At 55.8% G+C, this 136,939-nt stretch overlaps 2 protein-coding genes across 3 annotated transcripts in view; one reads left to right on the forward strand and one right to left on the reverse strand.

Moving 5' to 3' along the window:
* Positions 1-11,622, forward strand: part of DPYSL4 (dihydropyrimidinase like 4) — a 20,192-nt gene extending 8,570 nt beyond the window's left edge. The window contains exons 4-14 of the mRNA XM_002821288.5: positions 551-715; positions 2,489-2,550; positions 2,649-2,729; positions 4,053-4,121; positions 4,488-4,608; positions 6,139-6,295; positions 6,636-6,777; positions 7,734-7,904; positions 8,433-8,612; positions 9,502-9,667; positions 10,695-11,622. Of these exons, the coding sequence (XP_002821334.4) occupies positions 551-715; positions 2,489-2,550; positions 2,649-2,729; positions 4,053-4,121; positions 4,488-4,608; positions 6,139-6,295; positions 6,636-6,777; positions 7,734-7,904; positions 8,433-8,612; positions 9,502-9,667; positions 10,695-10,786 (1,406 nt within the window). The 3' untranslated portion in view covers positions 10,787-11,622. The remainder of the gene's footprint in view (positions 1-550; positions 716-2,488; positions 2,551-2,648; positions 2,730-4,052; positions 4,122-4,487; positions 4,609-6,138; positions 6,296-6,635; positions 6,778-7,733; positions 7,905-8,432; positions 8,613-9,501; positions 9,668-10,694) is intronic.
* Positions 11,623-13,520: 1,898 nt separating this feature from the next.
* On the reverse strand, positions 13,521-121,513 carry STK32C (serine/threonine kinase 32C). 2 transcript variants are annotated; one of them, XM_002821289.6, is made up of 12 exons: positions 121,128-121,513; positions 52,736-52,791; positions 34,214-34,365; positions 33,112-33,285; positions 32,055-32,092; positions 31,841-31,930; positions 31,547-31,650; positions 30,720-30,836; positions 29,210-29,335; positions 28,990-29,121; positions 15,029-15,096; positions 13,521-14,162 (listed from the first exon to the last, which is right to left on the reverse strand). In XM_002821289.6, exons 1-12 carry the CDS (start codon positions 121,387-121,389, stop codon positions 14,021-14,023), a joined length of 1,461 nt encoding a protein of 486 aa, XP_002821335.3. In that variant the 5' UTR covers positions 121,390-121,513; the 3' UTR covers positions 13,521-14,020. The 2 variants fall into 2 exon arrangements, with proteins under 2 accessions (XP_002821335.3, XP_054379056.1); XM_054523081.2 differs by lacking the exon at positions 121,128-121,513 and adding an exon at positions 56,206-56,250.
* Positions 121,514-136,939: the final 15,426 nt, after the last annotated feature.

Here is a 136,939-nt window from a genome sequence, read left to right on the forward strand (position 1 = left end):
TACCAGGAGAGGCCAGTGAGCAGTGTTTGGGCCTTGGGTGTGTGGTTGGTGGGGCAGCAGCAGGATGGCTGTGTGCAGGGGCAGGATGGCCCCTTTCAAGTCTTGTGGAAACAGCTCCCACTGTTCTAGGAAGGCACCCAGAGGCGGAGCCCAGCACCTTGGACAGCGCACTGGCCCAGCCTGGCTCTGGGGGTGCCTCACCCAGCCTGAGACAGGAGCTGAAGGCAGGGCAAAGCCCTGACCTCCTGTGCTCCTCCAAGTGCGATGTGGGAGTGGGGATGGTTTGGGGTGGGGCTCTTCCTCTCTCCCCTCTCCCTTCTGTGCTCAGAGGGTGGCTGGGGGACTTGGGACAGAAGGTTCCTCTTTGAACAAAGCGACAGAACAGGTTCGTGGCAGTGTCATCCTCTCTCAGGGGCCGGTGGCCTCTGCTGTGTCTCCTTCAAATGGTCCTCTGGTCTCTTGGGAACGTGAAACAGAATCTCCCGTGGAGGAGGCAGAGGTGGGAACCAGGGACCGGTGGGGGAAGCTGCTGACCGTGCTGCCTTCACAGTGGACCATGTCTTCCCTGACACGGGTGTGAGCCTGCTGGCAGCCTACGAGCAGTGGCGGGAGCGGGCGGACGGCGCGGCTTGCTGCGACTACTCCCTGCATGTGGACATCACCCGATGGCACGAGAGCATCAAGGAGGAGCTGGAGGCCCTGGTCAAGGAGAAGGGTGAGGGCGGCTGGAGGGGCTGGAGGGCGGGCATGGAGCCTGGTGGAGGGGCCTCTGCCCTGACCCTGTGTCCTGCCGATGGTGCTGCTCTGCCCTGGGGGCTGTTGTCCAGGTTTGAGTGGAAGTTTGAGAAAAGTCATTTGAAGGCCCATCTCACCTTCAGAGGCTCTAGACCAAGAGGCCTTCTCTTTCCCAATCCTAGGGACCCATCCTGGAATTGTCCTCCCGGTGAAAAGATGCAGCAGGTCCCTCGTTTCTTAGAAAAAGAGGCTGCCCAGGGTGGAAGAGCAGCGGTTCCCCATTCTCGTAGCATCTGGGGATCCTTTCAGAGCAAGAGCCTTTTAAATCCGTATCTCTTTGTTGTCACCGATGCTAAAACAAATCAGTCTATAAACAAGTTAACATTTTTCCCCACAAAAAACCCTGAAGCTAAAACCACATCAGAGTTTCATAGTGGGTTTGACAAGTGGCATATCTGATTATAACCGATCTCTCCTAATCTGAGTCCGGCCCACAGCTTCCATCCTGGAGGTGGGGGCGGGATGGAGCCCAAGCAAGTCCAGGAGGCTGTCAGGCCCTGGCACACCCAGGGACGCCTGCTACCCATTCCCTACAGACCTGAAGGAGGCAGGGGCATTTCTTCAAGGCCATTCCTCTGGGTTCCCATTCCCCAGAGGGTGACGGGCCCCTTGATGTCAGGACCCCTCACCTCCCTGCCTGGGGGCTGGTGGAGCCCGTCAATCCTCAGTCCCTAGGCCTCACTCCAGGCAGCTGCTCTGCCACCCATGCTGTTCTGTGAGTGGACCCGGGGGCCTGTGGCCTCGTGTCTCAGAGCAGAGGTGGAAGCAGGGCCTGCACCTCCTCTCACCCTGTGTTGGCAGTGCTGGGGCCTCTGCTCCCCAAGCGCCATGCAGGAGTCATTGGTCCTGTGCCCATGGGGTGGTGTTGCAGGGACAGCACTGCATCCCAACCATCACCTTCATCAGACGCTCGGGGGCAGACCCCAAACTCCAGGTCACATGCAGGTTGCTACCTGGAGGGATGGCTTGGGGGGGGGGGGCACAGGGTGACTCAGTTTCCCCAGTGTGCCTTAGCTTGTCACACTAGCACTTTCTACCCAGCGAGGAGGGGGTGCCATGGGCTGGGTGGGCTTGAGTGATGGGAGGTTGGGATCCTGCCTCCAGGCCCAGGCCGGTCCCCACACAAGTCCCGAGTCCTGGGGGAGGTGGATGGGCTCTGGCTGCTCAGGAAACAAGAGGGCCCAGCCCTGAGATCTGGGCGGTCCCACAAGCCTGCACTGTGAGCCAGGCATGGCAAGTGGGGCTCCAAGGCCCTGCAGGCAGGTGCTGGATGTGCTGGACTGCCAGAATGCAGGTCACCAGCACAGCGCGGCCCGGGCCGCACTTCCAGGAGGGAGCCAGTGGAACTCAGGCCGAGAGCCCAGGCACAGTGGCTCTTCCAGTAATGGGGGGTCTGCTGGATGGGTGTGAGGGGTTCTCACCTACATTTGCCGCTGGGTGGACAATCAGTTCCTAACCCGGAGCACAGGAACAGGCAAGGAGGGCCTGGATGTAGCTGCCTCCACCTCACTTCCCAGCTTGCTGGTGTGTGCATGGAAGCGGGGGTCTGCTTGCAGGGCTGGCCAGCCAGCGAGGGAAGCACTGCGGGGGAGGGGCCCAAGACCCCCAACCCTCCAGTGGGCAGGAGCAGCAGAGGCTCCTTGGGTTGTCTGACTGGCGATGGCTGAGCCTCTGGCCCCTGCCTCTTCTCCAGGCGTGAACTCCTTCCTAGTCTTCATGGCATACAAGGACCGGTGCCAGTGCAGCGACAGCCAGGTAAGGGCAGGCGTGGAGAAGGGAGTGGGCAGGTGTGTCCCAGGCTGCTGCTGGTGCAGGTGCAGTCCCACCCAGGATCCCACCACTTCTCTTCCCAGATGTACGAGATCTTCAGCATCATCCGGGACCTGGGGGCCTTGGCCCAGGTGCACGCTGAGAATGGGGACATCGTGGAGGAGGTGCCGTGGGGCAGGGCTGCTGTGGGGCAGGCACAGGACGTGCCGTGGGGCAGGGGCTGCCTGTGGGGCGGGGCGGGGGTCTGAGGGTGACCTTCATGATACGCAGACATCAGCACAGAATCCCACAAAACCTTGAGGGAGGGTTACAGCTTACCCCGAATCAAAGGTCAACCAGTGAGTTAGAGAGACTGGGGGATGGTGGGGAGCTTTGAGGCCATAAAACAGCTTCTCCTTGATCAACACTTCTTATCCAAAATACCTCAAAACCAAAGTGTCAACCCCATGGATCAAGGCCCCTCCTGTGGAGCAGGGTCCCCTCTGGGGGTTGGGTTACCACCTTCCAGCCAAGGGCACCCATGTTGACAGGGCCACATCCTTCAGACACACCCCATTGGGCTGGGGAGGGCCTGAGCCCGCGTGCAGTGGCACCGACCCCCCAGGCCCTTGGGGCTGTGAGGCAGCCTGGCCCCCAAGCCCCTGGGCCCTGCACCTTGTTTTCCCCTCTAGCTCAGGCACCCACAAGTACAGATGGAGTTCAGAGAGTGGGGCACCCCATCCCTGTAGGACCTCAGTGGGGGTCACCACACAGGACACACCTCCCTGACACTGCAAACCCACAGTGAGACTTCCTGGGGCGGGACGGGCTCTGCCCACCTCCTGAGCTCTACAGGAAGGTGGTGGCACTCGGGCAGGGGCACGTGGGGGGTCCCCAGTGTCCTCGTCCACCCGTCCAGCTGCGAGGGCATCGGGGCATCACAGACACTTCTGTGGCCCAAGGCCAGGCCCCGGCTGCACCGTCAGGAGGTCATCCTGGGTCCAGCAGATGCTCCACATACAGCGGGAGGGAGCCTCAGTATTGGGGCTGCTTCTCCTGGCCGGTACCGTGTCTTCCCTGACACGAGTAAACGCTGTAGTGCAAATCTCCACGGAAGGGCAGTGCTGGAGGAAGGAGCGGTTGTCCACTCCTGACCTGCAGAGCCCTCCCTGCCCGTGCACACTCCCACACATGCCCCCGCTGGGGGAGGCAGCCTGATGGGCATAGTAGGGGGGTGGGGTCTTGGCGCCATCAGTCAGGAGCCCTGTAGCCTTGGGCGAGCCACTTTCCCCTATCCGAGCTGTCCCCTCCTTGGTAACTCAGGGAGCAGGAATCGCACCTCTCCAAGCCCCTCTACCCTCTATTCTGAGTGTTCTGTGGCTGGGAAATTCTGGGAGGCCTGAGGGTCCAGGACCACTTGGGGAATGGGGCCTCCCAGCCTTGGGCTTAGCATCCAAGGCCCAGCCTCCCTTCAGGGCTGGAGCAAGGCATCCTGTTGGTTTCTTTAGGAGCAGAAGCGGTTGCTGGAGCTCGGCATCACTGGCCCCGAGGGCCACGTGCTCAGCCACCCTGAGGAGGTAAGATCCCAGGGCACCACAGCACACCCAAGCCAACTCCGCCCAGACCACTGCTGCCTGGGGCTGTGCTGACCCTGGCCCTGGGCTCCTGGCCCTGCCACTGTGCTCCCCCTGACCTCATCTGGGAGGCATGAATCCTCCCCGTGCCAGGCACTTGTCCTCCATCCCCCCAACAACCCTACAGCCTGTACCTGAGGCCCAGAAGGTGGTGTCGGCAGGCCCAGGCACTGAGCCCAAGGCTGGGCTGCTCCTACTAGGCTGCTGAGCCTGGGATCCCATGGGTGACCCCTGGGCATCCCCATTGCCCACACTGGTCTGGAGTCCCAGGGCCCTCGTGTGGCCTCATCCCTCTCATCTCGTCCCCAGGTGGAGGCTGAGGCGGTGTACCGAGCTGTCACCATCGCCAAGCAGGCCAACTGCCCGCTGTACATCACCAAGGTGATGAGCAAGGGGGCGGCTGACGCCATCGCCCAGGCCAAGCGCAGAGGTGAGCACCCAGCCCCACCTCTGATGCCGAGGTGCCATGGTCTCGGCCTCCTGGGTGCAGCCCTGGGGAAATGTAGGTGCCCTGAGTCCCTGCATTGGGGCGGGGGGCTGGACCCTGAGTGCCCGCATTGGGCGGCAGGGGCTGGACCCTGAGTCCCCGCATCAGGGTTGGGGGCTGGACCCTGAGTCCCCGCATCAGGGTTGGGGGCTGGACCCTGAGTCCCCGCATCAGGGTTGGGGGCTGGACCCTGAGTCCCCGCATTGGGCGGCGGGGGCTGGACCCTGAGTCCCCGCATCAGGGTGGGGGGCTGGACCTGAGTCCCTGCATTGGGGCGGGGTCTGGACTTGAGTTTCCAGCCTCGCTGGAGCAGCAGCTGCTCACCAGGGGCCCGAGGCAAAACATGGGGCTGCTCATCCCATTTCCAGTGGGTGTGGGGGTGGGGGGAATGGAATGATGAGGAGTGTCTCTAAGAGAGAATTCCAGTTCCAACATGGAGGGCCCCCCACATTGCTATTTGCTGTGTCCAGAGCCGGGGTGCCACCTGCCCACAGAATGCCAGCCCGCTGGAGCCTGGCACTACAGAGAGCCTCAGGCCCAGGGGGCCCACCCAGAGCTGTGATTGGCAGCGGATTGACTGTGGGGTCCCCCAGAGGCTACTGGGCTCAGAGGGACCAGGGAGCCCCAGCAATCACTGGGGCTGGAGAGGGCCAAGGATCTGGGCGCAGAACCCAAGTGACGGGTAAATGAGGGGGTGTCTCCTAGGCAGCCTCTGGATCTGATCTGGTTTCCCCTCCTCCTGCTGTCCCCACTGAGTCCTGAGAGACCTCGTTTTCTGGGCCTGCCTGGGGCTGTGCAGGTCCCTGGGCAGGGTGGGGGGGGTGGTGGGTGGTGCCCTTCTATGTGTTTCCTGCATCGAGGGTTGAAACTGAAACCCACTCAGTTAACTGGGAAAAGGACTCTGAGGCATTCAGGTGAATGGAGGTCTGCAGGGGTGAGGCCCGGGCCTCGCTCAGGACACCAAGCAGCCTCGGGGCAGCAGGCCAGGCCCTTCTCAGGGGTACCCCGCCTGCCAGGCTCTTCTCGGGGGGTGCCCCACCCCACCTGGGAGCATTTCTCCCCCACCTACTGGTGGGAGCTGCCTCAGCTGTGAGCTGGAACCCTGGTGAGGCCATGGCCAGGGCACCCCACGCCGGTCAGCTGCCATGCAGTTCACTGTGCCTCACAGCCCACAGGCACGCCCTGGCCCCGCTGGAGTGCCCGGGGTCCTGGGGTGGGGTGTGGGCAGAGAGAGGACCCGGCGTCCGCAGGCCAGACTCCCTTTCCCGGAAGGACCCCCAGGGCCAACCACGTCTGCCCGGGACCCAGGCCTCTGCCCCACCTCCTGCCCAGGGCCAGGGACTCTAGACTGGGCACAAGCTGTCCCAGGCGAGGAAAGTGAGGGGCAGTCGTGGGTGTCGGCAGCAGCAGTGCTTGGGGCCCCAGGGGGTGCAGGTGGCCAGCGGGGCACCTCTCATGGGCCTCATGCTGCAGGGGTGGTCGTGTTTGGGGAGCCCATCACCGCCAGCCTGGGCACCGACGGTTCGCACTACTGGAGCAAGAACTGGGCCAAGGCCGCAGCCTTCGTCACATCACCCCCTGTCAATCCAGACCCCACCACGGCAGACCACCTCACCTGCCTGCTGTCCAGGTAAGCAGCCGCTCCAGGTGGCCCCAGGTCGGCCGCCCGCTGCACACCCTGCCAAGGCTGTGGCCCTCACACCCCAGGCCTCTCCCACAGCTCCCGTGGGGCGGCCCAGACAGTGATGGGTGGGGGAAGTCTGAGCCCTTTGGTCCCAGCGGGGGCCTCCCCTGGCAGGAACCAGTCCCCGCTCCCCTGCACAGAGCCACCAGCTCTGCCCAGCGAGAGCCGCTCAGATGACCTCTAGCCCCTGCGGCTGTGCTGGCCAAGGGGGCTGGAGCTGACCTGGCCTCTGCCGGCTCAGGAAGGCCAGGACCCCTGGGCCCTTCTGACCCTGGCTTGTTTTCAGCGGGGACCTCCAGGTGACAGGCAGCGCCCACTGCACCTTCACCACTGCCCAGAAGGCTGTGGGCAAGGACAACTTCACGCTGATCCCCGAGGGCACCAACGGCATTGAGGAGCGCATGTCGGTGGTCTGGGAGAAGTGTGTGGTGAGCACAGACCTGGCCGGGGCACGCCGTCTGGGAAGTGGCTGTGGGTGGGATTCTGATGGCTGGTCAGAAGGGAGCCCATCTAACCAGTGCACACTCGTGAAACAGATCAGAGCACACAGGCTCCGGGGTGGCAGATCCCCCACCCAGGGCGCCTCAGACACGTGGTTCTGGCCCCTCCAGATGAGACTCCAACAGCAACGGGGGCAGCTGGTAGCCCCCCGCCCCCCAGCAGACTCTAGTGTTGCCTGGACACTGTGTTTGCCCAGGGGTCAGCATGGGGCCTCCACGCTGCGACATTAGTGCTCCCCTGCGATGTCCTCAGGACCCGTCGCACACCACCCTGTCCTGCGCCCTCCCGCATCCTGAGCCCCACCTCCCCCGGCAACTGAGCTCTTCCCCTCAGCTGCTCCTGCCTCCCCAGCCTCCAGGGCTCCCCAAGGAGACTGTCACGTCCTTCAGGGGACACAGGTGTTGCCATTGAAGCTTCACTCTCGCTGAACCTTCGTGGAAGCTTTACCCACAAAGTGAATGCAGAAAGGTTTCGCCCAGGAAGGGGCAGACCAGCAGGCATCACTGAGATGGGCTCACTGATTCACCAGTGCAGCCTGGCAGGCGTTCTTACCCCCTGAGTGTTGCCATGGCGAGGGCCGTGGCTGGAGCCCTGTCCTGGAGCCCAGGATCTTGGCTGCCTGGGTGGCACTCTAGTGCCCGTCTTCGCGGGGGCCTGGTATCCATCTTTGTGGGGTCCCAGCGGCCCAGCATCCGACCTTGCAGGGGCCCCATGTCCTGCTGTCCAACCTTGTGGGGGGCCTGGTGGCCCAGCGTCTGTCCTCACAGGGGCCTGGTGGCCTGGCATCCATCCTTGTGGGGTCCTGGTGGCCCAGTGTCTGTCCTCGCGCAAGCCCCACCCCAGCCCCACCCCTCGCCCTCAGCTCAGCCTTCTTGTTCCCCAGGCCTCTGGGAAGATGGATGAGAATGAGTTCGTCGCGGTGACCAGTACAAATGCTGCCAAAATCTTCAATTTTTACCCAAGGAAGGGGCGAGTGGCTGTGGGCTCTGACGCTGACCTGGTCATATGGAACCCCAAGGCCACCAAGATCATCTCTGCCAAGAGCCACAATCTGGTAAGAGAAGGCGGCTGTAAGTCAGGGTTGGCCTTTGTGGGGCCAGGACCCCGGGGCAGCCTTCCCAGGAGAGGCACAGGACAGAGGCCCACGTGGCAGCAGCAGTGGCCTCAGCCATCCCAGGGCCGTCCACACAGCCTGTCCTAGGCCAGGCACTGAAATGGGCCCTGTCCACAACACCTCGCTGCGTGGCCGCTGCATCTGTGGTCCCCTTGTGCCGTGGAGGACACTGGGGTAGAGCGGTGGCGTGTGCACCTGCCTAGCCAAGGGAGAAGTGACCCTCCCTGCCTGCCCTCGCCTGTCTCCTCTGTCCTCGAGAGAAATGGGACTCAGAAACGAGGTCCGTAGGCCGAGGGGGGCATTCCTCCCGAGTTCCCACCCCTCAGTTCCAGCATCTTGCTGGGGGCTCAGTGCAGGCACACCGGGCCTGCTCCACGCTGGGCGGCCGCAGTGCTCCAGTGGCTCAACGGGGATGGGACTGTTGGGCCCCGGCGTGGAGGCACTGGACCCTCGGGCCTCTCTCCCCAGAACGTCGAGTACAACATCTTCGAGGGAGTGGAGTGCCGGGGAGCGCCCGCTGTGGTCATAAGTCAGGGCCGAGTGGTGCTGGAGGACGGGAAGATGTTTGTCACCCCGGGGGCGGGCCGCTTTGTCCCTCGGAAAACATTCCCGGACTTCGTCTACAAGAGGATCAAAGCTCGCAACAGGGTAAGGCGGCACCCGTGAGGATGTTGTGCAGGTAGGCAGGTGGGCGCTGAGTTCTGAGCCCAGAACGCACCCCTGGTCAGCCTGGCCCGGCCCCCAGAGGGGTCAGGACGACGGAGCGGGGCCGCTGCTTGCCCAGGGCCCTGGTGGGTCTAAGTGGAGCAGAGCCTGCTCCCGCAAGATGGCAGGGGAGGCCCCCATGGCACTGGGACCTTCAGGCCCTGGATCAGCTCTGCAAGCGCCTGTGAACGGCAGCTGGGTCCCACCCAAGTCATCCACGGTTGTTAGAGAAAATACAGATAAAAAGTGAGCAGAAACCTAGATCCCCACGGGAGCTGCCAGTTGGACCTCAGTGTGGGTCCTTCTGGGATTCCCCATGGACAGATGTGCACGCTGATTTGTGGACCGGGGCATGTGCTCCTCTCCACACGGGCTCTCAGGAGCTCAGCCACGGGAGCCCCTCCCCTTGGCCTTCCGGTCTCTTACTGTGGTGATGCCACGCTTGCCGGGCATCATCCGTGTCTGACAGTGCAGCAGGTGTGGCCTGCCCAGACCACCAGGTGCTTCACACACGCACAGGGACACTTGCAGTGGTGTCTGCGCACACACAAGTGCACGTGGGGCCTCGGAGGGAGGTTGAGCGTGTGCGCCTGTGTTGGTAAGACTGAGAGGAGGGACGTTTGCACACACGTGTAGGTGGGACCACAGGCGGGCATTATACATGTGTGGGGAGGACTGCAAGGAGGGAGGCGTGTGTGAACGTGGGGTGAGCACCCCCCCAGGGCAGCCCCAAATTCCTAAAGCTGGCACTGGCGAGGCGCAGAGCAGGCCCAGCCCTCCAGCTGCTCATGCTCAGCCCCTCATGCCCTGTCTCTGTCCCCACCCCCGGCAGCTGGCGGAGATCCACGGCGTGCCCCGTGGGCTGTATGACGGGCCCGTCCACGAGGTGATGGTGCCTGCCAAGCCAGGGAGTGGTGCTCAGGCCCGCGCGTCCTGCTCAGGCAAGATCTCAGTCCCTCCTGTGCGCAACCTACATCAGTCGGGGTTCAGCCTATCTGGTGAGTTGGGCCTGGGGCACCAGTGGGGGTGGGGGACTCTGCCGGAGCATCCGGGGCCTCAGGTACCAGGGCCCAACCTGTGCCCAGAGGGGCTGCACACGGAAGGCAGCCAGCTGGGGACTGGGGCAGGAGATGCTGGGGGTGTTGTGGGGGCCAAGGGCTGAGCCCAGTTAGGGAGGCCCCTCCTGCCTGCTGTCTGCCCAGGGCAGCTGTGATGAACCCTCACCTTCAAGAGAGTGGCACTGGGGTGAGGCTGTCACATGAAGCCCAGGAGTGAGCATGGATCCAGCCTCAGGGGAGGTGGGAGGCCTTGACGAGGATCTCAGGATCATGTGGAATCCAGGTCCCCACCCAGCCGGCCCCAGAACCAACCATGAGGCACAAGGGAGGGTCTGAGCTGTGTCCTGGGGCCCGGAGGGATACACAGGAATGCCTGGGAGAGCTGAGGGGTCTGAGCTGTGTCCCAGGGCCCAGAGGGACATGCAGGAATGCCTGGGAGCGCTGAGGGGTCTGAGCTGTGTCCTGGGCCTGGAGGGATACACAGGAGTGCCTGGGAGGGCTCAGGCTGTCAGGGTCTGGCCTCTGGCGTCACTTCTGGTGCATTCTCCAGACCCAGGAAGGTGACAGCAAAGCCCTGCTCACCACCTGGGGACTCAGGCCTGGGGGCAGGTCCCTGAGAACCCGGCACTGTCTGGGAGGCCAGGGGCAGCCTTTCATCACCCGGGACCCACAGCATGGACGAGGCAGGACTGGCCCGGGCTCCTCTCGGGACAGGAAGGGCTTCCTGCGGGGTCAGCCTGGAGCCCACAGTCCCCGCAGGTTCCATGATCTCCTGGGCAGCCTCGCCTGCACCCCGGGCCTCAGGGATGGGAGGCCTGCCGGGCACCTGGTCTGCTTGGCCTTCTGGTGGTGCAGGTGTGCGGGGGCTCCCCAGTCCTGGCCCCACTGACGCAGCCACTGACTCTGCCTCACACCTTGAAGAAAAGGGCCCCTGCCCCTGCCCTGCCCACCTTTGCCCTTTCTTCAGGGTCTCAGGCTGATGACCACATCGCCCGACGCACAGCACAGAAGATCATGGCACCACCCGGCGGCCGCTCCAACATCACCTCTCTCTCCTAGACGCCCAGGACCGGCCCTGTGAGCCGTGCTGGCCCCACCCGAGGCCACGGGGGCCCCGGGGCACTCGCCCCCCTCCTTAGCGTTTTCTTTTGTAGAAGTTTCTCGAAGGTGCTTGGCGGTCTTGCCTTCCCCCTCCCCACAGGCTCTCCTTGTGGGGTCCCAGGTCCTGCTGCCAAGAGCCCCTCAAGAGAAGAGCTGAACCTGGGGAGATGACACTGCCAGGGTGAGGTGGCACCACATGGCAGGGACAATGCCGGCAGCCTGAGCCCAGGCACCCCAGTGCCCACTGGGCCCAGCATGGGGACAGGGAACCTGCCGGGCTCACAGCGTGGCAGCAGCTGGACACCAGGCTTCTTGGCGAACCGGCGAGGGGCCGAGTCCTGCCTGGTGGGCGTTTGCCGCCGCCTCCCCACCACCACCAGTCACTGCCTCACAGAGCCCCACACTCCCACAGCCACTCCTCAGAGCCCTGTGCCCATCGCAGGCCCGGGAGGAAAGCGGGCGCAGAGCCCTCCTGCCTCACACAGCTGCTGAGACTTCAGGGACCCATCAGAACTTGGTGCAGCGCAGCCCCGCCCGTGGAGGGTCCCTTTTACGCACCCCAAGGCCCACACCTAAGCTTTCGTGTAGCCCTCGTCCAGGGAAGTTTTGCGATCCTTTAGGAAGATACTGTCCTCTTATTACAGATTGTGTATTTCCGTAGGCTTCTTAGTAGCAGCTTTGTACACTGAGGACATTGTAGCCAGGAACCTGTGCATGCCACCCACCGCCTGGACAGGAGTCATCCTGCCTCTGATGTGGATCAGGCCCATTAAAGACGTCTGGGTTTGAAGCCACCTGTGCATGGAAGGCCCCGTCTCCTCTCCCCCACGCCGTCTCTGCACAGGCGGGGCCTGGCTGGCTGTGGGCTGGTCTGACTCCTGCGGCCGCAGCTCTTCTCCCCTGAATGGCAGGGAGGCGCTCATCCTCTCACAGAAAAGAGGGCCGCCAGGGCAGCCAACAGCCACGGCGGGGCAGAGGGCGGGGCAGAGGGAGGGTCCCCCCCTGCCCGCCCGCCCGCCCGCCCGCCCGCCCGCCGCCACCTTCTCACTGGACAGCCAGAGCCACCCCAGAAGGCTGGGCAGCAGGCACGGGAGTGTGTGGAAGTGAAGCACATGCCACTGCCACCAGGGTGGGCGCTGCTCACAGACGCAGGCCCAGCACTCAAGGCCTGGCAGCTATGAGGCTCTGACCTGAGCCCCCGGTGTGTGACTGCAGTGCTGGTGCGTGCTGTCTCTCGTAAAGGGTGTGTGCGGTGCTGGTGCGCGCTGTGTCTCAAAGGGTGCGTGGCTGTGGTGCTGGTGCGCTGTGTCTCGTAAAGGGTGCGTATGCGCTGTCTCTCGGTGCGTGTGTGCGGTGCTGGCGCGCGCTGTGCCTCATATAGGGTGCGCGCGTGTGCGGTGCTGGTGCGTGCTGTGTCTCATAAAGGGTGCGTGGATGTTCCCAGATGGTTGTCCTCATCCCAAGAGCAGGGCCTGGTCGCAGTCACTGGGCACTCACTGCTGGCCGATGATGAGCAGAGAGCCAGGGACACCTTGTGCCGCCGGTTCTCTGGCCCCTGCCCATGCACCAATGGTGATGGAGAATTTCCTGCCATGGTCTCTGGGGACCACAGACGGGCCCATCTCTGACCCTGGGCTTCTTATAAAGCTGTGCAGATCCCAGGCAGTGGCCCTGGAGGAGGCCCTGGGCCCTCAGCATTTCCTTCCCGGGGCTCCCTCTGGCCCAGATGTGGGAGCTGATGTCCCCCACACCAGCATCTCCCACTCTGCCCCCATGTGGGGGGTGATCAAGGGAACCAGACAGTACCCACACCTCACCAGTGTCTCGGAGGAGGACAAGGTGCACCACCCTGCCATGTTCCCCACACCCCCACACCTGTCCTTCCCCCGGGCCTGTCTCTGACATCGCCAGACTTCCACAGAGCACACGACGCCTCTGGGCCTTCGCAGGGACCGGGCCACCCTTCCTGGTGGTGACTTGGGTGCCGTGTCCCCCATGTGAGCTGCTGAGGGCTGGAAGACTAGTTTCTGCCATGATTCAGAGGACAAGGGTGGGTGGGGGACGGGAAGCTGCATTCTATCCCCTCGGACTTCTGACTCTGCTCGCGGCATGGCCGGTTCTTCGGCCGTTGTCATCTCCATCTCGCAGCCCAGCCAAGGACAGGAGGGCCCTGTTTGCCAGGGGTGCAGCGGGGCTCACGGACAGGTCTAGGCACGTGTCCACTATGGCTGCTGTCCTGCGAGGGGGCATAGACCCGCCACACCCATTTCCCCAGAGAAAACCAGTGCAGGCCTGTCCGGAGCGCTGGGCTGAGGGGCTGAGCCCATCCTCCTCCAGCGAGACCAGAGAGAAGCACACAGGCCGTTTACCCAGTTACAGTTCCAACGACAGAACCACCCAGCCGCACGAGGGATGTGTCCCTTTATGGAGGGCCAAGCACTGTCCGGCACTACGGTGGCTCCACTGCACGGTGCTGTCCTGGGCTCCTCTGCCTCCAGGACCATCTCTGCCTTCCCCAGCCTTACAGCTCCAGGACCACAGAGACAGGCACCCACCCCAAAGCCATGGTCCTGGAGCTCTGGGGGAGCTCTGCCCTGAGGAGCTGCCCGCCCCAAGTCCAGGCCAACCAGAAACTGCAGGCACGGGCCTGACGGCCGGGCAGACACAGGACATACGCAGAACACGCAACACCAAGCGGTTCTCACATTGTAATTCTCAGAGGTGAAAACTATACAGAAATTGCTAGAGCAGTTTGAATCTCTAGAAAACATTCACCTCCCCACCCACTACCCCAACCCACGCCCTTGACCTCCAAGAACCGAACCGAGCCGAGCCTGGGGCACCCACGGCCTGCGCTGCAACCTTGTGAGGAGGGCCGTGCACAGCCTCGGGGCTGAGCGAGGACAAAGACTCCTGTCCCATCCATGGCCCCAGCCCCCCGTGAGCGGTAAGAGGGCGCCCAGCAGCGCTTCCTCCATCCAGGAGGGTCTCAGGGGCCCACGGGCAATGCCCTCCACAGGTGTCCGCTGCACCACCACAAGCCTGAGGTGTGAAATGTGTCCGGGGCACTGTGGGCACCGCCAGCCAGGCTGCTGGGTGGGAACGTGAATGCCAGGCCTCGGCCCATGGCCCTCCCTCTGGCAGCCGAGTCTCCAAAGCAGCTCGAGGGGCGAGGACCACGGGCGTCCCGGCCTAGCCGCTCCCGGCTGAGGGGCAGATGGGGCCGCACATGGGCAGGGTGGAGCGTTCCGCCTCGTCCTCCACAGGCTCCGCAGCATCCCTGGACTCAGGGGTGGGGAGAGGTTCGCTCAGGAGGTCCTGGCTCCTCTTCAGCCTGGGGTGGCAGGAACACACGGAGGGCGTTACGCCCCCACCTCCCTGGCCTCACGGTCCCAGGACCTGCCCACAGGCTCACGGGATAGGCCATGGCGTGGATGCCCAAGCATGGGCCATAGGCTGGGTGTCTGCCGGAAAGGCCATGCTCCCGACACACTGGGTGCGGCAGGGAGCCTGGGGACGGGTGGGGGCATGTGAGCATGCTGGCGAGGCTCGATGTGTTTCCAGCCAGAAGCCGAAAGGCCTGGATGTGCAGGTGCCATAGGTCAGTGACTTGGGAATGAGGCTCGGCTAAGCCTCATTCTTCACCCGGTCGTCTGATCCCCAGGGTGCCAGCCAGTGCCCTCACCCATCTGCACGCGCTGCCCTGCACGTCCTGCCTACAAGAGCTCAGACACACCTCCTCCAGGAGGCCCTCCTTGCCCCACGCGGGCAGAGGGGGCATTCATCCTCCCTTGGGCCCCACCGTGGCAGCTGCTGCTATTTCTCGCCTGCCTTGCCCACTGCCAGTCATCTGTGCCCTTTCTGTCCCCTAGGGCCTGACATTCAGGAAAGGTCTGCTGAGAGACTGAGGGCATGCCTGGGTGGGGGAGTTGATGTGGCTCTGATGAGGCCTCCTAGGAAGTCACCATCCCTTATCTGGGCAAATGATGAATCTCTCCCCAGAAGATTCCAGCCCTGGGCCCCGTGTGGAGCGCAAACATGCCAGAGCCTGGCAGGGGCCTCCCGCCGCTCCCCTCCACAGAGAGCAGGGCCACGCACCCCAGGCCCACAGGTGCCAGCTCACGTGGCCAAGAAAACCTTAACCTCAGCCCCCTTTTCCTCCTGTCTGCCACCACGCCCACCCACCCCCAACACACTCACTTTTCTCTGTTAAAAATCACGAAGTCTTGCTGGATTGCATCGAGGCAGTCTTGAAGATAGTCGTTCTCCTGTGGATGGAAAGGCACACGTGAGTGTGGGGGGCGCTGTCCAGGTTCCGCCCAACGTCACCTCAAGTGAGTGTCTGGGCATCCCCATCGGGCCTCCACCTGTGGCTTTCTTTGGACAATGGCCTCTGGGCTATTGAAGTACCCCAGCCCTCCAGCAGCCAGACTGCCTGGGAGCTCGCATCTCCGTGGGCGATTCACCCAAGCCCCGAGGATGCCAAGGCCCAGCTCCCTTGCCTTGGGGTGGACAGCTTGGACTTGCTCCGTGGGGCCTGCAGGACCAGGCAGAAGCTGTTCTCTGCAGGACTTTGCTGGAAACCACTCCCTTGCCAGGCCTTTCCCGTCTTGTACCGGGTTCTCCCAGCCCCTCATCACAGCACACACATGCCCGTCCCAGGCCTGCTTCTGGGGCCCTGCCCAGAGAATCCTGGAACCAGGGCTGTCTTAGAAGCAAGCCCTCAGGACAAGCTTGTGGACTGAGGCTGCCCCTGGCAGGACCCACCCTTACTAGTGTGTGATGGGCAGGCAGGACTACTTCCTGCGGGCAGCAGGACCACTTCCCAAGATGCAGGGGTCGGGGGAGGGCGTGGGTGGGGTGGAGGGGGTGCTGGCCGCTCAGCGCTGGCCTGGTGTGGGGAAAGCATCATTATGGTGACTGTGAACTTGGACGGTGACGTTGGTCACTACCAACGCGTGAACAAATGACAGACCCAGATGAGCCAAGTCACAGTGAAAAGTGCAGGGAGTCGCAGGCCTCGGGGTGGCATTAAAAGGGTCCCCACCTCCTGCAGCTGAGGGTGTTGAAAGGGCCCCCATATCCTGCAGCTGAGACAAGAGGATGCCCACTTGTGAGGACCGCAGAACCTCAGATCCATAGGAAGTCACCCACGTCACAGCCAACGCCCTGGGAGGGAGGGAGCTGGGCTCTGAAGGCCAGAGGGGACGTGTGAGCGGGTGCACACCAGAACGCTCACCCCTATCTAGACATACAAAAGGTACAGCAAAACCCAGTGTTACCATCTTAAGGGACCACCCCCCACCCCCCCCCACGATTTGCCAGTGACAGAAGTATCGTTATGCAGCGTGTAACAACAGTCTGCGTGCACCCGACACGGACAACAGCATGCTTTCACAGCCCCAGCCAGGGCTAAGAGGACTCTTCCCTGTCACAGTGTCGTCTGTGCCTTGAACACCTGGACACTCTAGCCTGATATCCATGGATCCTATTTTTGGTCTCACTCTGTCACCCAGACTAGAGTGCAGTGGCGTGATCTTGGCTCACTGCCAACTCCGCTTCCCGGGTTCAAGTGATTCTCCTGCCTCAGCCTCCCAAGTAGCTGGGATTACAGGCGCCCACCACCATAGCCAGCTAATTTTTGTAGAGACGGGGTTTCACCATGTTGGCCACGCCGGTCTTGAACTCCTGACCTCAGGTGTTCTGCCTGCCTTGGCCTCCCAAAGTGCTGGGATTACAGGCATGAGCCACCACGCCTGGCCCTGTGGATCCTATTAATGCTGATTGCCAAGTGGCAAGTACTCTGGACACCCTGTAAACCCACGTCCAGAGTGTGGGAGATCAACCCTGTGAAGATGCGGAAGGCTGTTCTCCGATGAATGTTTCAGGAATTTGGTGACGTGCGTCACACTGGTTGTGCCCGCCAAGATAAAGGACAAGCCGTCTCACCTTGCACCACTTCCCATGAGGAAGGAAGCGCAGGGCTCGACATTTCTTGGGTTTGGGGAGCAGCTCATGTTCCCCACCCCGAGGCAGTGCCCTCCGTGTCTCTCCTGGATCTGTGGTGGTGTGAGGGTTTCACCCTGGCAGCTGGAATGTGGACTCTCTTCCCAGCCCTGCATGGGGATTGTCCCGCTGCTCCTCCTGGTGGTGTCACCCCGGTCCTAGGCGTTCCCTGCATGTGCACGGTGTGAGCGGCCAGCACCTTGCCGAGGACTCGAGAAGAAGCCGGCAGACTCCCACACTCTCTCCACGTGGCTCTCTCCCTCCAGGCTTTGCCCTGTCACTGTGGCGTCCCCTAAAGGAGTCACAATCCTGGCAGGGGACCTGTCCTTAGTCATCAAGAAGAGGACAGGCTGGGTGATTTGCTGTGTCTCAGCACTCTCTGGTCTAACCCTGATATAGACAGACAAGTCTGCAAACTCTGGCCGGCCTGAGAAGGTGATGGTGACCTAAGGCTCAGACTGCTCAGGAATGAGGGCCCAACTGAGCCACTGGGATCCTGCGATTCACAGTGACACAGGGTGGGAGGGGCTGGGGTGGGTGCCAGGGATGCAGAACATGAGTGCCCGTCGTGGCCCTGCGTGCAGCCCAGCAGCAGGGGCTGTTAGTCATCCTACAACATCCACAGCCACGTTTTCCTAGGCAGAGGCCACCAGAAGCCTGAGGAGCTGCTCCAGAACCATCAGGAAGAGGTGGCTCTGAGCAGCGCCTGAGCCGGGCTGTGTCACCGAGATGTGCAACCACGACCCCTTTCCACAGGGACTCCCTTCCCAAGGTGCGTGGAGCGCTGCCAGCAGGACACCATGGCGGGGTCTCTGCCTGGCCTGGATCTGCCCTGCTCTTCCTCTGACGGCCCCTGCGTCCTCCTTGGGTGGCTGGAGCCCTTTGCCAGCACACACACAGCCAGGAGGCCACAGAGGGGCGCTTCGCCCATGACTGACTGGTGTGGGCATTTGAGAGACCAGCTCCCTCAGGGCAGGGACCTCTTGAGTCACAGGTGACGCTCCAGGGTCCCCTGAAGTGCGAAGCCGCTCCCCACAGGGTTTCCAGATTTCTGCTGGAAAGCCAAGCTCTGCTGGCATCTCCCATCCCGGGGGGAGCAGGGGGCAGGGGTCTCTCCTGGATGTGCTTTCTGAGTAACTCGACCAGGAATCCCCGTCTCAGGGCACCCGTGGTGCCTCCACACATGCTGAGACACAGCATCGGACCCCAGATGTCACCCACAGTGATGAGGGGCCTGGGAAATGGACCAGGCTTCAGTCCCTAACACCATCACAAACCTGCTTGGCAGCTCAGGTGCAACTGTCAAACCCCTCAGCATTCAGTGGAAATGCAAGGGACCCAGAATAGTCAAATAATGTCCAAAAAGAACAAAATTGGGGGATTCACAGATCCTGATTTGAAAGCTTGCTATAAAGCTATAGTTATCAAGATGGTGCGGTCCCGGCGCAGGGCAGACATCTGGACCAATGGAATAAAATGGCAAGTCAAAAAACAAGGTGTGATGTCAAAAGCAATTCAATGGGGGAAAGAATCGTCTTTTCAGCAAATGGTGTTGGGACAGTCAGATATTCACCAATGGGAGAATGAAGCTGGACCCTCACCTGACATTGTTCATAAAAATTAAAATTAATCACGCAGCTAAATGCAAAAGCTGAAACTATACAATACTTAGAAGAAAGTGTGCGAGTAAATCCCTGTGGCCTTAGCTGAGGTGATGGATCCTTCGACAAAACACAGCAGCTGAGGAGGAGACAGCCACACTGGACAATGTCAAGGTCCAAGACTTCCCTGCTGCAAATGATGCTCTCAAGAAAGAGAAAAGACAGCCCACAGAACAGGAGGAAACACCTGCCAGTCACCTGTCTGACCAGACACCTGCGTCCAGGAAATAAAAGACATGACTCCTACGAAGAAACACAAAGATGAGCAAAGACTTGACTCCTATGAAGAAACACAGAGACGAGCAAGGACTTCTGGCTTCTGCTCCGCCGCAAACAACGCGGAAGGCCTCATTCCCATCCCTGCAACAGGAAAAATGCTGAACTAATGAAAATCAATGACTTTTCCTGGACCCATCAGAGAGCTGAGGTCAAAGCACTGCCACGACCCCCAAGTCTGGAGAGACAGGGGAGCAGAGTCACAGCTGAGACCCGCTGGCCTGGAGCAGAACTGATGGTGCAGGAGCTGCAGGAACACCTCCCGGGCAGCTCCGGAGAACGGCTGGGGCTGTGTGCAGAACTCCTGCAGCTGCGGTCTTATGGGGCCCCCAACCTTTTGTGGGTTTCCCCTCCAGGAACCCTGCCAGGTCTTAATGAAGCCAAGGATGATCCCTTCCCGGCTCTGGCATGGGATGGGGACAGTCACCGCTGTGAAATACACCCAGAGCATTCTCCACAGCAAATGGAATTTGCTCTCCAAAGGAAAGGCTTATCTCACTTGAGGGGAAGACTGTTTTTCAGCCTGTACCCTGCTTTAGCCTGTCTCACCTAAGGGGAGGGGAAAAGCAGATCAACAACCGTGAAGGGGCACAGGCCCCCAAGACTGAGATTTGGTCACAGACTGTGGAACAGTTCCCTCCCCGCCATCTTCCCAACACACCCACAGGGCCTCCGCAGTGTGACAGGGATTCCAGCAGAGAGGGCCACAAGACGCAGACTCTCTCTGAGGAGGAGAATTTAGGGAAGCCCAAGAGCAACCCGGGAAATGAAAACAAATGTGAAGCCTCTGGTACCCACAGCTACAGCAGACATTAAACCCTGCCCCAAACCTGGCCAAATTACATAAACCTCACACTAAAGGCCCATCCACTTCAGCTCTTATTACCAGATACATCATGTCCAGCTTTCAACAAACACTACAAGGCAGACTACAAGGTCTTAAGGAAAAAAATAGAGTGTGAAGAGACAATGCACACATTAGAATGGATCCAGATATGGCACCCATGTTGGAATTATCAAACAGGAAATTTGAAATAACTGTGATTAATATGGTAAGGTCCAAGGGAAAAGCAGGCAAGAACAGATGGGGAACGGATGGGCAATGTAAGTAGAGAGATGGAAACTCCAAGGAGGGATCAAAAGGAAACGCTGGAAATAGAAAACACTGTAACAGAAATGAGGATGCCTTTGATGGTTCCTCAGCAGACTGGATCCAGATGAGGAAGGATCTATGAGCTTGAAGAAATGTCAACAGAAACTTCTCAAACTGAAATGCAAAGAGAAAAAAAAAGAGTGAAAAAAAATGAACAGAATATCCAAGAGCTGTGGGACAATTTCAAACGGCACCACATATGCATAATTGGATTTCCAGCAGGAGAAGAGAAAGAGAACAGAATATTTGAAATAATAATGACTGGGAATTTTCTGAAATTAATGACAGACACCAAACCACAGATCCAAGAAGCTCAGAGAACACCAAGCAGAATGAATATTAAAAAAAAATCTGTACCTAGGCATATCATTATTCAAATTGCAGAAAACCAAAGACAGAGAAAATCTTGAAATGAGCTGGGGGTGGGGGATGGGAAGGAATTCTACTTACAGAAAAAGAATTAGAGCAGACTGCCTGTTAGAAATCACATAAGCAAGAAGAGAGTGGAGTGAAATATTTAAAGTGTTGAAAGTAAAAAACCTACCAATCTAGAATTCTATATCCAGTGAAATTATTCTTTAAAGGTGAAAGAAAAGACTTTTTTGGACAAACAAAAAGGGAAGGAATTCATCTCTGTTAGACCTACCCTATAAGACATGTTAAACAAAGTTCTTCAGGGGAAAGGAAAATGATTTAGGTCAGCAACTTGGGTCTACATAAAGAAAGGAAGCACTTTAGAGGAGGAATGAATAAAGGTAAAATGAAATTTTTAATTTTTCTTAATTGATCCAAAAGATAACTGTTTAAAATAACAGTAGTAGCAACGTAATGAGCAATTATAGCATACAGATAAATGAAAGGAATGACAGCAATGTCATCAGGAACAGGAGGAATGCATGAGAGGTGCCATCACAAGGCATCCCACTGCACATGAGGGGGCAGTGTCAGGTGAAGGTAGACTGTATGGTAAAGGTATACTGCAATGTCCAGGCCAACCACTAAAAATATTTCAAGAAGAAGTATAATTAAACAGGCTAGGAGAGGAGATAAACTAGAATAATATAAAATGCTTAATTAAAACCAGAAAAGGCAGAAAAATAGGGAAAAAGGAAGAACAATAAATAGACTACAGTTACAAATAAGGTAGATATCATATTGAACTATATAAATTACCACTTATTTATTTACAAGACAGCGTGTCTCTCTGTTGCCCAGGCTGGAGTGCAGGGGCATGATCATAGCTCACTGCAGCCTTGAACTCCTGGGCTCAAGCGATCCTACTGCCTCAGCCTCCTGCGTAGCTGGTATCACAGGTGTATCCCACCACACCCAGATAATTTTTTTTTTGTAGAGACAGGGTCTCGCCATGTTGCCCAGCCTGATCTCAAACTCCTGGACTCAAGCAATCCTCTCACCTCAGCCTCTCAAGTCGATGGAACTACAGGCATACACTGTTACCCCTGGCTAATTTTTTTAAGTCTTTTATAGAGCTGGTGATAAGGTTTGGCTGTCTCCCCACCCCAATCTCAGCTTGAATTGTGACTCCCACAATTCCCACGTGTCGTGGGAGGAACCCGGTGGGAGGTGATTGAATTATGGGGGCGGGTCTTTCCTGTGCTGTTGTCAAGATAGTGAATGAGTCTCATGAGATCTGATGGTTTTAAAAACAAAAGTTTCCCTGCACAAGCTCTCTCTGCCATCCATGTAAGATGTGACTTGCTCCTCCTTGCCTTCCGCCATGATTGTGAGGCCTCCCCAGCCATGTGGAACTGTAAGTCCATTAAACCTTTTTCCTGTATAAATTACCCAGTCTCGGATATGTCTTTATTAGCAGCATGAAAACAGACTAATACAGTAAATTGGTACCAGTAAAGTAGGGCGCTGCTGAAATGATACCCGAAAATGTGGAAGCAACTTTTCAGAACTCGGTAATAAGTAGAGGCTGGAACCGTCTGGAGGGCTCAGAAGAAGACAGGAAAATGTGGGAAAGTTTGGAACTTCCTAGAGACTTGTTGAATGGCTTTGACCAAAATGCTGATAATGATATGGACAATGAAGTCCAGGCTGAGTTGGTCTCAGATGGAGATGAGGAACTTGTTGGGAACTGGAGCAAAGGTGGCTCTTGTTATGCTTTAAGCAAAGAGACTGGCAGCATTTTGCCCCTGCCCTAGAGATTTGTGGAACTCTGAATTTGAGAGAGATGATTTAGAGTATGTGGCAGAAGAAATTTCTAAGCAGCAAAGCATTCAAGAGGTGACTTGGGTGCTGTTAAAGGCATTCCATTTTAAAAAGGAAACAGCATAAAAGTTCAAAAAATTTGCAACCTGACAATGCAATAGAAAAGAAACTCCTGGCTGGGCACGGTGGCTCATGCCTGTAATCCTAGCACTTTGGGAGGTTAAGGCAGGCAGATCACCTGAGGTCAGGAGTTCAAGACCAGCCTGGCCAACATGGCGAAACCCTGTCTCTACTAAAAATACAAAAATTAGCTGGGTGTGGTGGTGCGTGCCTGTAATCCCAGCTACTTGGGAGGCTGAGACAGGAGAATCACTTGAACTCAGGAAGCAGAGGTTGCAGTGGCAATGAGCTGTCATTGCACCACTGCACTCCAGCCTGGGTGACAGAGCAAGACTGTCTCAAAAAAAAAAAAAAAAAAAAAGGAAAAAAAAAGAAAACCCCATTTTCTGAGGAGAAATTTGCATAAGTAACAAGGAACTGAATATTAATCACCAAAACAAGGGGGAAAATGTCTCCAGGGCATGCCACAGACCTTTGCGGCAGCCCCTACCATCACAGACTCAGAGGAAAAATGGTTTCATGGGCTAGGTCCAGGGTCCCTCTGCTGTGTGCAGTCTAGGGACTTGCTGCCCTGCATCCCAGCCACTCCAGCTATGACTGAAAGGGGCCAAGGTACAGCTCAGGCCGTGGCTTCAGAGAGTACAAGCCCCAAGCTGTGGCAGCTTCCATGTGGTGCTGAGCCCGTGGGTGCACAGAAGTCAAGAATTGAGGTTTGGGAGCCTCTGCCTACATTTCAGAGGATGTATGGAAACACCTAGATGTCCTGCCTGGACAGGCAGAAGTTTGTTGCAGGGGTGGGGCCTTTATGGAGAACCTCTGCTAGGGCAATGCAGAAGGGAAATGTGGGGTTGGTGTCCCTACACAAAGTCCCCACTGGGGCACTGCCTAGTGGAGCTCTGAGAAGAGGGCCACCATCCTCTAGACCCCAGAATGGTATATCTACCAACAGCTTGCACCATGCACCTGGAAAAGCTACAGACACTCAATGCCAGCCCACAAAAGCAGCCGGGAGGAAGGCTGTACCCTGCAGAGCCACAAGGGCAGAGCTGCCTAAGACCATGGAAACACAACTCTTGCATCAGCATGACCTGGATGTGAGAGATAAGAGTCAAAGATGTTCATTTTGAAGCTTTAATATTTGACAGCCCTGCTGGATTTCAGACTTGCATGGGGCCTGTCGCCCCTTTGTTTTAGCCAATTTCTCCCATTTGGAATGGCTGTATTTACCCAATGCCTGTACCCCTATTTTATCTAGGAAGTCACTTGCTTTTGATTTTACAGACTCATAGGCAGAAGGGACTTACCTTGTCTCAGATGAGACATTGGACTGTGGACTTTTGAGTTAATGCTGAAATAAGACTATGGGGGACTGTTGGGAAGGCATGATTGGTTCTGAAATGTGAGGACATGAGATTTGGGAGGGGCTGTGTCCCCACCCCAGTCTCAGCTTGAATTGTGACTGCCACAATTCCCACGTGTCGTGGGAGGAACCCGGTGGGAGGTGATTGAATTATGGGGGCGGGTCTTTCCTGTGCTGTTGTCATGATAGTGAATGAGTCTCATGAGATCTGATGGTTTTAAAAACAAAAGTTTCCCTGCACAAGCTCTCTCTTTGCCTGCCGCCATCCACATAAGACGTGACTTGCTCCTCCTTGCCTTCCACGACTGTGAGGCCTCCCCAGCCATGTGGAACTGTAAATCCATTAAACCTTTTTCCTGTATAAATTACCCAGACTCAGGTATGCCTTTATTAGAAGTGTGAAAATAGACTAATACAGATGGGTCTCACCTTGTTGCCCAGGCTGGTCTCAAACTCCTGGACTCAAGCAGTCCTCTTGCCTCAGCCTCCCTGGTCACTTTAAATGTGAATGGTCTAAAATACACCAATTAGGTCAGGCACAGTGGCTCACATCTATAATCCCAGCATTTTGGGAGGCTGAGGTGGGAGGACTCCAAGAGTTTGAGACCAACCTGGACAACATAGTGAGACCCTGTCTCTACAGCAAAATTTTTTTCAAATGAGCCAGGTGTGGTGGTGCACACCCACACTTCCATCTATTCTGGCAGCTGGGGCAGGAGGACCACTTGAGCCCAGGAAGTCAAGGCTAAAGGGAGCTATCATTGCACCACTGCACTCCAGTTTTGGTAATAAAGCAAGACCCTGTCTCTAAAAAAAAATAAAGTACAGTAAAATATGCCAATTAAAATACATTGTCAGAGTAGACTAAAAAAAGACAATAAAAATCTTAAAACATTTGGATAGACATTTCTCTAGACACGATGCCTGATAAAACACCTCAAAAGATGTTCAATATAATCAGAGAAATGCAAACCATAACCACACAATCACTGCACACTAAGATACCTATGATTGGGCCGGGCGCAGTGGCTCACGCCTGTAATCCCAGCACTTTGGGAGGCCGAGGTGGGCGGATCACGAGGTCAGGAGATCGAGACCATCCTGGCGAACACAGTGAAACCCTGTCTCTACTAAAAATACAAAGAATTAGCCGGGCGCGGTGGCGGTCGCCTGTAGTTCCAGCTACTGGGGAGGCTGAGGCAGGAGAATGGCATGAACCCGGGAGGCGGAGCTTGCAGTGAGCCGAGATAGCACCACTGCACTCTGGCCTGGGCGAAAGAGCAAGACTCCATCTCAAAAAAAAAAAAAAAAAAAGATACCTATGATTTTTTAAAAAATAAACCAGACAATTACAGGACTTGGTAAGTATATGGAGAAATTAGAACCCTCACACACTGCTGGTAGGGGCATAAAATGGCACACCTGCTGTAGAAAAGGGTAGGCGTTTCCTCCAAACATGAAGCACAGAGTCACACATGACCCAGTGGGTTCATGCCTAGGTATGTGCTCCCCAAAAATAAAAGTACATATCTACACAAAGACTTGTATGTGAACGTTCACAGAAGCATTATTCATAATAATGAAAAATGTTAACAAGTAGAAAGAACAAATACTCATTAACTGATGACTGGATAAAGGAAAGGTGATATATATGTGGAATATTACTCAGCCATCAACAGGAATGAAGCACTGACAGGCTACAACGTGGACGGGCCTCAAAAGCATCCTGCGAAGTGAAAGAAGCCAGCTACAAAGACCACATAGTGTGTAACTCCACTTCCATGAAATGCCCACAACAGGCAACCCTACAGAGACAGAAAGTAGCTTCGTGGCTGCCAGGGGAGGGGAGAAGAGGGGAATGGGGCGTGACTGCTAATAGGTGGGGTCTTTCTCTTACATTACATGAAAAGGTTCTAAAATCAGATTGTGGTAGAGGATTCACAGCCCTGTGACTACATTAAAAACCATGGAATTATATGCTTTACATGGGTGCACTGTATATTGTATGGAATGTGAAGGAATGTGAATTGTATCAAAATAAAGCCGTTTCCAAAAACCTCTCTCAGCCTCAAGGTTAACAGTGGGACTTTTTTTTGGAGTGATGCTTTCCTTTCAGAACACCTCCTACCCTCAAGCCAAAACATCTCCCCACAACCAACCCAAGACAAAGCCGAGCTCCTCCCGCTCACAGGTGCCTGGCCTCACCTGTTCCCAGCCAGAGCCTCCTGGGAGCTCAGCATGGCCAGCTGGGCTCTGCACACTGTCCATCCCTGAGTCTCCCATGAGGGCTCCTACACCCCATCCTGGGCCCGTTTCTACACCCAGAGCCCTGGCTCCGGACACGCTCTGGTAGGGGAAACTTAAATATCTGATGGGGGGAATGCCAAAGAACCCCCCAACCCCGAGAACCTTCCAACCATCCTGTGGTTCTCGACAGAGCCTCACAGTGGCCACCTGGCAGACCGCAGCTCTCCACCAGCAATTCTGCCTGAGGACACCCGGGGCTGCTGGCAGCAGTCCTGGAAGAGGGGCGAGGATGGGAGCCCGACCCACTGGGGGGCTGTGTTCCCCCCAAAATCAGGGCACCCAGGACATGACCCCACCCCTGCCCCCCACATCATGGTGAGGAGGGGACTGACACCCGTGTTCTGCCCAGAAGCAACACAGGGCCCACCAGGTCTGAGGAGGCTGCACGGGGGCTGAGGCATGAGAGTTTCCCAGAACATCCACCACAGGCTCAGGCAGACACGGGGCAAGCGGACCACCAAGGGACCCAGGGTCATCACTGTCACCCCGACATCAACATACAACCGTAGCTACTCCTTGGTGAATATCAGCCACATCCTGGTGGTATGGGCCAAACTGTGTCCCCAAAAATGACACACTCAAGTTCTAATCCTGGGTACCTGTGAATGTGACCTCATTTGGAAGTGAGGTCTTTGCAGATATCATCAAGATAAGATGGGGCCATACCAGATCAGGGTGGGCCCTATATCCAATGCCTGGTGTCCTTATGAGAAGAGGGGAGGAGATGGAGACGCACATACATGCAGACCCCACGCGGCAGCAAAGCAGGGGCTGGGGGGATGCATCTAGGCCAAGGCAGCCTCTACCGGAGGGTAGAGGGGCAAGGACTGGTTTTCCTCCCCGGAGAGCCTTCAGAGGGGGCACGGCTTTGCTGACATCTTAACTTTGGACTCAGGCCTCCAAGCCATGAGACAACACATTTCTTTTTTAAATCTGCTGATTAAAAGGGAGCCTATTGATGCTCTATTGTGACTATCACGTTCACACGGAACACGAACCACGTCCACATTGGGAACACCACGTCCTCACATGGCAGAGGATCAAAGACTCAAAAGAGGACTGAAGTCACCCTTCTACAACAGCATTAACCCCACTCATGCTGGAAGAACCTACATGGCCCCATCAGCCCCCAAAAGTCCCATCTCTACCACCACCACAATAGGAAGCAAATTCCAGCATGAGTTTTAGGGGAAACATTTCAACCACAGCACCCATCAAATCCCTGATGAGGCCACGACCTCAGTCAGTATTAGCTCACACTCTGGTGAGACCCAGAAGCAGGGAACAGAGCTGCACCTGACAAGGCCACGACCTCAGACAATATTAGTTCACACTCTGCTGAGACCTGGAAGCAGGGAACAGAGCTGAGACCATGACCTCAGTCAATATTAGCTCACACTCTTGTGAGACCCCGAAGCAAGAAACAGAGCTGCACCATACCTGGACTTCCGGTTTACAGAAACTATGAGATCATCACATAACTGCCCAGGGGTTCGCCTTACCCGCTGCCTAGACAGAGCCAATTATCAAGACAGGGGAGCTGCAGGAGACAGAGTAGTTCACGCACAGCCAGCTGTGCAGGAGACCACTTCGTTATGACCCAGATCCGTCTCAGAGAGATGCACTGCTGTTCTTCATCCACCTGAATCGTGGTCACCTGTCCTGGCAGCCCCAGAATACCAGCATGCCTGGGTGAGCATGAGGGCTTCACGTGGCCGTCCCCGCACACACACAACCAAATCCAGCACACCTGGGCGAGTGTGAGGGCTTCACATGGCTGTCCCGGCACACACACCTGATGCCGACGCACCTCGGCAAGTGTGAGGGCTTCACGTGGCCATCCCTGCACACACAACTGATGTCAACGCACCTGGGCGAGTGTGAGGGCTTCACGTGGCCATCCTGGCACACACTCACAACTGACATCAACGCACCTGGGTGAGTGTGAGGGCTTCACGTGGCCATCCCCGCACTCACAACTGACATCGATGCACCTGGGCGAGTGTGAGGGCTTCACGTGGCCATCCCCGCACTCACAACTGACATCGATGCACCTGGGCGAGTGTGAGGGCTTCACGTGGCCATCCCCGCACTCACAACTGACATCGATGCACCTGGGCGAGTGTGAGGGCTTCACGTGGCCATCCCCACACACACAACTGACATCGATGCACCTGGGCGAGTGTGAGGGCTTCATGTGGCCGTCCCCATACACACAACTGACACTGACGCACCTGGGCGAGTGTGAGGGCTTCACGTGGCAGTCCCCACACACACAACTGACACTGACATACCTGGGCGACTGTGAGGGCTTCATGTGGCCGTCCCTGCACACACAACCAAAGCCAGCACACCTGGGCGAGTGTGAGGGCTTCACGTGGCCATCCCTGCACACACAACTGACATCAACACACCTGGGCGACTGTGAGGGTTTCACATGGCTGTCCCGGCACACACATCTGATGCCGACGCACCTGGGCAAGTGTGAGGGCTTCACGTGGCCATCCCCACACACACAACCAAAGTCAGCACACCTGGACAAGTGTGAGGGCTTCACGTGGCTGTCCCCACACACACAACTGATGCCGACACACCTGGGTGAGTGTGAGAGCTTCACGTGGCTGTCCCCACACACACCTGATGCCGACGCACCTGGGCGAGTGTAAGGGCTTCACGTGGCTGTCCCCACACACACAACTGATGCCGACACACCTGGGCGAGTGTAAGGGCTTCACGTGGCTGTCCCCACACACACACCTGATGCCGACGCACCTGGGCGAGTGTAAGGGCTTCACGTGGCTGTCCCCACACATACAACTGATGCCGACACACCTGGGTGAGTGTGAGAGCTTCACATGGCTGTCCCCGTGCACTCATAACCCCAGCCCTGGTTGTCCCTGCCCACCTGCTTCATAAGGAGCGAGGTGGGGGCTGGGAAAGGCAGAAGGGAGGTCTCTGGCCTTCTCAGGACTTCAGGAAACGATCTGCTGGACTTCCGAGATGTGTGGGCTGCCAGGGGTCCCTGCACGCCTTGGTCGGTGGTGGAGAGGAGCCCCAAGCCCAGCCCGCCGCCGCGCCCTGAGCCTGTCCCGGCACTCACGGACTGGGAGCTGTCCCTGCTGTTGTCCCGGGACTTGTTCTTGGCCAGGCGCTTCTTCTTCTTGTGCAGGGGCCTGGACTCCAGGATCATCTCCTCCAGCTCAAAGGTGGGGTCGCAGTGCAGACGGCCTTTCTACAGAGGGATGGGTGCTGAGCCCCGGCCCGTGGATGACGCCATGTCCATCCCCAGGGCCCCCCACCTGAGCTGCCCACAGGCTTACGTTGGGCACGAAGCCTGGCTCCACCCTCTTCTCGCTCAGGTGGTCCCACAGCACGCCGGCCAGCGCCGGGGCTGCCCGCACGTCCTGGAGGCTGGAGAGCCGGTGCTCGGGGTTCACAGTGAGGAGCTGCAACCAGGCATGAGTCAGAGGGCCCAGGGCCCACAGCCCACCAGGCACGGAATAACCCGCTACCCCCAGGCCAGGGCACCCTGAGGAGGGTCCCGCCAGGCCTGAGGTTCGGAATTCAGGAACCTCAGGACCACGTGAGGAACGGTGGTGCCGACGGTCGATCTCAGGCAAAGCACCGCCGCTGGCTCAGCATGTGGCCCAAGGGACGCCTGCTCTGAGTGCAGCCGCCTAAACCCCTGGCGCCAGAGGACAGCAGAGGGATCTGCAGAGAAGGCTCTGCCGGGATTTGCCAGGAGGTGGCAGCGGAGGCCTGGCTAGCGGCTAACACTCCGCATGTGGCTGGCCTCACAGTAACTATCCCAGAGCCGCTTCCTTCACCGAATCATGGGACCTCCACAGGCCAGGTGAGCCCGGGGCAGCCGTGCGTGGCCTGGGAAGCAAGATCCCAGCGCTGGCACCTCCCGCCTTTCCAGGGAAAATGCCGCAGACCCAGACCCCGTGCGAGGTTTCCCAGGCCTGGGCTTGGGCGTGTGGGTCATCCCCGGTCCCCACGCAGGCCCTCTCTAGCCCAGTGCCACCTTGTGAGCCACCTGGGCAGGTGTGGCTGAGCTTCGTGGGGCTACAGCAGAGTTAAGAGGCTCTCGGGGCTGGGGAGAGGCCCCAGCAGGCAAGGCCTCCCTAAGGCTTTAGGCTGCTTGGCTACAATTCCAGGGCAGGAGGCTCTACCTGCCCGAGACATGGGAGCTGGGAGGCAGCTGGGCCCTTGCGGCACACTCGCTCCCCTCCCTGTCCTGCCTGGGCCTGGCTCTGACTCCGAACCCCCTATGGTGTTAATGCGAGGCTCTGAATGGGGAGCCGTGCAGCCCAGTCAAGGCACAGCCCCGGCCTAGTACCAGATCACAACTGGGAGGCACTGCTGATGTCCCCTGAGAGGCGTCTGCAGTGGGCAGTGGCTGCCCACCTTCCCCAGGAGGCACTGGGGCAAAGGGTCCTGGAGACAGCATGGGCTTGAACCCGGCCACCCCACACCCTCCTTCCAATACGTGGGACAAGGGGACCTGGCTCAGGGCTCCTCTGTGGTGACCGGCAGGGCGGGTGCACAGCCTGCTGTGAGGGTGCCTGGGGACACAGCTCAGGGGATCACCAGGACACCAGTGACCTGGTAGGGCTCGCCATGAGATGGCCACAGAGCCTGCCACCAGCTTGCTTCCTGGGGCTTGGGGCTGCCATCTGCAGAGGCCCACACAGGTTGCAGTGAAGGGGCTGTGCCTGCCAGGAAGCGGCACTAAGTGTGCACTGGAGGGGGTGCCCCGAGCCGCAGGTGAGTGAGGGAGGGAGGTGGGTGCTCGGTGGGTGAGGAGGCTCAGGGATGGGGGCTCACCTTCCGCAGCAAGGCCACCATCTCCTTGGACCACGTGGGGACATACTGGACGCTCACGGTGCTGAACAGCTGCACCAGGGACTCGACGGCGTTGCTGGAGTGGATGTCGTAGGGCCTCTGGAGACAGGGAGGCAGTGCTGGGCAGGTCCTCCTGGCCCCCAGGACACCCAGAACAATGCCAGACACAGGTGCCATCGCCCTAAGAGGACCCCCTCCCCCCACCCCAAGTGCAAGCACAGCTCTGAGCACAGCCTGGCCTCCACCTGCCGCGGAGGAGCCTGGGTTAGATAAAGCTTGCACCGGGGTCCTGCACCATAGCTGCTGCGCCCATCTGGCTGGGATCCCGGGGGGCCTGGGTCCAGGTAGATCAGCCTCAGAGGGCCAGGAGGGAGCTGGCTTCCTCAGAGGTGGGGTCCTGTGCAGGGCTGAGGGGTACGGTCCACAAGAGGACCCCCAGCCTCCCGGTCTCCAGGACTGGCCTCGCCATAGCCACAAGGGTGAGAGCACAGGGCCCCAAAAGAAACTTTTTGTGGAAAGTTCTGAGGCAGCACCCCGGCTGGCCAGTTCTCAGCCTTGTCCACCCCCACAGAGGCCGGCTTGCAGGCCCCAGCAGCAGCCCCGGGAAACCACAGTGAGTCTGTCCTTCCTCCTCCTGCTCAGGCATTCCACCACCAACTGCACACTTTGATAAAAGCGTGACTCCTCAGACAGAGTGGAGACATCCCTGGGCACCTGGGCACTGGGGGCAGCCACCCCCTCCCCGGCACTGGTGGGGGCAGAGAGCAGGGGCCTGGCGGCCAAGCTCGGGGGCTGCAGGGGGTCCATACCCATCCTCGCAGCAGCTCATAGGCCATCACCCCCACCGACCACCAGTCCACCTCAAAGGAGTAGCCGGTCCCGCCGTTGACAAAAGAGTGGAAGATCTCCGGAGCTTTCCGACAGAAAGAAGGAACAACAGCTGCCATGGGGTCACAGCCCGGACCCGTGGGCACAGGGCCGGCACCTTGAGGCCACATCCCGAGATCAGGCTGCCTCCAGGGTGGGACAGAGAAGCCACCGAGGTCTTGTCCTTCCCACCTGGAGGAAGCCAGCTCCCATCTGGGACCCCAGCTCGGGCTCACCCATGTACGGCTTGGTGCCTGCTAACGCCGTCGCCCGCTCCCCGTCCTTGATGATGGTGGCGATGTTGAAGTCGGTCAGGTGTGCATGTCCTGTGCAGAGAGGGGCCAGGTGTGGCTGTCCCAGGACCAGAGACACATCCTTGCGTGCAGGATCCCCTGACAGGCCCATCCCTGCCACCACCCACCTGGGCTGCCCACACCCAGCCCCACACACCTCTCTCATCCAGGAGAATGTTGTCAGGCTTGACATCTCTAGAAAGAGCAGAAAGTGGGAAGGTGAGTTGGGAAATCTGCCCTGTTTCTGCCCTGGAATCTGTCACAATCCCTGGAGTCCCCAGGACATCCCACCAACCCACTCGAGGCAGAGGCCTGGGAGCTTGACTTGGTCCTTGGATGATGCTAGGACCTCACACCCCTGCGTGGGGGCAGAGGCAATGAAGTCAGCCACTTCGTCCCCTGTGGCATCTGGACAGCAGCACACACCTGGCACCAGATGCTGGGAGGGGGCCTGGAGCCCCAGAGGACAAGAGCAATTGCTGGCAGGGTCTGCCCTCCCCCTCCAAGACTCAGCCTCTAGGAGACCAAGCCGCCTTGGCTCTCGCTTTGCCCCGACTTTTCCAGGCACACAGCCAGTGCTCAGTGACTGGTGCCTAGGTCATAACCAGACATCCGGGTCCCCAAAAGCAGAAATGCAAACACCAGTCCCTTCGACTTTAAAATATACCTCACAGATATTTTCATTTTGTTCCATAGCTGCGGAATTTCAGCCTAATTTCTGCTTCCCCATTTCACTTCCTTCATAATCTGCTTCCTATTTTCTTTTTTTAAATTTTATTTTCAGAGCCATCACACCAGCTCTGCTTCCTAATTTCATCTGCTTTAAGCTAACGTTAAAATTAGTTTGGATTCCCTGGGACGTGGTGGATGGGCAAACGGGAGCCTTCAGTTAAATGGACCAGGTGAAAGCCACCTACTGTGACCCAGCCTGGTGGTCTGTCCACCAGGGCTAACGGCCCTCTGTGCCCAGTCTCAGCTGGGGCTGCTGAGACGAGGTCCCCCTAGATGGACACCAGGCACACAGCTATGGGGCTGACCTGGTCGATGCAGGTGCCACAGCTGGGGGCAGGCACTCAGGCAAGGGTGAGGCAGAGGAGCTGGACCCGCTCTGCGGGAGTGCAGACACCCTGCCGGCAGCCTGATCTAAGGCTGCTTCAGCCCCGCCCACCTCAGCAGGTACCAGCAGGTACCTGCACCGTCTGCTACACACACACCTGTGGATGATGTGCTGGCCGCGCAGGTAGTCGAGAGCCAGCGCCATCTCGCAGATGTACAGCCTCACCGTGTCCTCGGAGAACTGCACGTTCTGCTGCAGGTGGTAGCGCAGGTCCCCGCCCAGAAGCAGGTCCACGACCATGAACATGTCCTCCTCGTCCTGGAAGGAGTACCTGTGGGCACCGATGGAGGGCCTGTTGTGCGCACAGCTGGGGAGCCAGTCATGGCTGCTCCCACAGCTGACACACTCCCCCACCCCAGCATCAGCCACCAGGCATTCCCAGGAGGAAGGGCCTGCCCAAGGCACTGATTGCACCCCAGCCCAGAGCTGCTCTGAGCCCAGATCCTGAGGAAAGACACACCACTCTGTGCTGGAGGTGTCCCAGCTGGGGCCAGAGGCACCTGGGAGTGGCAAATGCAGAGCAGAGCTACAGTGCCAGCTCCAGGTGCTTCAGGCTGCCCGGCCTCCTCTTCAGTAAAATGGGGATACAGACATCTGCCTCGGAGGGTTGTTACAGAAAATGAGGCCGTGTAGGTACCACTCTTGACACAGTATTGGGCAAAGAGCTGGCATTTAATAACCAGCATCCATGGTGATGACGATGGCAGTGATGGTGGTGGTGGTGGTGGTGACGGTGATGGTGAAGATGACGGTAGTGAGGATTGAGGGTGGTGGTGATGGTGAGAACAGTGACTGATGATGGTGATGAGAGTGATGATGGTTGCAGTGGCGATGATGGTGGTGATAGTGATGGTGGGTGATGACGGTGGTGAGTTTTTCAGTCCCTAAACTCTCCCCCACTGACTAGTGCCAGAGTCTCCATGGGGGCACATCTCCATTGTAGGGAAGCCCTGGTCTTCCGGCAGGCTCAGAAGAGACACTGCATTAACTAACCCCAGCATGCCATGGCCACCTGGGCCCCTGCCAGCCCTGGAGCACAAGAAGGGGGATAGATGAGGAGGGCTAGAAAGGGCCTGTGGGTGGCAGGGGCATCTCCGAGGCATGAGGGCCAGGGAGCACCCAGGGCGGGAGAGGACGGCCGGTGCCTTCCCAGCTTCAGGACGGTGAGTCTTTCTGCAGCGAGGCCGTGGCAGGCTCACCAGAGGTTCACCAGAAAGACGTGCTCGATCTCCTGCAGGATCTCCAGCTCCCGGAAGACGTTGCGGACCTCGTCGCGCTCGATGCACTGCTGCTTGTTCATGTACTTCATGGCGTACATCTTCTCCGTGTCCCGCTTCTGCACAATGCACACCTGGAGGGCACAGGGCTGTTCGGCAGGACGCCTGAGGACGCCTGGGGACACGTGGGGACACCTGGAAATGCATGGGGATGCCTGGGAACGCATCGTCAGGACACAAGGGGACACCTGGGGACGCGCCGCAGCCCCTCTGCCTCCTAGACGCGGCAGATGCATTCCTCTCTGCCACATATGGTAACATATTTGTTCTGGGGATTAAGATGTGGGTGTTTTGGAGGCCGTGATTCTGCCCCCAGAGGTTCCTGTACTGCTTAGCGTGTGGCCCTGGAGGCACCTGTCTCAGTCACATCCTGGCTCCGTGACTGTTACTGAAGACCCCTCCGAGACTCAGTCCTGCGTTTCAAGTCTGCAGCAGGACACATCTGTGAACAGGCGCTATCGCAAACAGACAGGGTCCAGCCTAAGAGCATCCAGGCATGAGTTGGAGCCACGCAGTGGCTGGTTGTACGGGGAGCGCCCCTCACCAGCCACGACCTGGGCATAGAGTTTCGCCTTCCTAAACCCCAACATCCTTTTCCAGGGCTTGGAGCAGCAAGCAGCCCGGAGGGGTACTGGGGAATGAATGCGAAAACCCACTGAGCAGAGAGCTCCGCGCTCAAGAAGCCTCATCAACCATGGCTGCAGCTTCACCCTGGACGCACATCACTCCACACTCCAGAGACCGCCTCCCGTCTCAACACCGTGAGGCCAAGGCCCCTCACCCTGTCCTGCAAGGAGACACACAGAGTGAGCGTGGGGCTTGGGGGCCACCGCTGCCACCACAGCGGGACCCCCTCTGGGGCTCCAGTCCCCACATAGCTCTTCAGGCACTGTACCCTCTGAGCATGGATCATCGGTGTCAACACTGATGCCACAAACACATGGCTAATTGCTTGGCAGTGAGGATGAGAGTGAGGCGACGGGTGAGAAGCATCAATGAGCAGGGGGGTCCCTTGTGGCCAAGGAATGTCAATCAGAATTGAGGATGAAGATCCCCAAAGGGAAGCCAGGAATTAAGACACAAAACTGTGAGCAGCAGAGCCAACCCCTGTCTCCCACTCAGGTTGGGAGAGACCTTCCCAGGACAGGTAATCCAGACCCGTTTCCAAGGCCTTCCACAACCTCTGCTCTCTAGGCCTCTAGGAGTTGGAGCCCAGCAGGGGGCCTGGAGGAAATGGATGATTCTGGATCTCAAGGTGGGCCACAGATGGCCCTGGGCTCCTGGCTACATGCCCGGAAAGCGTGGTGGCACACACCCATAGTCCCAGCTATTCAGGAGACTGAGAAGGGAGGATTGCTTGAGCCTGAGAGGTTGAGGCTGCAGTGAGCCACGACTGTACTACTGCACTCAGCCTGGGTGACAGAGCGAGACCCTGTCTCTAAAAAAATAAAGTCAGATGATACACAACCTTAATTCAATCTGCAACCTTCATTCCTCTCTGCCACGAATGGTAACACGCTTGTTCTGGGATTTGTACGTGGGTGTTTTGGAGGCCATGATTCTGCCGCCCCCAGAGGTTCCTGTACTGCTTAGTGTGTGGCCCTGGAGGCACCTGTCTCAGTCACATCGTGGCTCCAGGGCTGTTACTGGAGACCCCTCCCTGAGACTCAGCCCTTTTGTGAAGCAAAGCGGTGACCCTCCCTCCTCCAAGGGGCCACTGGGAGTCACACTGTGCACAGAGCAGCAGGCTGGCCCAAACTAGGAAAGCATGTCTGATGGTGCCAAGCAGTGGCCTGGGTGGATCCGGCTGCAGCACTGTGATGTGGGAGACAGTGGCTTGGCCTGGCACCATGGGCTCTAAGTGTGGCCTCTCCAGGAAGCTGACAACAGGCATGGCCTCAGCACCTCCCTGCCCGCTGGGAGGGGAAAGCTGAGCCTGGAGGGACAGGAAGAGCCTTGTGTTGGGGGCTGCCCAGAGGCGCGTGTGCTGATGGGGGCTCCTGAACACACGGCCACACCTGCCGAGGAGCGGGGGCAGCTGCAGGCAGCCCGAGAAGAACAGACAGAGACTAAGCTTGAACGAGGCCGCCTTGGGAGGGCGGGGCGGGGCTGGGCGGGATTTCTCCTGAACTTCCTGCATTTCCTATGACCATTTTTTAAATTGTTATTTTGAAAGCCAGTTGAGGGTTTCAGAATGACAGTGAGCGTAAGCTGCAGCAGCCCCTGGCTGCCCACTTCAGTTCCGAGGACCCCCTCCTGCCGCTTCCCACTGCCAACGGGGCAGAGTCGCGTGGCTCGGCAGCATGGCCTTCCTCCCATGCACAGGCCGCAGGAGGCAAAGGAGTCCCATGCCCCGGACGGCAGCCCCAGCCTCACTCTGCACGGGCGCAGAAGGAACAGTGCTCTCCTGCACCAGCCCCAGCACCCGCGGCCTCCTGCAGACGGCCACTGCATGCTCAAGGCGGCGACTGCAGGTCTGGAAACTGCTCCAGAAAGGCTGTTTCCTGCCCTGGGGCTGGGACCAGACAGGCTGTGAGACAAATAGGGTGGAAAATCCAGCCCCCACCCTCTGCCCCTCAGGAGCCTGGCTTGGGGCCACTGGCTGGGGCCAGGGCTCTTGCTGCTGGGGGGGAAGCTGGCGGGGTGGCCGCAGAGCCCACCTCTGCCTGGAGCGGCGCCAGCACTCGCAGCCCAAGGCCATCTTCAGCCGGTCCCAAGCCTCAGGCTTTCTGTCCCTTGTGCACCGCCCCAGAAAGCAGCCTGCCCAGGCGACCCAACCCTCTCCGGGCTCCCTCTGCCCCTCCCCGGGCTCACGATGCAGCTCAGCTCTTACGGGGGAATCTCTGGAAGAACACGCCTTCCCTTGGGGTGCTCAACCCCCACAGCCCACTCACCACGGGACAGGGCACCTGGGCTTCCCATGCCCTCTGGGCCCAGTCACAGGTGCGGCAGACACAGACCAAGTGTCTACTCCAGACAGGACCTCACCCTCCTGCCAGATGGGCACACCCAGGACCACCCACTTTTCCAAGCATGTGGCCTGGGCTCCATCTGGGACCAGCCCCTTGGCCCTGTGACCCAAGCCTGCTCTTCCCATCACCCACAGCCAGGGGGCAGGGACCTCGAGTCAGGGCCTGGCCTCGCATACCCACGGCTCCGTTGTCCACCAGAACAAAGCAGCAGATCCACTTCCCTCCAGCCTGTTACCCCACCTGGGAAACAAACTGCCCTGGACGGTGGAGCCATCAGCCACAGTCCAAGCCCCTGGCCTGGCCCCGTGGGAGGAGCTGCCCTGAGGAGCAAGGAAGGGGAGGCAGGGTTACACCCAGCTCTCCTGAGTCTTTGGGCTCTGTGTCCTGGAACATTCTCAGCTCAACTGCAGTTCAAGAAAAGCTTGTAAGTCTTCCTATGTGCCAGCCCCATGCAAGGTACTGGCAGTGCAGGATGAGTGGCCATGGTCCCTCCCTGGAGACCCTGGGGAAATGCCTCGACCCCCTGCAGCAGGCCCGAGTGCGTCCCCAAAAGACACAGCCACCAGGAGCCTCAGAATGCGGCCTTATTGGGAATAAAGGTCTTTGAAGATGTAATTAAGTTGAGGATCTGGAGGTCCTGAATTGGGATGGGCCCTAAAGCCAATGATAGACATCCTGATAAAAGACAGAAAAGAGAAGATGACGCAGGCATGGGGGCGAGGGAGTGTGAAGGTGGAGCACAGGCAGCAATGTGAAGATGCCAGCCTGGGAATGAAGTGACGTGGCAGCAAGCTGAGGATGCCACGAGTGGCCAGCAGCCACCAGACGCCAGGAGAAGGCACAGCAAGTCCTCCCCGGGAGCCGCCCAGAGGACCCACCCTGCTAGGTCTCAGGCTTCCTATCTCCAGGACTACAAGAGAAACTTCTGTTGTTTGCAAACACCGAGCTACGGAACCTGGTTCTGGTGGGAAACTTGCTTTCTCCGCGCCTCCTGTGTCTACACATCCCTGGTAACACCCTGCAGGCTTTGAGCACCCACGGCCATGCCTGCAGGCAGCAGCCTCACCTGCGCTCACGCTGCGCCCTCACCCGAGCACCTGCCAACCCAGCAGCCCGCTTCCCCTAATCTCCTTCACTATTTTCTGACCCAGACCAGCAGGTGAGGAGCCTGGTCCCGCCCCTTATTACTAGGACCCGCCCTACTGAGGCCTGGACTGTCAGGCACGTTGAAGGTGGTTTGGGGTGGTGTGGGGTTTTCCATTGAAATGGATTTGATTAAGTCAATCACATTAAAGTGCTTTAGGTGAAGACAACAGAGAAGAGGGCAGGTCCGGCAGACTCCCTCGGGCCCCTGATGCAGGAGGCTCCAATGAGCGGCGGCGTAAAGCCCTGGGTTTGGTGCGGTCTGTCTGGAGGGACCTCAGCACCCGAGATCACGCAGAGCAGTGTTTACAAAAAAGACTGGAAACCGGTGGCCTTTTATGACCAGGCCTGGGGGGCTGAGGGCAGGCAGGTCCGACTCAAACGCTTCCTCCAGGAAACCGGTCCCTGCTTTCCTGGCTGCTTCCTCCAATCACCGACTTAAGCCCAAAAAGGAAATGGAGTTTGAGGTCTCGCCATGAAGAGGAACAAGCCAACCCCGGGCACCGGAGCCCTGGGCTTTCCCTGTGAAACGCCACTGACGGGGAGGCCACAGCGCCACCCGGAGCCCTGGGCTTTCCCTGTGAAACGCCACTGACGGGGAGGCCACAGCGCCACCCGGAGCCCTGGGCTTTCCCTGTGAAACGCCACTGACGGGGAGGCCACAGCGCCACCCGGAGCCCTGGGCTTTCCCTGTGAAACGCCACTGACGGGGAGGCCACAGCGCCACCCGGAGCCCTGGGCTTTCCCTGTGAAACGCCACTGACGGGGAGGCCACAGCGCCACCCGGAGCCCTGGGCTTTCCCTGTGAAACGCCACTGACGGGGAGGCCACAGCGCCACCCGGAGCCCTGGGCTTTCCCTGTGAAACGCCACTGACGGGGAGGCCACAGCGCCACCCGGAGCCCTGGGCTTTCCCTGTGAAACGCCACTGACGGGGAGGCCACAGCGCCACCCGGAGCCCTGGGCTTTCCCTGTGAAACGCCACTGACGGGGAGGCCACAGCGCCACCCGGAACAGGGTGGCAGCCATGTGACTGCCATTTCAACCAAATGCTGTTTATGCATTTTGCAGATTTAAGTGATTCACCCAAGCTCTTTCTCTTTCCAAGTAATTTTTGTTCCCCAGAAGCAAATGCCTGACCACAAGTACCTAAGGCCTCTAAACGGTATAATGAAACCACCTCCTAATCCTTCCTGGGGGAGCTTCTGATGTCCCAAGGAGAAGCAGAGCCTGGGGCCGTGGGGACAGCAGGGCGGGACAGGGCAAGGCAGGCTCCCTCCCAGGGATCAGTGCCAGGCACCACAAAAACGTGAGGGTCAGTGCCCAGGACGGGGCTGGAGAAGGTGTCTGCAGCGGCTGAAGAAGGTGCAGCCCAGTATGGGGCCCCTGGGGAGGGCACTGGAGGCAGAGGGGTCCCCCAGGCAGAACCGGGCTCCCGTGCACTCCAGAAGCAGTTCCATCTCCCACTCTCCTCCTGCCCCTCTTGAGACCCCCCCTGAAGCTGTTCTCTTGATGTCCCTGAGAAGCTGTGTCCCACGGGCCACTTGTCCCAGGCCCCTCTCCCTGGATGAGCTCAGGATTCTAATGTGGTGAGTGGGAATCAGTTTTGGGGTTTCAGTTTTCCCCTGATGCCTAGTGGCTGCTTCCTAGGCCATGGCTGGTGAAGTTAAGACGCCTCACGAGGCCACAAACCTCTCGGGAAGAGGTGGATTCCTCCCGAGTCCTGGCAGGCCCACCAAGGGGCCAGGGCGGCGGCTGGAGGGGCCATGCTGTGACGGCACCACCTGGCACTGAGGCTCTTGTTCCATCTGCTGCAGATGGCAGAGGGGGGTCTTTGTCCCAAGAGGCTGGGAACCCCCCGTGCCCTATGGCTGTCAGGTGTTGGTGGCCAGGCAGGGGCACTCAGCCCACTGGCTTCCCGGGGGATGGAGCTACCTCCCAGGCCCACACGCGCAGGGGTGCTTGCGCTCCCACCTAAAGCCCTCGTTTAGTCAGAACATCGCCGTGGGGCTGAGGCACACAGTTGCTGCGACTACAGGACGGCCCCTTCGGCAACAGCTGCCACCCCTCAGCTGCTTCATGCTGGCTGGAACCTTACTGGGCTTGGAAGAGCAGATGGGCTGGAGCGCCGTCTGAGTCCTCGCCACTGTGGAACCACTGTGGAAGACATACTGTTTTCTGGTGCTTGCACACAAGCGATCATTCTGATGAGGTCGGGGATTCTTGGCTATCTTCAAACGGAGCTTGGAGATGCTGCTCCTGAGTGGCTGAGAACCTGTGGCCTCGTGGACTCTCCCACTTGGGGATAACCAAGGCTCTTAACACCTCGCCTGGCTACTCCCAGCTCTCCTCGCCCTGGGAGTGAGGGACCTGTGCACAAGATGTGCGTAGTCCGTGATCCATCTTGAGGGCCACCCTCCATGCTGCCCAAGCTTGACAGTCGCTTCCAGGGGAGCTCTGCCAGCTGTTTCTCCCTTGTGTCCTCCTGACACTTCCTGATACATCCCCGAGTTCTGGGCAGCACCTCCATGTCCCTTCCTCATCTGCCACATTCCCATGCCTTGCTGCAGTCCCCTCTGAAACAGGGGGGTTCCTCCAGCAGGTTTGCCCACTTCGCTTTTTCTGCCATGCCCTGCTGCTAGGTAAGGTCTCTATGAATTCTTGGGGGGACGCTGGGTGCTCCTTCACTCACAGAGCTTTCTCTCGCCTGTTTCCACAGAGCTGTGAGCCCGAAGGGTTTCACCCTCCACACCCTGCACCCCGTGCTCTGTATGGCCCCTTCTGAGCTTCCGGCCCCTTCGTGCCATGGCTCTCCCCCACCTGCTTGGGGAGTGATGGGAGGCCGGGACAGGCGTGGCTGCCATGCGTTCCTGTCAGTCAGGGCCACCTCTTCTGGCATCTCTGGCCGCCTCAAGCCTGTGGCTCTCGTGAGCTGCTGGGGGGACCTGGGGGGGCCTGGGGGGCTGGAAGTCTGTGTTGTTCAAAGCCATTGCACATGGGCTAATTTGTTACAGCAGCCGTTGGACACTTGTGCAGTATGCCCACCCGGGTGCGTGGGAAGCTCGTGGTACGCCCACCAGGGCAAGTGATGCGGCTGTGAAGGGACCTAGGACAGGGATACACATTGTACAGGGGGCACCAGACACACGGTTGGGGGAGAAAGCAAGGTGAAGCCGTGACTGGTGTGAGTGGTGTGAACAGTGTGAACTGTGAGTGGTATGAACCGTGAGTGGTGTGAGCTGTGTGACTGGTATGAACTGTGTGAGTGATGTGTGGTGTGAGCGGTGTGAACTGTGAGTGGTATGAACTACGTAAGTCATGTGATATGAACCGTGTGACTGGTGTGAGTGGTGTGAGCAGTGTGAGCAGTGTGCCACCCTTGATGCCAGAAGCAGGTTAAATGGATATATTAAAAGAAATCAGGCCAGGCACGGTGGCTCACATCTGTAATCCCAATACTTTGAGAGGTGGAGGCGGGCAGATCACGAGGTCAGGAGTTCGAGACCATCCTGGCCAACATGGTGAAACCCCATCTCTACTAAAATACAAAAAATTAGCTGGGTGTGGTGGCGGGTTCCTGTAATCCCAGCTACTGAGGAGGCTGAGGCAGGGAAATCTCTTGAACCCAGGAGGCGGAGGTTGCAGTGAGCCAAGATCACGCCATTGCACTCCAGCCTGGACAACAGAGCAAGACTCAGTCTCAAAAAAAAAAAAAAAGAAAGAAAATCAATCAATGGAAATATGAACCAAAATCTTTTTTATAAGGGATATTTCTAGAAGGAAGGAGAAGGCAGGAAGAAGGGACAGTGTCGGGGCCTCCAGGTGACGTGGGCAGCAGAAACAGACGGGATGTTCAGGACACAGAGCCACCTGGGTCCTCAGCAAGTAAACAGCAAGGACAGGGCCCACAGAGTGACCGGCAGTCACGGGCCCACCTCACTGCACAGACTCATCCAGATCCTGATTCAGAGAAACCATTAGAAGACACTCACAGACACTGGGAGAACGCAAGCCTGGCACAGTGTGACAGGATCGTAAAGACCATTGTTTCAGGTGTGGAAAAATACCGTGGTGTTGGCTACGAAGAGAGTCCTCATCTTTAAAGATACACACTAAACTATCAATGGATAAAATGACACTCTCTGGAATTCATGTCGGATACCAAGGGCACGGTGGGAGGTGGGCGAAGGTTGTGGCTGTAACAGGATTGGTGTCACGTCGGTCCCTGATGAGGCCAGACCTGGGTGCTTGTGGGGGATCACAGTGCTCCTCCTCTATACCATGTGAGCTGCACCTTCTAAAAACTAGAAAAGAGAGAAGAGTTGAGGCAATGCTTCTGTGGCCCCAAAGCCCACACATGGGCCTCCATCAGGAGCACAGAAAGGACCCCTGGCCCCTTCCCCAGGTGGCAGAGCCTGCGGACGGCCTGGTCAGCGGAGGGACGTGGTCAGTGCTGGGACCTAGGCTCTGGGCCCACGGGGAGGCCCGACTGCCCCGGAAATGGCCAACAACGTCCCCGCGGTCCTGGATGCCACAACCTGTCATGAGGTTCGCAGAAGGGGGTGACCCGATGGGGTGGCCAGGGGCTCCCGGTCCAGATGAGGAAGCTGAGGCTGGGTGGCAGGTGGCAGCCCCACCGTGCACGGGCCCCACACACACTGGGCAGCTGTGTCTGCCACGTGTGGGCCCAGCACGGTGGCGAGTAAGCTTCCTTCTCACTCGCGGGCTCGTTGCAGGACATTCAGGAAGGCAGCCCAGGAGGGGGTGCCTATGACGTATTTGAGACTGACCTGAGGCAGCATGACAAGTTTAACTTTCCACACCAGAACGGCTCAGTCACCCTCAACACGGTTTCCAGTACTATCCGCCACACACCCAGTGGCTCCAGCCGGCAGCCAGAGATAGAAACTGAGAGGCGTGTCTCCCACCTAACAGAGGCTTCCCTTCCCGGCCATTCAGACATGTGCCTGCCAGCCTACGTGTCAATCACGGTGTGACCCTCAACCTGGTGCCTGGGGTTCACCCACCAAGCAGACCTCCTGTGGACCCGACAAACGTGTTGGCCCCAGGGTCCCTGCACTCCCTGCTTGTGCCCCCGACCTCCAAGTGCTTGTGGACATCAGGCCTGCCATGCACCCGCCAAGGTCTATAAGTACTAGAAGATCTTCAGCTTCCATGTTGTGGTTGTATCACGGAAACCCTGCCTGCCCCAATTCCACCCTTAACGGTGAGGCCAGCCCTCAGGGACCCACACAGGTGGATGGATCCCTTGGTCTCTGGCCATGGCCTCCCGGCTGCTGAGACCGGAGCTGCCAGCTGGGTGGGCAGTTTCATTTTAAATGCCCACTCCTGCCCCTGGGCTCCCACTCCCTGACTGTGCTCCCTGGGCTCAGAGGCTGGGCCCCTCTGCCCTCCACTGGTGCTTGCTCCTCCCAAGCCAGGTGACCTGACTGGAGGCCAGTAGGGCCACCTCTCTGGCCTCAGCTTCCTTACAGCTCTAAGGCAAAGGCAAGGACCATGCACACGCCTGTCAAGGGAAGAAAACGAGAAAATGGATATGAAAGTTCTCCTCCTCCTGAATCAGTCGTGAGGGAAACAGCTATTTTAAGGCATAAAGGTGCAGCCTGGGTAACCCAGAGAGATGGGCCCGGCAAATTCCCACCGCGTTTTGGCCCATTTAGGAGCACGTAGTAACCACTCATTCCTAAACAGACTCTGCACCGAGGCCCCCACGCAGGGTTTCTTTGGTCCTGCAGTGGTAGCAGAGGTGAATCCAAAGCAGAGGGCGAGGCACAGAGGAACCTGAGTGTGCCGGCGGGGCTGGTCCCAGTGCAGCTCCACCCCTCTGACTCCGAGTGTGCTGGCGGGGCTGGCCCCGGTGCAGCTTCACCCCTCTGCCCCTACAGCCTGGAGCTGAACTGGCCCTGGAAGAACCAGCTTCCCCACGGCAGGGAGAGCAGGATCTCTTTCCCGACCATTTAGGAGCCTCTAGCTGCTGTGTACACAGAGCTCCTCTGGGTTCTCTAATCAGTGCTGCCATCCCCCTCCCAACTCTGGCCTGGTGGGAGGGTGGTCTGTTTAATCCTCAGCATCTCTGCCTCCCTCCAAAGCCACTGTGGTCAGACCCAGCACAGCCTGGAGTCCCCGAGACTCTCCAGCCCTGACCTTCTGAGAGAAAAGGCAGCTGCTAAGCTGGGGCCCCTCAGTGTGGCAGGCAAGTGGACGAGGCCTGGGGAACTGCCAGCAGCCCTGGCGGGGGGGCTTCCTCCCACCATCTGGCCAGGGCACGGGGCAGCCTCCTTGGGACCGAGGCAGCTTCTACTGAGGACTGTGGTGCAGCAGCTGCTCTCGGAGGCCCCCATGGCAAGCTACACAGCAGGCCCAAGAGATCCACATGATTCAGGAGATGCCCTTGCTTTAAAATGTAGGTTTTATTATCACACAGGTGAGTGAGATCAGGAGACGCCTGCCATTGATGAGACTATTCATTCCAGTTCCCAACAGGAGAAAGGGCATGCCACAGCGTGGGGCCACGCAGGGGAAGACCAGGGTCTCGGAGGCAGATGACGTGAAGGGGAAACATGGGCAGAGCCTTAGTGGAGGCTTCCTCGGGAAAGGTGGGTGAGCAGGTTTGAGACTGGCCTGTGGGAACACAGGCCTGCCCTGCTTGTCTGGGGTCAAGCCCTGAGGTGATTCATGCAGGGGATGTGGGCTCAAGCCTGGGAAAGCACAGAGGAGATGGCTGCGGGTGAGCTGGGGGTTGCATTTGAAAGGCAACCAAAGGCAAGTGTTTCTGATCTCTCGGAAGTGGTTGGCCCAGGAGGGGGTCTCTCCAGGGTCAGCAAGGCCCTGACATTAAAGCGTTGGAAATACACAGTTCATACATGTGCAATGCATGCACACACACCACATACATATATGCACACATACATACCACATACATTCATACACACACATACCATATACATACATGCACACATACATACCACATATACCACATACATGCACACGTACATACATACCACATACATGCACACACACCACATACACAATGCACACATACATACCACATGCACACATTCACACACACATACCACATACATGCACACACACCACATACACAATGCACACATACCACATGCACACATACATACATACCACATGCACACATGCACACACCACATACATGCACACACACATACCACATACACACACATACATACCATACACACATGCACACACATACATACACACATTCACACACCATATACATACATGTACACATACCACACACCACATACACATATGCACACACATACCACATGCACACATTCACACACCACATACACACATACCACATACACACACACCACATACATGCACACATACCACATGCACACATACCACACACATACATACCACATACACACATGCACATACATACCACATACACACATGCACACACACCACATACACATACACATACATACCACATACACACATGCACACATACATACCACATACATGCACACATACCACATACATGCACACATACCACATACACACATGCATACACACATACATACCACATACACATGCACACACACCACATACACACGTGCACACACACCACACACATGCACACACCACATACACGTGCACATATACACCACACACATGCACACACACCACATACACATGCACACATACCACATACACATGCACACACACATGCACACATACCACATACAGATGCACACACACCACATACATGCACACACACATACATACCACATACACACATGCACACACACCACATACACACATGCACACACATACCACATACACACATGCGCACACACACCACATACCACATGCACACATGCACACATGCACACACACACATGCACAGAGGCATGCACACGCACACACACAGACATGCAGGCACACACATGTTCATGTACACAGGCATACACACACGGAGGAGGGGGCACACTGGGTGGACACTTGGGCAGAGACCAGGCTGCAGTGCCAGGGTGACTGTCCAGCCCTGTCTGAGTCCCCAGTGCTCCTGAAACCCTTGCCCTGGGCCAGGCTGGACACGTGGGGCCAAGCACTCCCCATGAGAGGTCCAAGGGAGGAAGATCACACTGCACTTAACCATTTAAACCCCAAAGCCAGACAGGGTCTGCAGTGGCCAGCACTGCACTCCACAATCCTGAGAGCCACAGGCCGGAACCCTCAGAATGTTGGTGGGCATTTTATAGATGGTGTGAGGGCTCAGGACAAGAGCACTGTGTGCGCTGAGCCTCCCCACAGCCTGTCCTGGGGCCCTCGGTCCAGCCGGCAGATTCCTTTGGTCCCCACAGGAGGACAGGTCAGCTCAGCCCAGTAAACATTCTCTGAACCCAGCACTAGCATACAGTCCTCCCCAAGCCGGGGGAGCCCATCTCACACGCACAATCACAGAATCACAGCAAAGTTAGCAAAAACCCAAACAAAGTCTGTATCAAACCATCTTAGTCCCAACTAATAGAGTCCAGAAACACCATTGCTCCAAAGTCCCCGGGGGCACCACACACTCCCTGCCAGATGGGGGTCACTCCATGCCACGCACTTGGCCGCCGCAGAGGGCTCCTGCTGCCCTGAGCAGGGTGGCCAGGCAGCAGGCTGGCGAGGAAACCTGAGCCTGTGCTGCTGGAAAGTGAGAGGCATCTGGGAGAAACCCAGGCCCAGCCGCCCGCAGTGACTGCAGCAGCCCCTGCCCCGGGAGCCCGGCAGCAGGCCAGCAGACGCTGCTGGACATCGTCAACTTTCAGCGGCCACCAATGGCTCCCTTTCAGCCAGGCTTCCAGGACACTAGGGGGCTGTCGTGTGAGGGGTCACCCACGGCACACAGACCCGGGTTCCCCAGATCCCAAGCCCAGGATCCAGGCCCGGACATCTTAGGGGCAGGGTCTGGACAGTGAGGACAGATCCCAAGCCCAGGATCCAGGCCTGGACATCTCAGGAGCAGGGTCTGGACAGTGAGGACAGGTCCCAAGCCCAGGATCCAGGCCTGGACATCTCAGGAGCAGGGTCTGGACAGTGAGGACAGGGACGCATCACTCGCCATGGGAACACACGTCACAGATAAGCAACCCCCAGCACACCCAGCTTCCAATCAGCGTCAGCGTCCGCTGGCTGCGAACATGAGGAAGAAACGGAGCTGCCTGCCAGGCTGAGGTCACCCAGGCTGCCTTCTGGTGGAGCTGTCATCCTGGTGGCCTGGAGAGCATGAGGCCCCACCGCAAAGAAGCCCCCCAGGGAAGCCCCCCACCCCAGGGCAGAGCCTGGGCTACAGGCAGCTCTGACTCGAGCTGCCCGGGTGGTGGCCTGGGACCCATGACTCCAAGCTGGCAATTGAGTTTCATCCCAGAACCAGACACCTCCAAGCTCTTCTCGGCCAGTGCTGCTCTCCACCTGCAGCGAATCCCCCCGATGGATGTGAGGAACCCTCAGAACCAGCTCCTCCCGGCGTGGACTCAGAGGCCACAGGCTCAGCCACGGTGTCACAGTCACACATGGCAGGGTGGTCCTGCAGCAGCCGCTGGTGGGTTGCCATAGCGACCACAGGCACTGTCTTCTCGCTGAGCCGGCACAGGGTGCCCAGGTAAGGAGGAATCCAGAGGCCACGTACACAGGCCCTGCACGGGGGCATGGAGCTAGGGAGCCTGGCCAGGCCGCCCTTCTTCACCCACAAACATGCTCATCCTCTTCTTGCCTCTCTGTTGGGTCCATCTGAGATGTGGGGTCACTGCAAGGACAGGCGGTTCCTCGGGGTGGGTGGGGGCTGTGGTGAAGGCCTTTTGACCCCAGTTTTCTTAGTTCTTTCCTCACAGCCTGGGAAACGCGGACGCCGTGTGCCTGTGCTTCTCTCTCTCTCTCTCAGACAGGGGGATGGCCTGGGGTGAGGGGTGCACAGGGCAGGGCGAGGAGCCCAGCCAGCCAGGAGGGTTAGAGAGGAGAGGGCAGGGGCCCACTCAGGGTCAAGGGGCGAGGCTGCACCCAACTGTGCCCACTGCCCAACAGCCAGCCGTGCCACCGAGAAATCCATCTGGGCAAGGGGCTCTCGAACCCCCAAAGAGGCACCACACCCCTAGAGACACACCTCTGCCTCCTGATAGCTGTGCCCATCAGACACCATCAAGCTGGCATCCTGGTGCTCCCTGCAGCATTCTGGCCGAGTGGAAACCCAGCCTCTGCCTCTATAGAAGTCAACGGAAACAAATGATCTCTCAGCACTTAGCACCTCATACCCCAAACACTCCTAGTTAAGTGAGGGCCTGGCTGTTATTCCCAGGAGCACCAGCCACAGCTTGGCAAAGCCAAACCCGACCCTCCACCCACACCTGCTGCCCAGGCTAGGTACAAGACCTACACACCCAGCCCATCCAACTCCTCCAGCCAGAAGCACAGCCGTGGCTCCAGAGGACACCGACTGCCCCTTTGCCAGCTGTGGGAAGGCAGGGCTCAGGGCCATGCAGTGGCTCAAGGACAAGGTCAACAATTTAACACTGGGAAAGGTTAGAAAATAACGTCTGTTAGTCATGGTAGCAAAAAGTTACACGTAACAACATGATATATAATAACCATAGGAACAACGTATCATAAACAGAGCAAAATGTGAAGAATCAATATAAAAAAGCAGACACCTATTTGGGTAAAAGACACTAGACCCCTAGATGGGTAAGATCTCAACTTTGCTCTCAATTAATCTGAAAACGTAATTCCCACCCAGATCCCAGCGGGGTTACTTTCGACCTTGACAAGACGTATTCAGAAGTCCCTGTGGAAAAATAAACACGAAGGAAGAGCCAGCATTTTTGGCAGAGTGTAGAAGAGGCTCCGGAACACTGCGGACTCGCTGGTCAGCACACCCTTCAGGGGACACAGCCGGAAGCCCAGAGAGGCCTGCACCCTCGACGGGCTGTCCACAAGCAGTTCCAGACCTCAAGCCCGCCAACTTAAAAGTGCTGAATTCCAGCCACGAGCGGCGGCTCACACCTGTAATCCCAGCACTTTGGGAGGCTGAGGTGGGTAGATCTCTTGAGGTCACGAGTTTGAGACCTGCCTGGAGAACATAGCAAAACCCTGTCTCTACTAAAAATACAAAAAAAATTAGCTGAGCATGGTGGCGTCCCAGCTACTCAGGAGGCTGAGGCACGAGAATCACTTGAACCTGGGAGGCAGATGTCGCACTGAGCCGAGATCACGCCACTGCACTTTAGCCTGGGTGACACAGTGAGACCCTGACAAAAAAAAAAAAAAAAAAAAAAAAAAAAAAATGCTGAATTCCAGATGGACTGCATTCTCTCCAGAACAGAACGTTTCTTGCCCTGATCGTGAATGAGGCAGTGCTGGGTGCAGACAGCCTTCAAGCATGTATGGGGGGCCCACCTGACAGGCCAGAGGGGCCAGGGCTCGGCATGGGCTTGGGGTTCATGCCCAGCCCGACCTGCACTGGTCTGCGTCCCCCAGCCAAGCCTGGCCCCAGAGAGACCCTGGGGCAGCTGCATCCAAGCAGACCACCCACCAGCTCACAGAAGGATGCAGGAATGGGGCTGCCCCCATCTGTGGTTCCTGTGCTCACGGTCCTCAGCCTGAGACAACCGTAGCCTGAGGCTGGAATGCAATGTCCTGGATTCTGAACAAGCACAATTAGGCAGCGCTGGGGAGGCAGCGGGCCTCTCAGACACCACCGCCTTTGGAACCCCGGCTAGATGCTGAGGAGGCAGCAGGCTTCTAATCACACTGAGCAGCCTGAGGGCGAGGCGGGGGTGGAGAGTGGGCTGGACGAAAGTCTATGCCGGGTAAGGGGGCAGGCAGGGGAGGACAGGCTGGACGCATGTCCATGGCAGGGAGAAACAGATTTTCTCCAAGTCTAGATTCCTCCCTGCTAAGTGGTTAGTCCTGGAATCAACTACGGCCACCACTTTCAGCTGGACAGAACTCGGGGGCACCATGTACTTCATGCCCCAGAGCTGCCTTCAAAACAGTGAAAATGGTAAATTTTGTTATGTGTAATTCGCTGTAATTTTTTAAAAACTGAAACAAAAACAAAAGCCAAGGGCCAGGTCTAGATAATCCATTTCCGAGAGCGGCGGAGGAGAGCCCCGAGGGTGGAGCCGTGGCCCCGGTGGTAGAGCAGCTGCACCAGGGCCATCTGGCAGGACCGGACTCTACCCGGTCGGACTCCAAATGCTGCGCCGCCCTGAACGGGTGGGCCCCGGTGCGCTGCCAGGGGATCCCACCCCTCGACCCGGAGCCATTTTCACAGGTGGCTCAAACACTGGCAGGGCTTGGGCACAGCTGAGCCTGGGTCCACCACCACCTGCAGGGAAACAGGGGTGGCTGGGGCCCCTGCTGCTGCATCCCCTCTGAACTGAGGCCACGTGTGAGCAGACGCAGCTACAGCCCAACCACACGCAGAGCCGCCCTTCTCAGCCCTCATCCTTCCTGCCGTGGGGTCATTGCCTTGGCCAGTGAAAGAGCTGGAAGGACCCCTCCGGGTCAGTGACAGGCCTCACCTCAGTCTCCCCTCGGTGCCAGGCACCCATCAGCAAGTGCCGCAGAGAGCCCCTGCAGGCCTGATGAGGAGGCCTAAATGGGAGCCGGAAGGAACCCTCCAGGTGCACGACTACCCCATATCCGAACACGGCACCCAGCAGCTCGCTCCTGTTCCCCGCATTCCACAGCCGCCCATTTCTGGGCCAGCTGGCTTTTCCGAGCCTCTTAAGGACTGGTCCAAGGAACAGAACCCTGGCGGTCTGCAGATGGTGGCAGGGCTGAGGCTGCCCACCTGTACTCATGAGAAGGAGGGGACCATCCCCAGGCAGGGGTGCAGGGCCAGCAGAGGCGGGGGCAATAGGGGGCAATGGGGAGACGCTGGGGGCCCCAGGAAACAGCACCTGCACCCGCCAGCCTTGCTCCCCAGGGCAGGTCTTCGCCCCTCAGATGCCCTCTGCCTGGCCCTCTCCAGACATGCTGGCCAGGCCCAGGCTTCCCAGCCTCCCTCCTTGAACCTGATTTCTGGATGCCTGATGACTTCCAGGGTCCCCCTAAGCCACCTCTCCTGAACCTAGTCGCAGCTGCCGTCCTCCGCTGCCAGAAGGGAGCAGTCCCCCAAAACTCCATCCTGCCTGCCCCTCGTGTACCCGCTGTGGGCCTGGGGAACAGAACTTAGGCTCAGCTGGGAGGACAGGAGGGTCTGAGTCAGTCCCAACAGCCCTGAGTGTCTCTGACGAACTCCGCCAGCTTCAGCACCTCACCTCAATGGTCAACCGGCCTCACCAGCAACAAAACGGTGCAGGTCCACAGGCGCCTCCCAACATGCAGGGACTCAAAAGCACTCTCTTCTCAATGCACGGGAGCTTTCTCAACGCACTGCGCAAAGGGGCTCATCTGCTCTGACTTTTCATCACCCCAGGCCTCAAGTAACCCAGTGGAGCCATCGTTTGCTATACAATGAAATGGAGGTAATTAATCGCATTCAAATACCCTACGTATTATGCTCCGGTTGCATGGCAATCGCTTTAAAAAAGGCTTATGGGGCTTAAATAGACACAGTGTCCAGGCAGCTGTACAGCCAGGAGTGGGAGGGAGGCAGAGCCCATCTGCTAAGCCTCCCGGGACAGCTGAAAGGACTGTCCATTCAGAAGTGATTCATCCACAACAGAGCTGTGCGCAAAAGCCGGAGGGCTAATTCCAACCTTTTCCGAGTGCTCGTTAAGCCTCTTTGAGTTATAATTACCCCCAATCTCTAGATATTACAGGACGGCAACCAGGAAGTTAGATCTGGTCAAGAGAAAATAAAAGGAGAGTAAAGGAACGGGCTCCGTCCAGGCCGGCAAGCAGGCCTATCTGGAGGACAGCAGCAGGGCGTTCTGGACGGGGCTGGAGACAGGGATAAGGATGAGGACAAGGACCAGCTGAGGATGCACGCTCAGCACCCACCCTCCGTCCTGTCCCCTGCAGGTCCTGAGGAGCAGCCGCAGGCGCAGCCTGGCCTCTAGGCTCCAGTTCAGCCAAAGCTGTGATTTTGTCCTCCCAGTGGCTCCTGGACGCTGCGGAGTTGGTGACACCATGGGGCCCAGTCTGACGGCGGCACAGCCAGCTTCCTCCGTGGCAGGAGTGCCCACGCCCTCCCTAAAAGACCTGGAGCCTCTGCCCGGGTAAGGCTGCTTCTCCCGAGGAGGATGGGAGTAGGTGGGCTCAGGGAATAGCACGTCCGACTCCACGGTTCTGCCCCTGCCCCCTCAGCCCAGTCCCCACCCCAGGCCCTGCCTTACCTTGCCAAAGCTGCCCTTCCCAATGGCCCGAAGGATCTGGAAGTGGTCGAAGTTCACTGCAGAATAAAACAGAGGAACACCTGGTGAGGTGGCAGCAAGGCCCCACATGGCACAAGCCCCCACCCCAGAGTAGCTCCCCCACCTCAACATCCCCCACCCCGACGCTGCCCAGGGCCCCTCATCCTAGAAGAGGTTCGCCGTGGGGCGGGCTGAACTCTCGCTCCTGTGCGAGGCAGGAGGGGGCTGAGCCCCGGTCAGTGAAGACATGGGCCTTGGGTCATGCACGTCCTACTCCCAGGATTGTTATGGGATTAGGCACGTGCTCAACCACAGCAGGGATGGGGCAAGAATGAATCACACACACCTGAGTCCCAGACTCAACTGGGCTGTCTTCCCAGGCACCAGCCACCCCCACTGAAAGCTGCTCCATCCAGTGAAGACCCCCGGACAGGCAGGCCTGGGGTTTTGGGGGAAGCCACGCACGCATGAGCAGCTGTTCCTGGTTCCCCTCCACCCTGCTCCGCGTCTCCAGAGGACAGGGGTGTCGGCCCTGCTGGCACTCGCTGGGCAAGCCTGGGGGAGTCTGCAAACGGCCCCAAGATGAACAACGAGAGGCGGCTCAGGGCTGTGGCTATGTCCACCATGACCTGTGTAGCCTGGGAGCGCCTGCGCCCAGCACGAGAGCCGTTCCGCAAGCCTGTGCGAAGCTGAAGGCACCTGCACCCAGCACGAGAGCCGTTCCGCAAGCCCGTGCGAAGCTGCAGAAGGCACCTGCGCCCAGCACGAGAGCCGTTCCCCAAGCCCGTGCGAAGCTGCAGAAGGCACCTGCGCCCAGCACGAGAGCCGTTCCCCAAGCCCGTGCGAAGCTGCAGAAGGCGCCTGCGCCCAGCACGAGAGCCGTTCCCCAAGCTTGTGCGAAGCTGCAGAAGGCACCTGCGCCCAGCACGAGAGCCATTCCGCAAGCCTGTGCGAAGCTACAGAAGGCACCGTTTCCCACACCCGCAAGCCCCTCCGGGAGAAGGACGGCCCCCCTAATTGTCACTCCTGAGACCTGCCTGTGTGCCCTGCCCGGGAAGCCTCTATCCACACCAAGGAAAGGGGTTCTGATGGGCTTTCCAGACCGTCTGCACTTGCCTTTCAAACCCAGGACATTCTCCGTACACATAAGACAGGGGTCCCACAATGTCACCCACTGGCCTCCAGGACGAGCCCCTCCTGGAGGGGCTCCCAGGCCAGCAGCTGCCTCCTCTTGTGTCCCCAGGCCTGTGTCCCCAATTCTGTACCCCCAAGCCCGTGTCCCCGGGTCTGCACCCCCGCAGTGTGCCGTATCCATGAAGGGCCTGCACATGGCTCTCACTGCAAGGCCCTGTGCCCTGGAGCCAGGTTTAGGACACCCACTGGTTCATGACATTTCACCCATTTACCCACTTTTACCCCCAGCCTCATGTTCACTTATTCTCTGGGGAATTCGACAGCTAGAACCCCTGCCCCCCCCCAACACACACACACGGTTATTCTAAAGGCAGGGAAGACACAGCCAAGGCCAGAGGCAGACCCAGGGAGACACCAGGGTAGGTACTGACCGCTCCTGGGAGGCACGGCCTGGAGTCTCATCTCATCTCCACTGCTCCCCAGGGGTACCCTGTGCCGTCTGGTGGGGCAAGTGCTTTAGTCACTCAGTTCGTGGAGGAGGAGACAGAACAGTTTCTAGATGAAAGGTTTCTTCACATTTTCCTCTGAACTGGAAAATGCCCACTCCCTTCCCAGGGTGCCCCAGGATAGCACCAGGGTTCAGCATAGACGCAGCAGGCAAAGTGTCCATCCTCATGGACCCTGGGGACAGAGTCACACACCCAGAGTTCTTTCAGCCTGAGCTACGGGCGCCGTGACAAGGACCCATGGAGGCTTCAGGGCTCCGAGCACAGGGCAGAGCTGGCCTGAAGGTGCAAGGTCGCATCCTGGGGAGAGGACGCCTGTGCTGGGCCCTCCAGGACAAGTGGGCATCAGCTGGGGGCAGGGAGGGGGTGCCCAGGTGAGAGGCCAGCCTGGGCACAGGCAGGAAAAGGACCCCAGGGTATGGACAGACCCACAAGCTGGTCCGTGGGTGAAACGGGAAGGCGGTCAGCAGAGCACCTGGGGGTGAGGAAGGGGCTGTGACCTGTGGCCTTGATTTCCGCTGCACAAGACGGCAGTGGGGCTTGACTCGCAGAGGTGGGGAGAGCGGTCTGATTTAAGTGCCTTAGAAAGGTATTCCCCGCTGCAAGTGGCCAGAGGGGCACTGACTGGCACAGGGGTTGGGACCAGGTTGATGGGGGGGTGGGGCTTCAAGGGGTGAGAGAAGAGGCTGCCAGACATCAGAGCTGGGCACTGGGTGGAGAGGCCACAGAGGACAGGCCGTGCTGCACACACGAGACCCGTGGCCGACACCCACAAGCTGACACAGCCCCCACGAGCCCCCGTTCCAGGCGGCAGCTGCCCCACCCTGCATCCCAGCCTCCTTCCTCAGGAAAACCTACGCACGCCCAAACAGAGATTATGTGTTCGAGGCAGAGGCTGCTCCGGCACCAGCAAAGCCACTCTGAGGCAGCCCGGGCCACGGCCCCACAGGCAGGGAGCAGCTGCCGCCATGTGGCGTCACCGATGTCACCAGATGTTAAAGGAAAGTCGGCTGCGAACCAGCATGTGGGATGGACAGGCTGAGCTGGAGGAGGGAGGAGAGAGGGCAGCTGGGCCGTGGCAGGGGAGATGCGGACACTGATGTCATCCAGCAGCCAACCCCAATGGGACGGACCTCAGAGTCTGCGGGGCCTGCCTTGCAGTGCGGAGGGGATGGGGTGTCAGGGCGAGGCCCAGGGCTGAGCTGGCCGCCTACAGCTTGGGGAGATGAACTCTGCTGGACGGCTCTGGGTCCAAAGACCCTCCGTCCACCTAGGCTCCACCCAGGCCCAGGCTGCCGCTGCCCAGAGACCCCTGTGCTCCTTCTTGCAGCGTCCGGTAGAGGCAGAAGAGCTGCAGTGGGCACAGGAGCCCGTGGTTGGCACAGCCTTGGCCATTCCCAACAGAGCTGAGGACGAGGGTGGTGCTGCACGCCCACGTGCATGCCTAGGACGGCCACATGGCACCTGCTGTGCCAGGCCCCTGACCCTGGCACTTGGCACATGGGTATCTGGAGTCCAGTCCTGCACTGCCCTAGGAAACGAAGCCAGCGTCTTCCTGTCCATGGGCACGTGCTCTGGCGGCCTCCCCCAGGACCCCAAGCAGCCCGCACAGTGCGGAGCCCTAAGCCTCTGGCCCTCGAGCTGTGAACCAGCAAGGGAGTCCAGCCACCATCACCTCCGCTTTAGAGAATAAGCACAAGTTCCCGAGGTTAGTCCCTCCTGGAGAGGAAAAGGATGGGAAACAAAATCTATTAAATAACAAGTCAGAAGCCTAAGGGAGTCACGGCAATTGTGTCACCTGCACGTGCACACCTGCGAAGCCTCTCGAGGGTGTGAGGGAGGCGGTGGCTCCGGCAGAGGATCCCAGCCAGGAGGCAGCAGCAGGGCGAGTGCGTGCCGGGGCGGGGCTGTGGCGTCGGGGCGGGGCTGTCGGGGCGGGGCTGTGGCGTCGGGGCGGGGCTGTCGGGGCGGGGCGGGGCTGCGGCGTCGGGGCGGGGCTGTGGCGGCGGGGTGGGGCGGGGCTGTGGCGGCGGGGCGGGGCGGGGCTGTGGCGGCGGGGCGGGGCGGGGCGGGGCGGGGCTGTGGCTTCGGGACGGGGCTGTGGCGTCGGGGCGGGGCTGTGGCCTCGGGGCGGGGCTGTGGCCTCGGGGCGGGGCTGTGGCGTCGGGGCGTGCAGGGGGCGGGGCTGTAAAGTCAGGGGTGTGCCCGGGGCGGGGCTATAGCGGTCAGGGCGTGTCAGGCGCTGGGCTGGGAGGTGGGGGGCTTGCTAGGGCGGGACCGTGGGGTTGGGGAGTGCCGGGAGTGGGGCTGAGGGTGGGGCTGTGGGGTTAGGGGCATGCGGCCCCCACTTTGCAGTGCCTGTAATTTGAACACAACTGTCCCTCCTTCCTAAGACTGACCAGGAGGGCGGCCACAGGGACACCAAGAACACCAAGTCCAAGACAGCCATGCAGATGCTGCTCAGGGAAGGCGCAGGCGGAGCAGGAATCCTGGATGTGGCTCCAGGATGCCGTGCAAGCAGCAGAGTGGAGACCTGTGGGCTTGGGCAGGGCTCACCGCACCAGCACCCGTGAGAAGCCCCCAGCCAAGTGGTCCCTGCCGGCCATGTCCACAGGGATCCCTGCTCAGGGACCTGTTGGCCCAGACCCTGCCAGGTGAGTCACGGGCACTGGCAGGGGGCTGACCGGCATCTTGGCTGTCCTCTGGATGACCGTGGCTCCACCCCGATGCCCAGCTCCTGCTGCCCTCAGGTGCCCACCTGGCCTTGCCACTGTGCACAGCAGCCCTCACGCCCTCCCGACCCCAGCCCCGAAGGCTCCAAACCAGTGGAACTGGAGACCCAGTGGCTATTTCTGAGCCCTGTCCCCAGCTCCTGCCATTAGCAACCCATGAGGGTCTCTGCACTGCCCCGGGTTGGGCCAGGACCTCCCATGACCACCGGCCCTGCCCCACGCAAGCCAGGCTCCCAAAGGAGAGGTCAGCTCTCATTCCAGCACTCAGCGGAGGAGGTAAGGAGAAGGAAGTCCCCCGGCAGGAATCTGTCAAAACAGCTCCCTGTGGGCTTTGAGGGGAGCAATATGTAATCAGCCTGGTGTCCCAAGAGTGGCCCTGCAACCACCACAGTCACCAGGAGCCAGTGTCTACGGAGTCCATCCAACTCCTCTCATGAGAGTTCCCGGAGCTCCCTGCACGCTGGCTCCACACCAGGGGAGGGAAGGGGCTGAGGCCGCAGAGCCCAGGGTGGCAGCGGCAGAGGGGACAGCGCCCTGAGGGCAGGTGTGTGTGAGGCGCCCGGGACAGGTCACTGCAGAGAGGGGCCCCGCCCCGAGGGCAGGTGTGTGTGAGGTGCCCGGGACAGGTCATGGCAGAGAGGAGACCCGGGCAAGTGTTCCTGAACCTTCCAGGTCTCCGCCTGGCCTTCCATCAGCAGCACAGAAGTCGGAGACAGTTCTAGGCAAAGGTCAACATGTGGTCCCCAGAGAGGACGAAGGTTCCAAGCTGGGCAAGAGGCCAACACTGCACTCAGAGCCCCCAAAACCAATCCCTGCCTCACGGTGGGCTCCGTGCAGGCCACCTCCACGCCCACCTCCTTGGGGCCTCAGTTTCTTCCTCTGCCAGTGGGAGGGTACAGTGGGGGTCTGCATAGCAGAGGCCTGAGTGGGGCCTACGGAACATTAGGGGAGCCAGGGATGTCCCAGCAGGACCCCACCATCCCTGGGGTCACCCCCAATGAGCCCTGAGCCCCAGGCCCCACACATCTGCCACAGGACCGGCCTCGGGGTCTGGGAACCACCACGTGGTCACCCAACAGCAGGGCTGACCCCAGCTACCGGGTCCCCAGGCCATGAATCTGCTCCCAGGCCCTACCCAGTTTCCCCTAGTCCCAAGTCCACTCTCCTGGGGGCCCGTGGAGGGGGCAGAGGCCAGGCCCCTGCAATGGGAGGAGAGGGAGCAGAGGGACGGGGCTGCGTGGGGGTGCCATGGACAGCCCCGGTCACTGAGGAAGCCGGCCAGGCCCCCAGAAGGAGTGGGTGTGCAAAGGGTTGGGGTCACGTCACTTGATCTGGGCCTCAGAGGGGAGTGGGCACGGCCCCTTCCTTATACACAGAGCCTATTGTGAATGGCCAAGGAGCCCTGTGGCCCTGGGAAAGGGGGGCATAGGAGCCCCGACACCATCTCTTTACCCCACCTCGCCCCACACTCAGCCCCTAAGGACTTGGGTGGGCACCCCAAGAGGGTGGTGGGTGCCCATCTCAGATCAACCCTGGCTTCTGGGGGTTGAGCCCTGAATACAAACCTTCCACTACCCACCACAGGCAGGTCGACACCCTATGCCTCCTGGGGCCTCCGACCCACGCCTCCCCTTCACATCCCCATCTCATCCAGCTGAGCCACTCAGGGCTGGACCTTGGCACTGTCTGACCAGAAGTCTCTGGCCGAGAACCTGCTAGGGACATGGGGGCCTGCTAACCAGCCAAGGTCAGAGGTCACCACATGAACGACCGGCCAGGCCCATTCCAAACCCGGGAAGGAGGGAGATACCCTCCTGGAGTGAACTCTTCAGTGTGGGGAAAATGAACACTCAACAAGCCAACAGTGTGGCGCCAGGTGCCAGGGAGGGGGCTAAAGCAGGAAAGGGAGAGGGAGCTGCCATCCTGCAAGGCCATCGGGAGACATTTCTGAAGGGGACATTTGGGCAAAGAAGTGTGGGTCGTGATTATGGGGACCAAGACTGGTCTGTCGTGCTCCTCGGTGTGATTTACGCTGTGCGATGCTGTCGGCGCATCCTCCACCCGTGCTGTCAACCTCTCAAATTAGGACACAGGTAAAAGGAGAAGCAGACGCAGCTCCCCACAGTCCCATCTCACAGCTAGGGGGCTCCTTCCCAGCAACCAGGACGCATCTTCCTGAAGGAGGCACCTCTGTACTTGTGTGCACACAACGGCGGGTGTGGGATGGATGGAGCGGCTTGGAGCTCTGGGCCCACCGGCACCTGCCCTCATTGTGCAACCTGGCCAAAGGGCCACAGACACAGTCTTCCCAGTACTGCAAATGCATTCGAATCAAGGGTCTTTAAAATATTTATTCTTCAAGGAAGCTTTTATTTTTTGGTGTTGGCAACTGAGAGCAGGTCCCATGAGAATCGCCATCTGAATCCCGCTGAGCGACCCGAGCGTGGGGCCGCCTCCTCCCAGGTCACTCTGGATTCTGCATCCACACAGGTGAGTTGAGAAACCAACGCCAGCCTCCGACACCTCCCATGGTGTCTGGCAGCCTCTCCAGGTCCTCCCCAAGGGCTGTTGGCTGGGGTCTCAGTCCCTGAACCAGGCCCCATACTCAGAGATAGGTTCTCTCAAGACTTGTCAGCGCTAAGCCCAGCACCCAGACAGCAGGGACGTTCGTCCTCCCTAATGCAGCATTTGACTGTTCTCAGAGAGTTTTGCCACCATCTCCAGGCTTACCAGGAGCAACAAAATAACCAAAGAAAAGGCAAGGAGCTTTTCCGGAAAGCGGCACTCCAACGCAATTGTTTCTGGTTTCTGGGTTGCCAGCACAGGTGGCCCATCCACATGTCTGCCTGGAAGATCCTGTCAGGCCTGGGAACCGGGCAAAAGGAAGCTGGAGGGACCAGAGGGAGCTGGAGGGAGCAGAGGGAGCTGGAGGGAGCTGGAGGGAGCTGGGGGGAGCTGGGGGGAGCTGGGGGGAGCCGGAGGGAGCCGGAGGGAGCCGAGGGAGCTGGAGGGAGCCTGGGGAGCCGAGGGAGCCACCCCTCCACAGCACATCTAAGGCCAAACACCGGCTCAAGGCGAGAGATGGCCAAGACGTCACCTCTGGCACGGCTACCACCAAGTCCAAGGCAAAAGCATTAGGTGACGTTTCAACACTTTTCTCCAAAAACAAAAAATGATCTGCCCTCCCGTGTGCCTGGCTGGAACCTTCCTCCCGCCCTGCAGGGACCCGCCTCTGCGTCTAGCACTCGGCTGAGCGGCTGGCCCACGTGGGCGTAGGAGGAGCACTTCCAATAACAAACCATGTTAGGAAAGCCTGAAGCCTCAGCAGGGTTTCAGGTTAAAACCTAGTCTTTTCAGGCCAGGCCGCGGTGGCTCACGCCTGTAATCCCAGCACTTAGGGAGGCCGAGGCAGGCGGATCACGAGGTCAGGAGATCGAGACCATCCTGGCCAACATGGTGAAACGCTGTTTCTACTAAAAATACAAAAAATTAGCCGGGCGTGGTGGCGGGCGCCTGTAATCCCAGCTACTCGGGAGTACTCCTGCCCAGGTACTCAGAGGCAGGAGAATGGCGTGAACCTGGGAGGTAGAAGTTGCAGTGAGCTGAGATCGCACCTCTGCACTCCAGCCTGGGCAAAAAGAGCAAAACTCCATCTGGGAAAAAAATAAAAAAAAAAACCTAGCCTTTTCATAAGCCAGGACTTGTATCAAAACTGATAAGAAAATGCTCCCAATGAGGACAGCAAAAGAAGACTGGCCCAGGAGAGTAAAAATAGGCCTGCTGCAGGGCGCTGGGAGTCAGCACTATGTCACCCCGGCACAATGCGTGCACCCCACGTGAAGGCTGCCCCCAGACCTGGGAGCCCAGGAGAGTGAAAACAGGCTGCTGCAGGGAGCTGGGAGTCAGCGCTATGTCACCCCAGCACAATGCGTGCACCCCACGCGAAGGCTGCCTCAAGAGCTGGAGAATCAGCTCTGCTCCTGACACCCCAGGTCCCCTCTTGATGTCTTTGGAGGCCCGGGAAGTGGGTGCTGGACAGTTTCAGAGCTGCCACATGGTAGGTGAGCTGCCCACAGCTGCAGGCGTGTCCCAGGCCTGGAATGCTTCACAGGCCACCCCACCCGCTCATGCGGGAGAGGCCCCCACCTCAGAGTGTCCTCAGGCAGAACCAGCCCGTTCACCCATGGGAGGATTGCGCACCAGAAGTGGGCACTACTGTGAGAGCTGTCACAAAGATCAAACGTCACACGTGGTTGAAACGCACACAGAAGTTGATTAAATGCCGTCTCGTCTCCTATGACCCAGGAAGTGCTTATGATGAGGAAAATCATCCCACAGGACTCCGAGACGCAGGCCCCGCAGAGCTTGTGCAGCCTCTGGGGATGTCTGGCCCACACAGGGCTCCTGACTTAGGAAACACCGGGCCGGGTGGAAGAGTCGGAACTGGCCCGATAGCTCCTCCTGGCAATGGGTGCCTCCCACTCCCGCTCCTCGGGTGCCCTGGCCCGCTGGGTGAACAGGAACCACAGGCGTCACCAGACATCACCTCACAGACCCCTCGCCATGGCCTGCGGGAACAAAGACCCACCATGCTGATGGGCAGGATTGACGCAGATGGGGACAAGACAGGTGGGGGCTAGAGCCGGGCAACAGAGCCACTGGGCAGGGGTGAGGAGGCTCCCGAATTACAGCAGGGAACACAGAGCAGAAGTGTCCAGCCGCAGCACCCGGGAGAGGAGCAGGGGGCCCTGCAGGAAGCAGGTCTCTCAACCCTTGCTGAGCCCCACACGGTTTCCTGCACCACTGAGGATGTGTTGAAACCCCGGGGCAGGAAGGTCAGAGGTCAGGAGAGGGGATGCAGGCGTGGGTGCTGGCCTCTGACCCTGGACTCCTCAGTCCAGAGGGGGCCTGGAGCCTCGAGGTCATGCCTGGGTGCCAGCACCATGGCCCAGCATTACGTGTGCTGCCCACGCATCTCAGAGGGCCCAGCTGACCACCTTCCCCTTCTCCACCGTCCCCTCACCCAGGGGCAGACCCCTGTGACCAGCAGCCTGCAGCCTTTGCACACCCTGGAGCCCTGGTGTCCAGCTTGGACTCGCCCAGGTGGCTTGGCGGCTTCCTGGCATCCCTGGGCAGCTCCGGGACAGGGCTCTGTGCTCAGCTGGCACCACCACCCTTCCAGCCTCGGGGAGCCAACTGGGGTCTTACTCTGGGAACATACCCTGTGTCCCAGGCTCCATCTTGGCAGTGATGCCCTCACCCTGTCTTTTCTGTGAAACAGACACAGCCAGGATGTGGCAGCAGCCCAGAGCTGAGTACTGTGGGGCCCCTGGGCTCCGTAACAATCGTGGTTTCTCCTGCCCGGGTACACACCCAGAGCCCGGGGTCCTTGTGCCTACACCCCCAGCAGGACCCTGTTGGCGGCAGCATTCTTGCCATCTCCCTCCCCCACCTTAATTACAGTGAAAGCTTCCACCCATAAAACAGGCTCAGTGGCAGCTTCCCGGGCCAGCACTGTGGATCCTGGTCCTGTCTGGTCTGAAACTGTCTGGAATCGTGTTCCGGTGTTTAATATCGACATCCTCAGACAACACGGGGAACTGCCATAAATAAGTGATTAGGGCAACCGCCTGATCAATACAGTATCTCCGGGCGGCGGACGCTCAGGCCCTCCAGGGGCTGAGGGCTGGTCCCTGAGACCGCAGGAGTCACCCACGGCAGCAGGGACCTGGGCTCTTCCAGCTCCCCCAACCGCTGGAGAGGTGGGCAGCGGCACCTCCCCCCAGGCTGCCTAGAGGGGTCCTACTGTCTGAGGCCTGGCCCCACCCACCTCTGCCTCTCACTGCGCAGGGCCCAGCACCCCAGGACCACCCACAGGGGCAGACCTGAAGGACTCCAAGGCCACCTGGGGCCCTGCAGCAGCTGAGAAGCCTGCTCCTGGGGTTGCCCGTCCAGAGGTACAGACGCTCGGGGACCCCGGAGCTGCAATGGAGATGGCCCTGACTCGGGGTGGGGCTTGGGGCACCTCCTGAGTCCTGAACCCTGAGGCAGGTGTGCCTAGCCGGTGGGGAGGACGCTGGCCACAGCAGCAGCAGCACTGGATGAGGGGGAGTGAGCCCAGTGGGATCCCATGGCTGGGGATTGAAGCAGACCAGCCCAGCAAGGAGCCCTGGCCGGGAGCAGGTGGATGGGCAGGGCCCTGTGTCCTGGGGTGCGGCTGCACCAAGGGCCACACTCAGGGCTTGCTGTAGGGCCAGCTGGGGGCTGCCCATGAGGCTGGGTCCTCAGGGGGATGAGGCCTGTGGATACAGGACATCCCCTGAAAGACCCTAGAGGTCAGTGTGTTCAGAGGCCAGCACGAGATGGGTAGCTGTGTGGCTGGGCCAAGGATGGAAAAAGCCCTGTCCACCTATCTGTCCTTGCAACCTCCCATCTGCAGCACCTGGGGTCCTGCACAGCCCTCCCACACCCGTGCCACTGTCTCCCACAGAGGGAGACGGAGGGGCTCCTAGGAAGAGGTGGCTCCTGGCAGCCACAGGCCCCTAGGCCAGCGGGCTGTGGTCATTCGGGGTGCCTGAGAGCTCCCAGGGAGTGGGGCGGAGCTGGAGGAGTAGTGACTCAGAGCAGGGAGGGAGCATCACACCCCCAAGCCAAAGAGATGGGCGGGGTGGAGCTGCAAAGGAGTGGGTGGCAGGATGCTGCCTGTTCTGGCACAGAAAGCCACATCACCCCTGCCCACCCCATCTGGTGCCCACACCCTGCTGCCGGCCCCCTGCCCTGCCCTCTCTCTGCCTCTGTCCCCAGGGGCGCCCACTGTGAGTCAATGATGGCAATCCCAGGCCTGACACCCACAATCCTCCCCCCAACCCCCACCCTCCACCAGGCCCCTCTGCAGACACTAGGAGGGGCCCCAGAACCAAACACCCCCCAGGGGACCCATAAACTGCCCTGGGTTGGGGGCTCCTCTACACCTGCAGGTGGGACTCAGGGCTCTCGAGCCTCCACTGTGCAGCCTGCCTGAGGCCCAAAGGAGGCCGCGGCCCAGCAGGCCCCTGAAAGCCACAGGCCCTGACATGGGCTGCAAAGGCCAGCGAGGCTCCCCTCAGTGCACGGACTCCACCTGCCCCAGGAAATCGGTCAGGATGAAGGGCTCCATGTCCCAAGTGCCCTCACTGTCCCTCTCCTTGTCACCCCATCACACACATGTGTGCTGATGAATGCCGGCTGAGTGGCCCCCCAGGACCTCCCCGGGAGCAACAGCAAGTGTCCCAGCCCCAGGACATCGGCCCTGACCTGACCTAGAGAGGGGGGCAGCTGCCTCTCCCGGATCTGCAGTGGACGGGCGAGAGGGCCCGGTTGCCAAGGCTGGGCTGCTGTCTGCCGGACACAGCAGGGGCTTTGCTCCAAGGTGGCATGAGCGCCAGTCTGATTTTCACACACATTAGCACTTGGTAGAGTGGAACGCACCTTTCCCCAAACCGTCAACAGCACTCGAGGAGTTCCTCACAGCCTCCTTTTCCTAAAATGGAAAGCATGGCCCTGGCCGCCCCCCATCACTCCCCACGGGGCCCTTCCAGGGCTTTTTGCAAAGGACAGGCGGAGCCCGTGTCATCCTCAGGATGGGTCCAGCGCGCTCTCCTGGGTGGCTGGGTCAGTGCGCTCTCCTGGGAGGACGGGTCCAACGCGCTCTCCTGGGTGGCTGGGCCAGCGCGCAGGCCTTCCTCTGGAATTCCTCCCAGCCCACCGAGCAGGAACAGGGTGGTGGGCTCACAGCCGGTCCTCTGGGCACCTAACGCCCTGGATACCGACCGCTGTCCACGCTGACGCTGTGAGGGCCGGCAGGCCCTGGAAAGGAGCTGCTTCTGGACTCACACGTATTCCCACTGCCCCTCCTGAGCGGGCCCGGGCCACACAGTCACACACCTCAGGGCCGGAGGAGGATCCCCAAACACCACAGTGCCGAGGAGGGGCTGCGAGGGCCTCGAGGGCACTGCCTCTTCCACAACATGAAGGTCTCCGCCCGTGGGCAGACGGGGGTTAAGGATGACCAGTTCATCAGGAAGGAATTTTATCCTAGAAATGCTAATGGCAAATGGCAGGAAAATATCATCTCCAACTAAAAGCTTTCACTCAACAACACATGAACAGGGCTATAGCTTAGGAGGCCGCTGCACCGGGTACTGGGGGCACAGCTGGGGGCATGGACAGGGCTGTGGCTTGGGAGGCTCCCGCACTGGGTACTGGGGGCACAGCTGGGGCACGGACGGGCTGTGGCTTGGGAGGCCCCTGCACGGGGTACTGGGGGCAGAGCTGGGGGCATGAACAGGGCCAAAGCCAACCATTCTCACCCTCATGGGCATCTTCCCCATCCCAGCCTCCAAGCCCTGGGGCAGGTGGGAAAATGGGCCCTGCAGGACCCTCCTTCCATTCAGGGTAAGATGTAACTCCCTGACATGGTTTGGCTCTGTGTCCCCACCCAAATCTCATGTAGGATGTAACTCCCTGACATGGTTTGCTCTGTGTCCCCACCCAAATCTCATGCTGAATTGTCATCCCCAGAGTTGGAGGAGGGTCCTGGTGGGAGGTGACTGGGTCAAGGGGGCGGAGTTCCCCCTCGCTCTTCTCATGACAGTGAGTTCTCACGAGATCTGGGCGTTTAAAAGTGTGTGTCACTTCCCCTTCACTCTCTTGTTCCTGCTCCAGCCATGAGAATGTGCTGGCCTCCGCTTGGCCTTCCCCCATGACTGTAAGTTTCCTGAGGCCTCCCAGCCAGGCTTCCTGTACAGCCTGCAGAAGTGAGTCCATTAAACCTCTTTTCTTCCTAAATTATTACCCAGTCTCAGGTAGTTCTAGCAATCCGAGAACGGACTAATAACCACCATCTCAGGAAACCACACCCAGCATTCCGGAGCAGCCCCTGCAGTTTCCCCGTGACACTCGCTACAGACTTTCTGGGATGTGCCCTCGCGGGGCAGGTCGCCTGAATGAAGGAGCTGTGTGTTTTCAACTGGCCTGAATAAGCCCATCAGGCTTCGCGGGGCAGGGGTTGCCATGGTTTCCTGTTATGGGTGAGTGTTCTACATGGGCTCCAGACCAAGGGCAGAGCACGCACATCCCGGAGGCCCTGTGCACACATGCCACAAATGCACGCTGTGTAAAGTCTGGTTCAGGAAAAAAAAAATCCAAGCTAAACCCTGTTGATGTTAAGAGAAAGTCACCTGGCTCAGGGACCCTGGAGTCAAAGCTGTCCCCAGAAATAACCGTTCAGGTTGAGGAGACATCAACACGTCCTCCCAGCCATGCTGTCAGGGACAGCAATGGCCTCAGCCTCTGCCTGGCCCCTGGCCCTGCTCAGCCACTGGGGAATGCACCAAAGCCCACCCCCAGAGTCCGGCCCAGGGTCCTCGCAGGTGTCCGGCTTGGAGACAAGGATGCGGCACCACTGAGAACCAACCGCATGGAAGGGGCAGGAGGCCAAGCTGGAGCCAGCGCGAAATCCGCCCCTGCGGCCGCTCTGCCTCCACCAGCTCCCATGTGCCAGGGAATAGGCTCCACCCCAAGCCCCAACACCCTCTCACACCCTCCCCCCGGACACACAGGCCCCCATCTCAGGATGCTGGGCACTGTTGTCGGGTCCTGGGTGTTGCAGGGGGCTGCTTCCCAGACCCTCACCTTCGGACCGTGTCATTCAAGGGGACTGCTCTGCTTCCTTGGCCCACCTGCAAGCAGGGGCCAGCAGATACCCATGAGGCACACCCCACTGCTCTGCACCCAGGGCCCCATGATCGAGGCTGTGCCCCATGCAGTGCTCATGGGTGCCACCAGCGGCCTGGTGGGCACTGCTTCACCACGTGTCCATCACCACCCGGAGGGGCAGGGAGAAGGGCGAGACAGGGCCCAGTCAAAGCCCGCGCCCAACACCACAGTGGCGCCTGGGGGTCCTTGGATGTGCCAAGGCCCAGCAGGAGCACAGGGGACAGGCCATGAGGTCAGCGCTGCCAGACCCTCCCTCCCAGAACCCCATCGGGACGCTCATGCGGGCCCCCAGCAGGCCCCTGGCCCACAAAGCTCTACCTCCGCTCAGTCTGGCCCCTGGGGCTGGGGGAAGCTGTCAGACTGGCGTCCCCACCTCCCGCAGGCCTCAGGGACTACGAGCTTAGGCCTTGGAGACGATCACTGCCTCCCATGGGGAGGCCGCGGGGACTATGAGCTTAGACCTTGGAGACGATCACTGCTTCCCATGGGGAGGCCGCGGGGACTATGAGCTTAGACCTTGGAGACGATCACTGCTTCCCATGGGGAGGACTCGGGGACTACGAGCTTAGGCCTTGGAGACGATCACTGCTTCCCATGGGGAGGCTGTGGAGTTGCCAGGTGGCTGGAGAAGCTCCCTGGGAAGGAATGAGGCACCTGGAACTGACAAACGACCTCAGTAAAGTTTCAGGATACAGAACCAACATAACAACAATCCGCAGAGTCACGCACCCCTAGTCTGGCTTCCAGATGGGTGGGGTTGGAACGTGGACATCTCTGCACGGCAGGCTCCAGTCAGGAGGACACACAGACAGGATAGGAAGGAGCAGGTCTTCAGAGGGAGCTTCCCAGGCTCCTCAACCTTGTGCATCCACACCAGGTCTTCCAGTGGAAGGACAGACAGCCCCCGACCCAGGGCCACACCCTCAATTACCAGTGGGCAGAGTCACAGGGAGAAAGCAGCCCCAGCCCCCACACGCTGAGCCAGCTCAGGATCCTTGTGTGGACACGGACAACAGGAGCCACGAGGCGCTGCAGGCATGCTCTGAACTCCTGCAAGCAAGTCCCAGGAGACCCGCAAGCATGGCAGCCTCTTCATAAAGTGCAAACACAAGTAGGATGGAGCAAGTATCACTCAGGCAGGGATCTACACATCATCAAAGTTTTCAACACCCTGAAAGGAACTACAGCCACAAAATCCCAGCTGCCGGGGAGAGCACAAAGTGGGGGCTTACGGCAGCATCCCAAGTCCGTGGCGACACGGTCCATGGGAGCGGACAAGAAATCAAACACACATGGAAAAGTCACTAACAAGTCTGCCTCCTCGAGGAAATACGTGTGGCCCCCACGCAGGGCCAGGCTCACAGGGACACAGACCCCGACCGTGGGCAGACGGCCTGCGGAAGCCAGTGGAGCGATCTTGGTACCGCAGTGGGGGCTCCTCATGAGAGGTGGGCCACATGGAACACGACCCACAAGGCAGCCATAAGGTGCAGGCAACCCCAGCACCATCGGTGCACGAGCAGGTAAACCTGATGTGGCACAGCCACCCTGGGGAATGTGCATTGGCCACTCAGAGGCACAGGGCAGAGGCCCCAGCCAGCATAGTCGGGCAGGAGAAAGAAACCAAGGAATCCAAACAGGAAAAGAGGAGCCCAAATCACCTCTCCTCGCAGACAACAGGATTCTACACCTAGAAAACCCCGAAGACTCCCCCACAAGGTGCCTGGAACTGACAAACGACCTCAGTAAAGTTTCAAGATACAGAACCAACATAGAACAATCCGCAGCATTTTTATACACCAATAACATTCAACCTGAGAACCAAATCAAGAACACAATCCCATTTACAACAGCCAAAAAATAAAATACAATACCCAGGAATACACCTAACCAAGGAGATGAAAGAGCTCTACAAGGGGAACTACAAAATACTGCGGACAGAAATCAGGGGCCGGGCACGGTGGCTCACACCTGTAATCCCAGCACTTTGGGAGGCCAAGGCAGGTGGATCACCTGAGGTCAGGAGTTTGAGACCAGCCTGGACAACATGGTAAATCCCTGTCTCTATTAAACTACAGAAAATTAGTCAGGCCTGGTGGTGCACACCTGTAATCCCAGCTACTCAAGAGGCTGAGGCACAAGAATTGCTTGAGCCCAGCAGGCAGAGGTTGCACCACTGCACTCCAGCCTGGGCAATGGAGAGACAGTCTGTCTCAAAAAAATAAAATAAAGAAGAAGTCAGAGATGACACAAACAAGTGGAAACACATCCCATGCTAACAGACTGGCAGAATCAACATTGTTAAAATGGCCATACTGCCCAAAGTAATCTACTGATTCAATGCTCTTCCTATCAAACTACAAAGTCATTTTTCACAGAAATAGGAAAAACTATGCTAAAATTCACATGCAACAAAAAATGAGCTTAAATAGCCAAAGCAATCCTCAGAAAAAAGAACAAAGCTGGGGGCATCACATTACTGGACTTCAAACTATACTACAAGGCCAAAGTAACCAAAACAGCATGGCACTGGTACAAAAACAGACACATAGACCAATGGAACAGAACAGAAAATTAAGGCTGCACACCTACAACCATCTGATCTTCAACAAAGTTGACAAAATCAAGCAATGGGGAAAGGACTCCCCATTCAATAAATGGTGCTGGGAGAGCTGGCTAGCCACATGCAGAAGAATGAAGCTGGACTTCTGCTTTTCACCATATACAAAAATTAACTCAAGATAGAGTAAAGACTTAAATGTAAGACCTCAAACTATAAAAGTTCTAGGAGAAAAGCTAGGAAACACCCTTCTTGACATCAGCCTTGGAAAGAATTTATGACTAAGTCCTCAAAAGCAATTTCCATAAAAATGAAATGTGACAAGTGGAACTTAATTAAGCTAAAGAGCTTCTACACGGCAAGAGAAACCATCAACAGAATAAATGGAAAACCTACAAACAGGGAGAAAATATTCACAAACTACATATCTGACAAAGTTCTAATACCCAGAATCTATAAGGAACTTAAACAACTGAACAAGCAACAAACAAATAAACCCATTAAAAAATGGGTAAGATACAGCTGGGCATGGTGGCACACACCTGTAGTCCCAGCACTTTGGGAGGCTGAGGTGTGTGGATCACGAGGTCAGGAGATCACGCCACTGCACTCCGGCCTGGTGACAGAGTGAGACTCCATCTCAAAAAAAAAAAAAAAAAAAAAGGTAAAATACATGAACAGACACTTTTCAACAGCAGACATCCAAATGGCCAACAAGCATATGAAAAACATGCTCCACATCACTAATCATCAGAGAAATGCAAGTCAAAGCCACAATGAGACACCATCTCACACCAAAGTCAGGATGACTGTTCCATCTCACACCAGTCAGGACGACAGTTATTAAAAAGTCACAAAACAACAGATGCTGGCAAGACTGCAGAGAAAAGAGAACGAACGCGTATACACTATTAGTGGGAATCTAAATTAGTTCAGCCACTGTGGAAAGCAGTTTGAAGATTTCTCAAAAAATATAGAACTACCATTTGACCCAGCAATCCCATTATGGGTACGTATCCAAAAGAAAACAAATCGTTCTACCAAAAAGACACACGCATTCATGTGTTCATTGTGGTGCTAACCACAACAGCAATGACGTGAATCAACCCAGGTGCCCATCCACGGTGGACTGGATAAAGAAAACGCAGTAGCTATACACCGTGGCATATTACACAATCACAAAAAAGAGCAAGATTATGGCCTCGGTGGCAACATGGATGTAGCTGGAGGCCATAATCCTAAGCCAATTAACGCAGGAACAGAAAACTCAATACCACACGTCCTCATGTGTAGGTGGGAGCTAACCACTGGTCACACATGGACATACAGACGGGAACAATGGACACCGGGACTGCGAGGCAGGGGAGAGGAGGAGTCGAGGGTTGAAAAACCAGCCACCGGGTACTACGCTCAGTGCCTGGGTGACAGGATCAATCGAACCCCAAACCTCAGCATCACACAATATACCCAGACAACGAACCTGCACCCTCGAATCTAAAATAAAAATTGAGATTATGTAATCCCAGCATTTTGGGAGGCCGAGGCAGGTGGATCTTTGAGACCTACCTAGCCAACACGGTGAAACCCCATCTCTACAAAAAATACAAAAAAAAAAAAAGATAGCTCGGCATGGCGGTGGATGCCTGTAATCCCAGCTACTCGGGAGGCTGAGGCATAAGAACTGCTTGAACCTGGGAGGCAGAGGCTGCCGTGAGCTGAGATTGTGCCACTGCACTCCAGCCTCGATGACAGAACGAGACTCTATCTCAAAAAAAAAAAAAAAAAAGTTGAGATTATAAAAAAGAAAAAGCATGGTGCAGTGACACATGGTCAAGCTGGAAGGACCCTGACAGAAACAGAGCGCCAGGTGAAGGCAGCCAGAGACAAGAGTTCATGCATCGTGTGACTCCATCCCTGTGAAATACCCAGTGCCACGACCCAGGGACAGAAGGCAGTGTGGTGGCTCCCAGGAGCTGGGGCAGGCGGTGGCGAGGGACGGTGTAATCAGCAGGCGTGGAGTCTCCCTTAGGGCTGGTGAGACGCCTGCAGTTAGATAGAGGTGGCGTGAAGAGTATGTTCTCAACATTGTCCATGCACTCAACACCACGGAACTCTTCACTCTAAAGTGGTTAATTTTGTGTGCTATGAATTTCACTTCAATTAACAAAATAATTATTTAAGTGGCCCACAATCAGTGGGCTGTAGGCTGCAGCCCCCTGGAGGGACGCCTGGTCATCAGGTGGCCCCATGTGGATGGCATCACATGATGGGGAAGGTGGTCAGGCAGAACTGAGCCACAGGGAACCCTTGAGCTGGGAGTAGGCCCTAGGTGGGTGGGACGCACAGGGAGCCGGGGGCCTTGAGGGAGAAAGGGACAGAGCTTTGTGCTGCACCCCAGCACTGCTGGCACATCCTGCTGGACTGAGGGGTTGGTGGAAGAACGGCCTCAGGGGGAGGAGGGACCCGGGCCAGGACCCCTCCAGGACCCTCTCCCACCAGGGAGCTGAGGGGCCAGATGCCATCCTGAGATGCTTGAGCTGATGGGGGACATGGATGCAGGGAGGGAAGAGGACTCCCCGAACCAGCACCTAGTGGGGCTCCCATGGGGCACACCCCCACAGGGCCTTACTGTCACCCCAAAGCCAGCGAGGTGGGACCCAGAAGACAGCACAGTCTTCTTTTTCAATACGAGTTTCCTCGGTGGGAGGCGGGGGCGGGACAGACGTTCATGGCAGTTTTCTTTGATGGAAGACGTAAAACATCACGTGAATAAATAGGGCGCTTCATTCTGACTTTCACTTTAGGAAAGATGTTAAACTATGTTAAATTCATAAAAGTTCAAGCCTCATCCATCATACCCATATTTTATTTATACTCAGCCTGATGTCAGAGGATTCAGGACAGCCACACATCTTCCTGACCTGCTGCAACATCAGAACAATAGAAGGGGCGAGCAGCAGACATGGCCGCAAGGGTGGTGAGGCGGCTCTGGGGGAGCTGCCAGGGTGGCGAGGTGGGCTCTGCAGCCACCCGGGGGACACTCTGCTGGGCACTGGCTCTTCTCCTTCGATGACAGCCCCTGCGCCTCCCTGCCACACTCAGCCCGGGCCTGGCCCATCACAGCAAGGGTGTCCAGGAAGAGCCAGTCCTGGGCTTCTGGAACTAGGGGAGAAGCGACCACCAGGGTTGCAGGGGCAACACACGGCCTGGAGGAGCCTGTGGGGTCCTCACTACACTCTGGGGCCCTGCCTGGGTGTGAGGAGAGGACACGGTGCAGAGAGACGGAGGGCAGGCCCATGAGCCCCGCACAGCCCCGGGAGGCCTCTCGCCTTCACAGCTCGGGACAACGTCTTTCCCTCCTGCTGAAGGCTCTGGGTCAGGATGCAGCCGCAGGCAGCCAGAGCACACACAAGGCAGTAATAAATGGCAAGCAGCGCATTAAAGATGGGCAAGAGGCCCGGAGAGATGCTTCACAGAGGAGGAGCTCCCGAAGGCCAATGAGCACAGGAGAGAGGCTGTCCTTAGTCGCCACGGAAACACAAGGAAAACCCAACGCGGGCCCCCTCCGTCCCCCCGGAACAGCCAGGGAGAGCGACAGCAGCGAGGCCTGGCAAGGACGCCGGGCCCCTTGACCCGCACGCTGGGGGTGAGGGGGTGCCGTGCACGGCCGCTTGGGAAACTCAGGCAGCATCTTAGTTAAACATACACTTGCTGTGCCACCCGGCAATTCCATTCCTAGATACTTACACAAAAGGAATGAAACAGACGTCTACCCAGGAATGTGCTTTGCTGCCTTACTCACAACAGCCAAATACTGGAAATAACCCAAACGTCCATCAAGACGATAATGAATAAAGAAATTATGTTATAGCCATACGATGGAATACCACTAGGGGACTTTTTTTAAAGGAACAAATTCCTGATCCATAGCCATGTGGATGAATCTCACAGGCGTTACGTTGAGGGAAAGACGCAGGTTTACAAGAGCGCGTCGTGCGATTCCATTTGTGTGAGTTCAAGAACAGGCTGGACGGATCCGCAGTGAGAAGCACCGGTTTGTCTCTGGGGGTAGGAAGGGGATACTTGGAACAGAGCCCAGGGAACTTTCCAGAAGGAGGGCAACGTCCTCTGTCTCCATGGGGGTCTTGGTTACAAAGGTGTGCCCATCTGTCAAAACATCAATCTGCATACTCACATCTGTGCCCTCGACTGTAATTATACCTCAATACAAATAAATAGATGATCTAGATCAGGGACATTCTGTAGCGGAAGCGTTTTAGGCATCTTATCTGAATTTCAGGAAATGGATGTTTACCTCTGGCAGCAGGAAACTGAGGCTCACTGAGGTTACATGGCCTGCCCACGCCAAGGAGCCCTCAATCTGTCTCCAGGACAACCCTGAGCCCTCGGGGAGGAACCAGCCAGGGCTGGAGGGGAGGAAAGAACGCGGGCATGGGTGGGGGAGGCGCCGGGCAAGGGAGGCTGGCTCCATGGGGTGGAAGGAGTGGATCACAAATGCTCTCGGGGAGGAGGGCACTGGAGGGGGCTCCACCGGTGGGGCGGGGTGACTCCAAGGAGAGCATCACACAAGCAGGACTTGGGGGCAGCCCGAGGTCAGAACAACAGGACTTCTCAGCCAACCTTGAGGCATGGAGTGACAATGGACACTGGGGGTGGGGAGGGCTGCGAGGACGAGGCCGCAGAGGAACTGCAGCATCAACCCCACCAACCACGGTGAGCGCTGGGAGCTCGGCCATCACTGAGTGGGCAGCCCCCGCCCACCCCGCTGCATTGGGGAGACCCAAAGCTGGGCCAGCAGCCGGAGTAGCCCCTTCCAGCCTGTCCTCAGGCTTCCCAGGCCCTGCTCCCCCCATGGTTTCTCTGGCCTGTGACACGTGGGCCCTGGGCTCAGTCCGGGCAGTGAGCCAGCTGCAGTAGCAGCCCCTTTAGAAGCAGCATGCCCAGTGTGGGGCGCAGGTCTCCTTTTGGGGTCCCTTGAAACCTGGCCAAAATGGGAGAAGTCTGCACAGCCCAGCATTCACTTATATTCTGGAGGCCTGGAATACACCTCAGATCACACCTATGTGTGCGTATGCCTGTGGGTGTAGCTCTGCACATGTGAATGTGCATGTGTGTCTGTATGCATGTGCATGTATGTTTCTGGGGCTACAGTTCTGTGCATGTGTGTCAGTGCATGTGCATGCATGTGTATGCAGGTTCAGCTCTATGCCTGTCTGTGTGCATGCATGTCTCACATCGTGTGTGTGTGTCGGTGTGTGTGCATGCCTGTGTATACAGGTGCAGCTGTGCCTGTGTGCATGCGTCACATTGTGTGTGTGTGTGCCTGTGTGTGTGCACATGCCTGTGTATACAGGTGCAGCTGTGCCTGTGTGCATGCGTCACATTGTGTGTGTGTGTGCCTGTGTGTGCATGCATGTGTATACAGGTGCAGCTGTGTCTGTGTGCATGCGTCACATCGTGTGTGTGTGTGCCTGTGTGTGCATGCATGTGTATACAGGTGCAGCTGTGTCTGTGTGCATGCATCACATTGTGTGTGTGTGTGCCTGTGTGTGTGCATGCCTGTGTATACAGGTGCAGCTGTGTCTGTGTGCATGCATCACATTGTGTGTGTGTGTGCCTGTGTGTGCACATGCCTGTGTATACAGGTGCAGCTGTGTCTGTGTGCATGCATCACATTGTGTGTGTGTGTGCCTGTGTGTGTACATGCATGTGTATACAGGTGCAGCTGTGCCTGTGTGCATGCGTCACATTGTGTGTGTGTGTGCCTGTGTGTGCACATGCCTGTGTATACAGGTGCAGCTGTGCCTGTGTGCATGCGTCACATTGTGTGTGTGTGTGCCTGTGTGTGTACATGCATGTGTATACAGGTGCAGCTGTGCCTGTGTGCATGCGTCACATTGTGTGTGTGTGTGCCTGTGTGTGCACATGCACGTGTCTGTGGTTCATATGTTGCATCGTGTGTGCATGTGTCACATCATGTGTGTCTGTGTGTGCATGCATGTGCCTGTGGGTGCAGCTCTGTGCATGTGTCTGTGTCTCTGTGCATGTGTGTGCACACAGTGGTGTGCACAGGGTGCTGCACAGGGTCTCTTCAAGTGAGTGGATTATGTGCCTGGCCTCATCTAACCGACACATGGTGCCCGGAGCCTGGAAAATCTGCTGCTGAGCTGCAGGACTGAGATGCAGCCTGGATTCCACTGGCCGCACCGGATCTTCCCCTGAGCTCAGGGCTGCCTCCCAGCCCTGCTGGCTGCTGCAGGAGGACCTGGGGAAAGTGTGTGGCAGCAAGCTGCAGCCTCACAGCCATTTATCACCATCACTGCTTTGCTAAGAGCCAGCGCCTCTGGGCCAGCTGCTGATGGATGGATTTTCCCCAAGGGCAGGAAGGCTGCTCGGGCTACCAGCTAGTGGATGGTCTTATTTCCCAAACCTGAGCTTACGAGCCAGACCCCAGGCTGTCCCCCAATCACATCCACCTGGGAGCATTCCAGACCCTTGCCTCACCTTGCAGAAGGTGGAGGTGGGCCCTGGGGTCCCCTTCAGCCCTGGCCTCCCCCCAGTGCCTGCGGGAGCGCCGACTCCAGCGGCAGAGTGGGGCCAGTCCTCCCAAGCCGGAGAGGTTGTTGTTGGGAGAAGACGTTCAGTGAGAGTCCCTAGCCTGCCACGGCCATGACAGCTGACACCCACCCAATGGTGACCTCCCAGCCATATGGGCCCCGGATGCCTGAGCCACGACCCCCGTCCTCCACGCCTGACAGCCTGGGCCCTCCCCTGACTGCTTTCATGGTCTCTTGAGAACCCTGCAGAGTTTACAAGCTGATGCCTGGTACTGCTGTAGGCCTTGGGACAGCATCCCCTCAACCTGCTGTGGGGGGACTGAGGGCAGCAGGGGACCAAGGGCAGCACTCACATGAGGAGTAGGCCCGAAGAGCCCACTCCACACAGCCTGTGGGTGGCTGAACAATGGCTCCAGGGATGTCCAGGCCCCAGTCCCTGGACCTGTGATTCACCTTATGTGGCATAAAGGATTTGGCAGATGTGACTGAGTGAACAATCTTGAGAGGGTGGGACTCCCGAATTATCCAGGTGGGCCCTAACTGCTCACAGCCGTCCTTGCAGGGAGATGCTGCTACCACGGAAGGTGATGCCACAAGTGAAGCACGGGACCACGCCGCTGGCCTTGCAGATGTGGGCAGGGGCCATGAGTCATGGCTGCAGGGGAGCAGCCTCTGGAAGCTGGAACTGGTGAGAGCAAACCCTCCATGGCACCTCTGGAGGGCAGGTGGCCCTGCCAGTCTCTGGAACAGAGTGAATGTGCACTGTGGGAACCACAGGGTGTGGCCGTGAGTTACGGCAACCCCAGGACCCAGCATAGCCTCTTCCCTTGGAGCCCCACGCCTGCTCCCTGGCCTGCCGGATATGAACCCATGGCTGTATTTGCTAGTGCTGCCTTGCAGAATGGCCTGGGGGTACCAACCAAACACCCCTCCCTCCCTCTGCGTCTGTAACCAGCAGAGAACCCACAGGCAGCCCAAAGAGGACCACAGCGAGCCCTGCGCATCACCCCGGACTCAGAGCTCCATCCTGGCCAGGGTGAGGCTGTGGAGCGGCCCAGGGCTCCTTCCCACCCTGGAGACGTCCATCAACACACCTGGTGAGGACCCACCTGTGGCCCAGGGCAGAAGCAGGACCAGAAGGATGCAGCCCCGCCGCCAGAGCAACAGCCAATAAGGGTAGGGCAGTGGGGTGGGGCCTCATCTCCCACCAATCAGAGGGTGTGATCTGTCCTGAGGGAGGAGCCAGGGGTGAGACCAAGGGGGTTCGGAACCACAGTCAGATGGGGTGCAGGGAGGGTGGCACCCCCAATGTGACTCAAAGACGCGGCTGACAGGGCTCCATTATCAGATGGAAATACAGGGGTGAGGAGTGTCCTAACTGGGGTCCTCCATTCAGCAGCTGGCACTGCCCCCCCCCACCCATGGCTGGGGACTCTGGCATCCAGAAGAGTGTCCCTAGGCTCAGGCACTTCCAGCCAGCGTCAGCCCCCACATGGCAGTGGCCCACACACCCCATCTGTAAAGCAGGCAGCCCTACAACAACGGTTCCCAGGCCCCTGGCACTCAGAAAAAAAACAGCACACCTGGCAAGAGACCCAGGCAGAGAGCTGCAAGAATAGCATGGAGGGTCAGAACAGACGCCACGTTCCCAGAGCCCCCGGCTCCTTGTCCAACAGTGTGGACCCGTGCTGCGCCCATGTCCGGCCTCACTGGGCACCTGAGGCTGGCCCCACACCTGGCCTCACACAGAAAGATGTTGTCCCATCAATTGTGGCCAAATCAGACCCCACACATAGCGCTCAGAGTGGGAAGAGGAGGCCGTGGTGTCAGCATGACACAAGTCTTGTCCGGCTGGGAGAGCTGGTAAGACCTGCAACCATGGATCCAGCCCCCGCCACTGAAGAACCACGGTGGTGTTTCCCTAAGGTGGCCAAAGCACATATCGGAGTGACCTGGGAGCACCCGTTCCTGACCCCAGACTTGCGCCCTCCCCGACACCCCAGACCTACAGAACAAAATTTCCACATCTGGGTGGGGATCTGGAGTCTGAGTTTTCCACAGACTCCTGAGGCCTCCTGGGCACACTGTACTCGGAGCCATGGAGCTACAGTGTGGCTTTCAGAGCTACGGCCATGCCCCTTCCCAGGCAGCACTGGGGCTGCCTTAGCAACAACACCACTGCTCAGTGCCTGGACGCCTGGACCTCCTCATGTTTGTGTGTGTGTTGGCGGGGCAAGGCCCCTACCCTGAATGCATGTCCAGCTTCTCTCCAGCTCAGCTGAAATGGGGAAAGGACAGAGCAGGTGTGCATGCAAGCTCCAGCGGGGTAGGTGTGTCATGGGCTGTGCTGTGCCCCCAAAGTCCCAAGCTGAGGCCCTGACCCCTCGTGCCTCTGAGCGTGGCTGTGTGTGGCGATGAGATCTTCAAAGAGTTGGTTAAGGTGAAGCAAGGTCACGTGGGTGGGCCCAATCCCACTGGACCATGTCCTCAAGAAAAGATCAGGACGGAGATACCCACAGAGGAATGGCCATGTGAGGACGCTGCCCACGAGCCAAGGAGCCAGGCCTCAGAGGCAGCCAACCCTGCCAGCGCGTGGTCTCGGACTTCCAGCCTCCGGATCTGTGAGAGTGCAAACGGCTGTTGTTTACGCCGCCCACGAACAACCCGAGCAAACGAATACAATGTCTGAAACCTAAAACCTAAATCTAATGTGCCCTCAACCCAGCTCCCCAGCTCACACTGCCACAGCCCCAGTTACCAACAGCTCACCCGGCCGCTCGGCCTGAAGCCTTGGCATGGGCTCGACTCCTCTCTGTCTCACACCCCAGCCCGTCTGTCGGGAAATCCTGCAGGCTCTTCCTTCAAGCATTTCCAGACTCCGACCGCATCTTGCCTCTCCTCTGCTTCTGGCCACCGTCCACTCGCGCCTGGATTCCTGCAACAGCCTGGTCTCCCCGCCTCCAGCCTCGCCCTAGAATCTATTCTCAACAAAGCTGCAGGCGTCGTCCTTTTGAAACAAACATGTCAAGCCCCGCTCTGCTCAAAGGCTCCACACTCCCATTTCTCTCAAGTAACAGCCCATGTCCTTCTGGCCGCCAGCAAGCCGTCCAGGACCCAGCCCCAGACCCCTCTGGCCTCGGCTCCTCCACCCGCCCTGTGGCTGGCTCTGCTGCACTCTCTGGAGCAGCCCAGTGTGCCCGCCACACGGCCTGCGCACCAACAGCTCCCTCTGCCCAGAGCCCTCTTCCCTGCACGGTTTGCACCCTGGGCTCACCACATCCCTATTTAGTGTGTCATTTTCACCAAGATTTCACCCCAATGAAGACTGCCGTTGCCCACATCATTTTTTTCTTTGCGGCCCCCCTCAACAGTATTTGTTTGTTAACATCCTATACATTTACTTAGCTTCACACACATCAGTTCCAATCCACTCAGCCTTTCCACTGCTTTGAATAGGCTGATGGGGCATCTGATAGAGCTTTCTGTGCTCACTAAGAGACCCCACCAAGAGGGCAGCCCCCAGTCAAGAAAGGAAGCTGCTCAGCCCTAAAGGTCCTGTGAACGGGCTCTAAGTCCCTGCAGCTCCAGGGTGGGGCAACTGCAGGTGTCTGTGGGGATCAGGGAGATATCACTGCGGTACCTCCTCCAGATCTCTGTTCTCAACAAAGCCCTAGTGAGTGAATGAATGAGTAGATGAGTGAATGAACACATAGTGAGTGAATGGTGAGTGAATGAATGCACGGTTAATGAGTTAGTGAATGAGGGGTTAGCAAATGAGGAAATGAGATGAATGAGCGAATGAACACATGGTGAGTGAATGAACACACGGTTACTGAATGAGTGAAGGAGTTACTGAATGAGTGAAGGAGTTAGCGAATGAGTGAAGGAGTTACTGAATGAGTGAAGGAGTTACTGAATGAGTGAAGGAGTTAGCGAATGAGTGAAGGAGTTACTGAATGAGTGAAGGAGTTAGCGAATGAGTGAAGGAGTTAGCGAATGAGTGAAGGAGTTAGCAAATGAGTAAATGAGATGAATGAGTAAATGAATGAGTAGATAAGAATGAACACACGGTGAGTGAATGGTGAGTGAATGGTGAGTAAATGAATGCACGGCGAATGAATGGTGAATGAATGCACAGTGAGTGAATGAATGCAGTGAGTGAATTGTGAGGGAATGAACACATGGTAAGTGAATGAATGCATGGTGAGTGAGTGAATGTGAGCAAATGAGAGATGAGTGAATGAGTGAATGTACGCAGAGTGACTGAACGTATGCAGAGTGAGTGAATGTGCGCAGAGTGAGTGAATGAACGCATAGTGAGTGAATGAACGCACAGTGAGTGAATGAACGCACAGTGAGTGAATGGTGAGTGAATGAATGAGAGTGGATCTAAGTGAAAGATCATAAGAGCCCACTACGCGTGTGCTGACCCCAGCCCCATACTGACCGGGCCTGGGCTGCCAACTGCGCTTCTGACTTCCCAGCTGATTCCTGGTGCAACCCTGGGCTCTTTTCTCTTTTTCCATAAGATCCGCAAGATGTGGGAGGCGCACATCGGCTTAAACATTTGCGAGGTGAAGCAAGCCGAGGTGCAGGGGTTGGGGCTGGGAGCACAATCTACAAGGAGAATGCATCAGTCTGCAGGGTCATTGCTCAGGACGGGACCAGACAGCAAGCACCATCCACGCTGGGTGTGGCCACACTGGGACTCAGCGGAGAGGGTGGTTCCTGCTGTCCTAGGGCCTGGGGAGCAGCCAACAGCTGCGCCCGGGTTCGGGACTCACACGAGGGTAATGTGGCGTCTGAATCAAATGCCCATCCCACACCAAATGTGGGTCAACAGAAGCAACACACCATTGCTAAGGAAAGGTGGCTGTTTTAAATCTTAACACACCATTGCTAAGGAAAGGCTGCTGTTTTAAATCCTGTCTCATGGTAAGTGCATGGTTTTATTTTGGACACTTCTTTACAGAGAAATTTTCATATGTGTTTGATGGGAGGTCAATATATGAAGATTGACAACTGCTCACGGTTGTTTTGCAGGAAATGTGCAGTGATAAAACCTCGTACCAGGCTGAGGCTGCACCGCCCGCTGACATTTACCTGAGGCTTGGGAATCTAACAGGGCCTGGCCGCAGAGCCCTCCCCTGCCCTCACCCCACCAGGAGCCACAGATGCCGGATCCTCAGGCTGCATTGGTCCCTCAGGCGTGGGCCTGTCTGCAGAATAAACCCGGCTGAGCGCAGACCTCAAAATCCACGGGAACCAGGCCTGGGAGGGCCCCGAGATGTCTCCGAGTCCAAAGCCTCCTCGGCAGGCAGCCACCTCCACCCCCAAGTCACCTGTTGCTCCACCGCACAGGCAGCCAGCAGGCGCCTCCTCCCCCAGGGACGTGGCAAGGCTGAGTCACTCCCAGGACTCCTTCAGTGAGAGCCTTAAATCCACTCTGTTCTTCCACTCCCTGGAGGTCGCCCCAGCTCCAGAGAGGGGACAACATGGAAGGTGACAGCCGGGACAGGGACTGAGAACCCTGTGCCAGCCCCAGCTTCTGAGGGCCCAGCACTATGGCACAGCAGGCCCAGTGTGTGGTTCACGGTGTCCCCCAGGGCCGAGGAACCAGCTTCCTCCTGGAAGCACCCAGGGGGCCCAGGCAGCGGGTGCTGTCCCTGGTGCTGCCATCCGGCCCATCAGCTCATCTGGCCTCAGCCCTGACAGCAGCCACGGGAGGTCTGGCATCCCCGTACCCGTGCCCACCATGTCTCTGGGCAGCGCTGCCCCACCAGGCCCCGTGGCTACTCACACACAGCCCCATAGGGCTGCTGGTGGGGGTGGGTGCTGGGACCCCCAGGGAGGATGGTGAGTCGGCAACAGTAGCAAGGCTGGCAGGTGCAAGAGGCCGAGGGAAGGTCCAGGGGTCTGGGATGAATCTGCCCCACCTGCCCTTGGAGGCAGCCATCCTGGCCTTGGAAACATCTAGATGTCCAGCCATGGACGTAGGATGAGAATCAGGTCCCTTTCCTGGAATCCAAGCAACACGAGAGCCCAGGACATCCTAGGATTTTGCTCCAGAATCACCTCAGAGTCTCAGCGCCCATTCTTACTTCTGGCCCACTCCGCCGACGTGTCACCGCAATGCAGAGTCACAGCACAGCCAGGCCACGGGGCCAGGGGCCAGCGCAGTGCAGAGCCACCCACTGATGCATCACACCGCAGGGATGAGGACCTGGGCCCACGGGCTTCCCGCACCACCTTCTCTCGGGCTCCAGGGTCTGTCTTCCCGGGAAATCCCTTCAAACGTCCCCTTCCGTTAGAGAAACCACAGCCTTCAACCGAAACCTCCTCAGTGGCTGCATGTTCTTCCTGCCCCTCTTTTCTCCCCACCTCCTGGCATCTCTGAGAAGCAGACACCCAGGCCTGTGTCGGGCAGGAGACTGTACAGGAAAACCCCTTCTGCCTAGGAAACCTAGCCCCCCACCCAGCAAGTGATGGCTGCCTTCCACTCTGGCATGTGGAGCAGTCACAAGTGAAGGCCCGCGAGGATGGGAGGTCGCCACGCCGCCGCACCACCAGGCTGCCGCCCGGTGACGCCAGGCCCACATGCGAGGCTCCCTCATCATGAGACGAGCCTGGAGGTAATTCTGGGGTCCAGCTTTTGGACCAGCTTTTTGGTCAGCAATCTTCCAGTCCACACAAATCAGAAGGTGGACCCACAGCGAAACACAGAAGACAGCATGACTGCAGCAGAAAAACCATTTTCAAGGGAAGATGCAGAAAGGTGAGCTTTCAGCAGAGTGATGAGATGCCACCACACCAAGTCTGGGATCGGCTGGCATCAGGCGCATGATCCTACAGACACCAGCCCTCCCACAGACCTCCTGGCACTGGGCACTGGAACCAGTCAGGGTCAGCACCTGTGCCAGCTACACGGTGTCTAAATGTGGTCCTGTGCACCTGTGAATGGCAAGAACGACATCACCACAGACACTCAGAGCATCTGCATCCACCCGATACACTCAGAGCACAAAAGGGGCGAGGCACGGCGGCTCATGCCTGTCATCCCAGCACTTTGGGAGGCCAAGGTGGGAGGACTACTTGTTTAGGCCAGGAGTGTGAGACCAGCCTGGATAACATAGCAAGACCCCCATCTCTGAAAAAAAAAAAAAAAGTTTTTAATTAGCTGGACATGATGGCACACATCTATAGTCCCAGCTACTCAGGAGACTGGGGCAGGAGGATTGTTTGAGCCCAGGAGTTCAAAGCTTCAGTGAGCTATGATTGCACCACTGCAGTCCAGCCTGGTGACAGAGCAAGACCCTGCCTCAAAAAAAAAAGCACAATGTGTCTTCTCCCAAGGTTTCCTCCATTACCCCAGCGTGGCCCACGGTCCCCAAGAGTCCAGGTCAGACGCAGGCTATGGCTCCCCAGGGCTTGAGGCCGTGGCTGCGCCCCATCTAGGCTCACTGAACGGCCTCTGTGCCATCCCTCCCCAGCACAGCCTCCCCTCCTCCGTTCCTCCTTCCAGCTCAAGGGATTGGATTATCACCCTGGGAAAGGGATGTGCCTATTTTTGACGAACTGAAGTAAGTAAAGGCATTATTTCTAGACAGAGTGTAAGACTCTGTTCTCTTTTATGTCTCCAAAAATAAGAGTCAGAAGAGCTGAGCAAGGCCAGCAGTCTGCCTTCCCATGGATGCACAAGTTTGTGGTTTCTGGGCCGCGCGTCTTGGCCAGGACCATAAAAACCAACTGATGACGGGCTGAGGGGAGTCAGGGCCCTCCACGAAAGCCGCTGGAGAGAGAGCCAGGGAGGACACCAGCACCTGGACTTCCCGAGTTGCAGCACAGAGATGGCCACAAAACTGGGCTCCAGCCCACCATTCCTGTGCAGGGAGGTGGCCAGGCTGAGGAGGCTGGGACCACACTAGGGCCCTGAACATCCAGAAACATGGCATGCTGCCCTTCCTATCCACTGACCAGTTTCCTTCTCAGGAGCCCAGAGAGCCAGCCTAGCCCCCGGCTGCAGTTCTGTGCCTACCGCCTTGCTGGATGGCAGCCAGAGCTCACGGAGAGCTCAGTGGCTGATCACCTGCCTGCCCGTGGCCCTGGAGGGAATCGGGGAGGAGCCCAGAGCCTTGCTTTGCAACTGCCTTTGGGACAGCGGCAGCCTTTGGGACAGCTGCAGGCAACATCCCAGGCCTGTAGGGGACTTTATTCGACCTTGACCCAAGCTGGTTGGGGCAAAGCATTGTGGGGAGCAGGGTGTCTCTTCTGAGTCCCTTGCACAGACACGTGCACAAACGCTCCTTTCCAAACCTCTGCCTTCAGGCTGCAGGCACCTGGCTTCTCACCCGGGGCCCGACACACCCTCCCGACCTCTCCTTCATTGGCTGTCTCGGTGCAGGGCCAGCCTGCGCTCTGGCTCACCTGGGAGAGGGTCTTTCTTCATCTCCCAAATCACGATAAAATCACATGAACGTCCTGTTGATGGCAGAAGGCTGCAGGGCAAAGCAAGCTTCGGAATTCCTCCCCAGTTCCCTCCAGGGAGAGGTGGGGGTGGTCTTGAGGAGGCAGTTTAGGAACAGACCCCTTACCATGAAGACCCCCTGGGACCCCATTGCTCACACCCCTCTCTGCAGACTCTGCCCTCTGACTTGGCTCTCAGAGCAGCTCCACCATCACTCTGTGGGATCAGGAAAGAGGATTCAACACACTAGATCCCCACCTCACGTTCAGTGACAGAAGACTCTACAAACCCAGCAAAGACCCACACACGCCATGCCCCGCACACGCCATGCCTCCGTGAGTTCTAAAAACAAAAATTCACCGGTGAATTTATCTGTAATCAAGATAAATTCAAGATAAAATCAAGAGAGGCCTCTCCAAGGAAGACAAAGACTGCAGAAGCTACAGGGAAAGGGCTCTTGACCAGGAAGATACACAGAACCCTATAAAAATGCAAAGCTTCTGCATAGATAACAATAAACACAGTTTTTAAAAATCAAAATACTGGCCGGGCGTGGTGGCTCATGCCACCACATTTTGAGCCCACAAAATCCCAGCATTTTGAGAGGCCAAGGCAGGCGGATCATGAAGTCAGGAGATCAAGACCGTCCTGGCTAACATGGTGAAACCCCGTCTCTACTAAAAATAGAAAAAATTAGCCGGGCGTGGTGGCAGGCGCCTGTAGTCCCAGCTGCTCGGGAGGCTAAGGCAGGAGAATGGCGTGAACCCTGGAGGCGGAGCTTGCAGTGAGCCGAGATCACACCACTGCACTCCAGCCTGGGCGACAGAGCGAGACTCCGTCTCAAAAAAAAAAAAAAAAAATCAAAATACTACAAACTGAGAAAAGGCATTTGCAATGCATATGACAAACAAGGGGCTACTTTTCTTACAATGAACTTATACAGATTATTGAGAAAACCAACCCAACAGGAGACGGGGCAGAGGCCACGAGGGCCACTCACGGTACAAGAGTGTGTCAGACCCGAGACTGCCCTGCCTCAGTCCCTATTTAACAATCCAAGCCAAAATAACAAGGAGATACCCTTTGTCTTGGATACAGCCAGTGCCAGTTGCCCATATACCATGCAGGGGGTGGGGGACGGGGCATATAAGTGGCCCAGCCCTTCTAGAAGCAATTAGCAACAGTGATCAATAGTCCAGCTGCACCCAGTTTAACACAGTAATGATTGCAACTGTGAAGTTCCAGTCAGCAAGCCCACAAAAATTCACCAAGACCGATGTGCAGTGACTTTCACGATTGAACTGTAAGAACAAAAAGCCCTGGGATACCTGTGTCCATAACAGGCGAGGTGACGTGACCATGTCACGGCCGTAACATGGACTCTCATGCAGACGTTACAAACTAAGTGGAGCGGAGTGCTGATAAGAACATATCCCAAAGAGACAACATAAAGCCTTTGTAAGAGTCCAGAACACTCTGCACACAACACTCCTCTTCATGTAAATGAGAGACTCTATGTGACAAGAACATGCATGTGTGTAAAGACATACACATGTGGCCAGGTGCAGTGGCTCACACCTGTCATCCCAGCACTCTGGGAGGCTGAGGCAGGGGGATGGCTAGAGCACAGGAGGTCAAGGCTGCAATGAGCCATGATCACGCTCCTGAACTCTGTGATCACCCACCCACACTCCGTGATCACGCCCCTGCACTCCCTAATGCCACTCCACTCTGTGACCACGCCCCTGCACTCGGTGACCACGCCCCTGCACTCCGTAATGCCACTCCACTCCGTGATCAAGCCACTGCACTCCGTGACCACGCCCCTGCACTCGGTGACCACGCCCCTGCACTCGGTGACCACGCCCCTGCACTCCGTAATGCCACTCCACTCCCTGATCACGCCCCTGCACTCCGTGACCACGCCCCTGCACTCGATGACTACGCCCCTGCACTCCGTGACCACGCCCCTGCACTCCGTGACCACGCCGCTGCACTCCATAATGCCACTCCACTCCCTGATCACGCCACTCCACTCTGTGATCACGCCCCTGCACTCCGTGACCACGCCCCTGCACTCCGTGACCACGCCGCTGCACTCCATAATGCCACTCCACTCCCTGATCACGCCACTCCACTCTGTGATCACGCCCCTGCACTCGGTGACCACGCCCCTGCACTCGGTGACCACGCCCCTGCACTCCGTGACCACGCCCCTGCACTCCGTGACCACGCCCCTGCACTCCGTGACCACGCCCCTGCACTCCGTGACCACGCCCCTGCACTCCCTAATGCCACTCCACTCCCTGATCACCCCACTCCACTCTGTGACCACGCCCCTGCACTCTGTGACCACGCCCCTGCACTCGGTGACCACGCCCCTGCACTCGGTGACCACGCCCCTGCATTCGCTGATCATGCAACTACACTCTGTGATCACGGCACTGCACTCGGTGACCACGCCCCTGCACTCCGTGATCATGCAACTACACTCTGTGATCACGGCACTGCACTCCGTGACCACGCCCCTGCACACGGTGACCACGCCCCTGCACTCCGTGATCATGCAACTACACTCTGTGATCACGGCACTGCACTCCGTGACCACGCCCCTGCACTCGGTGACCACGCCCCTGCACTCCGTGATCATGCAACTACACTCTGTGATCACGGCACTGCACTCCGTGACCACGCCCCTGCACTCGGTGACCACGCCCCTGCACTCCGTGATCATGCAACTACACTCTGTGATCACGGCACTGCACTCGGTGACCACGCCCCAGCACTCGGTGACCACGCCCCTGCACTCGGTGACCACGCCCCTGCACTCCGTGATCATGCAACTACACTCTGTGATCACGGCACTGCACTCGGTGACCACGCCCCTGCACTCGGTGACCACGCCCCTGCACTCCGTGATCATGCAACTACACTCTGTGATCACGGCACTGCACTCGGTGACCACGCCCCTGCACTCGGTGACCACGCCCCTGCACTCGGTGACCACGCCCCTGCACTCCGTGATCATGCAACTACACTCTGTGATCACGGCACTGCACTCGGTGACCACGCCCCTGCACTCGGTGACCACGCCCCTGCACTCCGTGATCATGCAACTACACTCTGTGATCACGGTACTGCACTCGGTGACCACGCCCCTGCACTCGGTGACCACGCCCCTGCACTCCGTGATGATGCAACTACACTCTGTGATCACGGCACTGCACTCGGTGACCACGCCCCTGCACTCGGTGACCACGCCCCTGCACTCGGTGACCACGCCCCTGCACTCCGTGATCATGCAACTACACTCTGTGATCACAGCACTGCACTCGGTGACCACGCCTCTGCACTCGGTGACCACGCCCCTGCACTCCGTGATCATGCAACTACACTCTGTGATCACGGCACTGCACTCCGTGACCACGCCCCTGCACTCGGTGACCACGCCCCTGCACCCCATCCTGGACAACAGAGCAAGACCTATCTTTAAATACACACACGTGATCCTCGTGGACACGGACGCACACACACAGGTGCACAGACAGAGTGACCTTCAGGCCCCATCTTCTGCTTCTCTAGACTATGTCCGTGTTTGAACCTTCTACTTGAACTATTTTTGTTGGCAATAGGGGTTATCTGGGTGTGAGATTATGGGTTCTTTTCTATTTCCTTCTTTGGGCTTCTCTGTTTATTAAAAAACAAAAGCCTGTTAAATACAACATAAAACAGACAACGCCGCAGCTATTTCTAACGTACCTTACCAGGCCCGCTCCTGCTGGGTAAAAGAAAGCCATTTTGCCAGCTCACGTCTCAGTGGGCCTGGACCAGCGTCTTCCAAGCTTAATATGATTGTCTTTTTTTAAAGGAAAAAAATATTCTCACATAGCCCAAAGAGTATGTTCATGAAGCCCAGCCGAGGAAATACTGTCTTTGAAAATTAAAATCTTCTATCAGAAAAGGGCTCCGGTTGGAAAGCACGGTTGCAGACGGGGGGTATCCCCCTGGGCCGGTCGGGTGGTTTGTGCAGGTCCCCGTGAGATGAAAAGGTAGATTCCCTCCCGGCACCTGCAGGCCCCTCTGCTTTGGTTCCAGGACCCACAGAAACCTGTTCCACCTTGGGAGAAGCCCGGGTCGGAGATCAGACATGGTGCTGAGGCCGCAGGGCAACTTCTCTGACGATGGCTATTTCAGCCCAACCAGGATGGTGGGGTCTGGGGGGAAGGGAGCTCCTCAGATGGGAGCCTGTTTACGGGGGCCACTCTCCCCATGCTGTCTGCTGCCACTCTCAGAGCAGCGTCCCTGCTGAGCGCCGGCATTCAGAGGGAGGCGCCTCCCTGATCCTGGCCTGGAGGCAGAGCCGCCAGCTGGCCACGCAGCAGCCCAGCCGCTCCGGGGGTGGGGGCGACAGGTGCTGGGCGGGGAGGCGCTAAATTGTGTAACACTCAGCAGCCACGCTACACTTGGGAAGAGCGGATGTGCTGAAAATGCCCCGTGCAGGACCAAGGTGCGCCAACCAGCCCGCACCACACCCGAGAGGCTTCGCAGCCACCCACCCCGGCTCTCACAGCGCCCATCCCCGCCACACGCCCTGCCAGCTGCGCCAGCTTCCCCAGGCCGTCCGGAGTGGCTGCTGGAACTGGAATAAAGTCCTCTTTGAGACAGCTCCTGGGTGGTTCCCTGCAGTTTTCTGGTGGCTGATGAAGAGAGCAGTGTCAGGCTTCAGCTACCCACCTGTGCCTGCGCCCACCTGTGCCTGCGCCTGTCCTTCTGCAGTTCACTTATTTAACCCATAGCCATGGCTTCGCCAGGGGAAGTGACGTACTAAACACCACACTGAAACCCCTACTTGAAACAAGAAATAACAACAAAATCATAATAACAACACCAACGAAGTCAGCTTGCCGTTAAGGAAGCTGACACAGAGCATCCGATCACCCAGCTGTCCAGGTAGGCTGGGGCCACCAGTTAAACATCTTAGCCACCAGCAGCCACTCCTCTGGGGAACCGGCCAGAAGTGACTGCTGCACCCTATTAGCTGCTGGAGCAAAGGGAAGAAGTGGTTTCTCTGGACAAAACACAGCACAGGCTACAGCAACTCTGCTGGTCAGGAGGGGGTGGGGAGCGTTGTCATTTCCTGTCACAGCCCCTCTGAGGCTGGGGTCGGGGAGGCTGGCCCTGCTGCATTCTCAGGCCGAGGCTGCACCGATCACATTCCCAGGGGTCCTGCCCACAAAAGGGCCACCACTAAGGCAGACACCACTCCATGCAGCCAACCCGAGGGCAGCAGAGAAGAATCCAGTGACCAGACAGAGCAGGGAGAGGTGCGTGCACCTCAGGGCCATGATGGCCAAGACCCAGCCGGGAGGCCGGCCGAGGCCCCAGGCCCCAGGGACTGCACCAGTCCTCTCCGCTATCTCAGCTCTGTGAGCGCTACTGAAGACACCCCAGCAAAACGTTTTTCAGGACAGAGCAACACGCTGATCAGTGGCTTTGGGGATGACTGTAACACGGGTAAGTTAAAAGAAAAAATGGCACAACCTGCCCTGTGAAATCTGAGCGGAGCAAACAGGCTGTGAAGGCATTGGCAGAACACAGACGAGGCTGTGAAGGTCCAGTGGCAGCCACGCCCCCCTCACCATGTGACCAGCGGAGGCAGGGTCCTGGATGCACTCACTGGGAGGAGGGTGTCATGGGGACCAGGCTCCCAGACAGATGGGCAGCGGGGAAGGCTCCAGCCTCTAGAAAGGCAGATTCCCTCCAGGCCGCCCATCTTCCTCGGCATAGAAGGCCAGTGACGGGGGTGGTTTGTGACCTGCAAGCTGCAGCAGGTCTGGGGCCGGTTTTGGGGAACACCTGAGGGTCCAGCATCTGCAGAGCTGAGGAGAGGAGGAGCGAGAGGCCATGGGCTGTCATGGAGACGACCCCAGCGTTAAGAGGAGGGAACATGTGGTGCCATATATGTCCGACTCCGCTGCGCCTGAGACTGAGAAACACAGCTGTCACCTCCTCCGCCGCCCCCATGGCTGGCTGTGGCTCCACTTCTCCCTACGCTCTGCTGGGAAAAGCCACCCCAGACTGCCCAGGGGGCCTCCCTGAGTCCAGCCCCACCCCATCCAAAGTCCAGGGGCCCGAAAGGAGAAGACGAGTGCAGCCCCCACCCGATGGTCAGAGGGAAGCACACAGATGGCACAGAATCAAAACCTGTCTGGCCACGGAATGTGCCCTTCTCTGTCACAGACTCTCCAAATTCCAGGACTTGCTGCTGAGGCTTTTAAGCGCATCCCACAGCCTCTGACCAACCACGAGCAGAGCTGGCCAACTGAAAGGGCACATGTACCACAGGAGTATGGTGATGAAGAGCAGACGCCGACCACAAGCCCCGCATCCGCCTGTGCCTGAGGTCTGCAGGGTCCACAGCAGCTTGCCAGGCCCCAGGGGAAGCCCCGTAGGAGACGGGCAGAGTAGGAGGTGGCATCAAGGTGGAGAACAGGGACAGGTGAGGTTGGGGGGGCAGGTGAGGTTGGGAGGGCAGCAGATTCACCCCATCAGGCTCCGCAGGGACTCTGAGCACCCATGACACCCACAGAGCCCCCAGTAGCATCGACTGCATGGGCCTTTACCCTCAGACGAACAGAGCCGCAGCCCTGGGAACCACCTGCCCAAAGACCAGGCATGAACCCAGAACACATTCCCACATCTGCCCAAAGACCAGGCATGAACCCAGAACACATTCCCACATCTGCCCAAAGACCAGGCATGAACCCAGAACACATTCCCACACCTGCCCAAAGACCAGGCATGAACCCAGAACACATTCCCACACCTGCCCAAAGACCAGGCATGAACAAAGACCAGGCATGAACCCAGAACACATTCCCACATCTGCCCAAAGACCAGACATGAATCCAGAACACATTCCCACACCTGCCCAAAGACCAGACATGAATCCAGAACACATTCCCACACGTGCCCAAAGACCAGGCATGAACCCAGAACACATTCCCACATCCGTCCAAAGACCAGACATGAACCCAGAACACATTCCCTCACCTGCCTGTGGAGCTCCACAAAGAGCTCAACGTCCCCACCCTCAGGAGTCTATATTCTCACCCTGGAAGACTGATGATAAACAATTAACAGATGGAAACACAGAGAAAATTAGCAACACTGTAGACTTAAGGAAAACCATATCAATAATGACGCTAACATTCCAATTAAAGAGCAGATTTTTCAGACTGTATTTTTAAAAGCAAGACGCCACTATATATTTGTAAAAGATGTACTTCCTATTTAAAGACAGGTTAAAAAGGAAAAGGGTGGAAAATGATACATCATGAAAACACTGATCATAAAGTTAAGTGACTACATCAAAGCACATTTCGAACAAGGGATATTTGACCAATGTGTAGAGGAACATTTCCTAAAAGGTTTAATCATCAGAAAGACACCAACCCTAAATGTGAATGCACCCAACAACACCCAAAACATATGGAGCAAAAATAGACAAAATGAAAGGAAGGAACAGACTAATCAACAGACATAGCAATAGATTGCATCATTCCCCTCTATTATAGACAAGAAACAAAATGCGAAACACTGATGTGAGAAATAAAAGGGCGGAATCACTACAGACATTAAAAGGAAGATACTGGTCAGGCGCAGTGGCTCACGCCTGTAAGCCCAGCACTTTGGGAGGCCCAGGCAGGCGGATCACAAGGTCAGGAGATGGAGACCATCCTGGCTAACACAGTGAAATCCCATCTCTACTAAAAAAACACAAAAAATTAGCCGAGCGTGGTGGTGGGCGCCTGTCGTCCCAGCTACTCGGAAGGCTGAGGCAGGAGAATGCCGTGAACCTGGGAAGTGGAGCTCGCAGTGAGCCGAGGTTGTACCACTGCACTCCAGCCTGGGTGACAGAGCAAGACTCCGTCTCAAAAAAAAAAAAAAAAAAAAAATACAACTTCATACAACAAACTCAACAGCTTAGATGAAATGAACAAAACTCATTCCTTGAAAGACACAAATTATCAAAACTAACACAAAAGAGATGGAAGATCTGAATAATCCTTTATCTCCTAAAGAAATTGAGCTCATTATTAAAATCTTCACACAAAAAAAACTCCAGGGTCAAACAGCACCACTGGTGAATGTTAGAAAACATTTAATGGAAAAACACCACCAACCTTACACAAAGTTTTCCAGAAAATCGAGGAGGAAAGAACACCTCTCAACTCATTTTGTGAGGCCAGCACGTGCCTGATGTCAAAACCAGACAAGGACATCGCAGGAAAGAAAACACAGGCCAATATCCCTAATGAACACAGATGTAAAAATTATTAATGAAATATCGGAAAACTGAATTCAGGAATACATAAAAACAAATCTAGAAATGAAAGGTTGGTATAATATTCAAAAGTCAATGTAACTTATTACACAAACAAAATAAAGGAGAAAAAATCATCACATCCACAAATACAGAAGAAAAAGCATTTGACAAAATTCAACAACTGTTAATAATTAAAAATATAAAAAACTCAGCAAACTAAGAGAAGAAGGAGATTTCCTCTACCTGATAAAAAGCACATATGACAAGGCTCAGCTAACATTACAATAAATAATAAAATGTTGAATGCTTCCCCCTAAGACCAGAAAACAGCAAGGATGTCTGCTCTCACTTCTACTCATTGTGCTGGAGATCCCAGACAGTGCAATGAGGCAGACGGTTTTAAAAGAAAGAAGCAAAATTGTCTTTATTCACAAATGATTTGAGAAACTCTCAAGAATCTAAAAATATGATAATGGAAATTCTGAGCGAGTTTAAGCAAGGCTGGAGAATACAAAGACAATATAAGCAATAGATTTCATTTTTTAAAAAACATAAAATATGTGGGGATAAATTTAACAAAATATCTGCAACACTTGCACACTGAAAGCTAGGAAATGGTGCTAAGAAAAATTAAAGAAGACCAAAATAAAATGTCCCAAATGCCACAGATTCATAGATTTAAAAGATCAATTTTTGGCTGGGCGTGGTGGCTCACACCTGTAATCCCAGCACTTTGGGAGGCCGAGGCAGGCGGATCACTAGGTCGGGAGTTCGAGACCAGCCTGGCCAACATGGTGAAACCCTGTCTCTACTAAAAATACAAAAATTAGCTGAGCGTGGTGGCGTGAGTCTGTAATCCCAGCTACTTGGGAGGCTGAGGCAAGAGAATCACTTGAACCCGGGAGGCGGAGGCTGCAGTGAGCCGAGATCATGCCACTGTACTCTCCAGCCTGGGCGACAGAGCAAGACTCAGTCAAAAAAAGAAAAAAAAACCTAATTTTTTTTTTTTTTTTTTGAGACAGTCTCACTCTGTCACCCAGGCTAGAGTGCAGTGGCATGATCTCAGCTCACTGCAACTTCCACCTCCCAGGTTCAAGTGATTCTCTTGCCTCAGCCTCCCAAGTAGCTGGCATTACAGACGTGCACCACCACATCCAGCTCATTTTTGTGATTTTTAGTAGAGATGGGGTTTCACCATGTTGGCCAGGCTGGTCTCAAACTCCTGACCTCAGGTGATCCACCTGCCTCAGCCTCCCAAAGTACTGGGATTACAGGTGTGAGCCACTGCGCCCAGCCAAAAATCCTCAATTTTTAAGAGATCCATTCTCCCTGAATTGATCTACAGTTTCAATGCAATCCCAATCAGTTTCTCCTCCAGAAGAGTACAAATAATACTAATGAGTTACAGAAATTGACAAGCTGGGATAAAAGAGCAAATAATCTGAGTAGCCAAAATAATTTTGAGAAAGAACAAAAGTGGGGTTTTGCTTCCAAGACTTATAAAGCTATAGTAATAAATAGTGTTGAACTGGGGTAAAGACGGACATACAGGTCAACAGAAAAGAATAATGTTCAAGAATAAACCCACAATTATAAGCTCTTTTTTTTTCCCCAAAAAAAGGTGCCAAGGTAATACAATGAGGAAAGGGTAGTCATTTCAGCAAATAGTGCTGAACCATAAAAACATCCAGATTATAAAAAGGAGAAGAGTAGGGGAGGGAAGAAGGGGGGAAAAAATCCTCAACCCTCACCTCATGTGAAACATAAACAAAAATTAACAGCTATAAAACGTGTAGAAGAAAACACAGGAAAAAATCCTTGTGATCATGAGTTGGTCGAAGATTTCTTAGAACACAAAAAGAACAAACCATAAAGGAAGAAATTGATGATATACTGAACTTCATCAAAATTTAAAACTTCTTTCTCCAAAACCACCATTAAGAACTAAAGAGGAATGAGACAAAGATGCAGAATTGGCCTCTGTGAGCCAGTGTAGCCAACTCCAACCCAGAGCTGGGCTGCCTGTAAAGGGTCAAGGGCGAGCTTTCTGAGGTGACAGACATATTCTACATCTTTATTGCAGTACTGGTTATGTGACTGTATGCCTTTGTCAAAACTCATTAAATCTCAACCTTAAAATGGGTGAATTTTATTTTATGTAAATTAGACTTCAATAAAACAGATATTAAAAATTAACCATATTTCTATGCACCAGCAATAAAAATTTTTAAATAAAACTAAAATAATGCCAGTTACAACAGCATAAAACAAACAAAAATTACTTAGGGATAAATTTAACAGACGTACAAGACTTGTATACTGAAAACTGCAATCCATGCTGGGAGAAATTGAAGAAGACCTCAATAAATGGAGAGATGTACCATGTTCATGGATTGAAAAACTAATTATTATTAAGATGTCCAGCCTCCCTAAAACTGAGTTATATTTCTAACACAGTCTGAATCAACATCTCGGCAGGCTTCTGTACGTATAAATTGACAAGTTTATATTCAAAATTTATATGGAAATACAGAGGATCCAGAATTGCTGAAACAATTTTGGGAAAAGAACTAAGTTGGAGGACATAAAAATCTCATTTAAAGATTTACTATAAAGCTACAATAATCAAGACAGTGTGTTCCCGGTAACAAGAAAAATAAAAAAAAAATAGATCCAAACATACTGGTTTTTGACAAAAGCACGAAGGTAATCCAATGAGGAAAGCTAAGTCTCTTCAATTAATGATGCTGGAGTAAATGGATATCCACATGGAAAAATGAAACTCTACCCCCATTTCACACTCTGCACAAAAATTAATTTTAAATGTATCTTAGACCTAAACTTGACTTTAGGATAGACAAAGATTTCTTAGAGGAGACACAGACTACTCATCAAAAGAGACCACTGAGAAAAGGAATGGGTGAGCCATAAACTGGAAGAAAACATAGTGCATCTGTCCATCAAAGGACTTGAATACAGAATCGTTAAACTCCTACAACTTAATAAAACACACACACAAATGGGCTAAAGACTTGCACAGACACTTCACAAAGTAAGCGATACAAATGACTGTCTCAGTCAGTGCAGGCTACTATAACAGATTGCCATAGACTTGATTCCTCAAACAACAGAGATTTATTTCTTACAGCTCTAGAGTCTGGGAAGTGTAAGATCAAAGCACCAGAAGACTCAGTGTCTGGTGAGGGCCCACTTCTCGGCTCATAAACAGCTGTCTTCTCTCCATGTTCTCACAGGGTAGAAAGGTGGTGACAGAGCCCTCTGGGGTCCCTTGTTATAAAGGCATTAATCCCCTTCAAAAGGGTTCCACCCTTATCACCTAAGTACCTCCCAAAGGCCCTAGGTCCTAATACTATCACTCTGGAGGGTGGATCTCAACATATGAATGTGGGTGGGGACACAAACATTCGGTCCACTGCAATGTTGAATAAGCACACGAAAGAGTCGTGAATATCATCAGTCATCAGGAAAATGCAAATGTTCCTAATATCAAACCTTATCACTTATCACATTTGGAAATGCCCATTATTTGCCAACCTCAGATGCATAATTTTCTTGATAACCATATGGTCATCCAACAGCAATCCGATTTGGCCACACCTGCCAAAGAGATTCTGCTGTGCCTCTAAGATACCAGCTGGCCACCCTATGGGCCAGCAGATGCCTCCACCATAGACCCCAAGAAGAACCCCAGGACCCAGCCAGAAAGGAGAGCAGGGCTGGGCCATGCCTGCCCACTGGACACTGCAGTACACTCCCTAAGGGAGACACAGCCTTACGCAAAACTCATGGTCAAAAAGCCCAACCAACTTCCATGTGCCCAGCTCCCTTCCATGCTGACTCATCCACTTTCTCTTTCTACCCAGTTAAATCTAAGCATTTATTGAGCACTTACATGTGCAAGACCATACGGAGTCCAGAGCGAACATAACCTGGCCCCTGCCCACATGGCTTTCTCAGCAAAAGACAGAAACGTGTTCTTGCAGCAGGTAGTACCTAGAGAGGAAGAGATTACTGTGCACATGTGTGTATGCATGCACGCTCACAGGAGAGTGACATCTCCAAACACAAAGCCAGATCCTCTTGGCCAGATCATCTGACTGTTCTGACATTTATGAGGATGGATTCCAAGAGACCCCTAAGAAGCTAAGATCCCCAGGACTACCCAGGAGGATGCCAAGACCAAGCCAGTGTCCAGCATGCTGTGTCCTGAGGCATCCTCCTGACCACAGCCCTGGGGCGCTGGACATTGCTGCCCTAAGGGCCCAAGGCTCTACTGCTGTTCACAGGGCCACCACATCCAGGGCCATCATGCCCAGGGCCACCATGCTCAAGGCCACCCAACCAGGGCCACCACACCCAGACCCACCAAGCCCAGGGCCACCATGTCTAGGGCTACCTATCCAGACCCACCACACCCAGGGCCACCTCCAGGGCAACCCAAGGGAAACAGGGCAGGAGAGGCACAGCCAGTCTTCCACCGGCTTCCGCTGCCTCCGCTCTCTCCTGCATTCTGATAACAGCCCTCATGGCTGTGGGACCTGTTTGCGTGTTGAAAACACAAAATCAACACAGCCACTGCACGCAGAAGAGAAGAAACCACTGGACGGCAAGTGTAATTAACGGAAATTTTCTGAACCTTCCAATTAGCTGGGCGGTGGCTGAGCTGGCTTGTGCTCTCTGGAGCATTGCCGTTTCTTAATTAAAGGGATGTGAGTTCATTTTGGCACAGGCTTTTCCTGCAATCCACTGCACTGGGCCCCTGGACAAGCCACACAGGTCCACAGGAAGGACAGGCTCCACTGGCTGTGACAGGTGACCCTGTCCCCTTGGATGTTCTCGGTCTGAGATGTGTGTCATCCTTGTGAGGACGCGGCTCTGCTTTCTGAGGACCCAGGAGCCTTGTGGACACCTCCTTGTGGCCTTGGAAGAAAGAGGTCCATGGTCAAGCTGTGCCAAACAAAGCCCAGAGGCACGGTCACCTCAGAGCCAGGCCACCTAGTGGGAAGAAGGGCTGTGCCCATGAGATGCCAGCCCGCCCAATGGAGGTGGGCCTGGAGCCTTCCAGAGCGCCCCTCTGCAAGTCTGAGTTTAGAATCACACCAGGTACCATCCTTCACGCATCCAGACTCCTAGATGAATGCTGAGGCTGAGCTATGCCAGGCTTCAAGCAGAGCCACGGGGCTCATGCAACAGGCCTCGAGAGAGAACCTTCAGGTCCCAGAGACCCCCATCCCCCCCCACCCTGGCTCTGACCTGCCTGCCATCCTGCACTGAAGACCCTCAGGCTGCAGAGCTGAAGGACACAGACCACATGGCCCGCATGTCCACCTGTGTGCACAAGATGGCCATTCCTAACCTCCTGCCCTGGCAAGCCTGACGCTGACAGTGGGAGGCGGTGTGTCTCCCCTCTCTCTCAGACAACAGTGGGGAGCGGGGAAGAAGAGCATCGCAGTGAGATCCACACACGGCCCCAGCCTTCACTTCCCACCCTCGTGCTGGCCTCTCTAGACCTGGAGGCTTCCCCTGCAGGGGCCCAAGGCTCTTACAGGGACTGAGCACCTCCCAGGACTGGCCTCAGACCCCAGTCAACACTGGGCCTCAACACTTCAGCTACTCTCTAAAGTCACGAAGAGCAAGGACGTTGGAGACAGGCTGCCACCCAGTGTGGGCGGCAAGCCACCCAGGTGCCGAGGCAAGAGACCGAGGGCACGAGCTGTTCCAGTATAATAAAATATAAAATAAGAATAGTTATACCAGATATAGATCTTAGATATGATTATATATGAATATGATTATTCTTATTTTATATTTTATTACACTGGAACAGCTCATGCCCTCGGTCTCTTGCCTCGGCACCTGGGTGGCTTGCCACCCACAACCCTGGACATCCAGTGCCAATATAAGCACCTCCACGAGGAGTAGACAGCCAGTGCAGCACGGTCTGAGCCCAGGAGCCCAAGCCCAGCCCTCACAAGCACCACCAGGACCATGCGTCAGCCAGACAGGGTCCCCTCACTGCCACCAAGGGCCTGGGTATCGGCCTCTGCCTCTCCATCCAGGCACTCAATGCTCACACACTCACCACATGCACGTTGATACACACACTCTCTCACCCACTCACACACTCATCCACGCTCAGTCTGATGTATTCATCCACGCACTCATACACACGTAAACAATTCATGCATGCACACACACTGACACACGCTCATGCACACATAAACGCATGCATGCACATGCATTCACTCACATGCTCATGCACACAAACACATTCACACATTCGTGCATGCACACGTGCTTCCATATTCATGCACTCCCATGCTTGTGCTCATACCCATACTGGCTAATCCACAGACTCCCCGTGCCAGCCCAGGTGCTCTGAGGGGCACCCAACGCAAGACCCCCACCCAAAGCAGGCCCTGGAATTATCGAAAAAAAGACACCAGACCCTGGGAAGCCACTCTCAGAGGCCTGGCTGACACCATCCCCTGGAGCTCTTCTATAAGAAAGATGTGAAGGAGGGCATCAGATTGCCAACCTCTCACCCTCTGGAGATGGCACCCGAGCCCCGCGACCTGCTGCCGGTCCCTCCCTGGTCCCTCTTCCCTCCCTTCCCCATGCAGACGTCCTCCTCCTGGCTCGGTGGGTGCTCGCCTGCTCCAGTGCTGCAAGTCACTCAGGACACAAGACTGAGCCAAGGAGATGAAACCTGCCCCACGCAACATGCAGGGCAAGAGGCTGACCCAGAGGTGAGCAGCGAATGGCAAACATCAGCAAGCGGGGAGCACGGCACGTGCGGGGAGGTCAGTGCAGTGTGTGCATGCGTGCGGGGAGGGCAGCGCTGGGGAAGAGCCAAGAGAGGCCTGGGGCCAGGGGGCTGGGGCAGGACTTGGAGCGGGCCTGGCTGAGAGGAGGATGGAGCAGCCATCGCTGCTCTCACGGTCCCTCCACCCAGGCCCGGCACCTGGCGGGCTCCCCTTCTGGCTCTGAGATGGCCCAGGGCCAAGCAACTGTCCTGGCCAGCAAGCTGTGAGCTGCTCTCAGGCCAGGTGAGCCGCTCTCAGGCCAGGGCAGGCAATTCTTCGCCAGCAAAAGACATCTCAGAACACTCCTTCTCCCACTCCAGCCCCTGGTGGCTGCACCTTCACACAGGCCAGTGTGACAGTGAGCCAAGCCCTCCCTTGGACTCATGGGGACACAGGGCAGGCGGCAGAATGAAGGCCCTGTCATCCTCAGCCACTGGCTTGGGGTGGGCGTTACTGCAGAGCGTCTGCCACCCAGACCGGGCCAGGCGAGTGAGGCAGCCAGCCAGGCACACGGAGGGTGCCGTGGGCAGAGCTCCTTTAAGAAGCAGCAGTCAGGCTGGCTACAGCGGAGGCAACGCAGGGCAGGCAGGGCGAGAGGCGGGGGTGGGGAGACCACACAACCAGGCACGTGGTGAGCCTGGGCCTGAAGAACAGAGCCAGGAGCCCAGCAGGTGGGAGGTCCAGCAGACTGGGCCACACCAGCCACTGCCTGGGGAACGGGGGTGGGGGCAGCCCCGAGGAAGCCCTGCCAGAGCTAGGGCGGAGCTGCTCCGGGAACGCAGAAGGAGCCAGGGCAGAGGGGGCCCTTCGGAGGGTAGAGCCAAGAGAACACCCGACGGTCGCAGGCACGAGGGAAAGGGCCCCCGAGGGAGCTCAGAGGTGGCACAGGCAGGGGCCTTCAGGCGGGGCCAGCGTGGCGGCATCAGGACTCGCATTTGAACCTGCTGAACTGAGACGCTCGAGTGGCGATGTCGAGTCGGAGGGTGGACGGAAAAGCCTGGAATGTGGGAAACAGGTCCCAGCTGGAGACAGGAATCGGGAGTCGCTGCCATATAGGTGGTATTTGAACCCTGAGATCACCAGCGTGTGGGCGGAGCGGGAGCGGAAAGAACCCCGAGGTCCCAGCATGGCAGAGTCAGAGTCAGAGACGACGAGGATCCTCCAAGGAGGCCATGATGGGCGCACGGGGAAGGGGGTTGGGGATCAGGAGTGTCAGACCCTGCCATAGGTCAAGGCCAAGGAAGGCTGGGAACAGAGCACAGCCACAGGGAGGGGCCCGCCCCAAGGCATCTTTGGAGCAGGCAGGGCAGATCCCAGCTCCAGTGGGTTTTGGGAGAACTGGAGGGGAGGCCTGCAGACGGCAGGGAGTGAGTGAGTTTGAGTTTCACTGAAAATGGAGGGCTAAGAAATAGGGCTGTGGGCTGACGCTTTCGTAGCACGGGAAATAAAGCATGTTGCTTATTCACTCAACAGCCACACACCAAATGCCATCTGATGCCTGGCGCCCTTCTCCACTCCGGGGACACGAACATGCATGGCTCACTCTTAGCCCCTCAGGAGCTCCGGCTAGTTGTGTACACAGCTATCAGCCATTGACCTCGCACCATCTACAGCCAACAGCTCAGCCTCTGATCCAGGCACGGGTCAGTGCACCAGCCCCCAACCCAAGGCCAGCACCATGGACAGCTCTTCCACCCCCCGCCCCCCCCCCACCCCCCCACCGCCCAGAGCCACGGGTTCTGGATTCCAGAGCCCTGCAGTGCCTTCCGTCCCCTTCCCCGGAAGTCCTGACCACGGAGACAGGCCACAGGCCCCACAGCTGCCACATGTGGTGGCTTTGTTTCATCTTGAGCTGTCCTGCCTGTGTATGACGCGGGTGTTCTGTGAAATCATGTGCGGTCCACAAGGGAACACTGAGGCCCGGCCAGCGGAGCCAGGACAGCTCCAGATGTCAGCGGCCTCTGCCCCTCTTGGTGTGGACTGTGCCACTTCAGTAAACCCAGAGGAACAGCTTCCAAAGGAGGCCTGTCAATTCACACACCCACCGGCAGTGCACAGAGCAGGTGCACGGAAAACACGTTAAGCTGAGCGAACAAAGTGACAGGAAAAGCTAAGAGTCTTAAGCCGGCAGTGACACCATGGGCTTTGTACTTTAAAAAGATCACTGTCCCCCCAGAGCAAGGAGCACACTGGGACCCAGAGCTCAGTGTCTAACACCATCCTCCTAACAAAGAAACCAGGGCTCCTTGGAGAAACGGCCAGCTCTAGGGCTGGGTAAGGAAACACATGGGGTGAGCCTGCAGCATCCTGCAGTGCCCAAATGTAAGAAAGTGATCAGAAACTCACAACAACAACAAAAGCACCAAGGGAGGGGTGTCGAAGGAGCCAGGGCAACGGACAGCTCCCAGTGGCCAGACTGGGACAGGGTGACCAAGAAATCAAAATAGTGATGGATTACAACCAACGTGTAAAACCAATACCCGTGAGTCTACAGTGATATCAATGATGGGGTAACAGAATTAATGCAAGGAAGAGACAAATCTACACAGAAGAATTCCAGGCCAGGCGCAGTGGCTCACGCCTGTAATCTCAGCACTTTGGGGGGCCGAGGTGGGTGGATCACGAGGTCAGGAGTTTGAGACCAGCCTGGCCAACATGGCAAAACTCTGTCTCGACTAAAAATACAAAAATTAGCTGGGTGTGGTGGCGCACGCCTGTAATCCCAGCTACTGGGGAGGCTGAGGAAAAAGAATCACTTGAACCCAGAGGCGAAGGCTGCAGTGAGGCGAGGTTGTGCCACTGCACTCCAGCCCAGGCGATGGAGCAAGATTCTGTCTTAAAAAAAAAAAAAGAATTCTGAATAACGTATATAGATAACCCCCCTTGATGAGGGGACCACAACTTCCCCCCATACCCAGTGTGGGCTGCATATGGTGCCGTCCTGCCAGGGAGGACAGTGTGGAAAAGGGGGAAAGGGGACGTCATGGTGGAGACACCTCACCAGTGACAGGGCCAGCATCAGCAGGAAGGTGTGTGGACAGCGTGTAATCTCGTATGACATCATGAGAATGGCATTTACCTCCGTGGTCTTCCTCCCAAAGACCCATAATCCTGAGAGAAACGTCAAATGAATCCCAGTTAAAGGACATTTTACGACACACCTGACCAGTGCCCAAACTGTCAAGGTCATAAAAAGCAAGTTTGAGAAACGGTCACAGCACAGAGGAGACTAAGACACCAGGAGACTCACGTAACACGGGATCCGGATAGGATCCTGGGACAGATAAGGGACACTGGGGAAGAACTGAGGAAATCTGAACCCAGTGTGGACTTCAGTTCACAACAAGGTATTGATACAGGTCCTCTAGTTATGACAAATGTACCCGGTTAATGCAAGACGGTGACGTGAGGGGAAACTGCTTTGGGGGAACATGGGAACTCTCTGTATCAGCTTCACAACTTTTCTATACATCTAAACTATCCTGAAATTTAAAAGGCAACATAGATTTTGCATGTTTTCCAGTATGAATTGGGAGGTCATATGAAAAACTACAAATGGTTGTTTTATCAGTGCTGAGATGACATAAGACGCTGGATTTCTTAATTTTTTTTCTCGTCACTTTCATTATGTAATAAAAAGCTACAGAGAAAGAAAGAGTTTGTCCTGGCACAGCATCTGGTGGTTAGACAGGGCAACCGCACAATTTATCATAGACAGGGCACCCACACAATTGATCGTCCAAACCAGGCCACTTGGAGAGAGAAAGGGGCCGCTGTGAGTAATGACACCGATCAGCAGGCAGGAAGCAGACGTCCCAGGCGACCCCGGGGCATGGTGGCCACAGAGGCAGGACTCGCGGGCCCGCACCCTCTGGGATGCCGAAAGCCTCCGCGGCTCTGGAAAGGCGTGTCAGGGCCAGTGAGGGGGCCACAGCAGCAGGTGCAGGGAAGGAGAGGCAGCCCAGAGACGGGGAGGCGGACATCGCCACAGACAGAGGCCAAGGCCTGGGCACGGCTCTGCCCAGTGTCCTCTCCCACCACTCACTCACCACCCCTTTCACCTTTTGTTTCCTTGTGGTGCCCGAGCAGGTGCAGCTTCTGGGCGGGTGACAGTCATGGCTTAGGCCCCTTCCTTCCTGTGCCTCTGGCTGCTGTGGCTCTGGGGAAGGGGCACCAGGACCCAATGACAGAGGACTCCCCTCCTGCTGGACCCCCACCCCACACCCTCTGCAGGACATGCCCCGGCCCCTGCTCCGTGGCCATCCCCAGCGTGTGCAGGGCAGCCAGTCCTCACTGCCACCCCACCCATGCCTCCGCCCCCGCTGCCGGCAGACCTCGAAGATCCACCGAAGGGCCTGCTGTGGCTGTGCCTGGTTAGCCCACCCCGGGTTTTCCAATTGCCACCTACAGTTCCCAGCCCCACAGGGGCCACGCCAGCCCCAGTACTAGCTGGGCCACGTGCTCTGTGGCTGGGGTCCCGGGATCCAATGCTTTCTTCAGAACAGATTTTTTTCCTCCCCTTTTCCTTTGTATCTTTCTTCCTATTTCATCTTTTTCCCTCTTTCAGTCATGTGCTAACTTTACAGATTATCTTTTCTGCCTTTGGAGATAAAACATCACTTCAGACACACAAGATGACTGATGTTTACAAGAAAAAGGAAAAAGAATTGGGGGCAAAATAAACAAAGACCCTGGCACAGTCACAGACGCATCCTCCAGGGGCAGTGCAGGAAGCCCTGAGCCAGAGCTCCGAGACTCCCCGGCGAAGCCCCGGTAGTCAGGGGCCCGCCCCGCGGCCAGCAGCAGGTGCACATCCACCTGGTCTCTGGGGCTTTATTTTCCAAACTCAGGAAGATGTTGACTCCACTCCAACTTCCTGTTTGTTTGTTCTCAAGTACAAACAGCCTTCCCTCCGAGCTCTTTCAAAGTTTCAAAGCTCAGAAGATGCTTTGTGTCTCCTGGGGTCTTGGTGCTCTGCGGCAGTGACCTGGGTACGCTGGCTGGTGCTTGGCCATTTGGCTAAACTGGGGTTAGAGGTGGCCGAGAGAGAACTCTTGTGATGCTGGCAGGTGGCAGTCAGTAGCACTCCCTGAAGGTCACGCTTCCAATTTGTCCCTGCTCTCCTGGCCCCATGTCCAGCTCTTCCAAACAGCCCTGCTGACCCGCAGCAGCCCTAGCCCACCCCCAGATGCGGAGACTTCACCCTCTGTGGTCCCTCCCCTGAATCTGAGCTGGGCCTGTGACTGGCTCCAACCAGCAGAAGGCAGTCAAAGTGACATGGTACCAGCCCAGGCCTAAGCCTCAAGAAGGCCCGGCATCTTCTACTCTGCGTCTGTGGGCGCCCTGGGGCCTCTCAGGAATTCCTGCTGGCCCAGTGTGGGGCCCAGTGGGGAGAAGAAGCCGAGACTCTGAGGACGGCTGTGGTGGTGTAAGACACGTCCACAGGTCCCATGGCAGCGCCTTCCGATGCAGGGTCCAGCTCCCCTCCCCTGAGGATGAGCTGGACTTGGTGACTTGCTCCTGATAGAACATGCTGGAAGGAGCCTGTGGCTCAGATCCTCGCTGTGGCTTCATGGCTTCACGCTCCCGCTCAGCTCACTGGGGAGGGAAAGAGTTGAGCGCCATGTGTGGGGTCACTGGGGAGTTGAGCGCCGTGTGTGGGGTCACTCGGGAGTTGAGCGCAGTGTGTGGGGTCACTGGGGAGTTGAGCACTGTGTTTGGGGTCATGGGGGAACAAGCTGAGTGCCGTGTGTGGAGTCACCCAGGCAGTGTGTGGGGAGGCTCCCTCAGCAAGGAACAGAGGCCTCCATCCAAGAGCCACATGGGGAAGCTGGCCTGGAAGTGGTCGCTCCAGTCCCAGTCCAACCTTCAGGTGACAGCAGCCCCAGCTGCCATCTTCACCGCAGCCTCATGAGAGACACCAAGAGGACGCACCGGCTAAGCCACTCCTGAGTCACTGACTCAGAAACGACAAGACGGACCTCACTGTGGGCCACTAGGCTATGAGGAAATTCGTTAAGCAGCATGGATAGCTAATCCACCAGCAGAACTGAGACCCCAGGACAAGACCCAGCAGCACAGGTAGCTAATCCACCAGCAGAACTGAGACCCCAGGACAAGACCCAGCAGCACAGGTAGCTAATCCACCAGCAGAACTGAGACCCCAGGACAAGACCCAGCAGCACAGACAGGTAATCCACCAGCCAACAGTGGAACTGAGACCCCAGGACAAGACCCAGCAGCACAGGTAGCTAATCCACCAGCAGAACTGAGACCCCAGGACAAGACCCAGCAGCACAGACAGGTAATCCACCAGCCAACAGTGGAACTGAGACCCCAGGACAAGACCCAGCAGCACAGGTAGCTAATCCACCAGCAGAACTGAGACCCCAGGACAAGACCCAGCAGCACAGGTAGCTAATCCACCAGCAGAACTGAGACCCCAGGACAAGACCCAGCAGCACAGACAGGTAATCCACCAGCCAACAGTGGAACTGAGACCCCAGCAGCACAGACAGCTAACCCACCAGCCAACAGTGGACTGAGACCCCAGGACAAGACGCAGCAGCACAGACAGCTAATCTACCAGCCAACAGCGAACTGAGACCCCAAGACAAGACCCAGCAGCACAGATAGCTAATCCATCAGCAGAACTGAGACCCCAGGACAAGACACAGCAGCACAGACAGCTAATCTACCAGCCAACAGCGAACTGAGACCCCAAGACAAGACCCAGCAGCACAGATAGCTAATCCATCAGCAGAACTGAGACCCCAGGACAAGATCCAGCAGCATAGACAGCTAATCTACCAGCCAACAGCGAACTGAGACCCCAAGACAAGACCCAGCAGCACAGGTAGCTAATCCATCAGCAGAACTGAGACCCCAGGACAAGACCCAGCAGCATGGACAGCTGATCCACCAGCCAACAGCGAACTGAGACCCTGGTACAAGACCCCTGGGGAGGTTTCCACCAGCCCATAGCTCTCTGAGCCGTTCTGGCCGAGGTGCCACATACATGGATGAGGGAGCTACCATGGACATTCTCGTCCCACAGACGTCATGCAGAGCAGAGAGACCTGTCCCCGCTAGGCCCCGTCCGAATTCCTAGCTCACAGCATCGTGAGAAACCACAAGGAGGATGATAAGTCACTAGTGTGGGGTAGTTTACTAGCAGCAATAGAAAACCGGAACAATGTGTCCCCTGGGCACGAACAGGACCCGGTTTGAGAAACGCAGTGCCAGGACTCCCAGCCCTGTTATTGGGCACAAGAGCCGCCAGGAACAGCTTTCCCACAGTGAACAGAGGCTCTGAGGTCAGACATCACAAAGTGACTGAGGACGGGACCCAGGGCGCTGGCACAGGGAGAGGCAGAGGTACATGGAGTAGGCGGCACCAAAACCCCCGCGGACTCCTGCTCACATCCCAGCATCATGGGCAAAACAAGACAAATGTCATCCTTGCCAAGGCCCCAGGACGCGCACAACGCCCGTGATAGACTCCTGCAGACATTCCAAACACAGAGGCGCCTCTCTCCTGCTCTATCACACTTTCTGCCTTCTGCGTTCGGAGGACGGAGAGTCATGATGTGAATTCAAAAGAGGAGAAACCTTTGCAAAGTCAACTTTCTAACTCACTGTGAGAAATGGAATGTGCTCGGTTCCTATTTTTAATAAATTGGGGGCGACACTGACTCCCACCTACACCATCTCCTTGGCTTCAGAACTTAAATAACATCGAGATGGGTTTCCACAGGATTGGCAGGGCCAGATCCCAGGAGGAAGCATGGCAGAGACCATGGGGGCTCCCTCCTCACAGGTGGAGAAGTGGGGTGAGATGAGGCTGGACGGAATCTTGGGGGGACAAAGCCAGGCCAGGGCAAGCACCTCTGTCTGCACTCCTGCCCAGCCATGCTGATCTCTGCAGCAGCCTTGTTTTTTTTTTTTTTTTTTTTTTTTTGAGACTGAGTCTCACTCTGTCACCCAGGCTGTGCAGTGGGGGAATCTCAGCTCACTGCAAACTCCACCTCCCGGGTTCACACCATTCTCCTGCCTCAGCCTCCCAAGTAGCTGCGACTACAGGCACCCGCCACCACGCCCGGCTATTTTTTTGTATTTTTAGTAGAGACGGGGTTTCACCATGTTATCCAGGATGGTCTTGATCTCCTGACCTCGTGATCCGCCTGCCTCGGCCTCCCAAAGTGCTGGGATTACAGGCTTGAGCCACCGCACCCGGCCACAGCCTTGATTTTTAAAACAATAGATTTCAAATCAATGAGGAAACTGTTTTCTGACGAAGCAGGCATACCATACAAATAACAATAATTGTATTGCTTATAGCTTTCCCCAAACTGTCTCAAGTTCTGATCTTTATCATCAACCAGCAGGTTGGTCTCTGCCTGTATATTGGGAGAGGGGAGGGGCCTGGCGTCTGCCCACGCCCAGGGCAGGCAAGAGACCTGTAAGGAAGTGCTCCAGGCACAGAGATGCCACCCCGGGTGGCCACTCACCCCCACTGACAGCCAGAGCCGAACAAGGCGGCATCCTACTCACAGAGGGTGGCTGAGAAGACCCAGGTCTCGCCACGTGCCCAAGTATTAGTCAGCAGCAGCAGGAGAAATGGTGGTTCACAGAGCTTTATTTTTATCTCCAGTTATACACAGACAGCAGAGGGAGGGAGGTCCTGAGAAACACACAGCTCAACGGAGCTTTTTAGGTGAGGAGAAAAATCTGGCTGGGAAGGGAAATGACACCAAGCAGAAGGCCTGGTCGTCCAGTAACATGAGCCCAGATTCAGCTCTGAGCTTCCCAACACCAAGTAGAAGGCCTGGTCCTCCACTAATATGAGCCCAGATTCAACTCCAAGCTTCCGAACGCCAAGTAGAAGGCCTGGTCCTCCACTAATGTAAGCCCAGATTCAGCTAAGAGCTTCCTAACGACCAGTATAAGGTCTGGTCCTCCACTAACATGAGCCCAGATTCAGCTCTGAGCTTCCTAATGCAAGTAGAAGGTCTGGTCCTCCACTAATATGAGCCCAGAATCAGCTCTGAGCTTCCTAACATCAAGTAAAAGGCCTGATCCTCCACTAACGTGAGCCCAGATTTGGCTCTGAGCTTCCCAACACCAACTAAAAGGCCTGGTCCTCCACTAATATGAACCCAGATTCAGCTCTGAGCTTCCCAACACCAAGTAGAAGGCCTGGTCCTCCACTAATATGAACCCACATTCAGCTCTGAGCTTCCTGACACCCAGTAAACGGCCTGGTCCTCCACTAACATGAACCTAGAATCAGCTCTGAGCTTCCTAACACCCAGTAGAAGCTCTGGTCCTCCACTAATATGAACCCAGATTCAGCTCTGAGCTTCCTAACGCCCAGTAGAAGGTCTGGTCCTCCACTAATATGAACCCAGATTCAGCTCCAAGCTTACTAACGCCCAGTAGAAGGTCTGGTCCTCCACTAATACAAGCACAGATTCAGCTCTGAGCTTCCTGACACCAAGTAGAAGGCCTGGTCCTCCACTAATATTAACCCAGATTCAGCTTTGAGCTTACTAACACCAAGTAAAAGGCCTGGTCCTCCACTAATATGAACCCAGATTCAGCTCTGAGCTTCCTAACGCCCAGTAGAAGCTCTGGTCCTCCACTAATATGAACCCAGATTCAGCTCTGAGCTTCCTAACGCCCAGTAGAAGGTCTGGTCCTCCACTAATATCAACCCAGATACAGCTCTGAGCTTACTAACGCCCAGTAGAAGGTCTGGTCCTCCACTAATATGAGCCCAGATTCAGCTCTGTGCTTCCTGACACCAAGTAGAAGGCCTGGTCCTCCACTAATATGAAACCAGATTCAGCTCTGAGCTTCCCAACAACAATTAGAAGCCCTGGTCCTCCACCAACATGAGCCCAGATTCAGCTCTGAGCTTCCTAACACCAAGTACAACGTCTGGTCCTCCACTAATATGAGCCCAGAGTCAGCTCTGAGCTTACGAACACCAAGCAGAAGGCCTGGTCCTCCACTAATATGAACCCAGATTCAGCTCTAAGCTTCCCAACACCAATTAGAAGGCCTGGTCCTCAACTAATATGAACCCAGATTCAGCTCTGAGCTTACTAACACCAAGTAGAAGACCTGGTCCTCCACTAATATGAACCCAGATTCAGCTCTCAGCTTACTAACACCAAGTACAACGCCTGGTCCTCCACTAATATGAACCCAGATTCAGCTCTGTGCTTACTAACACCAAGTAGGAGGCCTGGTCCTCCACTAATATGAACCCAGAATCAGCTCTGAGCTTACTAACGCCCAGTAGAAGCTCTGGTCCTCCACTAATATGAACCCAGATTCAGCTCTGTGCTTCCTGACACCAAGTAGAAGGCCTGGTCCTCCACTAATATGAACCCACATTCAGCTCTGAGCTTCCTAACACCAAGTAAAAGGCCTGCTCCTCCACCAACATGAGCCCAGATTCAGCTCTGAGCTTCCTAACACCAAGTAGAAGACCTGGTCCTCCACTAATATGAACCCAGATTCAGCTCTGAGCTTACTAACACCAAGTACAACGCCTTGTCCTCCACTAACATGAACCCAGATTCAGCTCTGTGCTTACTAACACCAAGTAGGAGGCCTGGTCCTCCACTAATATGAACCCAGAATCAGCTCTGAGCTTCCTAACGCCCAGTAGAAGCTCTGGTCCTCCACTAATATGAACCCAGATTCAGCTCTGTGCTTCCTGACACCAAGTAGAAGGCCTGGTCCTCCACTAATATGAACCCAGAATCAGCTCTGAGCTTACTACAACCAAGCAGAAGGCCTGGTCCTCCACTAATATGAACCCAGATTCAGCTCTGAGCTTCCCAACACCAATTAGAAGGCCTGGTCCTCCACCAACATGAGCCCAGATTCAGCTCTGAGCTTCCTAACACCAAGTACAAAGCCTGGTCCTCCACTAATACGAGCCCAGAATCAGCTCTGAGCTTACTAACACCAAGCAGAAGGCCTGGTCCTCCACTAATATGAACCCAGATTCAGCTCTGAGCTTACTAACACCAAGTAAAAGGCCTGGTCCTCCACTAATATGAACCCAGATTCAGCTCTGTGCTTACTAACACCAAGTAGAAGGTCTGGTCCTCCACTAATATGAGCCCAGATTCAGCTCTGAGCTTCCTGACACCAAGTAAAAGGCCTGGTCCTCCACTAATATGAACCCAGATTCAGCTCTGACCTTCCTGACACCAAGTAAAAGGCCTGGTCCTCCACTAATATTAACCCAGATTCAGCTCTGTGGTTACTAACACCAAGCAGAAGGCCTGGTCCTCCACTAATATGAACCCAGATTCACCTCTGAGCTTCCTTCCTAACACCCAGTAGAAGGCCTGGTCCTCCACTAATATGAGCCCAGATTCAGCTCTGAGCTTCCTAACGCCAAGTAGAAGGTCTGGTCCTCCACTAATATTAACCCAGATTCAGCTCTGAGCTTACTAACGCCCAGTAGAAGGTCTGGTCCTCCACTAATATGAACCCAGATTCAGCTCTGAGCTTACTAACGCCCAGTAGAAGGTCTGGTCCTCCACTAATACAAGCACAGATTCAGCTCTGAGCTTCCTAACGCCCAGTAGAAGGTCTGGTCCTCCACTAATATGAACCCAGATTCAGCTCCAAGCTTACTAACGCCCAGTAGAAGGTCTGGTCCTCCACTAATACAAGCACAGATTCAGCTCTGAGCTTCCTGACACCAAGTAGAAGGCCTGGTCCTCCACTAATATTAACCCAGATTCAGCTCTGAGCTTACTAACACCAAGTAAAAGGCCTGGTCCTCCACTAATATGAACCCAGATTCAGCTCTGAGCTTCCTAACGCCCAGTAGAAGCTCTGGTCCTCCACTAATATGAACCCAGATTCAGCTCTGAGCTTCCTAACGCCCAGTAGAAGGTCTGGTCCTCCACTAATATCAACCCAGATACAGCTCTGAGCTTACTAACGCCCAGTAGAAGGTCTGGTCCTCCACTAATATGAGCCCAGATTCAGCTCTGTGCTTCCTGACACCAAGTAGAAGGCCTGGTCCTCCACTAATATGAAACCAGATTCAGCTCTGAGCTTCCCAACAACAATTAGAAGCCCTGGTCCTCCACCAACATGAGCCCAGATTCAGCTCTGAGCTTCCTAACACCAAGTACAACGTCTGGTCCTCCACTAATATGAGCCCAGAGTCAGCTCTGAGCTTACGAACACCAAGCAGAAGGCCTGGTCCTCCACTAATATGAACCCAGATTCAGCTCTAAGCTTCCCAACACCAATTAGAAGGCCTGGTCCTCAACTAATATGAACCCAGATTCAGCTCTGAGCTTACTAACACCAAGTAGAAGACCTGGTCCTCCACTAATATGAACCCAGATTCAGCTCTCAGCTTACTAACACCAAGTACAACGCCTGGTCCTCCACTAATATGAACCCAGATTCAGCTCTGTGCTTACTAACACCAAGTAGGAGGCCTGGTCCTCCACTAATATGAACCCAGAATCAGCTCTGAGCTTACTAACGCCCAGTAGAAGCTCTGGTCCTCCACTAATATGAACCCAGATTCAGCTCTGTGCTTCCTGACACCAAGTAGAAGGCCTGGTCCTCCACTAATATGAACCCACATTCAGCTCTGAGCTTCCTAACACCAAGTAAAAGGCCTGCTCCTCCACCAACATGAGCCCAGATTCAGCTCTGAGCTTCCTAACACCAAGTAGAAGACCTGGTCCTCCACTAATATGAACCCAGATTCAGCTCTGAGCTTACTAACACCAAGTAAAAGGCCTGGTCCTCCACTAATATGAACCCAGATTCAGCTCTGAGCTTCCTAACGCCCAGTAGAAGCTCTGGTCCTCCACTAATATGAACCCAGATTCAGCTCTGAGCTTCCTAACGCCCAGTAGAAGGTCTGGTCCTCCACTAATATGAGCCCAGATTCAGCTCTGTGCTTCCTGACACCAAGTAGAAGGCCTGGTCCTCCACTAATATGAACCCAGATTCAGCTCTGAGCTTCCCAACAACAATTAGAAGGCCTGGTCCTCCACCAACATGAGCCCAGATTCAGCTCTGAGCTTCCTAACACCAAGTACAACGCCTGGTCCTCCACTAATATGAGCCCAGAGTCAGCTCTGAGCTTACGAACACCAAGCAGAAGGCCTGGTCCTCCACTAATATGAACCCAGATTCAGCTCTAAGCTTCCCAACACCAATTAGAAGGCCTGGTCCTCAACTAATATGAACCCAGATTCAGCTCTGTGCTTACTAACACCAAGCAGAAGGCCTGGTCCTCCACTAATATGAACCCAGATTCACCTCTTAGCTTCCTTCCTAACACCCAGTAGAAGGCCTGGTCCTCCACTAATATGAGCCCAGATTCAGCTCTGGACTTCCTAACGCCAAGTAGAAGGTCTGGTCCTCCACTAATATGAACCCAGATTCAGCTCTGAGCTTACTAACGCCCAGTAGAAGGTCTGGTCCTCCACTAATACAAGCACAGATTCAGCTCTGAGCTTCCTAACGCCCAGTAGAAGGTCTGGTCCTCCACTAATATGAACCCAGATTCAGCTCCAAGCTTACTAACGCCCAGTAGAAGGTCTGGTCCTCCACTAATACAAGCACAGATTCAGCTCTGAGCTTCCTGACACCAAGTAGAAGGCCTGGTCCTCCACTAATATTAACCCAGATTCAGCTCTGAGCTTACTAACACCAAGTAAAAGGCCTGGTCCTCCACTAATATGAACCCAGATTCAGCTCTGAGCTTCCTAACGCCCAGTAGAAGCTCTGGTCCTCCACTAATATGAACCCAGATTCAGCTCTGAGCTTCCTAACGCCCAGTAGAAGGTCTGGTCCTCCACTAATATCAACCCAGATACAGCTCTGAGCTTACTAACGCCCAGTAGAAGGTCTGGTCCTCCACTAATATGAGCCCAGATTCAGCTCTGTGCTTCCTGACACCAAGTAGAAGGCCTGGTCCTCCACTAATATGAACCCAGATTCAGCTCTGAGCTTCCCAACAACAATTAGAAGGCCTGGTCCTCCACCAACATGAGCCCAGATTCAGCTCTGAGCTTCCTAACACCAAGTACAACGCCTGGTCCTCCACTAATATGAGCCCAGAGTCAGCTCTGAGCTTACTAACACCAAGCAGAAGGCCTGGTCCTCCACTAATATGAACCCAGATTCAGCTCTAAGCTTCCCAACACCAATTAGAAGGCCTGGTCCTCAACTAATATGAACCCAGATTCAGCTCTGTGCTTACTAACACCAAGCAGAAGGCCTGGTCCTCCACTAATATGAACCCAGATTCACCTCTGAGCTTCCTTCCTAACACCCAGTAGAAGGCCTGGTCCTCCACTAATATGAACCCAGATTCAGCTCCGAGCTTCCTAACGCCCAGCAGAAGGTCTGGTCCTCCACTAATATGAACCCAGATTCAGCTCTGAGCTTCCTAACGCCCAGTAGAAGGTCTGGTCCTCCACTAATATGAACCCACATTCAGCTCCGAGCTTCCTAACGCCAAGTAAAAGGCCTGGTCCTCCACTAATATGAACCCAGATTCAGCTCTGAGCTTCCTAACGCCCAGTAGAAGGTCTGGTCCTCCACTAATATGAACCCAGATTCAGCTCTGAGCTTCCTAACACCAAGTAGAAGGCCTGGTCCTCCACTAATATGAACCCAGATTCAGCTCTGTGCTTACTAACACCAAGTAGAAGGCCTGGTCCTCCACTAATATTAACCCAAATTCAGCTCTGAGCTTACTAACACCAAGCAGAAGGACTGGTCCTCCACTAATATGAACGCAGATTCAGCTCTGAGCTTCCTAGCACCAAGTAAAAGGCCTGGTCCTCCACTAATGTGAACCCAGATTCAGCTCTGAGCTTCCTGACACCAAGTAGAAGGCCTGGTCCTCCACTAACATGAGCCCAGATTCAGCTCCGAGCTTCCTAACCAGGAAGAGACAGGGTCAGGGCCACAGGGCACAGGCCCTTACTTGATTTAAGAGCCGAGGGGCTCAAGAGGAAGTCTGGGAAGCTGCTCTCAGTGGTCCTGCAGGGTCTGGCCTGGAACCCGGGTTCCTCCCTGGGAGGGTCCTGCCTGACACAGCTGGGAGCGCCCGTTAGGTGTAGGGGTCCCCGGGGAAGACAAGGCCCCGCAGTGGGCTCAGGGACACGGGATGCTCTGCCGAAAAGCACGGGGCCACACTCCTCAGGAACCCGCTGGTGGACACAACAGACTACCCTGCCTCAGACCCAGGTAGGAAGACAGATGCCGCATCCCAGTGTAAAGGAAACCGTGCGGGCCGCTGGGCTGGGTGAAAATGCAGGATGTGAACCAGGAGCTGCACATCAGCGGCATGTGGAGAAGGCTGGGCCTTCAAGAGGACTGAGAGGAACAGAAGGAGGAAAAGCAAATTAAAAGAGAGCCCACACCACGAGGCGCCCTCTGATAACTGGCAACCCCGTGGTACAGAGGGTTAGAAATCCCCCTCCAGGCCCATCGGGAGCCCAGGCCAAGGGACCAGCACCCCGTGGGTTTCCTGCCCTCACTCACCATGATGCACCGGCTGTATACTCACTAAGCTCTCACACTCAAAGTATGTCCGCGGGCCAGCAGCGCCAGCACCGCCTGGGGGCGGCTGGAAATGTGGGCTCCTGGCCCCACCCCAGGCCGGCTGGATCAGCGGCATTTTCACAAGCCCTGGGTGACCGGGGGTCCGGGACAGGCAGGAAAGCTGCTCTGAGCGGTCCCGGCTCCGTGCGGAAGAAACACTTGTCTGTGACTTTGCCTCCCTCGGATCACCTTGGCGTCTCTCTGGGCTTCGCCCGCAGAGAATCAATCCCTCAACACAATCACCTCCAAGGCATCCTCGCATTACTTCTCCACTGGAAAGCTGGGTGGTTCAAGTTCTAAAAGAAAAGCCGGCTTATTTTTAGCCTTGTAAAATGCACAACCAGATGGATAGACACGCAGAGCTGACATTTGTTACATAAAAAGTATGACAGTAGGTCCCGAGTCCATTCTAGAGCAGCCTCACAGCTGGGAAGGAGAAGAGGCATCAAGCTGCACAGCTGCCCCAAGGGCCCCCAGGACACCCGGTGCTGGGCCCAGAACTGGGGAAGCCAGGAGCAAACATGTGAGGGGGTGCCTGGCAGGAGGCCAGGACCATAGGCCTCCTCCCCAGTCCACACGCCAGACCAGGGGCCTCTGCAGCCACCAGGCTTCTGACCACCAAGCCCCTGCACTGTGGGGGACGGGTATCTGGGCCACACAGAGAGCCACCACCCCCACCCCCCCATCCCCTGCCTCACAGGGTCAGGAGGCAAGGAAAGGGCACCCTCCAAAATGCGAGTCCACACCTGACTGGAAAGTCTTCCCAAACTAGGGCTAAGCTGATGCTCTGAAAGGACGACCCGTCCACTCTAACCGTGCGGAAGGAGCTGTCCCCAGCCCTCAGCAGCCCCTGGGCTCAGGACCTTCTCTCTTCTCTGCTCCATGAGCTCCAGCAACACCATGAGGAAAGAGTGAGGCAAAACCATCACAGGGCCACTAGAGTCACTCCGAGGCAACGCAACAGACCACCCAGAAAGCCAACAAAATGAACTCCAAAGCTATAGACTAACGAGAATTTAGCAAAGTGAAGTCATGTGCAAGAGGCAGCGAAGTCTCAGCCACACACAAGGTGAATCTTGTAAAAGTGGAGCGTTCCTTCACACCAGCAGGACCCAGTGTGGAAACGGTCACACTCAGTCCAACAGCAACAAGCAACCAGTCCCACAGGCCAGGAGCAGCAACGGCGCAGCCTGCCCGGGGCTCTGCAGTGAGGGGCTGCAAGGGAGACCTCAGATCTCTACACGGGGAAACATCCTAACTGCACTCATCCTGGGAAAGAGGAGAACTAATGCAAGGAGGAGAGAGCTTTCTCACTCTTCGTCAAGCTATACTCCCTACGGGCTGCAATTTCCAACACAAAAAGTAAAACCACAGAAGCACTAGAAGAAAGTACAGATGCAGGTTTATGAATTAAATTATTATTAACTGTGCTGGGAAGGACTTCTGTCACATACAGCAAGGCCAGACGCAGCCACAAAGGCAGATGATAAATCTGACCACACACTAATTAAACACATCCGTAGAGAAAAAAGCAAAGTAGCAACATTAAAAGATAAATGAGGAACGTGGGAGGGAAGCTGCTGAAGGCTCAGCCTGTCTACCAGGAAGGGCGAGAGGAACCTGCGGCTGCCATCCCACAGGACACAGGACACACACTGCTAACAAGCACGGGCAGGCAATTCAGAAAGTGTGGAAACACATGAAATGTGTTTAGAGCTGAATGCTCTAAACATTTAAGCTAAAAAGATGATTAACCTCATTGGTAATCAAAGAAACTCAAAGCATGAGTGCCATCCTTTAATCTCTTAGACTGGCAAAGAATAGAAATATTGCTGATACCCAAAGCTGGAGAGGATTCAGGGGAAAAGGTGATCAAACCCTCCCGCTCCTGGAGCAAGCGAAAATGGGTTTTCCCTTCCCGCAGGCTCCGCTGGTAGCAGGTGGTCTGGTTCTCTCCCCTGCAGGTGCCTCCTGCCGCCCGCTGCACTCGCTCCTGCCTCCCTGTCTTGTCAGTCTCCCTGTTTCCCCTCTGCCCGGTCACCCCACGACAGCATGGCCCACAAACAATGCTCACAGAGGGACCAAGTGAGCAGCCACACGTGTTAAGGTATTTCACATGGACCCCTTTGCCTGAGCAATGTCGTTCCTAAAAGTGTATCCTAGGGAAACAATGCCAAGTGCACAAAGACAGATCTGCAACGACGTTCACCAATACATCGTTTATGATATTTATAAAACAGAAACACCTCACTGTCCTGTGACAGGAAACTAAGTAAGCAGAGAATGTCACAGCTGCTCAGAGGAGCACTGCAGAGTCGGGATTCTCAGCCTCAACTGCTGGTAAAACTCAAGAGGGGCTTAAAAACAAGCCTGAGCCCCTGAGCCCCACCCCCAACCCACCAACCCCACCCAGTTCACCCGCAGTTCATGGGTGTGGGGCTTGAGCATCTGCATTTTTTCAGAGTGCCCAGTGAATGACTCCAGTATACAGCCTGGGGCTGAGAACTGTTGTAAATTCAGCCAACAAATCACGCCTCAGGTCTGTAAGAGGCTGGCAACATATTGCTGAGTCAACAAGCACGTTACGGCAAATTGGCGTGCAGAGCAGGATCCCACTTCTGCTAACAAAGAGAGAGTGTTTCTCCACGGCTGTACCTGGGACTGTATTTCCAGAAAAAGGCTGGGAGGTGACACCGTGATGTCAATGCTGAAGTTACAGATACCGTGGCATAAAGTATAGAATGTTTTTAAATGCATACATTTTAATGCTTTCATAATTAGGAAAAAACAAAGGTGTTTCTAATTTTAAGAGATGACTTGAGGAGTCTGGTGGCCCCTGCTCCTGCCTCACTGCCTACCCAACCCAGCACCCTGGTCCTGTCTCACTGCCTGCCTGGCCCGGCGCCCAGGGCAGGCCGTCCACAGCCTGTAAGGGCCTGTCCACTCCAGCCTTCCCTAGATGAAGGCAAACCCCCTCAGTGAGGAGCTACTTCCTGCTGGTGGGCTAATGCCACGTCAGGCTGGAGACACCATGCCGTGATCCCGAGACGGGTGAGCGCCCCCCAGTTTGCAGAGCTGCTCAGCGGGTAGGTGCCGGAGCCTCCTCTCAGGTTCACTTGGTATCACCAGGACACCAAGACAGAGAGGAATGAAGGGGCTGGCCCAACGCCACGCAGCTCTGGTGCAGAGCAGCAGCAGAAATACTCCCTAACCAAGTGCGACCCCGATGGTGCAGAGCAGCAGCGGAAATACTCCCTAACCGAGTGCGACCCCGATGGTGCAGAGCAGCAGCGGAAATACTCCCTAACCGAGTGCGACCCCGATGGTGCAGAGCAGCAGCGGAAATACTCCCTAACCGAGTGCGACCCCGATGGTGCAGAGCAGCAGCGGAAATACTCCCTAACCAAGTGCGACCCCGAAAATGAATTTTTCACCGAAGTCAGAGAAGGGATAGAGTGGGAGGACGTGAGGGACTGAGGGGAAGGAAAACTGGAGACCCTCAATTCCGACATGACAAAGACGTGCAGAGAATTCTGTACATGCACCAAATATCTGCCAAATTAGGAAAATGGTTCTGGAGTCCACAAGGATTAAAAGGAACAGAGGACATTTACAATCTTATATGTCACAACTATGCCTATCAGTTGAAATTTACCTGGCACTTTGTTAAACAGCACTCTTAATTTCTTTTTTCCTTTTCTTTGCATACTAAATTTGATATATTAATTAGGTGTTTTAATCTAAAAAATTCATCAGACGGTCTCGCGTTGCCATAGCAACCGTGCAGATTCAGTAAACTGGAGACACCAACACAGCACCAGGGCCTCCTTAAGCCAGTGCTGCCATGGGGCCATGAAAGTACCAGGCAAATGACTGCACCAACCTGAAAGGGGTGGGACTCAGGGGCCACAGTCCCTTCCTAAAAGACTCTCCTTTCTCCTACCAAACTGAATCCCTTCCACCAACACAAGTCCCCGGCGTTCACACTCAGAGGTGCACAACATTCTTCTGCAAACACCGTGCTATGACTCCCAAGTTGTCTGTGCCCTGCCAGTAACAGGAAGAAGGGGAGGGAAGCGATCACCACCCAGAGATGTCCTCTGCTATTCGGGCCAGGGCCTAGTCTTGCCCTCCTGATTTCACCACACAAAGCCCAGCTAAGTCCCGGCGGGTGCTCAGTTTGGGGATGCGGCTGCATGCCAAGCCATAAGGAGCCAGCAGCGTCCGTGGGACACCGTCAGCCGAATCTCCGCCGTCCTACTACAGGCAAATACAGTGATGCTGGGGGTGTGAAATAATTCCCAAGTCAGACCGTGAGCCCCACAGACAGACTCTGTGCTTGCGCTTTTTGCCTTTCTAGTGATCCTTGAATTCCGTGACATAACACACTGTGAACACGCAGGAAAGTCTACCTTACAAAGCTGAAGGCAGCCCAGTGCCACACCACTGTCTCCATTCCCACCCCCAGAGAGCACGGTGCTGAGACCCAGAAGAGCAGCCAGCTCTTGGCTGACACCAGCAAGTGCTGAACCAGATGCGTTTCTCAGACGTTCTCTCATCCTGCAGCCAGAAACTAGAGGCAAATCTGCCTCCTGATCAGCTCCTAGTTCACTCTGGGCTTTCTTTACTTTGAATATTTATGTTAAAAACAAAAATATTTATCAAACATCCACCATTGTGAGTTCTGCTGTCCCGAAGTTCAGGACACAGTGACGGGCCACCCTGGAGCGTGTGGGGCCTGGTGTGGCTGGGCCTTCAGCCCTCCTTCTGGGCAGCGCATCATGAATCCCCGGTGCCGTCTCCCGGAGGAACGGCGGTGCACGGCCCCACACTCACCAACGCTGGCCTGAGGTCGTATTATTGTAATTTCCCATAATGCTTAAATTATTTATCGCAAGTAAATAGCCTGGCTCCTAAGCGCTGTGCTCTAAAATTTTAAAGGATCCATCATACCTCTGCAGGCTGTCTACAAATAAAAAATGCACATTTCAAGTATTTTAAGAAAATGTCAAAAAACATGAAATGTGTCATGAATGTACAATTTTAAATGATTTGCATGTTATCTGTAGAAAAGAGCTATATGTTTGCATGTGACTGTATTACAGTGCCCACAGGCAGATGCGGCACCACACCTCCCTGCAGGTGCTAAGTCGGGGGTCCCCGGGGCCCCCCTGGCACCCCGGGAGGTGTCCCTGCAGGCCTGTCCCATGTCACCTCACCTGCCTTCTCCGCTTTCTACGGCGCCCACGGCGGCACGGTCACTCAGGAGACACCAGTCCCCGGGGTTGGCGGCTTTATCTGCAGGACTCAACAGCGCACTCGCTCCTGGCAGGGCAGGTCTTTGCACAACGGCCTGGCCCTGCCTCCAGCGCACATGGGTGAGCAGAGGATGGACACGGCGCGGTCACCAAGGAGACTGAGCCTCTGAGCGGCCGGGCCCCGCCACCTGTGGGGCAGGAGCCTCACTCGCACTCGGGCAGCACAGGTGAGCGCCTCTCTAACTGCAAAGTACAAACGAGCCCGCACGTGGGCCCGAGCGGATCACGGAAAGAGGAAAGCAGGGCTGCCACGGGCGGTGGGCGGAGGCGAGCGCAAGCCCGGAGCCGCCACAGCCGGGGGGACCCTCGCCCCGAGGGCCCGGGCCCAGCCTGCTCCTCCTGCGGCGCCGCCACTAGAAACGGAGGACGCGGGCGGCGCCCAGGTCCCGCGTGGGGGCCGCAGCCGCCCGGCGCGAGCCTCTCCGGAAGCCGGGGAGCCCTGGGAAGCCGTCCCACCGGGGGAACCCCTGCGGGAAAAAGCCGCCCCGCCGCGCCCGCCCCTGCAAGAGCGCGCGGCCCCCACGCCGTCCCCGTGCCCGCACTCACCGTCCTCCTTGTCGTCAAACACCGGCCTCCGCGCGGTGGCCGCCGACATGGACGAGCCCATCCTCTTCTTCCACTTGCTCCACTGAAACAGGGGGCGCGGCTGCGCGCGGACATCGCCCGAGTCCCGGGCCCGGGGCTGGCCAGCAGCGGGCGGCGGCAGGGCAGAGGGCGCGTCGGAGCCGGCGGGGCGCGCGCGGCCGGGGGGCGGCGAGCCCGGGGACGCCGCGGCGCTGCTGCCCCTGCGCTCGGCGCCACTCCTCATCGCCGGGTCTGGGTGCGCGCCGCAGCCGGAACTCGGGGCATGGCCGGCCCGCAGGGCCGGGAGCGGCAGCGGTGGCGGGAGCGCTCTGGGCCGGCAGCGCCCTCCGTGCGCTCTCCTGGGCGGTGGAACCCGCCCCGTAAACTGCGAGCGCTGGGGGCGGGGCGGGGGCGGGGCTTCTGGAAGGGGCGGGGGCGGGGCCGAACGCCGGGGCGGGGCGGGGGCGGAGCTCCTGGAAGGGGTCGAGGCGGAGCTGAGCGCCGGGGCGTGGCAGGTGCGGAGCTTCGGGAAGGGTAGGGGCGGGGCCGAGCTGGGGGCGGGGCAGGGGCGGGGCTAGTGCCTGGAGTGTCGCTAGGGACTGGGTGGCCGCCACCAGTCTAGGGATGGGGGCTGTGGTTCGCCGGGACACGGGGACCACGGCTCAGACTAGACGGCGGGTACGAGAGCGAGGGAGGCAGGGAGCGTCCCCACGGGTATCCTGGGGCCCCGGAGGTCGGCGTCCCTGGCACGGGACGGCTGTCCCCGGCACGGCGGCGGGACCTTCTCGCGGTCTCCGCGGGCCTCCCTCCCCCTGCCTTCTTCGTGAAAACAGCCGGCGCTCGGGCTTCCGCCGCCCTGTGCGGGGAGCCCTAAACTCCAGCCTTCTGCTTTGGGCAGGGTGAGGCCGGGCTGCAGGCCCGGGATGCCGGCGGCGGGAATCTGCCGGGCAGGGCCCGGCTCACGGTCAGGAGGCTGCAGGCTGAGCCCAAGCGCTGCGCCAGAGGGTGGGGTGGGGCAGGGCGGGCCTGGCTGCGAGAGCACACACGCGGGCGCCCGGGGTGGGCGCTAAGCCCTGAGCACGTGCGCCCGCGCTCTCGGGCACCCCCGTGCCATCCTCGCGACCCCCGTCCGGCCTGAGACCGCGTGCCCGAGTCGTCCAGGGTACCCTTGTCCAGATGCGACAGGGGCCTCGGCATTCGGCGTATTTCGGAGGCCTGGGGCGCGGCTTGACCTCCGGGCGCCTCTGCCCCTGCGCAGGGCCAGGTGCGACCCTGCGCAGAAAGTGCTGGGCGCCTTTGAGTGCCCTGGAGAAGGCGCTGCTCTGCATGGAGCCTCGCTGCCTGCCCCTGGCGCTTGTCACTGAAGAATCGGTTTTTGCTACCGGGCTGTTTGACTTTAGGAAGCCTTTACCTCCTTAAGTTCTGCCCTGTAGCCAGGCCACAAAGACGGGGTCTCTTCCTCCCCGGTGAAATCCTGGATGGGATTTCCTGCTGCCCTCCCGGAGGATGAGCGGATCCCCAACCTGGCTCCAAGGCCGGTGTCTCCCGCCCCTGTCCCTCCCACCGCGCACAACTGTCTACCCTGTCATTCAGCCACCGTGAGCCCTGCCTCCCCACGGCCTTTGACATTCAGTGTGGCCGCCCGCCCTAACCGCCTGATGCATGAAATGTGAGCACGGGAAGTCTGTGTGGCTTCTGGGCCAACAGGAGCCCCCATCCCTTGGGGACTACAAGGAATGGAACCATGCCCATCCACCTAGGACATGCACCCACCTGGACATGCACCTGCTTAGGACACATGGCATGCATTTCACTACTGAGATTTAGAGGGTATTTTTATGAGCATAACCTAGGTTACCTGACCAACCAGCCACCGCAGCTCTCCGTGCCTGGCTAGCACAAATGCATCGGTCACTAACTTCCAGTGCACAGAGCCGAGTTCCCAGCCCTTGCAGCTACAAAGCTCAGTTCTCTGCTCTCCCTCAAAGTTGCCATTCTCCAGCAGGCACGCAGAAGGCAGTGGGTTCAGCACCTGCCTCAGAGGAAGCCCTTGGTGCCTATCCAAGCAGGAGTGGTGAAGGAGCATTTGGAAGGGGAGGCACGAAGGCAGGGCAGTGCCTGGAACCCTGCGCACCCAGCGCACACATCAGACTCCCCAGGGCTCCTCCCAAAACACGCAGCCTCTAAACATACATCATCACCTCTCCTCCTCTCCCTCTGACCCCTAAAAGTGGCAGAAAAGGAATAAAAGGTATAACATCCCCACCACCACCTAAGAGGGAACAGGAGAAGGGAAAACATGTTAATGGACTTCAGACAGCAGGTAGAAAGGTGACTCTGAAGATTGGAGAGGCTGAGGACCTGCAGGTAACCAGGACCCCAAAAGACGGGAGAATGTGAATACAGCCAGAGCCCAGGATGCCTCCCCGGCCCGGGCAGTTGGGGATGGACAGTCCTCTGGACTGAGGGTCCAAAGGGGCTCTTGACCCAGGGATACCAAGTCCTGCAGAAGACAAGAGTGCAGGGGAGCAGAGGGGTTCATGGGGACATCTGCACACTTAAGTAGGAGACCCTCCAACCTCACGCTTGCTGTGAGCCTCAAACACCAAGCCAGGCACCTGCCCCTCAGTCAGGAAACAGGAAGGATCTGTAGGGAAACAGCAGCTCCCAAAAGAATGCTGGGTCCTAAGATTTGGCCAGTGCAGATCAGCCCTGCAGGGGCCTGTGGGCTCAGGGCACAACTCTTGTACTGTCCAGGTGCAACTCTTGTACTGTCCAGCCATGGCTCAGGGTCCAGGCAAGCACAAGACTGAGTGTTAAGAGATGCACAGTGTAGGCATGAGACAGGAGGGGTCAGGAGCTGCTGTCCCCAAGAGGATGCCAACCCCTGGTGCCTCATGGGAGGTAGCTCTGAAGTTCTAGGGGGACGCTGGGAGGGACTGAGGCTGGGACAGAGCCAGCTGTGGATGGGAAGGGGCAGTGAGGCCAGCAGAGAATTCGTGAGTTCCCCTGTGTGGCCATGCTGCCCAGGAACGTCAACTTCATTAGGGCAGCGACGGTGTCTGCCCCTTCCAATGACAGGAGACCAAGTGACAATGTGACAGATAAATGCATTCAGTGCACTGACGTCTAGCACGCAGGAGCACACAGGAAGGCACATGGCTGGGCAGCACGTGCATGATCATGGGACCACTTTAGCTTGGGTAGTCCGGCATGAATCTCTGAGCAGGTGGCCTTGATGCTGAGGCCAGAGCATGAACAAGTAGCTCAAAGGAGGCCAGGTGTCCGGGTTCCAGCAGCAGGAGCTGGCCCTAAGGTTGAAACGGGCTCGTGCGGGAGGACAGGAGGGTCCATGCTGCAGGACAGCAAGTGTGTGGCCGCAGCATGTGCTGAAGGGCTGGGGGTGGTTTGGGGGACAAGGTGCAGTCCCTGACACCAGGCTTCATGTGCATTTGTCCATAATTCGTCCTTAAAGCCACGCCTCCTGAGGGACATGCCTTGGACATGGGTCCTCCATTGCCACATAATTGGCACACAGCTCAGTCACACCGAGATGTGTGCTTCATCTTCTGTCATCATTCTGAAATTAACACATGTGCTCTGCCCACGCCTTTGTTAAGAGTCCTTTTATTAAATCTCCTCAGATCACACAATTCGTGTGTGCTGTTTCCTGCTGGAAAATACATCTCAGAACTGACCCCCAAAACAGGAAATGGGCTCCCACGGGACTCTGATGCTGGTGTCCACCTATGCGGAGAATCCACGGACAGCCTCCCTCCCGGGAAATGGGAGACAGACGGCCGTGGCGCCCTCAGATTCAGCCCTGGCAGGGCCTGGGACTGAGGATTCTTGGAAGGCCAGGGCCTTGGAGCCCACGTGTGGGGACACTTGGTTGCTATGGTGACAGTATTGATTCTAAAGGTCATGTGGGCACCTGGTGACTCAGGAAGGAGCACAGTGACGGAGAACATGCAGGACGGGCTGCAGCCGCTAGGAAGGAGCCCTCGCCCCCCACTGCAGTGCGCCGGGGCCGAGCACGAGTTCACTGCTCAGCTCTGCTTAAGGACCCACCACCCCAGCCCCTGCCGCCACCATCATCACGTTGCCTTTTCATCTGTCTGCTCCGCCCTTTTCTTCTTCTATAAGGGCACTTGTCATTGGACTTAGGGCCCACCCTACTCCAGGATGATATCATCTTGAGATCCTTAACTTAGTTACATCTGCAAAGATCCTCTTTCCAAATAAGGTCACATTCACAGGGCCGGCGCGGACATGTCCTTTGGTGGCAAAGGGCCACCATTTAACCCACCACATCCATGGGCAGCATGGATTCACCACACCCTACAGCCCCAAAGTCCCAACCATTACAGCAGCAACTCTAAGTCCAAAATCCCAGCTCAAGAATTTTTTTGAGACAGAGTCTCACTGTGTTGCCCAGACTGGAGTGCAGTGGTGCTATCATGGCTCACTGCAGTCTCAACCTCCCAGGCTCAAGCGATCCTCCCATCTCAGGCTCCTGAGTAGCTGGGACTATAGATCCATGACCCCACCCCGGGCTCACTTTTTTGTGCTTTTGGTAGAGACAAGGATTTCACGTTGTGGCCTAGGCTAATCTCAAACTCTTGGGCTCAAGCAATCCACCCCACTCAGCCTCCTACGGTGCTGGGATTACAGGTGTGAGCCACTGCACCCAGCCTCTCATCTAAATATTTTCAGCTCGAAAGTCTCCAAGACTCGTTGTCTAAATCATGCCTGATTTAGACAATCAGAAATGATGTCCAAGACTCACTGTCTAAATCAGGCATGGGTGAGACCTCGGTTCAATCCATTCTGGGCAAAATTCCCCTTTATCTGTGCAACTGTGAAACTGGAAAATATGCTTCCAAGGTACAGTGATGAGATAGGCATTAGATATACATTCCCATTTCAAAAGGGAGAAATAAGAAGGAATAAATAGAGTCATCAGTCCCAAGTAAGTTCAAATCCAGCAGGGCAAGTTCCATGAGGTTTCAAGGCCTGGCAAGAATTCTTGGTGGCTCAATGCTGCACTATGTAAACTAAAATTAAAACCATAAGCCCCCAACTGATGGGACAGACCCGCTCTTGGCCAAGGAAACTCCAGAAAAACCTTAAAACTGAGTTCCAGGCCAGATGCAGTGGCTCACCCGTGTAGTCCCAACATTTTGGGAGGCCAAGGTGAGCGGCTCACTTGAGGTCAGGAGTTCGAGACCAGCCTGGCCAACATGGCAAAACTCCACCTCTACTAAAAATACAAAACTTAGCCAGGCGTGGTGGCACACGCCTGTAATCCCAGCTACTCAGGAAGCTGAGGCACGAGAATCACTCGAACCTGTGAGGTGGAGATTGCCGTGAGCCGAGATCACGCCACTGCACTCCAGCCTGGGCGACAGAGCGAGACTCTGTCTCAAAAAAAAAATTAAAAAAAATAAAAAACCTGAGTTCCTGGCTATGATGGTGGGATGGGAGGTCAGACAGGTCTCCTGATACCCCCTCCCTTTTACTGTTTAGACACAACAACCAACCAGCATTAATGTTAAGCTCGCGACCATAAGACAAACAGAATGGCTCTTTGTGGCAATAAGATACCGAATTATAAACAGGACCTAAGGTCATGCCGAGTGACGGTTAAGTCACACACTCTACCCTTACAGCAGCTAACAAGCACTGGCCTTGAGATGAGCAACATTAAACGCCGCGGCTGTTTACCATCCACACAGAGGCAGCCTCTAAGGCTAAAAAGGACCCTGCCACACGGGCCACACGACAGACATTTGCCAAGCACCTGCTCCATGCTAGGCACTGCAGCAGACACTGCCGACATAGTGAATGGCCAGGTGGAGCGTGCACCCCTCTCAGTGAGGGAGATGGGCACCCAGTGGATAGCAGGCAAAGAGGGGATGCACCGCGGGCTGTGAGAGCAGGAGTGGACACCAGTCCTGATGGAGCATGAGGGACACCCCCTCGAGGCAGCCCACAGCAGAGCTGACACCTGACAGATGGGCAGACATCAGCCAAAGGGGAGCAGGAGAGCAGCCCTCCAGGCAGAACATGGGTAGAGTCCAAGAGGTGAGCAAGAATGTGATGCTTTAGAAGAAAGGAATGAATGAAAGGCCAGGCTGGTTAAGCTGGAGAGATTGAGGCAGGGAGTGGCAAGAGACGAAGGCTAAGGAGATGACAAGGACCAGGTCAAGAGGCCTCATGAGCTTTGTGGAAGATGCTAGCTCTGGCTTCCTGAAAGGCTGCTGAAGTGGGGGTTGCTTAAGACCCATGCAGTGAACTTTGGCCAATGGAAAACAACTGCTGGGAGGATAAGCCACCTCTCCTTCCTCTTTCCCACAAGAGTTCGCAGGCAGAGTCTCTCTCCTGCCCATGTGAAGGCATCCTACCTGGCCAAGCAGGGCACCCATGGAGCAGCAGCCTGTGTCAGACCTCAGCCAGCCATCAGCCCTCGGCCAGCACCGCGATGCACCACCTTACCTGGGCTCTGCCCTTCTCTGCCCCTCTGCCCTTTTGCATCTACATAAAGGAGGGGCAAATCAATTTCATGTTGAAAGACAATTCATCATTCATAGCAGAACTAATAACACTCTGCCTGATAGCATGTGCAGACGTAAAACTGCACAACTTACAAAGGGCAAAGAGATGATGACACTGCCGAGCTTTTCTGACATTCCCTGAAGTGGTGTTTTACAGCTCAGGTTTGACTGTGACAGACTGAGGGTGGCTATCATGATCCACAGCAATGCCTTTAAAAAGTGGCCCAGCTAACAAGCCAACAGAAGAGATACAACGTAAACTAAAATCGCCAGGAGAAGATGAAAACAACACATAGGACACAAGGAAAATAAAGAGCAGAGTGGTAGAGTTAATCGTTACAGTAAATGTAAATGGACTACTCATTTCAATCAGAAGATAGAGACCATCAGACTGGATACAAATGCAAGACCCTAATATATATATGCTGATTCTAAAAGCTGCATCTTAAATATAAAGATGAATTATAACCTAAACACTAAAAAAGAATTTAAAAGTAAAAAGATGGAAAAAAGATATACCATGTAAATAATAATCATAAGAAAGGTGATGTAGCTATATTTATCAGATAACGTAGACTTCAAGACAAAGAATATTATTAGAGATAAAAAGGAACATTTCAAATGATAAAAGGATCAATTATTTAAGAATACCTAACATGCAGCCATAAAAAAGAATGAGTTTGGCCAGGCCCAGTGGCTCATGCCTGTAATCCCAGCACTTTGGGAGGCCGAGGCGGGCAGATCACCTGAGTTCAGGAGTTCAAGACCAGCCTGACCAACATGGAGAAACCCCATCTCTACTAAAAATACAAAATTAGCCAGCCGTGGTGGCACATGTCTGTAATCCCAGCTACTTGGGAGGCTGAGACAGGAGAATCGTTTGAACCCAAGAGGCGGAAGTTGCGGTGAGCCGAGATTGCGCCATTGCATTCCAGCCTGGGCAAAAAGAGCGAAATTCCATCTCAAAAAAAAAAAAAAAAAAAAAAAGGAATAAGTTCATGTCCTTTGCAGGTACATGGATGAAGCTGGAAACCATCATTCTCAGCAAACTAACACAGGAACAGAAAACCAAACACCGCATGTTCTCATTCATAAGTGGAAGCTGAACAATGAGAACACATGGACACAGGGAGGGGAACATCACACACAAAGGCTTGCTGGGGGTTTGGGGGCAAGGGGAGGGACAGCATTAGGACGAATACCTAATGCATGTGGGGCTTAAAACCTAGATGATGGGTTGATAGGAGCAGCAAACCAGCATGGCACGTGTATAGCTGTGTAACAAACCTGCACATTCTACACATGTATCCCAGAACTTAAAGTAAAATAAATAAATAGATAGCACAAAAAAAGAATGCCTGACAATCCCAAATATGTATGCGCCTAATAAGAAGACTTCAAACTATATAAAGCAAAACTCGACAACCAGAGAGAAAAATAGACAAACGCACAGTCATAGTAGTAGAGCTTAACACTTCCATCTCAGGAATTGATAGAACAGGTACACACATACACAATTACTAAGGATATAGAAGTTTGGGCAACACTCTTAAGCAAGTTGACCTGATCGACATCTATAGAACACAATAACCAATAATTGCATATTACACATTATTTTCAAGTGTGCAAGAAATATTAAACAGGATAAGTCATATCCTGAAACAAAATGAAAATTTTCAATAAATCTCAAAGTATTGAAATAATATATAATGTGTTGTCTGAACACTATGAAATTAAGCATCAATTATAAAAGAGAGTCCAACATTTGGAAATTAAACAATAATCCATTATCAAATAATGAATCACAAGGAAATTAAAAAATATTCAAAGGGAATGATTATAAAAACCAAACTAATAAAATGTATGAGATGCAGGTGTTTTAAATGCCTGTATGAGAAAAATAAGAGATGTTAAAAATCAGTTTTCTAAGTTCTGTCTTAAGAAGTCAAAAAAACCATTCCACAATGTATACATATTCTGAAACATCTTGTTGTATGCCATAAGTATATATCATTTTTATTTGCCAATTAAAAAGAAAATAAATTGTAAAAAAAAATTAAAAAAATAAATTACATACCTTAAAAATCACTACTATAAGCCAACGTAGCAAAGATGGGAAGTTATGTTCATGGGAGATGAGAGTAAAGATGAGCTATAAAAAGTTAAAAAAATAAGGCCAGGCACAGTGACTCATGCTTGTCACCTGAGCACTTTGGGAGGCTGAGATGGGGGGATTGCTTGAGCCCAGAAGTCTAAGATCAGCCTAGGCAACATAGTGAGACCCAATCTCTACAAAAAATAAGGATAAAAAAGTTAGCCAGGCGTGGTGGCATGCACCTGTAGTCCCTGCTACTCAGGACGCTGAGGCGGGAGGATCCCTTGAGACTGGGAAGTTGAGGCTACAGTGAACCATGGTCGTACCACTGCACTCCAGCTTGGGCAACAGAGTGAGATCCTGTCTAAAAGATCAGGAAAATCAGCAAAGCAAACCAGTGATCCTTTAAAAAGTCATTAAAATGTATAAAGCCCTAGGATTACAGAATAAGGAGAAAGAGGAATTCGAATATTAGAAATGAAGAAGAGGCTATCACTATAGAGTCTAAAGATACTTAAAAGAGTCCGGGCGCGGTGGCTTACGCCTGTAATCCCAGTAATCAGGGAGGCAAAGGCTGGTGGATCACGAGGTCAAGAGATTGAGACCATCCTGGCCAACATGATGAAACCCCATCTCTAAAACTACAAAAATTAGGAGAATCACTTGAACCTGGGCTGGGAGGCAGAGGTTGCAGTGAGTCAAGATCACGCCACTGCACTCCAGCCTGGTGACAGAGTGAGACTCCATCTCAAAAAAAAAAAGATACTTAAAAGATTAAGAAAGGCATGTTGTGAAAATGTTGTACCAGTACATTATATTTGTAACTCAAATAAAATGGAGAAACTATTTGAAAAATATAATTGATCTATAAGAGAAACTGAATTTGTAATTTAAAACTCCTTCCCAAAGAAAACCGAAGGTACTGAGACAACTGAATATTTATATGAGAACGATAAACCTAGACCCTTACATAAATAACTCAAACTGAATCAGAGGCCTAAGTGTAGGAGCTAACACTATAAAATTTCTAGAAGAAAACACAGGGGAAAATTTCTATGACCTCTAGTTAGGCCAAGAGTTATTATATGTGACACCAAAAGCATGAACGAGGCATAAAATTCATTCATTGGTCTTCACTAAAATTAAAAACTTTGGCACTCAAAAATACACAATTAAGAAAACAGACAAAGGGAAAGATTGGAAATCATATTTCTGGTGTAGGACTTGTACCCAGAACATATAGGACTCTTGGCTGGGCAGATCGCTTGAGCTCAGGCATTCAAGACCAGCCTGGCAACATAGTGATATCTCTACAAAAATTTTTAAAAATTCGCATGGTGTGGTGGCATGTGCCTGTAGTTTGGGAGGCTGAGGTTAGAGGATTGCCTGAGCTCAGGAGGTCAAGGCTACAGTGAGTCAGGATTCCACCACTGCACTCCAATTTGGATGACAGAGTGAGACACTGTCTAAAAAAATAAAAATGAGGCCAAGGCAGGCAGATCAAGAGGTCAAGAGATCAAGACCATCCTGGCCAACATGGTAAAACCCCGTCTCTGCCAAAAATACAAAAATTAGCCGGGCATGGTGGTGTGTGCCTGTAATCCCAGCTACTCGGGAGGCTGAGGCAGGAGAATCGCTTGAACCCAGGAGGCAAAGGTTGCAGTGAGCCGAGATTGCGCCACTGCACTCCAGCCTGTGAGACTCTGTCTCAAAAAAAAAAAAAAAAAAAAAAAAGCTGGGCGCAGTGGCTCACGCCTGTAATCCCAGCACTTTGTTGGGAGGCCAAGGCGGTGGATCACAAGGTCAGGAGTTCCAGACCAGCCTGGCCAATATGGTGAAACCCGGTCTCTACCTAAAATACAAAAATTAGCCGGGAGTGGTGGCAGGCGCCTGTAGTCCCAGCTACTTGGGAGGCTGAGGCAGGAGAATCACTTTAACCCGGGAGGTGGAGGTTGCAGTGAGCCAAGATCGCGCCACTGCACTCCAGCCTGGGCGACAGAGGGAGACTATGTCTCAAAGAAAAAAAAAAAAAAAAAAAAAGACAGAGAGAGAGAGAAAGAAAACAATCTAATAAAAAGGTAGGTAAAAGACTCGGAAAGCCAGGCATGGTGGTGTGCGCCTGTAATCCCAGCTACTTAGGAGGCTGAGGCAGGAGAATTGCCTGAACCTGGGAGGCGGAGGTTGCAGTGAGCGGAGATCGTGCCACTGCACTCTAGCCTGGGCAACAGAGTGAGACCTTGTCTCAAAAAAAAAAAAAAAAAAGAAAAGAAAAGAAAAATCATTTCACCAAATAAGACATACAAATGGCTCCATGGCTAATACACATGTAAAATGTGATAAACATTATGAGTCACTGGGCAAATAAAATTTTTAAAATTGCTTTTAGTTTATTTTTTCTTCTTCCTGCCTACTGTTTCTACCTCTGAAGAAGCAAAGTAAAAATTTAAACCTCCATGAGACACAACTACACACTTATTAGGATTGCCATAATTTAATAAAAAACACAATACCAAGGGTTGGATGTGGCAGAACTGGAGTTCATATTTTGTTAAAGTGATGCAGCTACTTTGTTTTTTGTTTTGTTTTGTTTTGAGATGGAGTTTTTCTCTTGTCGCCCAGGCTGGAGTGCAGTGGCGTGATCTTGGCTCACTGCAACCTCCGTGTCCTAGGTTAAAGCAATTCTCCTGCCTCAGCTTCCCAAGTAGCTGGGATTACAGGCGTTCGTCATCACACTCAGCTAATTTTTGTATTTTTAGTAGAGATGGGGTTTTACCATGTTGGCCAGGCTGGTCTCAAAATCCTGACTTCAGGTGATCCGCCGACCTCGGCCTCCCAAAGTGCTGGGATTACAGGCGTGAGCCACCACGCCCAGTCATGATACAGCTACACTGGAAAACAGTTCATTTATTTTAAATTTAAGCATAATCTTACCATATGACCCAGTAATTTCACTACCAGGAATCTAGCCAAGAAAAATAAAATATATGCCTTAAAGATAGGTGCATGAATATTCATAGCAGCATGATTTCATAGCCCCAAACTGTAGATAGTCCAAATGTCCATCATCTGGTGAACAGATAAACAAATAGTATATCCATACAATAGAATATTATTCAGCAATAAAAAGGAATGAAATACTGATGCCTTCTACTACATGGATGGACCTCAAAATCATTATTCTACATAAAACCAGATGAAAAGATGACATACTGACTCCGTTTACCTAAAATGTGCACCCCATTGTCCAGGCAAACATGTAGAGTCAGTGCTTCCCTAGGGCTGGGGTGAGAGCGGAATGAACTGCAGACAGCTGTGGGAATGCAGGGGCTGAGGGTACTTATCCTAAAGTGGGAGTGTGGGGATGGTATAAATTTACTGTGAGTTGAATAAAAATTGTGGTATTGTGTCTTCACAATGGCTTGTGGCCAAGGGTTTTTTTCCCCTTCCTTTTGTCATCTCTATTGAGGCATAATTTACATAATATAAAATTCATCTATTGCACCTTAGATGGATTTTTTTTTTTTTTTTTGAGATGGAATCTCACACTCTCTCCCAGGCTGGAGTATAATGGCACGATCTCGGCTCACTGCAACCTCCCCCTCCCAGGTTCAAGTGATTCTCCTGCCTCAGCAGTAGCTGGGATTACAGGTGCCTGCCACCACACCCGGCTAATTTTTTGTATTTTTAGTAGAGACAGGGTTTCATTATGTTGGCCAGGCTGGTCTCGAACTCCTGAACTCAAGCCATCCACCCGCCTCAGCCTCCCAAAGTGCTGGGATTATAGGCGTTAGCGACCGTGCTCAGCCCTTAGATGCAATTTTTAAAGAGGTTACAGACCAGAGGGTGAGTGAAGTGGCTCTGTTTACAGGAAGAAGGCACATGTTGGCCTGGGACTAGTTTGGGGACCCTCTGGAGAGTTGGCCTTGGGTCATCTTAGACATTGTCCCATCAGGCTATGTGGAGGGTGATGTGACTCCAGTTGGCTAGTCTCAACATAATTCTACATAAACCACCCCAAAATTAGTAGCATGAACGCCAAGCATTTACCTCTCACTCTGCAGGTGGGCTGGGATTGGCTGGGCTTGGCTGGGATTGCCTGGGCTTGGCTGGGCTTGGCTGGGCTTGGTCAGTCTTGGCTCTGGGCCACAGATGCAGCTCGCATCTATTCTATGGGTGTCTCATTCTTCTGGGACAAGCAGGTCACCATGTGCCTCCCATGAGCATGCAAAGGTGCAAGACAGTAGCTGTGGGAGGACATCCAGGGCCCATCTTGCTGGCATCCCCCCAACATCCCTTTGACCAGTCGGGCCTCACTGTGTTCCATCCCACTCTCCAGTCGGGCCTCTCTGCTCCCTCCCACCTGACACCCCATTGGCCAAACAAACCACATGGCAAGCCAGTCCCAGGATGGTGAGGTGCACTGCGACCACCCCAAGGCCATGGCAGGGTATGGAGATGTCATTTATTGTAAGATGGACAGATAAGCTGGACCAATAATTTACAGATTCCAGCAGAGTGAGGACACCCAGATGCACCAGGACTGTAGGAAATCACAATGGCGGCAACGCCTTGGCCTTCCTGGGGACAGGGAGCCCTATTTCCAAATACAGTCACATTCTGAGGAGCCGGGGGTTAGAACATCAAGTCTGCCCTTGACCTCACACAAGCCAGGCTCCTCCAGGCCCTCTGCTCCACCAGGCCTCAACATGGTGCACGAAGGATTGAACAAACGCCAACATCATTTGTAAGAACTCCAGGCTGCATCCCAAGGGTGACCTGGCCCCCAAATGCCTGCCTGAGAAAACTTAAGCTGCCCAAAGGATCTCTTGTTGGCTCCAGCAACCCCTGAGAATAGGGCCCTATGCCCCAGCCTCTGCGGGGGTGGGGCCTCACTTCCATAACCGCAGTCAACAAACCTATTATAGACAGGTCTCCTGTGCACCCACCCCCTTCCCACTCTAAGTTTTCACTTCCCCAGCCCTCCTGAGCCCCAGCGGACCCCCACCCCTCACTGTCCCTTTAAAACCCGCAGTCACCGCTGTGCAGATTCAAGCTGAGTCAGGTCACGCTGGACTCTTCCCCATTGCAACAGTTATGAATAATCACAATCTGCCCTCACCAATCTGGCAATGGGCTGTGTTTATCAGCATGAAAGTGGAGGACACATTCAGCCATAGCACCCATCCTGCACACCCCCCACCATCCCCTACCTGCCCCCTCCCCAGCCTGGATTGTGGGATGTTCCTGGATTTTTTTTCTTGTTTTAGAATTTTATCATTCACACGTGCAATATGCCATCTAGTTTTTCTTGGCTTTATAAACCTCGTAAAAATGTGCCATACTGTATGAGGTCTCCCGTAACTTTTTTTTTTTTTTCTGGAAATAGCTGTTTCTAAGACTTTTTCTCATTGTTGCGAGCACCTATTGTTCATTCATTTTGAGGCTGTAAGATGCTTCCTTGTCTGGCTTCACTGTGATGTATTTGTGCTTTCTCTTGTCCTGGCCTTTCCAGTGCTTTTGCTTAAATGCATGATCCCGCGGGGCACATTTTGGCACCTGTGTCCTGATGCACGCCGCCATCTGCTTCTCTCCTGGAGTCCAAAGGGGGAATTGTGGGGCTGTTGCACTTGAGAATTCAACCCTGCACAGGAGTCCCCAGATGCTCCCAAGATACTGACGAACACCCTCTCACAGCAGCAGGTTCCGTGGGCTTCACCAGCTCAGCAACACAAGGCAGCTGCTTTGCTGGTGCCAGCTGAGTGAGTGTAAGACTCACTCATCTGAAATACAATCTTGGATCAAATTGCATTTCTCTGACAGCTAGTAAAGTGAAGCATCTTTTATATTTTTATTGGCCATTTATTTCTCCTCTACTGTGAGCTATTGGTTTATATCTTTTTACCTATTACTATAAATATATCTCTATATTTTCCCTATTGAATCATAGGAATGCTGCATACTATCTTTATTGGATTATACAGTCTGGATACTAATCTTCATTGGATATAAGAGTCACCAATATCTTCTCTCAGTTTTTGGCTAACTTTTCTTTATGGTATCTTTCTGATGAACAGGAGTATTTCTAGTATAGTGAATTTACCAATATTTATTTTTATGGTGTTTTTGTACCTTGTTTAAGAAATCCTTTCTTAGCCTAAGAACAGAGTAAAATTCACTGACATTTTCTCCTAAGGATGTGTATAAACTCCTGCACTGGCGCATAGCATACCTGTGGGAAACTACACAGGTAATGGGCATGCATCTCAACCAAATTTCACGCCAGTGTAACTACCAGCACAGGAAGTAAAATGTTGCCAGCATCTGAGAAGCCCTGGAATTACTAAGCCCTTCCCAGGACCATACCACCCAGCTTGGGGAGGAGGCACCCTGATCTGGGAAGCCCTCCTGCCTGACACCCATTTGGGGTCATCTGCAGTAGCCACTCTGTTCTTCCTCTAGTGTCCTGGGGTGGAGGTCATGGTTCTCTGCTCTCTCCACAAACATGTGCCTGTCTCAGCCCCATTCTCTCTGGCCCAGGGACCGGTTTGGTTCATGCGTCCCTCTCCTGAACACATTTGATCGTTTACTCAATCCCAGAGTGTTCTTACAAAACCAAAAAGAACAGACACCTGGTTCTGTGTCTGTGAAACGCAGGCCCTCTAAAACGCAAAGCCCAGAGCAGGAGGACGTCTATTTCCTGGTCTAAGTGCTGCCCTGCGTCGGACTCACCACCCTTTCATTCTGTGTACTATGATAATTTCCTTTCCTACTGCTTGTCCTTACTGAAATAATGACGTTTTCAGTCGCTTAGTTTTTGTTGGACCTCTTGGGAATTCTTCTTACCCCTTATAATAGGCTTACCGTGTAATTTTCCACCAAATCAATTTCTCCTTGCACAATGCATTCTGGGCCCAAAACCCGGCTCAAGTCTGGAAACGGGCCAGGAATCATGATTGTTACTGAGGCGCTTGCCCTTGGCTTCCTGGTCACCCATCCTTGATATCTCTTAACTGTATGGACTGAATAGTGCCATCACTGGCTGGCTTAAGACTCCATCCCTAGCGTTCTCACTGGCCTAGGCCAACACCAATGTTCACAGACCGTTGCCCACCCTGGCACCTCATCAATGTATTTCCTCCAAT

Source organism: Pongo abelii, chromosome 8 (genome assembly GCF_028885655.2).
Source record: "Pongo abelii isolate AG06213 chromosome 8, NHGRI_mPonAbe1-v2.0_pri, whole genome shotgun sequence".
Lineage (NCBI taxonomy): Eukaryota > Metazoa > Chordata > Mammalia > Primates > Hominidae > Pongo > Pongo abelii.

What these genes read in the sequence shown, in the direction of transcription:
- STK32C (XM_002821289.6), bottom strand. Translation starts at nt 121,389, where the DNA reads ATGAGGAGTGGCGCCGAGCGCAGGGGCAGCAGCGCCGCGGCGTCCCCG. An exon ending in AGGCACCAAGCCGTACATGG is followed by an intron (nt 31,651 to 31,840) that starts GTGAGCCCGAGC and finishes TCTGTCGGAAAG; the next exon opens with CTCCGGAGATCTTCCACTCT. An exon ending in GTGATTTTTAACAGAGAAAA is followed by an intron (nt 14,163 to 15,028) that starts GTGAGTGTGTTG and finishes CTGCCACCCCAG; the next exon opens with GCTGAAGAGGAGCCAGGACC.